The sequence below is a fragment of the Nilaparvata lugens genome, chromosome 1 (genome assembly GCF_014356525.2).
Source record: "Nilaparvata lugens isolate BPH chromosome 1, ASM1435652v1, whole genome shotgun sequence".
NCBI classification, from domain to species: Eukaryota; Metazoa; Arthropoda; class Insecta; order Hemiptera; family Delphacidae; genus Nilaparvata; species Nilaparvata lugens.
This window is the reverse complement of record NC_052504.1, coordinates 61,956,831-62,070,935: the sequence shown is the minus strand read 5'-3', so window position 1 is coordinate 62,070,935 and position 114,105 is coordinate 61,956,831. Positions and strand designations below refer to the sequence as shown.

The window sequence follows — 114,105 nt, the reverse complement described above, 5'->3', positions numbered from 1 at the left end:
TGCAAATAAAATAATTTCAATAACTTACGTATTGGTGACAATGTTTCCTAACAACATAACCTAAAATCTAAAACTTTAAAACCGGCCATCTGATTGGCACTGCCGATTGCGCTATCTATCGGCTAAAGTTGTAACAATCAGCTGGGTGTTTACCAAAAATGGCTGACTCCAGATCACGCGGTTCAGATTTGAATTGCAGATCAAAAATATTTGTTGGCTGGTATTTTGAATAGAATAAGATATTTTTAAAATTGTATAAATTTTTATCGTCTACTTATATTAAGAATATAATATCATACAAACATATTTCATGAGTTGATCAAATTTCTGGTTGTGGTATTGAATTCAGTTGACTCAATGACAGACACCTCTTTATGCTTTCTCATCTGAGCTTAGACCTTCTAACCTATTATAATGTAAGTTTTTAAAATAGAGATGCTTCCCATGTTATTTAAATGGAGTCACTTTTACTCCCTAGGGAGTTTTTCTGTTTTTTACTACCGAGGGCGAAAAAGTGACACTTTAGTATTATGTTTCAGGGAGTAAAGTAAGTACTTTAGCCAGTAGGTGGAGGAAAACATTTTCTCTATTGTTCCTGACTAAACATTACAGTGAAAAGGCAGGCTACATACAATTTTTTTAGATTTCCTGAAAATCCCAAGGTTTAGCCAGTGAACTCTAAACTAACTGGAACGGGCTGTCCAATGCTTAGCTACAACCAAAAGTGTGTAAGGCGGAGTGAGTGAGACAGGCATACCGTGTGGGATTCCCTTCACTCTCGTACTCATACATTCAAGCAGGCTGTTGCAGCTCTTGAGTACGATTTTTCATTTTTAAAGTTTAAAAACGGATTTGAATGAGTATTAGGGCTATTAGTATTAGATCACAACCTTTTCTCTTAAATATTGTGATGTATTTGTTATGAAATGCGTAGAATTGAATAAAAATACGACCGAAAAATGGTGATGTATTGTGTTGCATTTGGATGCAAGAATGGGCATGTTAAAGGAAATGAAATACCATTTCACAGGTAAGTCAAACATTTCTATTCTGTTAATTAATTTGAATAAATCTTTTTGTTTTACATACATTTCCAATACTTCTTTCTATATTGATCAGTTTATTTGACCAAAAATAAAACAACAAATTTGGTTATATTCCTAGTAAGGTATACCGTACTGTGATAGTTTCTATGTTTATTGAAAATTTCGGCCTACTTTATAGCATCTAAAATAAAAAACATAGTTGAAGAACAAATTCATCCTTATTCAAAAAAGAATAAATAATAATCTGATGCAGAAATTGTGAATGTTTCCCTACAAAGACTATCATTCATTCTATCACACATTCTATGTATGATGTAATTTATGGATATAAATTTGGTGTTAAGCATAAGCATATAATAAATATAGTATATTTATCATAATTTGTATACGGTATATTATGTAGGTAGGCATATCATACATTTTATGTATAATGTATAATATAAATCTAGTGTAAGTAGCAGCATATAATACTAATAGAATCTAATAGTATAATACCTACTATAATCTAATAGAATCTATAAGTATGAAAAATAAACATTTTGTTAATGAATTTTGTGTAAACACAGCTTTACAATAATGATTAATAATTCTGTGTTATCATCATGAGATGACATAATTTATTTTAGGTACCTACTTTTATTTTGAAAAATATGATATTGCTATCAGCTGAATTGTAATTAATTTTTGAAATCTTCCCATTTCAAATAAATTTAATAATCGTTCAATTTACAATCATAAAATAATTTAATGTGTATAATCATATGTGTATTATTGTTTATATAATTTATAATTATAAAATAATTATTATTTAGCATATTTTACTGTTTGCTTATCATATGGTCATAATTATAATACAATTGATATAATGTTTCTTCATAGATTTCTTTGCATCATTTCTGAAACTCCCACACTGATTTGAAATGTTATCAGAATACCTAGTATATTGCTATCATTACATAATTAAATAATCCTGTGTTATTGAATCATCATAATTTATTTTATTTACCTACTTTTATTGTGAAAAATATGAGATTGGACTATGAGCCTATTTTTTCATTCCCAATCATTTCATGATAGTTTATATTTGTCCTTGTTAAATAAGTAAAAATAAATAAATAATACGCTTCTCTTAAATCTGGCCCAAAGTTATTCCCATGCTTGTGAAATGTTGACAATACTAAAACTACTGCAGTCACAAATAAAAAAATTCTTTTCTTTATTAATATTCAACCTATATCATTATTTTTGCTCTCAAAAAGTTAACAATGAACTGCTTAATAAAGGAAAAATAACGCTTACGTGGAATAAGACATACAATATAGAAATAAAATAGAAATTGAGACTGTGCAATGCATTCTCCCATAAGAGCCAATGCGTAACAAAATGAACGAATCCCACAGCAATGCGGGTTGCCTATCTTTACCAGCTGCCTCACTTTTTTTGTGTTGCTAGTCCATTCCAGTTAGTTTAGAGTTCACTGGGTTTAGCTCGCCTCTTATAAGTTCTGTACTACATTTTTAGGTTATGTTATTGTTAATAAAAATCAAATTTATCTAGAATAACTAAATTAGTGAAATTATTAATACAATAATTCAAATACAATTATGTTTACAGTGAATCTAGCACATAAAATACATAATTATTTGCTTTACTTTACATGTTCACTTACCCCTTTTAAATTCTTGAAAACATCATCACCGTTTAGTTAGAATGTAGGAAGTATACAACATGATTAGTTGTCACAGCATCTACATCTTTTTACTTTGTTGAGTTTATTAATATCTTACTATTTCACGTCAATTGAAAACAATTATATACTTCAGAAAACCTCAACGCTAAACTTATAAGTAAGTACCTAGGCTAAACCAAAACACCTAACCTATATATTTAAGCTTTAGTCTACTCTAACAGTTACACTAAACAATAGGAAAACAGAATATATTCATATGAATTTTTAAATTACAACTTCATAACAATCTAATGAAATTCTAGGTAATAATTCAAATTGCACTTCAACTTTCTCTACAGGTAGGTTTTCCATAGCAGACTACAGACATGGTAGGCCTACTATAAGCTCTACTTCGTAAGACTTTCTGCTTTGGCTGTCCCAAAAAAATTTATTTGATCTGAATAAATACTGAGAGTTGATGATTTGAGTGTGTAGAACTTGAAAAAAAAATATTCTCAACTCTTAGAAATCTATTATTTCTTTGATATACTTGTACATTTAAGGTGATGTTTTAGTCCCATTTGAATAACATGCTCTCTCTCCTTAGCAACGGTTTGTTTAGAAACCAAAATGGCGGCGTAGCAACGGCTTACGTCATCACTGATTGTGTTCATGGGAGGTTTCGGTACATGTACGATTTCGACCAAGGACACGAAAATGCGAAAATGCGTTCGGTGGGAGCATTGATATAGAGAATAAGATTAAGAAGAGCGAAGTCCGCTATGATGCCACTGCGCTAGTGTAGCTACCAGAAATTTCGGGCAAGAAGTCGGGTATTTGTATTCGCTGTGTAGAAAAAGAGTCTTTTTCAAATGATAATATTTTTTTATTGAAGCAACAAAAAATATTCAAAGTATGGTAGTTTCATGCAGTGCTTATGGATGTACGAATCTGCATGTGCCAGATGAAAATATTTCTTTTTAGGCTATACATAAGTATTTTTATATTTTCATCGGTCATGTTTCATGCAGGCTAAGCCTAGTGCCAAATGATAGTTTCAAGGAATATTGAGCTTAGGTTGATTCATTATCATTATTTGCCAAGTAATAAAATATAAGTCTCGGTAATATTATAATAAATATTTTATTTCCATAGATCCAATATAGGTAACCATATTCCATTCCATTAATTTGTCTTATATTGTAATATTTTGTGAACTATGAAAATATTGTATGCTAAATTTGTATTATAAAAAATATTATTTGCTAAAATTGTCTATAAATCCTTCATCATTGCTATTGTTTTATTTTTCCCGTTCTTATAATATGTAGTTATTTATTATCTTATATTAAATATAGGAGTATAGAGTATAGTTAGGTACCTATACTTAAGTTGCAAAACGAATGAGAAACAGTTTCACGAAATATTGTGATAACGGTTAATTTATTATTATTTCCCATCTAATAAAATATACAGTAATATTAGCAATCTATAATTTTTGTTTTATTTTCCTGTTCTTTTAATATGTAGTTATTTATTATCTTATATTAAATATAGGAGTATAGAGTATAGTTAGGTACCACCTATACTTAAGTTGCAAAACGAATGAGAAACAGTTTCACGAAATATTGTGATAATGGTTAATTTATTATTATTTGCCATCTAATAAAATATATGGTAATATTAGCAATCTATAATAAATGTTTTATTTTCCATATCCTAAATACATGGTAATAGGAAAATATTGTAAAAATGAGATTCATTTGCTAATAGAATGGATCAAAATCTGTAGTGAGGTAGGTTCACTAAATTAGATGTTTGGTCGAGTTAAAAATAAAGTTGAATGAACAAATCATTGTATCATATGGTAATGGAAATGATGAAAAGTTGAAAAAAAATTATATTGAAATTCATCAAGTATGTCGAAAGATATAACGCAATGAAAGTCGATGTTTTCCCATATAAGTCTGTCTGGGCACCTGACTTCTTGCCCGATATTCAATGGCGACGAGAAATGAAGGAGGCATCATGCTTCCAAACGCTTGAAGGTATAGCTTAGTCATCTAACTATATATATATCAATGGGTGGGAGCTTTTGACAGTTCAGGTACCGGTCGCCGTCTCGGAACAGAGTGGAGTGGTGCATGCTCACTTGCACCACGTACATGCTCACTTGCACCGCTCGAAAGGTATGTTCCACAAAACCGGTACCGGGATCAACGCTTCTTATTGGTCGAGAGTTAAAGCGTTGGTTGTCTGCTGTTTTGTTAGGTTATGTATCACATCCAGAATCTATAGACTAAATAAGGATGAGTCGTACAAAGTATTTTATTCCATTGATGGAATTAATTATTACAGGATAGTCGGAAAGCAAGAAATTCATTTATTATTAATTGGCTGGAAAGTTTATTATTTTTTAGCTTTATCGACCATTCTACTAAACTAAGATGTGTTTATGTTATATATTAGTCAGAATATTATATTTTGTTGATTTATTCCTAGGCTAGGATCTATCCTGATAAATTTCTGGATAGTAGACATAAATCAAGAAACTTTAATTATTAACATTTTGCTAATATTCCATAAAAAGTTTTATTCATTAACACTAATTGCATAGAAAAAGTAGTCAAATTTTCATTAATGACAGCACGAGCCATCATTAATTATTTAAAAAAACTTTTTAATGAAAAACATGATTAGCCTAGTGCTTCTATAAGAACTAATCAATACTCCAGCTTTGTTGTGATAAGATAACATAGGTCTGTTGCAACCTACATAAAAGATAATATTGGCTTGGACAAGCTTGTAGGTATAATACATTTAAAAATATATTTTTTTTCAAATTATAAATTAATAATTATTATTGATTCAATAATAATAAATAATAGCTGAAATGTTCATATTGATAACACCTTTATTATTTTGTCCACTAATCTGTAAACGATTAATTTCAAAAGTACGCGCCAAAAACGGTGAACCAGAATTCGATTTTCGTTCGGTGGGAGCAAGTAGTGGTGCACCAGTCACGTGGTTTCTGGTTACTGCTCACTTCGCCGAAGCCGTACATGCATCGCAACCTCCCATGAAAACAGTCACTTACATCGCCTATTGAAAGTACCGTATGTGGAATTGGAAATATATCGAACTCACAGTATCGATCGTTATTAGCGAGACTGTGTAAATGTGTGATGAAACAAATTTATCGCAAAACAAATATGAAGGGTTCTATAGTGAGGTTCACGTTATAATGACTATTAGATCAACTTTGGTTTTGCTATCCTTGTCTATCATTCGACAAAGCTGGTGGTATTATCCTTTTCTAGGTCCAAAACGATGCCAATCATGTTTATGACAGTGTAGAAATATAATTAATTAATGCAGAAAATCGGCATCGCTATTCTTCTATCTTTATCCACTGCCATTATAACGTGGACCTCACTATATATAGTTAACCTAGAATAAATTCATCAACAGTCGTCAGTCTTGTTTGAAACAGGTAACAGAGTTTTGAAAATTTGCATAATATGTACATGACTATTATTTTATAGACCACTATAATTTTAATTCGTGTTTTTACTGTTGGTTATGGTATTAGTTATAAAATGAAGTAGCAATAATGTAGCATACCTAATAAAAAAATCTTTATTATAACAAGAATGAAACTGACTTATATGTTGGTAAGTATTTCATTATTTAGGATTTGAATTTTCCTATTGAAATATTATGTTGCTATTCATCCATGATAACAATAATTAATGTTTATTTTTCAAGGTTGTTGGTCATTAACTTAGTTACATAGGTACAGTATTTCCTAACCTAATACATTTAGAGTTAAACAATAAGCAAGTTTCACTGTGAATCAATGAGATTGTTTGATCAACATTGTTTCATTGTTTATCACTTTATTTTATAATCATGGGTATCACATAAAGTCATACAATAAGAAAGACAACTTTATATTTTCAATGTTTTTAATTAAAAACATCAAACTTAAAACTAGAGTAGCATACCATATTTTATTGATTTAACTTATTTTGGCTATTTAGTTTTATTCTGATGATAATTCACTTAGCCTATATTTATTTAATTTATGCTAGGCCTAATTGGAAACTATTTTTCAGATAACAATAGCAATTTGAATTAACAATAGCAAAATGGGAATTTGAGGAGAGTCAAGATGGCAGTGGATGAAGTGGTGAACTCATCTTGTGGTCTCTGTAAAAAAGCTATTAAATCAAATACAGACGCTATTTTTTGTGATTTGTTTTGTGACAAGTGGTATCACTCGAAATGTGTTTAAGTCTCAAAAGACAATTATAAGAAAATTCAATCACTTGGTGATGTGGACCAAAAAATAATCCCATAAGCTGTAATGTTAACTTATGTACCTTTTTCTAGAGATCTATCCACCCGATCGATGTGAGATTTTGAACACAGACTAACATGACCTTTTTACATACTTTAGCACAAGATTTTTCGTTTTTGACATTTTATTTACCAAATATGATTTTTTTCCTGAATTACTGCTCGAAAACACCGTATTAGATCACAAAAAGTTGTATAAAATGGGATTTTTTAATTAATTCTCAATTATCTCTCGCTAAAGTGTATATAATAGTCCTAAAAAGTACTGTACAAAATTTCAGACGTGTACCTTGAAGGGTTCCTGAGAAAAAGGTACATAAAGTGAAAAAATACTGTTTTTAGAAAATTGACGAAACGCAAACCGATGTAAACAACTTTCGATAATCAAACTAAGATGATCATGGTATTCCAAAGCCTTCTATATCAGCATTACAGGTGTAGTAACATAACAGACTGTAATGTACAAGAATTTTATAAAAATTTCATCAGAAATTGAGTAAGAGTAAAACTGGGAAATGTACAAAAAATGACTGTGAAAAATGAGCAACTGGAACAGAAAAATCTGTTACAGCATGACAGTAAATAATTTTTTTCTCATCAGTGGATGATCGGATCCTTTCATATGATACATCGATTTGAAGCAGAAGAATGGAGCTATCGATATATGACAAAATCGAGAAATTGAAAAAAAAATCGATTTTTTTGGTCTGCTCCCCTTAGTGGCATTGCTGTGACTGTAATGATAGGTTATCAACAGTGAAAACCCATAGTATTGACGACATTTTATCCTTATCTAGGAAGGTAGGTGAAATGGATATTAAATTAGAGGCTATGAACACCTTTTATAATGATTTTTTCATGAAACTTGATAATTTACTTGACATAAAGTTCAGGAATTCATTGACGTAAACAATGACAAACAAGAACATGTTAGTCAACCAGACTGTTTGAACTTGAATTTACGCGCAGGCCAACACCTGTCTAGAGTGTCTACCAACTCAAACAAACAAAATAGATCGACTGTTCGAAGAAAGTCGATTGTAAAGATTGACTTATTAAACATCGGACATTCAACAATCGACACATCGACAGTGGTTGACAAGTCGAAAAGTCAACTGGACACATCATCGACTGCAGCTGTCAAGCAGAATAAAAGTGATAATAAAAACAACTATCATTCAAACGTACTTTCAGTTATTGAAGACAAATCTGCTTCCGACGCACATAAACATTGCTCTCGAACATTGAATAATGATCTTGACACAGGGGACTTTCCATCTCATCCTTCATCCTTCCCTGCTTTACCTAACTCTATTGCAAATGAGGAAAATCTGCATGAAACTGACCTCAATACGTGTGTGATGATTTTAAGGATGTTAACAATAAACGTAAGTGACAAAATTATGCAAAAGCGGTTGGTTCGTCAACTAAACCAACTAAATTATTGCAAGATGGCAAAGAAACGAAATCTAAGCGCATAAATATCGACAAGGGACTTCGTAAGATTGTGATTGGTGCTGGAAGTGACAGTACTATCTTGACTGGAACTAAGAGGGCCTGGTTTCATCTGGGTAAAATACAGAGTGGAACAACTGTTGATGCAGTCAAGGAATTTGTGCAAAACACTTTTGCTGATACAAACTGTGTTGTTGAAAAATTGGAGACGAAAGGTTCAAGTGACAGCTTCAAAATTGGTATTGACTTTGAAAAGAGGAAATCTTTTCTGGATGGTGAACTTTGGCCTCGAAATGTAACAATTAAACGTTTTTTATTCAGGAGAACCTTAGGGCAGCTAATCACATAGCTTCTGACCTAATTATGAACACAAGTACCAGTAAAGGCCCTGTGGCATCTGAGATTAATTTCAAAACTCTCTTTAGCAATGTGCAGTGTCTCAATTTAACAAAGAAACTTGATATTGAATTGGTAATATGTGGGGTTAATTACAAGATATTATGCCTTGTAGAGCACTGGCTATGTGATGATCAACTGAAAATGGTAAATTTTGATGACTATCTACTGGTTAGTTCTTTCAGTCGAATCACCCATATACATGGAGGAGTAGCTATCTTTGTATCCAAGGATGTACTTGGCAAAAACAAAGCAAGGAAATTGGATTTGAATATCTATCACCATTGTAAGGAGCTTGATTTTGAGTTTGCTTGTATTACATTGTTGGAGCCCAAGATAATAATTGTAAATGTGTACCGTTCACCCAATGGTGACCCAAATTATTTCATGGAACATCTGGAACAAGTGTTATTCTCCACCTTGGGAAGAAAATGCCAAATCATCATATTGTTATAGGTGGTGATTTTAATTTCAATTTTCTTGATGATGCATCCACACATACTGCAACTTTTGTTAATCTGATGAGGTCCCTGAATTTGTACTGCACTGTGAGACAACCCACAAGAAAGGAAGCCTGTCTAGACAATGTGGTAACGAACATGCCACAGTGTTTGTACAGAGTGGCAGTGTTGGGTTATGCTTTGAGTGACCATGAGTCTATCTGTTTCTCTGTGGATGAAAGGAGCTCTGATCTTTTTGAGAATGATCCTCCTGAGGAAATTATGGTGCGCCCAATAGCTAAGAGTCAGTTGAACTACTTCTCACACCTCCTGTCACTGGTGAACTGGAATGAAATAGTAACACCTGGCCCTGCAGAGGAAAATTTCAACAAATTCTTCAGTCGATTTAAGTATCTCTTCGACAACGTTTTCCCTGTCAAAATACAAAAACCCAACCATAGAAATAAGCCCTGTTGGATGAACCAAGAATTGGTTGTACTCAAGAACTGGGTCATTGTGGCCTATGATCGGCACAGAAATCTCAAGACAAATGATGCCAAGCAAATGTACTTAATGCTCAAGAAAGATTACAAAGAAAAACTTCTAAGAGCTAAACAAAGTGCAAATGCACAGCATTTAAACTCTTCACAAAATAACTGCTCAGCTGCATGGAGAGTCATAAGAAGAGAAATAGGGACTCCAGGAAGAACCAGGAAGAATCTGGCTTGATTAATTAAATAGAATGGTTGACTAGATGTACTTCAAATAGTTGCATTTTTCAAATATGGGTAAATACATGATATTCGTCTGTAATAACTAAATTAATCATAGAACTAATATCAAACTACAAACACTATAAATATTAAAAAATAAATTTTAAAATTTTAATTTAATAACTTTTACCAGAAATAATTAGTCATATGAATTTAAACATTATGTTCGTTTTATATCAATTTGTAAACAGTTATTGAATTTTATTTTATTTTAGAACCTGAAGATGGTGTAAACCAAAACTAGTTGTTCAACTATTTTAAAGTTTTTTAAAGAATAAAGGGTGGTATAAGATTTATTTTGTTTTATCACTATGAATATTTTATGCCATAAAATATTATAAAATTGAAACGAATTAGAGGTTTTATGTTGATGAGTATTTGTCAGTTTTTAATTCTCATTTTAAATATTTGTGTGATTTTTGTGTAATGAAAAAATTGCTTACTATTATCATTCTACTTCTATTATTATTATTATTATTATTATTATTATTATTATTATTATTATTGTTAATCTGTATTTACAGAGCATTCTCAAAAAGATGAGAAAGAAAAGGCTGACAGGTGCAGCTCGCCACAATGCTGAGGCTAGAAGAGTATTGCACATGTGCATGTCCTTACCTTTGCTGCCAGCTGACAACATAGAGCCTGGCTTGGCTGAGGTAAGAAACCATGTGCTGAACGTGGATCTGGAAGAGGGATTTAGCGAGAAAATTGTCTGCATCCTTGACTACATCAAAGAACACTGGGTAGAAAGTGAGTACACATTAAATTGATTATATAATAACAATATATAGTGTAAGGGGACAGTTCAGAAAAGGACGCCTCACTAAGCTAATAACTAGTAGTTCGAATAAGGTGAAAAATTTAGTTTCACTCTCAAACAAAATTAAACAAAAGGCAAACATGAATTTAAACAAAAGTTTTCCAAGAATGAATTATCCCTTCAATGTTCTTTAGCGAGTTTTCCCAAGGATAAAACATAGTGAAATCGAATTTTCATATCATAAACTAAACTACACTATAACTAAACGTTATTTCAATGAACAGACCAAAACCTCCACTTTGAAAAATCTGTGAAAAACACAAGTAGATTGAATTATAATTTTATAGCTCCATGGTTGAAAATATAAGAATTATTTAATCAAATGTTCTTGACAACTGTAAAACTATTATGAAATATATAAATAACTGCAACATGAATAAAAAAATGTACTGTAATTTGCAGAAGTTGGTGTGGAACATTTGAGTGTGTTTATGGCTGTAAGACGCACTAACAACAATTCAGAATCATTTAACATGAAGTTGAAGAGAGAAATTGGAGTACATCCAAATGCTTGGAACTTTATTGGTAAGTTCATTCAGTGACAACAAAGGACTTACTTATTTTTAAATTTTATTTATTTTATGTATTTTATTTCTCTTATTTATTTCATTTATTTTATTCATTTTATTCATCCATAATGTAACAACGGAAACAACAGGTAATAACCCAAATATGCTTCCTTAACACAACAATAAGACTCACTTTTTTCTATGTATTTTAACACGACATGCAGTCAATTATTGAGTAAATATTAAAAACTTTTACTTACTGACTGGAGTACTTTCGATTGCCTGGCAATCATTTTCAACAGTGTCTGATCATCTCATCTGATCAAATCATTGACACTGTTGAAAATGATTGCCAGGCAATCGAAAGTACTCCAGTCAGTAAGTAAAAGTTTTTAATATTTACTCAATAATTGACTGCATGTCGTGTTAAAATACATAGAAAAAAGTGTGTTTATACAAAGCAGCTCGGAATGGATCAAGAAATCATCAACAATAAGACTCTTATACAATTTATTAAAACCAAAAAAAAAAAATAATAAAAAAACTACTGTGAAAAAAACTTTGAAAAACACGAGTACAATGAATTATATAATTATATATAAATGTATATGATTTTATAGTATTTGTATTTGGAATTTGAAAACAGTAGGCTAATTAATTTATTTTATATGCTATTAACCAACTACACTGGTACGGTAGCTTTTTGCCGCTGCTAGATCAGCTGTTCGTTTAAACACACAATAATAAATTCCGGGACACCGAGCTTCAATCCAGAGTACAAAAAGCATAGAAGCATAAAAACATAGTTTATATTTATTTATTGATAAACAGAACACAATTATTTAAAATGATTAGGGAAGGACTAATATGCACAGCCCAAAAACTGTTTCTTTCCCGAATTTTGATTTATTCACTATAAATATGCCAAGAATTAGGTTATGATAGCTCTGTAGGTTAGGTATGATAAACGAATCTTGTTTTTATATCTTGCTCACACTTTCTCCAAAATCAAACCCAGCCCTCACCATCAAACAGCATAACAGTATCGAAATACTGTGATAAAGAAAATGATTTATTTTCTTTACAATAACATTTTGAATGTTTTATGAGAACTAACATTTTTTATTTGATAGATTGTCTTCAAAAAATCGACAAGTGACGATTATGGCTGGGCCATGGTGAACCGACCCTTGTCTCGGGAGCGGAAGGCCCGATATATTTCGTGGGACCGGAACCTGATGTGATTGAGCCACCAAATGGAAGCTGGAAATATCAACATCAAAGACTTCCTATTGGCAGCAGCCGGAACAATCGGGGAGAATTTGCGACATTATGATGATAATTCATCATCAAACAATGAAGAAGAGGAGGAGGATTTGGGCCCACCAGTGGCGCGCATTCCACCAGTTGGTTAGTGCATTTTATATAATATTTCCGAAAATCCTTTCAAATCAGTATGGACCTATGTAATACTTCTAATAATAATGCATTCTTCAGCATAGAATGATAAAAATTCAGAATTCAGAATAGTTGAGATAATTGAAACAGTTTGAGATATTGATGTGCGGATTTTGCCATTAATTTTCTTTTGAAATCCTGTATCGAAATCATGGATCGCATGACCAAGTTTCCATTCCAAAAAACTAAGTTGGATTCAAAGCTAGATTCAAAATGAAATTAGCAGCATCTACTAGTAGCAGCATCACCGTATCTTTGCTATGTACAATATTATAACCACAAAAGACAAAGAAGCAGCTGAAACTACTATAAATTATATTCTTAATTCACAGATGATAATATAGCGGTGGGGCAAGACATCGAAGTAGGAGATCCAGGAGTGGAGGATGTTATAAACTTACTAGAAGAAGGTAAAAAGAAAATAATATATTATAATGTAAAAAGTTTTATTTTTTAAATTTACGGTATTATTCTACTCTTTATCCTTTATCTGAAAACTTCATGGACAGTAGCACAAAATATTAGTACCGTACTTTCCACTAATAATAGTATGCATGAATAAAAAGAATCAAATGTCAGAAGCTTTTCAGAACCAACATCTTTGCCGCATCTTCTCTTTATTACATCAGCAAAAAAAAAAAAAAATCACTGCCAAATCTGATGTCCTATCCTCCCCACACACATTCCAACTGTTCAATTCCAATCCTGTTCAATCGATCCTGTTCACAATCTGCTTTGTAATTTGAAAGGTATGTTCAGTATGATATTCAGTTATTAAAATTATGGTTTTCATTCAATAAATTATCTCCCAGCGATAAGACGAAGTTTATTAATTTTACATTGAGGGTTAAAATTTCCTGTTATCCAATCATTGTTTTATTGTAATATTTGTTTACAGTCCAATATTGCAATTTTACATAACCTGGGTCAACATGAAATAATGGCACCTTATATAATATCATTTTGAACAGTTATGTATATATTCTCATTATTGTAAATTGTATAGTGTGTGTGAATAAATGGAATAGAATGAAGTGAATTAATTTTTTTCATTTTTTAAAAAATTCTGTAAGAATTGAGCAATTCCCACCCACGACCAACAAACATTACTCCCGATAACCTGAGAACCAATTAAGCGGTTAGCATGTTAGTTTACAATGCACCCAGCGAAATGAAATTGAATATGGATAGACTAGTTTTTTGTTACCCACTTGATGTAGAATAATATTCTATTTATTTTTGTTAATACAGGAGAAGGTGACTACACAGGACCAAATCTTTTGAATTATCGGTCTCAACCAATCGCTCTTGATATCCAGGGGATTGCTGATTGTCCATCTCCCGAGTTTGTAGCGAATCAAATACGGGAGCTGGAGGTTGACTTTCTCAATAATATTGAAGAAAGCTTACAACACAATTCCCCTCTGCCACTCTGCCTGCTCTGCCTTAAAAACACAGCAAGCAGACTTGTGGTGCCCTGTGGGCATTTGTCAGGTTGTGCAGAATGCACATTAAGGATGATTAGGGTGCCAACATACCTGCACGTGCAGGGTGAAAACGAAGATATCATACCATTACGGCTCCCTATTAGATGCGCACTGTGCAAATGCCTTGTGGGGAAATTAATTAGGGCGTTCCTGTATTAAATTTTGTAAATTTAAAAAAAATTGAAAATCACTGTTACTACGACTAACGATCAGTTTATTTCTATCCTAAATTAATACTTCAAGACATTCTACAAGGGAGTCTTGTAATAGCTTCTCATTGTTTTAAATTAGCTCATTCTTAATAACTGCACTAAATAGATATGTTAATTTTTTGCACTTTCACTAAGCACTCCTGGAGGTTTACACCAGATCTGTTGGCTTCTTCCTTTTCAATCTCCTTGTTAATATTGAGTTGTCCAAAAGCTGGATTGCCTCGACATTTTGGTGGAATTGCCTCAACATTTTGGTAAACTTTGTAGTGACCAGCAATTTCTTATAAAGTGTTTTCTACATGTTTAGAGTTTTCTTTGTGGAAATTGACCTACTCCATGCAGCCTCTCGTAATTTTTAACCGACATTTAAAAAAAAATTTCGCCATCAACAAATATGTTTTTCTGTGTCTTGGACAGGCATCGGCTCCTTTTAAAATTATAATAGAATGAAACGATAAAGCTACAATAATTTACAATAAAATTAACGAACCTTCCATCATCCCGAAGCTCTGCGTTTATTCCTCTTCAATACATCACAACTCAAACAACTTTGAATACATTTTTTTTAATTGTAATTTGATGGTTCAATATTCAGATCTCACTTCGTTTTCATCAAAGTCCAAATTAAAAACGTTTTTCTTATCTTTTCAAGCAAAAAAATTTTTTCATTCATGAACCGTTTTTTTTTTTAAGTTAACACTTTTACCGAAACCCCGGTCTCACAGACCGCTATGGAATTTTGGAACTCACAGATGGCAGCACTAGTTGGTCTTATACCTTCCCCACCCCTCCTACCTTCTCACTAGGAAACCCTCCTTCTATTGACATGCGTTTTGTCTAGCTCTAGGTTGACGGTGATTAGTTATTGTGCTAAAGTTGAAAACGTGGCGGTCTCTCTGACCGATGGTTTCTAGCAGTGTAGTGTGACACGCGGTCTGTCTGACCGAGGGTTTCTGTTTGAGTTTGTATAGAATTAGAGACTTGCTTCATAATGATGTTCGTGATGGTGACACAGTGAGTAGTGAAAGTGAAATAGATGATTCGGATGAAGATCCTGACTTCATATTACCACAGCATGGAGGTCAGGAGATGAATGAAGAAGAAGAAGAGAGTACAGAAGAAGAAGATGATCAAGAAGTCTTGTTGCAACAGAGTGCAGTTGAAGCAGAAGAGCATGCAGTTGATGACATCAACCAACAAGAAGACACCTATTTTATTGAACGAATAAAGAAAACAGAACTTGTAGTGCCAAATGCATGGACCAATAAGCAACCACCCCGAAATGTGAGGACACCAGCCAGAAATATTATAAGGTGATTGCCTGGGCTACATGGACGAGCTAGATTACTGGGAAACAAACCAACCAAGAAAGATGTGTGGCAGCTCCTGTTTGATGCTACTATCATGAACACAATCCTAGTGAATACAAATAAGAAACTGGAAGAAACAAGAAGAGGTTTGTCTGTAAATACGAAAAATAACAACTATAGAGACATGGATATTGAAGAGCTCAATGCCCTGTCTGCTTGATTGACTGTAGTAAAAAAGTTTGCTTGAAATGTGCAAAAGAAGCTGTTTCCTGAACTTAGTGTTGAAAGATCATTGAAAAACATTTTCTGAGGTAGTTATAAAGTTTTTATGCTGCAATTAAACTATAATATTTACTTAATTGTGTTAATTATTTCTAGAAAAATCATTGTCCATAGAGAACAGAGTATGTAGTTACTAAAGTCGGAGTAAATATTAGCTATATGATATAGCGGTCTGTCAGACCGGGGGTTTCTGTTAGTGCTATCTGACTGAGGGTTTCGGTAAGAGTGTTAAATCAGAACAGTTGATGTAGAAAATGAATGGTCAATCTTAATTTTTAAATTAGTCCAGCTTATTGCATCATATAAATAATAGTGTTTTATCTTCAATATGTGCTTACCCGGTATATTTGTAATACTACATCCATTATGGCGTACCATGTTTTAGAATAGGTTATGTTTGTTTGTTTTTGTTGTGTGCGGATTAGTAATTAGTAAGTGTTTAATGAGTCATTAGGTGTTTAGTTAAAAATATGAGGGCTAAATTTTCATTTAAAAAAAAAAATTGAGTAGATATCTCCAAAATTAGCTGAGATACAGAGTTCGCTCGCGCGGTAAAACTTAGCTATGTTAGAAAAAATCCCAATTAAAAATGGAATCAAAATACGTGTTGTGGTTGTGAGTTGTTCTTTTCTTCCTTAAGCTACCAGAAGTGCAATGTTTCTAACCCGAGGATTATTTCAAGGGCGAAACAAGCAAGAAACAATACTAAATACGCGAAACACCCTCAAATCAGAAGAATTTTATTAATTAATTTTATTTCTACATTGTTAGAAAAAATAATCTGGTGACAGAGCAAAGCAAGAAATAGACAGCGCTATCCGCTATGTTGAATGATTGACAAGGATAGCATTACAACATGCCAATCGACTCTACCATTATCACGTGGACATCACTATAGTTCATAATATGCTCACTCGGAGCGCATAAAGTTCAGCGCACGCGCATTAAATGTTTTATTCCTCGATGAAACGCTTGTACACAGAGAATAATCCTCTTTATCATAGCACAGTAGCACAATAGCACAGTGATCATAGCTTTTGTTTTTCTTCTTCACTTTTTGTTTTTGTTTTGTATATTTTTAAGGTTATACAATCACAGTGATAAAATTATCCATTCATATTCTTCATGGCTGGTTTAGAACATGGGATACTGTAACAGTATCCATAAATCATATTTCAATATTCATTTGCATAATATTTAATAATAATTATTAATATTCATTTAGGTAATAGCTCTGATTGTTTTGGTGTGAATTAACCTAGTGATAACAATGTGGCAGTGACATAAATCGTAATAATTCAAGCTCATCAAGTTACTGACTAGGATTTAAAACAAATGATGAAATATTTTATATAAATTTGTTATCAATCAAGAATATCTGGTATGTACTACCTATTTATATTTAGTAATAATTATTTGTATTTTCAACTTCTCGTTGCACCTAGGGGGACAGATCTATATCTGGTGTCCCTATTATCGATATTGAAAATATCGTATAAGCTTACAACATCATTAATATTCATTATAGGCCTAAAATAACAAATTTATCATCGTATCATGTATTTTAAATAATAACAATATATTGCCATTTAAATCTAGCATCGATTCCAGACCGTCAGAGTATTGAGATAAACAAGAAAGTTGACAACATGTAATAGGACCTTGGAAGAAAGAAAACTTAGAGATTACTTCATGTATTACCTGACTCTCAATGTCCAGAGTGGTGAATTAAGACACCCCTTCACTGAGAACCCCCCTGCTGGACCATTACCTGCTATGGCTCAATTATTGCCTGGTGGAGCCGAAGCAACAGCTGATGCCCTGGAAATGGAAGCAAAGCGAGGCTTCTGGGGAGAAGATGATGATGGAGCCAGCGGGATAGGCCAATGCTTGTCAGAGTGTCCCCAGATGGCGGCGCTTTCCTTGCCGCTCAACCCATTCCAAAATGTGGCGCTTTCTGATATGTAGCTGTTTTATCTAAGAATAAGGAAGAATAGATTTCTCTATTCTAGAAATCAATATATAAATAATAGAATTTTGAAGAAGCTATAAATTATAGCTTATCTATGAATGTGTCTTTTATAAAGATTTCAAATGTGAATATAGTACTTGATTAAACAATTTCTCTCTCTCTCAAATGCTAAAACCTAACCTTCTTGACCGACTCATTGGTACAGTTCCGTATTTTGTTTAGGTACCTATTATTGATACCGGTAAGTAAGTTGACCTACATAAAAATATCAAATAACATAACTTATGTTTTTTAGAACTTAAATGTTCTGTTCAATAATTTTTCAAAAGTAAAAAGGTACGTTAGGTCTTTGTTTTTAAATTGCAATATTTTGATATTATTTGAAATACATTGTAGCCTTCAGTGTTATCATCATATAAGTGTAGAAACACTTACATTGTTTTTACAGTGAACCTCTTTTTGGGAGTCGAGCACCTCCAAAGCGTGAATGACCATGTTAGGTTATTTTATTGAGATTTCCGACACTGCCTATCTGTGTCTGGAAACCCCAGTCATTGGCAACGATCTCAAGTATCAAGTAAGTAGGCCTAGTATAAGTATGAGTACCTAGTATAAGTATAAGTAGGCCTAACACACAGAATAGCGTAGAGTAGCGTATTCGAAAACACACAGAAAGCGTAGCGTAAAGGCGGCAAAATTCAAATTCAGGTTCAATCCAATTCACAATATTTACAAATTATAATAAAGAAGATTACACAGCTCAACAAGATGAAAATAATAAGTTAACAATTATTGAGTAGGCTAATAATTAATGATTGAACAATAATTTTTGACAAAACTTGGAATATATATTACATCTATTATCAAATTCACAATATTTACAAATTATAAGCAAGAAGATTACGCAGCTCAACTAGATGAAAATAATAAGTTAACAATTATTGAGTAGGCTAATAATTAATGATTGAACAATAATTTTTGACAAAAACTTGGAATATATATTACATCTATTATCAGGACTAATCCATGAATTAGGATTAGTGAATAATAACTTACCGAGAGTTCAATACTCTGGGTCTGCAAGCAATAATGAATACCTATAAAGCTATAAATTCATTAATCCATGGAAAGATTAAAAATAGAAGGAAGATCAATTATACAAAAATAAAATAAATGAGTAGGTAGACCTACAGTAACTATATTACCCACAGTATGGCCATTGGAATTTTTTTCCCCGCCGCCGCCATGAAGATTCCAAATATTTGAATTTTACAATTCAGTATACTCAGTCCATGACCGGCAGTCCCAGACAGACTTCGTCAAAATATAAAACAATCAAAACACAAATAACGAGAGATGGCCGCAGATAGGTTGTTTCGTGTGGCTCTGTAGATGGACTGCCTTAGTAACTCATTAAACAATCTCAAACTGGTCTACAAGTCCACTGGTCTCATCATCTCTCAATGAGTAGAGAGGGTAGTTGATGAGTTTATCTCGAACCAGCCTACAAAACTTCCCATACTCCAGCTCACGAACACAAATTGGCAGTCTGTTAAAAATTTTTAGCATCCGTAAGGGGTAGCATTCGTGTGCTTTCGATAGTCTGGAGTAGGGCAGGTCAATGTTTCCCCGTCTCCTGGTATTGTGGTGGTGCAGCTGGCCCCTCTCCTGGTAGGTATGAACCTGACTCCTTAGGAGCCGTAGGGAGCTATACATGTACTGACTGTACACTGTCAGTATTTTCAGGCGTTTGAAGATTGGCCGGCAGTGCTCCAGGTAATGCGATGACGTGATGACACGAAGAACTTTCTTCTGTAGAAGGAGAATCCTTTCACAGATACCTGCATGGCCCATGGCCCCTGCATGGCCATAAGCTACTATTCCGTAGCTTATATGACTATGGAACAGCCCATGGTAGGCTGAAATTAAGTAGTTGGCAGGCACATGTTGCTTCAGCTTCCGTATCAAAAACGTCACCCTGGCAAGTCGATTGCACAGCATGCCAATATGTCGATCCCATGATAGAGTGGGGTCCATCACAAAACCCAAGAGTTTGACCTCCGCCTCACCATGAGCCTGACCATGCCTTAAGGTGCACAACAGGTTCTGTGTTTTCCCCTCATTTAGACACAGTTTGTTTGATTTAAACCACTGGCAAGCCTCTTCTACAAGAAGATTAGACTGGGCAACAGCAGTTTGGGGGTCCTCATCCTGGGCCAGCAGGGTGGTATCATCGGCAAACAATAAGGCTCTTCCATGCATGGAGCTTATATGGGATTATAAGTAAATCACTTGCTTTTCTAATCGCTTGCTTTTACTTATTAAAGTATATTTTTGTGATTATTAACTTCGATATAATTTCTTTGTTTTTTCTATATTCCCAATATAGTTTTGGAACTTGAAATAGTAATTTGTAGATAATAGCGAGTAAAAATGGAAGGTAGGTAACCTGAAAGCTGAATTTCCAAAAAAATACCATAAAACTTTTGAAATGTGTCATGATATTGTAATACATTTTGTTCCATTGACAAATGATGAAGTTCCCATATCTATTTCTAGAAGCATGATGGAATTCTCATCACAATAGATTCCATATCATATAAATAGTTTGTTTTATTCAGCCAATAAGTCTGACGAAAATATTGTAAACACAACATTGAATATAAACTCTGGAAGAGTCAATTATTCTAGCCATAGTACTACTTGATGAATTTAATAAACATGTTAGAAATTGAAAAATAACACACATAACCATTATTGTTTATATTTAGTGATAGTATTTCTAATCTTAACCACTGCTCGTGGTAATGCAACTCGAAAATCATATCAATAGCTATTGTACCAACATGTTATGGGTAGGGTACTCAGTACTGAAGAGAATCAATCAGAGAAGTCAAGACGACTTTAATCAGCACTTAATCATGGTTAAATATTTCATAAAATGTTATATTCAATTGAGCCACAAAAAATATTTTGAAATTGGATTATTTGAAGTTCGATCCAATAAATGGGATGAGGAAATACACAAAATTGAAATTTATCTTTCTACATATTTATATACATCACTGGTCCCCAATAAGTTGTCCGCGAAAGCTCTAGAAGTGGTCCGCGAGGAGTCCGAGGGAAGGAAAATTGATGTTTTAAGCTTTATTAGTGTTTTTTAAAGTAATTTTTTGTCTTTATTGAAGTATAATAAATTTCTCTTCAAAAATGATATATCAAACTCATCTTAAGTTCATAATATGTTTCCAATCGGTAAAATAAGTGATAAGTTCCAAATGTCTAATGATATAAGATAGGACTTGAAAGTTTGTTTGGAATCTTAATGGCGGATTTGTACAATGTGACCGAGCTAACCAATCAGAAGCGTGACAGTCAATGGCCATACTGTGGGTAATATAGTTACTGTAGGTAGACCTAGGCTACATTAGAAATTTCACAGATCAGACTTCTCTTTTAACAGTTTAATGTAGATGTTACCATAAGTTTAGTGTTTGTTAATACTTTAAATGGTAGAATTTGATATTTTATTCAGATTTTCAATGTTCTCATTTATTTCAAATTACCCTTGTAAAATAAATAATGTTAAGCTCTTTCCATGATTTCCAATAAATCTGTATGTCTACATATTTTCAACTGTAGTGTGTTTAAAAATTCTATGCTGGAAAAGTTATACCTTATTCTAAAAGGAAGATTATATCTCATAATATTAGTGTTACTTCAAGTTATGAGTGATTATTCATAATAATAATAACTACAGTAATATTATAACTCAATAACTTATAAGTGGAAATTATACCTTATTATAATAGAAGTTCTTTAATCAGTATTATTCATTGTTATTATTGATCAGAATTTTAAAAAAAATGAATGAGCATATTATATTATTTCCAACTTATTTCTTATTTCATAAAAAATTATACTAATTTTCAATATACTCGATTACCACACAGTGTTTAAATGCTCCCGCCAGTCAGACTTATTGTGATCATTGTAATATTTGAGGTTATACGCTCGAATACGCTTCGAGAAAAACAAACTAGTTTGTTTATACTCCGGTATACGCTACGCTCCAATACGCTACCCAGTGTGTACAACCACCAATCAATGCATGACTTTGTTTCAAAACATACGCTGTCTCTGTGTTTCTACATTAAATGGTGCTGCATTCCATATTTCCAATATCAATAATACACCAGATACGGAACTGTTCCTGACACTTTCGAGTTGAATTAAAATTTTTTTTATTTGCCAAAAACAAAATACAAATAAAGCTTTACAAAAAATATAAGCTACTGCACTAATTCGTTGTTGGTTATTCATCTTGTTTTCACTGGAATTATTACTAGTGTATTCTTATAAAACTTTAAAGTGAAAAAACCATTTTGTGCAACACCAGCACGAAACGCGTCGCCACACCAAAGAATGTGAGTGTAGAAAAATATTGAAAGTTAAAATATTAAAAATTAAAAGTTCAATTTAAAGTTTTATAGAATATACTAGTGATACTGCACTAAACTCATGTACCCACATACATAAAAATTCAGAAACTTCTAATTTATTGAATTATAAATAATCACAAAATGATATCAGCTCTATTACAGATAATAATTATTAAATTAAGATTTAATTATTCCATCAACAGTAGCTTTCATCTTTATTTCCTATGAGTCCAGTAGGTGAGACAAAACATACTTTTTACATTTGAAAATTATTGTGAAAAATATTTAAGTTTCTGTACAAATACTCCGATGTATCAATAAATAATAGAGGCACCAGATAGGGAACTGTACTTATTACCTTATTACCGCTACGTTGCCGTTGACCAGTTGTCGCTGGATAGGCTGTGTCAATGTTGCTTAGCCCTTATTTTTGATCAGTGGAAGGCCTCAGTCCCCTCGTCATGGATGAACTCTTCCACAGAGTATAGTGGCTTGGTTGCCAGCCTCCATCTCATCCTTCTCTTGAAGTCAGAAGACCCCAGCCCTCTTATCTCCTCAGGCAGAAGATTGAAGAGCTTCAGCGCCACATTGGAAATGATCCCTGAGTCCTTGAAAGTCTACATCTTGATGTCAAGGTTCCTAGCTGATCTGGTGTGGTGATGGTGAGTCGCACATCTTTGTTCGTACCTTCCAATGTTATCCTTCACATGCACAGGGGAGTCAAATACATACTGACTGTAAACGGTCAATATGTTAAGAGCCGAGAACAGTGGTCTGCAGTGCTCAAATCTTCCCACATATGACAAAATCCTAACTGCCTTCTTTTGCAGCAGCAATATTCTTCTTGTCCTTGCCGCATGACCCAACAGTAGAATTCCGTAGCTTACATGACTATTGAATAGGGAATGATAGGTGGTAACCAAATAGTCTGATGGGACAGATGTAAGTGACTCTGGAAAGCTTGTGACACAACTGTGATAATTATATGCTCGTTTCATGTCAGCTTGGGATCTATCCAGAATCCATGTAATTTAACTGAGCATGTTCTTACAAAACTAGTACTTTTCAATGTACATATTAGGCTTTGTGTCTTGTCCTCGTTCAATTGAAGCCTTTTTTCTCTGAACCAGCCTTTAGCTACAGCAAGGAGTCTCTCACTCTCTACCTGAACCTGTTTTATACTTCTTTCCCACCTAGAAGGTCCACACTTCTTTCTTACTTGCACCTAGCCACCTACCTAGACATTATTGGAAAACAATAAAATATTTTAATGTCGAACTTGCATTAAGATGGTATGTTGACTGTGACTTCGAAAAAATCCTAGCCCATAGAAAATAGTTTCTCCAAGCCAACTTCACCATGAATACCTGCGTGCTTAAGGCAGTTACTATCTGTCTAGTTATCTACTGCAGAGTCACAGTAAGAAATGAGTCTTTTGTCTTACTCAGTCGGCAATAAAGCCTGTCAATCATGCAATCACTTTTTGTGTTATGACTATGTAATGATCTTCTCACGTTGTACTTGTCAAAATTTAACTAGACGTGCAGAGCACATGAATATAAGTTATATAATAACTATAAAATGTATAGTTATTATATAACTTATATTTAATAGTCAATTATCCAGTGGACTTGGAGAGCGGTCTGCAGTGATCAAGGTGATGATACAGACTACTTTCTTCTGCATTATAGAAACGTTTCGACAATCAGATACTTGAATCCAAAGCTGCAGCCTATAGCTCAGGGTTCTGTGGTAGAGGACTTGACAATCAGTTAGTGCCTGCTCACCATCTGTGTCAGATTCCTTAGCATGTTGGTCACTCTTGCCAGCCTCTTACATGGTCCTTTGATGTTACTATTCCAAGAGAGTAAAAATGAGCAAAAAGTCTAATCATGAGTTCAAGGCTGAGGAATTTCTGCATTTCAGTGGCGGACAGTTGAACATTCCACGCGCTGTATGGTAATAACCAGGATGATGAAATACAAGTCCATGTCTATTTTTTAACAAACATTCCAGTAACAACAACACCTCTAATGACTAGTCTTATCTTAGGGAATAGGTAACTACTACTGTAGTTCAGTCTTCGTCTTCTTGTTATTTTACTTTCCAATTTGACTCTTGATATCAATTTTTTACCTTGGGTTTCTTGATTTTTTTTATTTTTGTGTTAACTGTTTTCAATATTGTATTATGCTTTTATTCTCACTTATAGTTCCCATTTGATTATATTAGTTACTAAGATTTTTTTATCTTTTGTTGTTCAATGTTTCACAGGATCATATTTGCAATACTTGGGTTTGTTTAATCTCGAAAAATGACAAAGCTCATCTTTTATTGATCGACAGCTAACGATCAATCGTAGAGCTTCACCCTCATCTTATTTTCTGCTGCTTAATGTTTAAGCTTTCAGTTAACTAGAGATTGGAAATGGTGTAACCAGAACTAGTATCTCAGATTTTTCAATAAACTAATGTTGATATGATAAACATTGGAAAAGATAGCCTAAGCTATTAAGCATTATGCAATCTGCACTCTATGATAATATTGAGTCGTTTTTATTCGAAGTTGTAATATTGATCAGTTGAGTGAATCAACTTCATAATTAGACTGCTATAAAGTTTATAACTATATAATTATAAAGTTCCTATTTTCAAACATCCAAAAAAAGAACGCAAGATTTTGATTCCACGCCAATGTTGGCATTTTAGGGTATAGCACTGTTACTTCCTGTTTTGTCACCATTTCTATCTGAGGTTAGTCGTCATGTACATGGAGTGTTACACAAAGGAGCAAGGCTTTGTGATTCTCAAAACGTCTCTTAAGTACAGGGAATGTTATGCCAAATCCAAAAGTTCATGAAATTCTCGGATGACAAATTTCACTTAATCAGCAGTTAAGAGTAAGATACTCATTGATAAGTTCAAGGAAACAGGTTCACTTCTGGATATCAAACCTCTAGGACGCCCTTGGATGCTTGGATAGTCTATAGAAAACATTGCTGCTGTCAAACAATATGTCATTGATACACAAATTCTGTTGAAAGAGTGAAAGTTTGACACTAAAGTCGTGGGAGATATTTTTGTCTGATAAATCAACCACAGGAAATGCACTTTCTATTGTAATAGAAAATATTGTAAAATTTCTAGTAAATAATGATTCGATTAACGATTCAAATGTTACGTTCTTTATGGGACACCCTATATAAGTATGTAGGCCTTCATTGTTATTTTGTCAATTAAAAATTCCTGTGATGGCAATTATTGTTTCAGATCGATCAAACCGATATTGATGCTAGGAGAACAGATGCTTGGAATGTAAATATCTAAAAAGATATTGTCATCATGTCCATGTACTGCAAGTCTCTTGCTTTCGTCTCAAGGAAAACATTCAGACAAAAGCTTCCATTGATGAAAATAGGTTTGCCATTCTCACAAGCCGTCACGAACGATACAATATTTGCCTTGTCATCTGGATTCGGAAAGTGTGGTGTAGCTGTGGTAAGAGTCACGGGGCCCAGAGTTCCCACTATTTCTCTGAATATTGCAGGATTCAAACATGTTCCAGAGCCCAGAAAAGTATTCCTTCGCACGTTCAAGGATCCAGAATCCAGGGGAGATTTGGATCGAGGCATTTTTGTTTACTTCAAGCAGCCTCATAGCTTCACAGGGGAAGATTGCTGTGAATTGCAGGTGCATGGTGGATCAGCCGTTGTGGCCGCGGTACTCAACGCATTATCCAGAGTGCCTGGTTGCAGACCTGCAGAACCTGGTGAGTTCACGAGGAGAGCTTTTTATGCTGGAAAGCTTGATCTGACAGAAGTTGAAGGCCTAGCTGATCTCATCAATGCGGAGACTGAAGCTCAAAGGAAGCAAGCCCTACTGCAGATGGGAGGATCGTTGAATGATCAATATACATCCTGGCGCGCTTCTTTACTTCTGAATTTAGCTCATTTAGAAGCGTTCATCGATTTCAGTGAAGAAGAGAACATCGAGGATAATGTTCTAAACGATGTGATAACATCTCTGAAAAATCTGAAATGTTCAGTGGAAAGGCATTTGAGTGATGGTGGCAAAGGTGAACGAGTGAGGAGTGGAGTGAGGACGGTTATTATTGGCGCACCGAATGTTGGCAAGAGTAGCTTGCTCAATGTGCTAACTAATGATCAGACAGCCATTGTCAGTTCCTCACCGGGCACAACAAGGGATGTTGTCAAAACAGTATTGGACATCAAAGGGTATCCTGTGACCTTATGTGATACTGCAGGTTTGAGGGTAGGTAGCAGTGACACAATTGAAATTGAAGGTATGTCTCGAGCTAGAACACTCGCACATTCAGCAGATCTCATACTTGTGGTTGTTAATTCAGTTGATTTTGCAAATTGGTTTGAATCTTCAAATGATATCAATCAGAATAATTTTGTAACGATCTACCTTGATGCCTACTTGAATTCATTAGGTTTATCTGATATTATAGATTACAAAGAACTTCTCTTTAATAGCCGTGTAACGAATGTGTCAAAGCGGTGCTTGATTGTTTTCAACAAGGCTGACTTATTAAATAGTAATAATGCAATTAGAGACGTATGTGAGAGACATAGGAATTTTATTAGCATTTCCTGTAAGACTGAGTATGGATTTAGTAATCTAATTGACTGTCTCGAAGAAAACTTGAAACATCTCTGTGGCAGCTCCTCCAGAGAAAATCCATTATTGAGTAGAGAAAGACATCGTTACCATCTCATGGCATGCTGTAATTCAATTTCCCGCTTTCTGGAAATATCAAAGGAAGAACTAGACTCACAAATAGATATTGGTGCTGAGCATATTAGAAATTCTGCGACAGAACTAGGAAAAATTACTGGTAATATTTCAGCTGAGGATGTATTAGATGTAGTTTTCAAGCAATTCTGTATTGGAAAATAAAACTTATACGTTTTTAAAGTATACAAATTATATACAGCCACTGATTTTTCTCAGCTCTTGAAGTAGTTGAACTAGATTTCTGAAATCCTTGATAATTTCCATCATAGTTTCGGCAAATCGTTGAAAGTTTCCATCAAACCTCTATAATGTTGGATTATTCTCAAGAAAATGCTTGCATGCTATGTATGTTCGCATATGTGTTTTACAAATAAATGTTAGTAATAGTTTGCTTAAAACTATTCGTGTTTTATTTACTTTAATAATTTGCCAATTAATAATTTATTTCGAAAGGAATTGAAACAAATTGATAAAGTCTCAATTTACAGAAAACGTTTATTTTACAAAATTTAGGTCAAAATTTTATCATAAATAAAGGTAGGAAACTTATAAAAAAAATTAATGTCTAAAGTTAAATACAGCAGGCTACAATATTTACAAAAAAAGTTGCCAAACGTCTCTAGCTCTAGTAAAAAATAAATAATAACTTGCTTGTAGATGAAAAAATCTATACATCTTTAAATTATTGTCATCTGTATCAATGTTGTTCTTCAGGTTAGTATCAAAACAATAGTAAATCAATATTTCAACCAAATCTCTTGCTGAGCTAGATAATATTTTTATTATGCCCATTTCTTGTTATATTCATAGGTGATTTTTTAAAATCATATGCAGGATTGGGAGATAACTGGACATATTGTCCCCAATCTCCATTAATATTTTACCAACATAATCAGTATTTGATTGGCTGACAAAGTTGAAGTATTTAGTCCCTAGTACTAAATTCATTATTTAATACTTGGATCTCTGATAATAGATACAAATACAGTATTTCTATTCACTTTACGAGGCACAATTACTAAATATGGAACTTTTTTCTATTGATAAAATCTATGAGGTAACAGTGGAATCTCACTTTCTTTTAAATTCTATTGCTAGGAATAATAATAGTTAATCTTATTTCCATAATTTTATGCTTGCTTGCTTCACAATGACGTTTTCTCACATTGATAAATCATGCTTGTAACTAATGAGGTAGTACTAACATTTATTCCAGAGTCTTTTTGTTATACTGTTGTAATATTTATAGTGAGCTATTCGACAAACGACATAGTTTTCCTCAATTGAACTAGACTATCCAGCATCCACAATATAGTGTAGCCAACTTATGCAATTGAGAGATGAAATAATAGTGAGGAACGATTCACAAGAAGATGATGTTCTAAACTTCCAATAAGTTACTAACATCATTGTGAACACATTAGTAGGCCTTTAAATACAAATAACAGGAAGGCAAATATTGGCTATTATATTATACTATAACAACTTAATCTGAAGCATATACCTAGCAAGTAGCAATTTCATCATAACACTCTAATGCCCTTTTCAACTAATGATTTCATAGCTCATTGTCTATATTGAAATAACCTATATGCTAAGTCTATAACACCTAGTATATACATTCAATAAGATATTCCCAGATTACTTTTATATTGGTTTTAAAAATTTCCATCTAGAAGCTACTCCGGTTTTTATGTACACTTTTCGAATTACAAAAGTCATCAACACAATAAATGCAACATCATACAAGTGTTTAAGGACTGCATAAGTAAATACCGTCGGCTAAATACCTAATACAAGTAATGTACCCGTAAATGAGTCACAATTTTTGTTTTACATTAAAATGATGTCATAGAGTTTTGAGCATAGTAACCACTTTCTACTAGGTAAAAAAGATCCCTATAAAAATTATAGAAAATATATTTACAACATCTAAGAACAAATTCCATCTTATAGGTAGAGTGTATATGCTGCAACTATCTTCGAATTTTATTCTGACAAGCAATGATACATTGTTTCGTTCAGTACAAAATATAAGAATTCATTTCAAGAATCCAAGATATCATGAAATTATCTTACTTTTGAAGATGTTTATGTATCCAATAATATGATTAAATTCGATTATTGCGATACCAGTTTTTTTAAGAACACTTGGACAAACCTACCTTGATTGGTTAAAAAAATGTTTAATTATCATGACTGAAGACTGCAGAATAATCATCAACTACTAATACATAGTTGGTAATTTGGTAATTAGATGTATTAGTTGAAGGATCGACAATGTGGGTTTGAAACTTAATCCTGCTGTTGTTTAAAAAGTTCTGAAGTTCTATCTTCGATTGCAATAGTACCTAAGTGGCAGTGTAAAATAATTGAAATTTTCATTTATCATAAAAATTCACATCTGATACTGTTGAAGTTAGCCATAATCTTTGTAATGATAGTATAATCATCTATTCCAGTTTATTATATCATGGCATTATGAATTACAAAATATTGATTATTATACATTAATTTGTTAATATGGGTCCAAGGAGATGGACTCCTATCTTTGTTACATCATCTGTCACAATTTAATTCCTCAAATAATACTTATTTTTCATCTGATCTTACACCAATCAATGTAAAAACAAAGAATATTCCTCCTTAGAAACTGAACCACAAATAATATCCGTCGATTGTTGGTTTTCCCTTGAAAAGAATTTTTAAATTCCATTGACAATAAAAATTTAGTAAGAAATCAAGTCGTCTACCGAATAACGAATTATTCTCAATTATCTCAAATACTGTTCTCCGGATGACAAGATCATTCATTAGTTGAGCGCAATAAATTCTTGCATTATTTGAGGAGCAAGTATACAAAGACTTGCATCACTTGTTCAATATACACCCGACTCCAGCTATTGAAATGTTTATATTCATACTCTCAAGCATCGTACATTGTTTATGCTTATTGACTTTGGTAGAATGAGTGGCAAGGGTTGCTGTCAGTAGGGCAGATTGGGCGAATTGCGCTGTGTGTGGTGGATGTAGGGTGGAGGCGGGGAAGGGATTCCAACATTTTGCTGCTGCTGTTGTTGTTGGCTCTGTTGCTGTTGTTGTTGTTGTGGCTGATGTTGCTGCTGCTGCTGCTGCTGGTGTTGAGGAGGTGGAGGAGGTTGTTGAGGCGAATGATGTTGCTGGCGGTTGCCTTGCAGGTGTCCATAGTTCGAGCCACTGGGGAAGGATTTGCCTCCAACATGTCCATAGTTGCTGCGAGTCTGTTGCTGCTGCTGCTGTTGTTGTTGCATATTCATCTGGTTTCCATTAGTGGAATGATGGGAGCTGCCGTAGGCTGAGTCCTCTGAGTTCTGTCGCCTAGTTCCGTAAATGGACTCGGTTCGTCCAGGGATTTTGCCATAGATGCCGCCACCTCCGTTATTGACAGGCCGCACTCCGTAGACACTCTCGCCTCCGAGCCGCTGCTGGTTCTGGGTGTTCTGATTGGCCGCATTGGTGTTGGCACTGCTAGACGAGTTCACCGAGTTGAGACGCATGGGGTAGAGGGATTGAGCGGGCACAAGTGGGCCTGGGTGCGGGAGAGGACCGTCTCTGTTGGCCATTGGTGGACAACCCGAGGACTTGGTGTAGACTGACTGAGAGCGATTCAGGTTGGCTCTTGTCAGTGGTGGCGACTTGGCGTAGAGCGACTTGGTGCCGCCGTACAGAGACTCCACTCGGTCCAACTTGCACGGTGGAGCAGCTGAATACAGACTGGCTGAGGCTAGACTCGGGCAGTACGGGTTACCTCCACCTGTAAAATAAATCGTTTTACAATTTTTCTATGTTGAAATAGCAAAGAGATATAGCCTATAAAGGGAAGACTTATTGTCTATCCAATTTAATAAATTTATAATTTATTGTCATGAGTCATGGATATGAAAAATAATGAACAAAAGTACTGTAGCATAATTCGACTTGTTGGGAAATAAAAACTTTAACCTCCCCAGTAATACAAAACGTTAGATAGTTATTACTTTGTTTCAATTCATAAGCATTTTCATTTGAAAAACATATAAATTGATTCTCCTATTGTAAATAGAGAATATCTCAGTTCATCGTAATGTTCATAGATCATGGTTATCAGTATAACACTAGTTTGTGTATTTATGAATAGTGACCTCCAACTTTGATTTTATAATCCACTGTAGATGAATCTCTTGTATATAATTTCAACTTATCCTAACTAGAATAATATGCAAAGTTGAAATGAATTTATTAATGAAATTTGAGAAGTTTAAATTACCACCAGAAATATATTCAACTTTTGCTAATGATTAAAACATCTAATTACCTTATAATGTGGGTACCTATGGCTTATTCGTTGTTAATGAGGTGATGATGAAAATAATGAAAGATAGAACGAGTTTCAAAAATTATGTTAATTCAATGTATTTCAAGTCACTGATAATAGCAGTTCCTGATGTAGACCAAAATTTATGAGTTTCATCAGACACGAGTTGCGAGCTCGTCACCTCTAAGATATGCACCGGTTATGAATCTATCTTCTACATTATTTTACTATAGCAATCTGTAAAGATTTAATTCCTATTATATTGTAGAAATATTGGACCAATATTTCTCCCATTAAAGCCTGGCGCACATCACTGAAAATTTCATGACGGCAAGAATTTCAACCGTCGCCGTCATGTGATTCGAAGTGGTGTATGCGAGGTTAAATACCTTCTGAAACATTGTATGAAATTGGATGAGACTCCTAGTTGAAATTACATCAATGATAATGATGTGATACAGTTAGTTTTTATTGAGAAGAGTAGCCTTTGAGTCAACAACTATGGCTAGGGTACTTGATAGTTGAGTGTTTAATGAAAAAGTCAATTAGCTTTTGGTGATAAACTAACCAGATGGTGATGCGGGTGTCAATCCTCCAGCTGCTCTGTACAGATCACTTCCTGGAGGAACTGCTCTCAGAGTATTGTATGTCGATCTTGGCTTCTCCAACTCATCGTAAGTGTCCTCATCAGAGTGGATGCTTGATGAATCTAAAACAGAAAAATTTAAATATTTCATTTGAGTTACTCAATACAAAGAAACGTTGAGTTGAAAATAATAGGAGTATTTATAAGTTAATATGGATACAAAATAATTATGTTTATACTTCACTTTTGAACTCAATTCCAGTAACTTAAAGGAGTAAACTAGATTATAGGAATATAAGAATACCATACTAATATTTTTATACATTTGATCTTTTTAAAGAAGTTCAAATAATTTATAGCTTCCAATACATAAGCAATATTATATCTTAACATCAAAACTTTTAACAAAAAGGAAAAGATTCTAATGAAATCAGACTTGTTTCAGATTGATGCAAGAATAGTAATTGTTTTTATTGTTTTGGTTCAATCTTTCAATACTCTTGACAACACTGAGATCTGTACTATTAATGTTTTTCAATGTGTGATAGTGATTTCAAGTATTTTGATGAAATGAATTGTAAATTTCAAATAAAATATATAAATTTTTTGATCCATGAAGATGTGGTCGATAATATTTCACAAATTCCAACCAATAACTCAGTAATATAATATAAATAATAAAAATAGAAATACCTCCTCCCACGATATAGGCACTGTAATATGTTTTCAGACATTAGAATAATCGAATATTAAAAGCTATTGTGATAATTTTCAAGAGTCTGTATGTTTCCTATGTTCAGGGATTACCTTTTCAAATATATAGAAATAGATCCTTTTTATATAATGTTACCTACAGCTTAGTGCCGTATCAAAAATAATAAATTTATAAATGTTTCACCTCCATCAATCGACTCCTTGGACCTCCTGGTATGTCTGCGTGGATTGAAAATGAATTCATAGATGAATCCAGCCAATACTCCTCCCAGTATAGGTGCAAACCAAAATACCTGAAATGAGAATGGCATGAAATTTTAGAAATTCATAATGACTGACAAAAATAAAAACAAGCAGGCCTACTTGAATGTTTCTTTTTATGGGATAGCAGATCTTGTCATTATTCAGGAAATGGCATATACATAGGCTTTGTTAGTCATCAGTGTGTCAATTTTGAAATAGGTGAACTCTATTATATTTTTCAACATCAAAAACATTAAACATGAACTTCAATTTAATAGATAGAATGCTTAGTTGAAACTATCAGTAATATCGGAATCTAAACTTTCCAGGCAAGGTAACTTACTTGGAATATCATAATATTATCCTGATATCCGAACTACTCTAACTCTACCCATACATTTAGATCATTTTTCATTAAAGCTTCCAAGTTTAATTTTAAGGCCTGTAATACGTTCTCTATTAGTAAGTGATAGAGTGTCAATTAATACTTGAATTGTTCAGTTGATATTCTAGTTACCACCCAATAAACAACTGAGATTACTGGGGTGTTCGATTTTCATACTTTCTAACAACTTATGAATTCTTCATAAACATCAAGTAGGATACTAGCCTACAACTTGAAAAATTATTGTCCACAAGAAATAGAAGGGAAGCTCGAAAACCTAAAATTTACTTTCTCTTTTAATTTGAATTTAAAAAAATATAGCCTATCTAAGTATTATTGCTCATATAGAAACTATGATGATCTCAGATATATATAAGTTGGAGAATAAATAATGAGAATACTGATTCACTTATTGAAACACAGAACAAAAGAATTCAATCCAGTCAGATAATAAAAGGAGAACTTTTCAAACAATATGAACCTTGATTCAGGTAAAATTGGAGTTTATCGTACCTACCTACATTATTCACAACTATTTCAATATATTTTTTCAGTTATCATTTCTGAAAGCATGGTAAAAAGATACTTACCCAATGATTATCCCATTTATTCATGACAAATGCTGGACCCAAAGCTCTAGCTGGATTCAGGAAAGGCATCTGTAAGGATAAGATGGATTTGATAAGAAGCATTTCAGATAAATACTGGTTCCATTAATTGGATTGAGCATTTATAGGCTAACGTTTCGACATGCTATATTGATTTATCTATTACTCTTATCATTTCAAATTGTAAAAGTCTGCTCAATATTAAAATATTGGCAGTCGAGTGAAACCATCACTTAAACTAAATCAGGCTACGTAGCCTACTTCAGGTGAAACATTCTCTTGCTCATTTTGCTGCTGCAACTCATTGAGGTCATAATATGAACCTAGACTAAATAGACGGATATTAGAAACCCGAGTATGTGATACGTGATGATGATCATTCTACTATCTATTAAGTATCAATAATAGCAGGATAATTGAAAAATATAATTTTATCAATAAATACAAAATGTAGGCCTTTACAAGTGAATATTTCTTCTTGGTGATACAAGGATATTTAAATATAAATAAAATTGAAACAGTAGTGCCCTTTTTAGGAAGCACCTATTTCTTTATAATAAACAATACATTTCCTAACAATACCGTTCATTAAAAATTATTAGTTTTCAATGGTTTTATAATTTAAAACGTTTGTTTTTCAAAAATGTGTTTGCAAAAAATGTACTATTTCCATTTCATTTTCATCACTAGAAGTAGTCCTTATTATCCATAATTATTCAAAAGGACATTCTAGGTATCAGTATTAGGTTTTAATACTGATTTTAAAGATTTCTAAAAACAAGAAAAACAACTTGTCATTTGTCATTATTTATAGGTTTTAATGTACCTATAATTTCAAAATTCATTCGATTCAAATCGAATCAGTTCCAAAACAAGAAATACATTGCTTGTGTCTGCATCTAGGCTCCAATATTTACATTTCAAAATTCATTCGATCGAATAACTTATGCTAGTTGGTGATCTAGTGACTTCGATAACATCATTCGGGCTAGCAGTGAATTTATAATTTAAGTATTATATAGAATCAAAATCTTACTATAGATAGACCTACATTATCTCAATGTACTTAAACGAATACCACTATACTTCAATACTTCAACCACCTAGCACCAAAACTGCACAATTTAACTTCCTGTACACATCAAGATAATAGAAAACTCAAGAAAATTTAAATGCGCCGTTAAAAACTGGATCAGAACGACTGAAAGACATAATATAGAAAACATAATTTCGAACAATATGTGAGCTCACTTACCCAATGTATTTGCACCCCCACTCTAAATTTAATTGTATTACTACTACACCTGCTCTAGAACATGGGGTTTCCAATTTAGTCGAGTAGGTTGATTTCCGAAAAAATGCAATTTATTTATATTTGTAGTAAATTTAATATATTCTATTTTTGAATAGCATGTACATTTTATTGATAAGATTGTTTATTTGTTTTATGGAAATAAAATTTATTTCTATTGTACTTAATTTATAAAATCACAACTGGTTCGAATGGTGTTAGAGTATAGTGAAATTGTTTGAAATGATGATTACCGAGACAAGAGAAGCAGCGAGGTAAGCGGCGCCCACAGTGAGGCCTGCCGTGCCCGTCCAGCGGCGCTGCGAGTCCATGGCGACGAAGTAGGTGAAGACGACCACGAAGGTGAGGATCAGCTCCAGTCCAAAGCGCTCCCACGGCGTCAGGTGGGGCGGCAGTTGCAGCACTGTCACCGACAGACTGCCTTGGCGTCCAGGCACTGTCACTCTGCAACAAACCATATCACATTCATCAACTACCTACTTCATAATAATGAATGTAATCTCTTACAACATACTAGTAGAGATAGTGAATTACACCATTTAGGCTGTAGGTACATCCAGGAGACGGTATTAAGTTCGATAATGTCACTGCTTGCTTTGCATTACTCACGAAAGTAGGTACCTAAGTCTACAAGTTTAAATAGATCATGATGGAGAAACAGTATGGATCAGTAAGTGAATATTTTTTGAACTTTTAGTGGATTCAAGTAGTAGTAGTAGGTAATAGCTCTGTTGTTGATGAGATGTAGATATTTATCCATAATGAAACACTGGAATGTTGTCTAGAAATATCACAAATTTATTGAAAAAAATACATAGTCTAATGATGGAGAAACAGTCTGGATCAGTAAGTAAATATTTTTTGAACTTTTAGTGGATTCAAGTACAGTAGTAGTAGTAGATAATAGCCCTGTTGTTGATGAGATGTAGATATTTATCCATAATGAAACACTGGAATGTTGTCTAGGAATATCACAAATTTATTGAAAAAAATACATAGTCTACATTATGTTTCAACACCTACCGCATGGTGTCAAGACTGAAGATGACAACATAGGTATTGAAACATGCATGTAATTTTTCAATAAATTCATGACATTTCTAGAAAACATTCCAGTGTTTCATTAGTTTTGCTGGTATTTATTCGCAGGGGTGACCCCAAATTCGTACCCAGACGTCGTCAGACGTCATGTTAAACAATTTCAACTTTTCCTTGGAGGTTTCAAACACCCCTAACATGGGCAACTCTGATATTCTGATAAGGAGTTCTTAAATATTTGGTTTAATAATAAAGTATCAGGTAGGTATACGCTAAATAAATTTATAAATTTGAAATATGCTGTCCTAATGTGTGTTACCATGTAGGCTACACAGACCACTAATAATAATTTGATAAATTATTATTATTATTCAACTTGTCAATATTTGCAGTATCAGAAGTATTCGGGATGATTTACAGCATTTAATTATTAGATCATGAAATTTTCAGTTCCCTATAAGAACAACTTCTTTTCTTAGAAGAACAACTTGACCTTCGATTCCCGATTATAAATTGGATTATATTCTGGTCAGAAACCATCCCCAATATTCACACAACATATTCCCAAAGTTTCATACAGTTCTGTCAAGTAGTTTTCAAGTCTATAGGGAACAAACACACATATAGACATTCATTTTTATATAATAAAAATAATATAATGTTTAATATGAACATTGACATGTTTAATATAATTAAACATCAAACATTTAATGTGAGCTGCAGAATAATATCGAAAATTGCGAAGATCCAATAATTATTTATGAAACTGAAGCTCCTCAAATATACTTGCATTATCTAATCCAACATTGTACCTACTTTCAGACCATCAATTTCCTGAATTGTCTACAACGTACCTACTACAATTTCCAATGATGCGAACAGACTTTAATTGGGAAGCTATAATAAATTCTCCCATATTCCGAAAGACTTGACAGTGATGCTGGCTGGCGATGTCAAGGAGTTTGACAAAACAATAAAAACAAAACCTTCGATCGCTGGTCATGAGGAAACAAGCTAGATTTGCTGAACAGTAAACAGCGCTTCGTTTTTCTCCGTTTCTAGCCTATATTTATTTAATCACCTGCAGAGAACAAGGTGAGCCAACCCAACTGGTTAACATTTGGACTGCCAGTGCGCCCGCATGCACCTTGCGTTCAATTTTTTCTCAAAGTGCACCGATGAGATTACAAAGTCATCCGAGATTACAAAGGAAGCAAAATATTGTTGACTAGATTCTCGTCAGTACCCGCACATTTAAGCGCCCATAGCTGCTGCATCACATTTCAACAAAACGAATACTAGTGACTGCATTATAGCCAAGGTTCGCTTATCTTTATCTTTTAATAAAACATATTTATCTTATTCTAGCTACTCTCCTAAAACATAGGTACTCAATTCAATCATTAGAGGGTAAGAATGGGATATTTCAATTTTCTTTGGTCATAGCAAAATTCTACTCATTCGTAGTTGAATACAGACCGTGCAAAGATACCGTGTTTAATAGTAATAGCCGACGTACGGTACCTAGAATACATTATAAGTATTCTAGGTACATTTGTACTACCATTATATTTTGTAGGTACTAGCAGGTACATTTATCTCTGATACACATAGGCCTATCTCCAGTTCACAATCTAAGTCAGAAAAATAAATTTGGTACTCAGGTACCGTATTGAGAACGTGTAGAATGAAGACTATTACCGTACCTTATCAATTAGGCTAATTAGAGAATCGGTTAGTTATTTAGCTATTATTTTAGTTAGTTTTCATTCTAGGCTCAAGAACCACAAAAATTGTATTAGTTTAATTTTTTTCAATTTGCATATTAATACGAAACTGGACTTCTACTAAAATCTAGAAAGCTGATCCGGGGTGATTTATTTATTGATAAATTTTTTCAAGTACTGTAGAAACATTAAGTGGATGGGGAATTATAATTAGCGATATTATGCAGCGTGCAAGCTTTGTTTCCAATATGGGGCATTTCCAAAGCTTTCAATAAATTACGGTATTTCTCTTCAAATATAGTTCTTGATTATGTATGAAAATTTACTACAGATCAAGAGATGATAAGCCATTCCATTATGACTAACGTTGAGAAAATGATCTGTTATACTAGAAAAAAAGAAAAAAAATTTTTTTTTGATTGGTCAGAAAAACAGTTAAAAACTTTGAACATTGTGAAATACGATTGAGTAAGGAATAATGACAGACAACGCCTATGCGGCGATTTTGGAGGTGCGGATGGAAGAGATGTCTTGAGGAAGACAGCGATAGGGCACATTTTTTAAACGCAAGGGTCGCTTTCTAACCCGAATTAAGAGGTAATTGTCTGAACAAAAAGAGGGACCGAGAGGATCATTGCTTTAAAATAAGGGTGAAACGAGCGGGTGAAGTCAGTTGAAGCGCCGGACCCTTCGGTCGATTCAGAGCTGACAATTTCGACGCTTTGTGCTTGCCTGAGCGCGCGTGCAAATCTGTTCCTAGCATTCAGCCATTCATTGTCTTTCATAACTCGCTGATAAACAGCTCTTGGCCTTGCAGGAAATTGGAAACTCCAACATAGAGACTCTATTCTCGGCTCGGTTCAAAGTGTGAAGGAAAAGAGATAAGGAACATGTCAGAACTATTCACTAGGCTTTAGATATCACGCTGCTATCTACTGCTGACAATCCTATTCTCTCTCTATTATTGCATTTTTCTGTTCAGTTGAAAGCTTCGAATGAGTGAGGATTTTTCGGATTTCAAATAATAAATTCCTATCGGAAAAGGAAATCGATAAGAGACAGATCGATAGACAGATGAAATAGATACAATATGAAAACCGTAGTCTATACTGCCGTAATCTTTATCAGATCTTGTCTAGAGAGTTATAACTTGAGATGATTTTGTTAATCTCCAAGATAAAATTCGAAAATCTACAAGAATCGATGAAGTTTTATGATTTTCTGAAAAAGAAAAAATATTCCACCACAAGGAAATTGGTTATATTGAATTCATTTGCGGCAATAAATAGTTGTTAATAGTGATAATTCTACATGAATGGAATCATTTAATTAGAGAATAATTGTCATTTGGATCAAATTTTTCGTGAACTTTCAAGTGACACAGGAAAATTTATTGCAGGATACAATAGTAGTTTTGAGAGAAGGAACGTGTTGTGGAAAACTAAATTCCACGCTCAACTCTACCACTGCAACTCTAAAACTACAACATGCCCTTACTAACTATTGTAGAGGGCAGAATCAAATTTTCCCCGTTTTTGACAAAACCTACGAACAAAATTCTAAATTCATCATGATGGATGAATAAATTTCTGCTGTACCTACTTTTTTGATTGTACTCTTCATGTGCACATGGGCTACACGGAGAGCGGCTTAAAAGTAACAGCCGGCGTGGTGTGTGTGGTTCACAAGTGCTCCGTATGCGATAAAAAATGATAATAGTCTTCCTATTGTTGCATAACAGTATACAAAATTAAGGTTAGTCGGGTGTGAGCCGAGCGCTGCTGTTCATAAAAAACGTTGCGCGAGATTAATGTGATGTGGACTTTTGGCGAGGCACGAGGCATCCTCCCCCGTATCGTTAGCGGATCATGAATACCCCTCGAAAAGGCTTCGTACTTGATCAGGATTTACCCCTGTCATGCACACCCACTGCCCTAGTTGCAGCGAATTACCCGGAACAGGGGTGTGAGTGCGCCGCAAAGTGTACCAAGATGGTTTAGAGTACTGAGTGAATTAATGACGACGGCTGGGGACTCCAAGGGTTGTTGTTGTTAGGGTTGTTCCGGGGTTGAATTATACAAAAGCTATGACACAGACCGCAACAAGTGCACCCTTGATGACATGTGAACTTCGCAACTTGCTCGCTATGTTTCACATTCATCCTTTCCTAGCTAATGCATTTCCCCATCTACAAAAGCCTCATCATCAGATTGATCTTCGCTCGTGATACGTTGCAGATTAGTTCCATCGAACGTTCAACAATTGAAGGGCTCCGAAATTAAACTATTTAAGAAATATGTTGAGAGTCATACATAGCTTTGATTGATAAATTTTGATCTGGAACAACCTTTTTGAAATTTTTCTTCAGGGGTTCAATATTAATGATGACTTTTGAATTAGAGGTCATTCAATAAGTTCACATCTGAATAGGTTTTAAAAATTAGCTCAAATTGGAAAGCTTAAAAAATTATTCGCTCGAAATGTTTTATTAGCCAAGCTTGTTTTTCAAGTTGCTCTTGATATTTCCCCAAAACCTATTCATTCATCACTTGTAATTTGTCTGAGTCCTATTGGATTTGATAAATAATGGTGTTATCTATAATATTGCGGCTGAATTTCATAATCATCATTATCCTCCTTTTCATGAATGCGGTCATGCAGTAGCATAATACGCATGCAAGGATGTTGAATGGAAAATAAAGCTCTCAAGTGGGTTAGGTGTTGGATTTGATTTTCATATTGTAATAATTTATTTTATACTATGCATATTGCACATTGGACCTTTGAGGATTCACGCTTCAGCTACTCAAATGTTTTAACTGTAGTCTCCTGTAGCGCGTCTATAGAATACTCGTATGTGACGAGCTGGCGTCCAATATCATTAGAGACTTTATAGAAGATACAGCAGAAATACAGGACTGGTTTCCGGCTTACAATAGCATACCGGTCTATCTAATTGAGCTGAAATGATGTCTCTATTTTTTTCTGATCAAGTCGGAAGCATAGATTCTTGTCGGATGGCACTGTACATCGAAAGACATGTACAGTGGAACGAAAGACAATAATTTGATCAATATTTAATCGATCAATAGGAGTTAGACTGTTTCCGAATCTGTGATGATGAAGCAGGAAGAAAACAAGAGATTAAACGAGTTCAACTATAATATGTTTTAAATCTCATAAACTCAGTTTATCATGAATTAAGGAATTGAATAATTCTATTAATCAATTACTGCAATGAATCTATTGCTGTAATGGAGTAAAATGAGTAATTCGGATAACAGAAATCCAGTAAACTGACTTCTGTAGAGAAGCTACTCAAGTTGAAAAAATAGTGTGTCAACTGCAAACTAGAAAATGCGTTTTTGAAAACACAACAATGTTGATCACATCTCAAAAGTCAATTATTTTTTCCTCTGGTCCTCACAATATTACAACTCGAAGCAAGTTACCAGTTGGATACCTCATTGATCAGGACGATTTCCCATACCAAGTATGATAATATGATGAATCAACATTAGATTGATTTTTAGAGTATTGCAATGACCTTCTCAAACATTACTATTTTGTATGTAATGAGAACCGATAGGCCAAGTTTTATTGTAGGTATAGTAAAAATATATTTAAGAATCACTAATATATATATAATTATATATAATATACATAGTAAAAATATAGATATATAATATACATATAATTATATACAATAATAATACATATTTAAGAAATGAACTTAATCAGGGTAACTCAATCGATATTGAGATGATTATGATTCCCACGTACCGAGGAGAATCATCACCCAGCAAAACACTTGACAGCGAACAAATAAAGCCACGCGTTATCACCAACTGTTACATTGTGCGTCTACCAGTACCGGTACGCAACAACACACCCTTTACTAAACAATACACCCTTCAAATAATTTTTTATGGAATTGTTATTGCACTATTGCGCAACAGACCTTGATTCTTTGTACAACAAATAAAAGTTTATGATGTGAATAAAGATAAAGATAGAGAAACCTGAAGAGAAAGATAGATTTTATTGTAACTTCATCTGTCTGATATGGTTGAATGAAAAAATGTTATCCCAATACTAATAATGGTGATAAGACTTCAAGAAACCTTGTCAAACTCAAACTTTGAAAAGATAATGAACTCAATTGGGTTTAGCATTCATGATTATAATGAGCTCTTATAAAACTGATACAACTCATTGTCTTATGATTTACATTCTTTGAAAGTTGTTATAGATTGATGAATGTGAAAATTTGATGTTGTTAGTACAGTACAAGGATAACCGAGGAACAGAAAGCTTAAATTCAATTTTCGAGTCATTCTTTATCAACCTTATCCTTTGTTGTTCACGATACTTATTTCATAGACTGAGTCATTTGAATTTCAATTACATTAGACCTACACAGTAGTAAACTTCATACCTAATTCAGCATCACAAAAGTGAATAGTTAACATCATAAGGTCGCTTGCACTGTGCGAGTTCAAACTACAGTATAACTATAAATAACCATATAGTTATATATGGTAGTTACTGTATTTCAAACCAGTTCAAAAAAGCTGATTACTTGAATTAAGTTATGGTTCCCTGTTTCATTAAGTAATAATAGTTATTCGTATATCTAGAGTGAAAAGTACGACTTTTTCTCCCTGTGGGAAAAAGTTTGAAGCCAGAGGCGAAGCCGAGGGCAACAATTTTCCTGAGGGAGAAAACGTATTTTTCGCTCGTGATGTACACAACATTTTTCCTCCATCTACATTTTTTTATAGAAACTGCAAATAATATCATTTTAATAACTTACGTATTGGTGACAATGTTTCCTAACAACATAACCTAAAATCTGAAACCCAAAAACCGGTCGTCTGATTGGCACTGCCGATTGCGCTATCTATCGGCAAAAGTTGTAACAATTATATCAGCTGGGCAGCTACCAAAAATGGCTGACTCCAGATCACGCGGTTCAGATTTGAATTTCAGATCAAAAATATTTGTTGGCTGGTATTTTGAATAGAAAAAATATTTTTAAAATTGTATAAATTTCTATCGTCTACTAATATTAAGAATATAATATCATACAAACATAATTATATTTCATGAGTTGATCAAATTTCTGGTTGTGATATTGAATTCAGTTGACTCAATGACATACACCTCTATTATGCTTTCTCATCTGAGCTTAGACCTTCTAACCTATTACAATGTAAGTTTTAAAATAGAGATGCTTCCTATGTTATTTAAATGGAGTCACTTTTCCTCCCTAGGGAGTTTTTCTGTTTTTTACTACCGAGAGCGAAAAAGTGACACTTTAGTATTATGTTTCAGGGGAGTAAAGTAAGTACTTTAGACAGTAGGTGGAGGAAAATTTATTTCCTCCAAATGTAGGAATTTCTCATTTATTTACAAATGACTATTTTAACTCCCAGCTAGAATGATTTAGTTCAAACCCGCAATGCAAACAATCACTCATACAATCGTTAACTGAGTACATACTATTATTTTTCCATAACATCACGTATTTTACTGTTTCAGAGGAACATGAGCAAGCAATCAGTGTAAATTGTGTGTGGTGCACATTTGTTGCAGTGTGGTGTTTGTGCACTTTCAAGCACGTGATAAGGTGGAAGGTGGCAGACAAGGCAAGAATGAATGGGGATGAAGACAGCCGTTGCTCTCTTCCATTGCCAGCTGGGGAACGAGCAGCTGGTGGTTGGCTGTTTGCCTGTGTGTAACCCAAGAAAACAGAGTCACAGACGCACTCGCATACACCGACAAACACCATAATTTGAAAAGAAATCGAATCTCTCGGCAAGGGTCTGGAGAAGAAAAAGGAGTGTAAGAATAAACAGAAGAACTATCTGTGATATGCGTTGCACGTGACCTCAGGACGACAGCTGCAAGCTGCCAAAGAAGAGATTGAGATTGAAGGTGGTCGCCCGACTGTAGCCTGTAGCTGGAGGCGCATGGCTCAGCTGTCTCTCTAAAACAAAACCCAACTGCAACTGGCTTCAAGTTTGTGTTGACGGGCGCCTTGACGCCTTGACCTTCGCAATGAGCGTCTCACCTGCAGGAAGCTCGCTACACATCCTAAATGTCCACGAGCATCTAATAATGTGGAACAGATAATGAAACACAAATCTGGAAATTTGAGAATTCCATTGAAATCTCCGACTAGGCCTGCTGATTCAAAACGGCTAATAAGTGTGTCTTTCGACTAATCGGTTGTGGGCGATATATGTGTACAATTTTTCAAAATTCGCTACTTTTGATTGTTTCCAGTCTTCACGGATTCAACTTGAATCATCGAGACACGATTTTACAAGAATGAAACCATCATTGTATGAGATGATTGTTCATTAACAATAATATACAACAGTACTTTGTTTAGATACCTATTTATTGTAAAAAGTCATTCGATTCAGAATAGAACAAGTCTTCTTCGATTGTAACATAGCTTATTACATGAATGAGGAAAATAAATATCATGAAAAGCTTTGAAGTAAGATCTCAGATCAAAATCTGATAGGATTATTATTATCTGTCAGTATTCTTCCCTCTTTGAGAGTCAAATCATGAAACAGCGTGGAGCAGAGCATCACGCAGTATTACGACTCTTCAACATTTTAGTTGTTCTACAGATTGAACCACATAATAATATTCAGATCAAATACACTTCGAAAATATTTTGCTATAAGTTTTAGTTCAGATACAGACACGAGCATTTCCAAATCTCTACCTTTCTCATATCTATACGAAGATATTTGGCCTACTGAGGTCCAAGTTTCGTTTCCTGAACCAAATAATAATACATCTCCTCATCAATTGCGGCTTACTGGGGTGAAGCTTCAGAGTAGCTCTCCCTTAGGAAACTGTTCCTGCTCACTTTCTTACTACCTCAGAACTGGAAGATAGCTGAGTGAGCATTCAATGATGTTTGCCGTTGAGGTGCGTTACCTTGGTTACCAACACTGACAAAGTGATAGAGAATATGAAGTTATTAGCTCTCTAAGTTCTTATGCATTTATATTGTGATATATTTCAGTAGCCTACATTATATTTTACAATCATTCAAAGCTATTCAAGAATTCATATTGATTGAGGAGGAGATTTTATCATCCCAACATTATGAAGATTTTAATTCCAAAAGTATTCACACATCTTGAAAGTATGGTCATCATAATTCATAATCTATTTATTGATTCAATGATTCATTAAAATAATTCATAAATAACTTTTCATATCGTCATCTCACAATTTTTCCCACTTTTCTTACAATACGGTCGAAAGTTTGACTTATCCACTAATAAACTTAATTATTACTAATTGAATTGGAAAACTCTGTCTCAAGCACTGAACAATAACCATACATATTATTTAATATACCGAATTTTAACTTGAAATTTATATTTCTATTTGTCCATTATTCACTGATGACGAAATGTAAAAAAATAAACTGTATTCATGAATAAATCATTATTCATGACCAAGATGTCACAAGAGACCTTGGATTGCTTGAGAAGACGGGAGACAGAATAGTGATCCTGATATTAAAAACCAAATCTCTTATAATTTCCAGTGAAAATGTAAATGGGTAGATTTAATAAAGCATGACTGGGAAGCATGCTGTTATATTGGATGATTCAAGAAATTGACAGAACCTTGTAAACGATCTTTCAGCCTCTAATTTTTCTTTCATGAGAAATAGTTGAAATTTATCTTTGAAAAAAGGTTGAGTAATCAGAGAGACGCGATCACTCACGTTTTCGGCATAGCTCAGTCAGTACTAGTGATTTTCTCACGCTCATTTTTTCCCATGTTAAGACGCATCCTAACAACAGATCATAGTTGCGTTGGCATCCCATTAGCATGATTCATTAATGAATCTGAATGATTCATTGGTCAAGATGTGAAGGTGTAGCAGAATATAATGCTTTAGAAAATACTCAAGTACTCTGAGATTATGTCGAATACTTGCTGATATATAGTATCAATCACCAAATTAGATTGGGATCAAAATTAATAATATCATGAATACCTGGATCTGTACGGCTTTTGAATGATTTCATGATTTGAATTCAAAGCAAGGGAGTAGGCTCCATGAGAAACATAATAATGGTTTTTGATTTGAGGAATTCTCACTCTGGAATTTCACATGGAATGAGAAACGTTACTGGTTTACATTTTTTTTTCTAAACATACAATTCTGAATTGGCCATCTGAATACAAAAAAACATATCTTCATTATAGTAGACTACTATTAATATTGTTCGCTAGAGTATTTCGATGCGATACACAGCGTTCAAGTTCACATTATTGGAAATGAGAAGATTAGATTAGTAGAGATAAACGCAAGTCAATCGCATCTCGATGAGGCTCGGAGATAGTTTGAATAGTGACTCATCATACTAGTAATGCCTCTTTTTATAAATAAATTTTCGGTACTGTATTTTCAAAAATAGAAACAGCTCGTGAGATATTCTTGAAGAATCCTTGGGCAACGATAACACAAATGCAGGATTTGTAATTCTAATACAGTATTGGAAATAAATTGAATTCATCTTCAGAAAACACAAATATCAATTAACAAATGCTTTAGTGTTTTAAACAGTTTATATATAATTCAAAACAAACTGTTATTAAAAGCAAGGCTGAACAGAACTATGTTGAAAACAGGGGTTTGTTAATGAAGCAAACTTACCGATCCGAATGCTATCAAGTTGATGCATAAGAGCCAATTATCACTTGATAAGATTGATTTATAAATTTTGTTCTAAACTTGGCATATGTTGAAGTTAAATTTTTTGATAGAAATATTGAAGTCTACAATGATCGTACTATTCGAAGTAATAATTACCGATTATATTCCAGTAATAGGACTATTGCAATGTTATTGGCATACAACACTCGAAAATGAAAAATACCAATGCATTTGAATTTTTAGTTTTTACGCATGTCGTAAAACAGTCTCAGGACCTCGAAAACTAATCGAAATGTTCTTCTCAATCATTGGTAAAGAACACTAATTTGATCATATAGACTAATCAATTAAAATGCAAAACATCACTTTGGAATCAATTTCAGCTACTTACTCACTTTGAATTCATGAAGAGGTTAATTCTGAAATAGTTTTCTATTCCCAGACTAATGGCAAATGTCCAGGAATGCCAAAAATTTACTTCCTCACATCTAGTATTTTCAAACGGAAATTTGCATTTTCTCTACAATCAGGAATAAAGAGCGACTGAAATAATTCTTTCAACAATAAATTCCATTCAATTCAACAATTTCATTATTATTGTAAATCAATGTAGATAAACTCATGTCACATGATAGGTAACATAAAAAAATATTGATAAAGATTTCTGTAGATGAAGGTCTACATCATGTAATCTAGATTATATTATCAATCATATCTGATTCCAAGCTGTCCAATTTTATGAGAATGTACTGTATTTCGTCTGTTAGACAAAGATCAACTCATTTTTACCGGAAAATACCTGCAGTCTCGAAGGGAACTTTCGTCCATCCATCACTGAAAACTGACATTCTGCAACTAATTGCTGCCATACAATACATCAACGATGAGAGGGGATTTTTCATCTTTGGATTTTGTCCTAGTTTGTGCGCTCACTGCTATAAACTATGAATTGAATAAACATTATTTAGAAAAAGTCATTTTTCTTCACAAATTTCTCTATCTTCAACGTACTTTTATAGAAAACGTGATGTGTTTTTTATCAAATCTATAATTGTATGTCTTGTATTCAATAAATTCTATCTCATGTACTACAGTATCAAGCTTTGAATTTTTTATCATCAAGTTTATTTGAAGAATACTGTCTTATTTGAAGAATACTGTCTTATCCAAAACTTCAACAAAAGCTTAAAGTAAGCGATCATTGAAAATACAGTACTTAATTTAAATTATTTTTCGACAATCCCTTATTTTGAAGCTCTTTTGTGTTGGAAGTTTTTATTGTGTTGTTTTTCTCTCTCCTGTTGAAGTATGTGTGTGAAACTTTCATACGTTCCTTTCAAAAAGTGGAAAAATTGGAATAGAATGACTACCGTGCTGTATTTTATTTTTCTATTTGATTGGCGAAGAGTGGGCAGTAATGTCAACTCTTTTCCACTTGACTACAAAATTGACGGAATTCTCCACCTTTTCACGTTTGAAGCGAATGCATTATGAATTGGAGAAAAGACGAACTTGAGACAACTAAGCTTGTAGAAGATTGATGTGTATGCAATTTAAATAAGAATTTATTGTTGTATCAATCAGTATAGACCTAAAGAAGCGTTTTATAAACAGTAAAATTATAAAAAAGAATCATCACAGTTTCTCTCTCATTGAGAAAGATTGGTATGACTCTGAATGGCAAGGTCATTCATGGAGACGTTCATTGGTGCTGATCAAAGAAGAGAGTTTTCTACCCAACAGTTTCAAATTCCTATTCTGAAACTACATTATTCCCAATAATAAAGCAACTATAACCATGTATTGAAAAATTTGTGATTATTTTCAAAGAGGCATTCAAATCATCTTATTCATTTTTTGGAAAAACCAAAATGAGGACAGGTTGTGGAAAAATGTATCCTATCAGATTCCCTTTAAATTATTACATAGATAAAATCCAAATTCAAAAGTTTTACCCAATTGAAACATTCATCTTTTTATTTTCCATAATACTCAACATAACCAACCGCTTCTGAATAAAGACTGATACAAGATAAAATGATGTCTTTGAATTTAAACTTTGCACAATTTAATCTTATAGAAGCTTGGTTGTTGTATCTGATACATCTTCAACGTTTTTCCAATTAAAAATTCAGCAGTTTTTCGACAGATTAGATTGATCATATTAGTCAAATATCTGGTACGTCAAATTTATTCGTTCAACACTCATTGAACATAGAGCAATGACTATTCAAATAATTCAGATTTTCAAAAATCAACCTTATATATTTATAATGAGCTTGAATGCAGTTTGTCTCAAGTTGAGATAAATGAATTCAAGCAATTAGTGTTATTTCTCATATCAATGTATCAGAAAAGCATTGATAAGAACGCTTGGGAGGGGTGAGGATAACTACACTTTTTCCAATTGTATTTGAGATAGTATCAAGTTAATTCAAGAAAGTATTAATTGTATTTGAGAATAGTCACTTATAATTGAGAGAATGCTATATATGTAGATAAGAATAGTCAATTGTATTTGTGAAGTCATCACATGTAATTGAGAATAGTGAATTATATTTGAGAAATCGTCGACTGTAAATGAGAATATATCTATTGAAAATGAGAAAATTCTCCAATTGGCATGTCGTGACTTTTCTGTAGGCTACAGTACATGTTTGATTTGAGCAGGAAAGGATACACAGTATTCCAATTACTACCATAGGCTTTGCATGGGGGGCAAATGAATATTTTCAATGGTGAAAGTATTTCCCCTGTACTGTTTACGAATGATTTATGAGTATCATTTCTATGTATGTATTGGCAATGCGACTTTTGTCTCCAAACTTTTTATAAAATATTGCACTTGATTAAGATCAAATTATCTATGTTCACGGCGTAATTGAACTTTATCATCAATCAATTGAATCTCTTGATCAAACAATTCGGCAATTCTTCAATGGATTTTGGGGCTTGAAAATATCATTTTTTTCAAAAACTAAATGTTTTATTGGAATACTCAATATATTATCATACTATTTTATATGAGTTGCCTACAGTTGTGAAAAATATTACTTGATTACTGTGTGGTAAAAAGGGTGTAAATTTGAAAGATTGAAATTGGCTTCATTTGATATTTTTCACAAGAGATATTTTTTTGACAAGAGAAGTTTCTTCTTCTGTCAAATTCACTAGAGTTTGCGATGTTGTTGATAATTGCATTCCAATTTCAGAGACATTAATATCATCATGAAACGCCTTCGAAATTAAAATAATTATTAGATTAAAATGTACATTACAATTTAACTTATCATTGTGCTTTTAAGAAAATTAGGTTGCTACAGCAAGGAAACTCAAACACAGGACCATTAAAAATTAAAATTAAGCAAAGGAAATCAGAATAATAGAGGATGATGGAGTTATAATTTATTTTTGTCAAAGATATACCTTCAAACTCATAGGCTTAAAATTACTAAAATTCCTGCATACAACATATTATCAATTGTATTTTTTATGCTTTATATTGAGTTAAAATCTGCAAAATATAACATTGTAAAGGTAGGAAAAAGTATTAAAATTAACTACATTCGGATATCTCTATTTAATTCCTTGATTTTATAGCCATGATTCAAAATGTTGACATAAAATATAAAAAAAAATCATGCCCCCCCAAAAATGTTGATGGCGCAAATTGCGTCATGCCCCCCCCTTGTGGGCACCCCTGAGTTGAACCTACTTTTGACCAACTTTGAAAATCTAATCAACACATTGCTGAAAAATGAAAAATTTGAACTTTTACATCGGAAGCATCTCAAATTTGATAATTATTCTCAATAATTGAATGCTGCATAGCAATCTTCATGAATCTCGTGTACATCAGAATAACTACGAGTTGGCCCTACAATATAGTACAGTTTTCATTCTTGGCTTGATTTCTGCAGCCATGAACGAATATAACACATTGTATGAAGAAACAATCACTTTTGTTTGCCCGTACCCTTTTGAAAAACTATGTTTCGGAAATGTTGAAAATTTGACAACAATTTAATTTTGAAGATAAGAGGAGCAATGAGACTTGAATGTGATCTGGAGGCTGTACAGTTTTTGTCAGATGAATGTCTATCAATAATCAATTGAATTATGAAATATTGTGATACGAATGTGATCGCATTTGATTACTAACAGGATATGATCTTACACTGGAAATAGAATATTGAATCCTCCTTCTGTCGTTGATTGAACTCAATTGGTAGATCGTCGAATTCAGTTCAAGCCAACACCGAAGTCTAGATGGGACTGGAGTCAATGGCAGCATTCTAATGCGTTAATCATGATTTATCAATAGAAATTAACAATCCGTTCAACTTGAGCCTGGAAACCAAATTATTGGCTGAGCGAGTATTAGCTGAAAATACAGTGAAAGAGGTATGTAGAAGGATGGGCAGTCTGTAAACGCATTAATTACTAAGAGATTGGGAGCAGCTGCTTCCTAAATTACAGAGGAGGTGCCTCTGCCTCTGCCTTGGGTCGCCTGGCTCATGAGCACGTTTGTTCTCAGTTCTTTAATTTCGCTCGTTATCCAGGCTAATGCTGGACAGTGACTGAACCCAAGTGACCTTAGGCTACCGCTACGACTCTGAATTCCATTCAGGGTTTAATAGTTTTCATGGGCGGAATACTACCGGACAACAGAAATTAACAACCCGAAATCCTACCGCACGGAAGTCTACTTCTCTTACTCTCAGTTACGTCTTACAAATTTTTGTTGGTGGATTCATATAATGATGAACATATAGCTCAAATAATGGAATCTAGTTTTATTCACAATCCAACTGAAAAACCTCAAGTTTTCTATAAGTTTTCAAGTATTAAGTGGGAAATATGAAAGAAGAATCATCACTGGACTATCTACATGGAATACTTGTTGCACAACTATTTGTTTTCAGATACTGTTGATGATTATTTCAACTATTTGTTGATGGTGAATTCCATGAGAAATCTTTACAGTTTCATGGTATAGTGATACTTCAGAAAAGTCATAATCAACTTTACTCGAAGTACTCTCAGTAAGTTATTTAAAAAAAAATGGAATATTATTTATATAGATCAGTCAAATAAGATAGAGGGGAATCCTGAAATCAAGACCCTGAAGAAAACAGCATGATATTAGACCCTGGAAAGATCATAACTATGAACCACAAATCTTCCTGTACCCTAGTTCACCAACTGAAAAATAGAAGAGTCAAAAAGCATGATGATCTTAGACTGGAATCTGTGCATGGGGTGGCCAATATGACAACTGAGTCTTTTCATACTTCACCTCGTTAATGCATCCAGATTTCTCCTCTTTGGTTGCAGCTTGTTTAAGCCACCAAATAGTAGAGGCACAGAAGTGGGAACAGCTGTCTTTGCTGTAGAAGAGATTGGTGTGCAGCTGACAGAGTATCTCTGGAGAAGGAGAAGAAAGTCTGTTGAATCTGTTGAGGAAGCAGATGACGAACGCCTCATGCCACAGGTGAAAAAGAACGACGGAGAGAAGGAAAAGGTGAAGGATGAGGAGGACAGAACCTGCAGCTGCCTCTATTTCTCCAATCGCAGCTCTCCGAGATTCTAGCCTACTGTTCACCATCGTTCTCCCTGTTAGTTCCATTCAGTAAGCTGTTGCTCTGAGCCTCTACATCCCCAATTGTTTTCATTCAACAGTTGGATAGACACGATAGCAAGAAGAGAAAAAATTGGTGGATTCTATTGCAGATTATGTTTTTAGCCAAATATCACAGCTGACCGATTCTTGAAAACAGTATGTTCGTAATACAATGGAAACAGGAGAACCACTGTCCTGAGCTCTGCTTTTACAAGAAACAGAAGTTGATTAGTGTCTCCAAATTAATCTTGTATTGTAAAGCAATAAATTTTGATGATAAATAAAATTAGTCATTTGGTAAATTTACTTACGCCCATATAACTTTGAAGTTATGATTGTGATAAACTATATGCTAAATTCTCCAATTGAATAAAATCTCTAGAGCTTTTGGGTGATTGTTACTCAATACTGTTGACTGGAAAATCACGTTTGGGTTATTTCAATCACGTGATCATGAAATTTCAGGTCAAATGATGAATTAAATTGAATTTGATCTTTGTTGCCTACAATATACTGAGCCATAAATATAATGAGGAAAATGGAAAACTTGTTTGATTTGGTTTGGAAAATTCGGCCCAACCAGGGACAAATGAACTAGGTATATTTACTCTTGGGCCTAACTCACTCACGAAGATGGAAATCAATTATTCGAATCATGGTTATCAATCAATTAGTCACAGTATCAATCAGTTAGTCGTAAATAGTTTTATGACGTTTTCCAAGTTCATCTCCCATTGAGTCAACTTTTCAAGGATCTCTCTTTTATAATTCTGAGTTCCATCACAAGACGAGCTGCACTCCAAATAAAAACTTGAACCGTTTATTGATGCAGTCCATGGGAAGAGAGACCGCTGCTGCATTCAGGAGCCAGGACATCAATCTTGACTTGAAGCTAGTGATCGGATCGGTGACAGTGATGCATTCAACAAAGCACACCGACATCACAATGAGCGATCACATACTTGCAACACTGCATTCATTCAACTCCACTCCGTCTACAGCACAACTAACTATGCTGTCTATTCCTTCTTTATGCTTTTTAATCCAAAGGATAGCATGCAGAGAGTGTTTTTCACGTATCTTATGAGATTCTATGCAACCTATTATCACATTTTGTATTATTTATCATTTATCTATATTATTATTATTATATCACATTTTTTTATCTTTACAACCTATTATCTCAAAAGTTGTTTGGAAGGAGATAGGTTGTTAGATTTGGCAAGTCTACGATTGTGTGAAAAGACACTGAGGAGCAAATGATCATAAAGATTGAATAGATTTATCCCTAGCTGGATAAATGTTTCGGTGAAATTTGGCCGGATTGCTTCCCATTATCCCTACTCTAAAATAACTTTTGTCAATTTCAAATCATAATTTTGTATCAATGTCCCATTCTACTTCTCAATCTTACGTCCATAGACGTCTAAAGAGCAGATATAGCCTACAAATATAATTTGGAGGAAAATTACGTAATAATTCAAATTCAATAATTAAATAATGAATGGAAAAAAGCTATGAGAAGACTCACACATAGGATTGCGAGCAGATTTTTAATTGATACACAGGTTGATAATGATTATAAAATTGATTTTGATCATTAATACCTACATATTAAAATATGAACCAGCCCAACTTTTCACGTATCTTACGTATCTACGTATTACGGCAACTGTGAGGTTTCAATCCCGTTGAATCAGTTTAGGTCGGATGAGAATGAACGTGTAGCTATACGTGTAGGGTGATATACCCATAGATGAAATGAATGATAGTGGACGTAATGCGAACGGTTTCTTTACAGGAATGTTCTAGTCATAGCTTGCAAGGAAGACCTTTGAAACATCTTCGAAAATCAAATAGAAGGCCCGGTAGGTTTCATCATCATAGCTTCGCGTTTATTAAGTAAATTTCAGATGAGATAAAGCGGAATGGAACTCGACTTTATAATGAGGAGAGGGACAGAGGCCGATACTGAGATGGAAATAGAAAAATTGAGCGGGAAAAGAAGTGAAACAGACTGATGAAAGTGCAAGCGATGGAGTGAGAGAGATGAGAGAGAGAGTAGGCGGGACTGAAGAAGGTGCGTGAGCGCCACACTCATGCTGATGATGCTCTCCGAATCTTGTATGTTGAAATTCACTACATTCAGTCAGTATTGGTTGAATGTGGATTGTTAATGTTATAATTATATGGGGAATGCTGGCCTGTTGAAAGTGATGCCACTATAGTGCTGTATTAGTTAGTGATAGTGTAAGTAGTGGTGAGAGTGGTGGCTGGCTGAGTGGTGGCTGAGAAGATTCTTTGCCTGCTGAGTCCAACCGACCTACCACCGACCACTTCACCAGCCGTCATCAAGAAAGCCAACTTATTCCCACGGCTAATGTCAACCACTTATCTTAACAAACGTATCGCCTTCCAACTATGTAATTACATTAAATACTTTCAAACATCACCTATCATGATTTTCCACCTTTGCTACTACCGAAGACTATTGTTTATCTCATTTATTAGTGTTTTACTCAGATTAAAATCATCTTAACACATAAAGTAGCTTGTAGAAGAGTAATGTAATGTGAAACGATCTGGGTACAATCACAGGTACAAATGAAAAGTATCAGTGAAGTCTGTGTACAGTAAACTCGCTCAATGTAAGCTATAGGAATTATTGGCGAATTCGAATTTGATTCAAAAATAAATGAATGATAATCAACCGATTGATAGAGAAACAAGTATGATACTCAGTAGTTCATGCCAAGTTTTTTCTGCTGCGGAACACCAAACTGTCTCCAGCAACAGTTGGGAACTAAGAGCCTGTATGGAAACTCTAACTGTAATCATTCTTTATATATATATATATATATATATTCACAGTTCTCTCATATACGAAGCAAAATCTGTCAGAGCACCGCCTCAGAAGATACTCTCATCACACAAAAGGAAATAAGAATATTAACATTCAATTTAGCAGATTATTAAAGAATAGTTATGTCGTTTTTGGCTTCTTGTTATTCGATAGAATGCCACAAGTTTGGGCGGGAACCGCATTCCACTCGTTTACAACAAAAAGTATATTCTAGGTTGGCCAAAAATCCTTTATATTCTATTGACGAGTTTCTTTAACATGAACTTAATGACCTTTAGCTTTATAGTTAATAACGTAACAATAAAAATTCTGATCATGAGTAGCTTTCAAGCTTGAGTACGGTACGGGTATGATTACAATATTTCGATTTTTTGAGAAACTTCCAAATAATATCATTCAAGAACCATCGAAAATCCTCATTAAAACCCTGTCATGAAGTTCATTCGTGAATGAATGCAGTAAGTGTTGAACCTCAGACTGGCTGAGCTGGTATTAATTTCTGATTGATTAAACGTAAAGTCAATCATGGAATTTCTCGTTTCTCATTCAACCGACTTGATAGATCTAGGAAGAAACTACTCATGTCCATTCTGACAAGAAGGTAGGCCTACTAAGAATTGGAATATAAAAAGTACACATCTGAACTCAATCATTCTCGTAGAGTATAAAAATTAATGTAGCGTATCAGTACTTCAGAATCCGAGTGAATTGTTGAGCTACATCTCAGACAAATAACAATAACAACGTGGACGTTGATGTGCAGCAAAAAAGATGAATAGTTGAATTCTTCAACTTCTTCTATAACATGAACAGCTTGATAAATCTCATATATGTCATGCACGCTTCATTCAATCACAAAGATACAGTTCAGCAGTTCAGCTGTGTCCAGAAGATCGGTTCATACATCGCATACATCAGAAATCCATTGCCATTCTTGAACGAAGAATATAAATACATCTCATACAGAGAGGCAATAAACATTGAAACAACAAAGGTTAGTGCTCATGTTTTCTAACTTGAAGAAACGAAGTGAGTATATCTTGCGAATTTCAACATGAAGAAGGGTCATTACTTATTGTGGAACAGGATAGTACTCTTACATGTTCTTCTAGTTCAACAACGTGACAAAGTTTTCAAACTAGAATAAGCAACTGCAGTTAGTTATAAGTTGGTGATGGGTTAGCTGAGCATCATCCCACGATAGGAGTTTTATAAACTTTATTCCAAGATATAAGTTCTATTCATGATTATATCTTAGTTCATAACGGAATAGATAACAACTCATTTCTTGTAAATTAAATACAAACAATTGATGATAATTCTGCAGCGAAAGAAATTTCATAAATGATAATATGTTGAAAATAATAATAGAACAACAGCTTAGTTTCTACAGTAATCAATTCAAGTCATCATGAACAATGAAACAAAAAAAAAAAACAAAATTTGAAAGAAGAAACGCAGATTGTGAAATACAAAATATCAACCTATGATTTTGAAATTTTAATGTATAGAGATGATGAGTGCTACATTATTTTATTTCCATTCATTTTTCTTTTTTTGTTAAGCTTTTGAATAGAAATTAACCTTTCTTATGGAATAGGTGAGAACTACTTACATTTGGAATTCCAGAAACGACAGAATAGTATGAATAAAGAAATGTCGACAGCTGTGTCCTGCTCTAACAAACCATTGGATTCCGTCCGAAATGGGCATGCAAGTAGCCTACAATATCAATGTTTGGAATGTGAGAGAGCCTATCGGTCCCAGATGAAAGAGCATAATTGTGATCAAATGAAAGATTCACCCTAGAATCTCGAATAAACAAATTTTTAAATGGAACAAAAAACAAGATTAGAATACAGATGGTACAAGTTGCCGGCGACCTATGCGTTCACTTTTACTTACGAAATGATGCTGCACAGCCCACGAATATTTTCAAACTGGTTTCATTGGATTTCAATATGAAACTATTCAAATATATGTCAAAGTACAGGGCCAGCATCAAAAAAGAAAAAGTCATCCTCCACAAATTTTCCGCCTTGATGGGAACACATATATGGGAAAAATGTCGCTCCAGCGAGTGACATTTCTGAACAAGCACTTAGAAATATATTTAATGCCGTGGAAAACATCCTGATCCTTCAAATATTCCTTGGCGGCATTTGGCTCCATGAGAATTTCCAAAGATCAACAAATTAATAGCCACCAAACATCTAATTTAGCCGAGATTTCAAATCTCAAGCCTGGTAAATATCAAGAATTGCGAGCAAAAACTGGAATCCAATTATTTCAAAAAGAGATGAGACTCTGTTGTCAGGTTTTATCTTACTAATTTAGTCACAATTATTCTCCTATCACCTACTACACAGTTTAAAGTGATCATTGATTACACAGGGAGGATAGTACAGAATTTGCTAGGAATTTTCCAAACCTAGCAGGCAAAATCCCTTAATAATTGCGTCGCTTCGATTCTGTAACTTCACCTCTTTATGGAACTGTTATGGTGAAAAAGTTCTGCTTCTGTTGAGGAATGAGCCCTTTCATCATATTTAACTGAAGATAATAACGTATAATAAGGTCGGTAATGGAAAGTGCGCTTCATATTAAATTTGTTCCAGTGACGACAAAACTAAAGAAATACTTTATACTCGGGTGTCAAGGCGTAGCTCCCCTCATCCTGGAGATAGCGAGCAAACTTGTGCCGTAAATTCAAAACTGTTATAAATGTCGCTTCGTTTTAGGGCTCAAACGAGAGATGAGGAAGTCACCGAAAGTAAAAATACTGCTAGAGGGTGAGATGATCAGGAGTGAGAGTAAGGGTTCCGCAGACACACCCACCCAACACTGCACACATCTATACTGAATTAAATTTACTGTATCAGAGTTTACGAGCCACTGGGAACGCGGAGCAGAGAAATCTTCACTTTGGATGATTGGATTGCTAGATTTTTAAGATCATTAAAAGCCTTTTTTCAAGAATCGCACATGATCCTTTGCAATAAAAATATTTCTCGGATGACCATTATTGATGAATTTGAATGGAGAAAACTTTTTAATGAAGATTGATATTGGAGTGTTGTAGAATGAAGAAGTATCGTCAATAATATTGTGTCCTAATACGATATTGCAGAAATCAATACTCAGCTCAAACTTTTGACTACTTGTTCTGAGGTCATCAAGCACAGATGTTTAATTGATCATAGTTGAATATACTTGGACTGTTACCGTTTCAAATATTACCGATTGTATTATAATTCAATTAGTTTTACTAAATTCGATTTTAGTATAAAAGAGTATAATTTATTACTATTTAAATAAGTTTTGTTGGTAAAACAAATGAGTACAAATTTACATCTATAATATTATATTGGTCTACAAATACAAACACGAACTGAACTACTCCCACTAAACCGCTCTCAGCTTTGTCCCAGTAGGCGTCTACTCTTGTTCAGCAAAGTGAGTTCAGAGTTTGAATAGGCCTAGTCGTCAGCCATGCAAAGAGTTATGAGCTGTTGGAAAATCCCCAGCGATGAGTTTTTGCTGCACCACTTGAAGCCAACTGCTCACGGGTGTTGAAGCAAAAGGCTTTCCACAAAAAGCGGGTTTAGCCTGAAATATTATGATCATGAGGCATTTTGGAATTCATTAAAATTCCAACCATGTAGACCTCACCCTTTTCGACCATCCATTAATGACCTCGGAAGGGTTTCCAGAACATAGAAGTTTGGGAGGGTTTAGGATGCACTATAATCGGATAGAGAATGAATGATTGCTTGTAGCATGCTGCATGGCATGCTCATTACAATTTTTAAATAATTTAACCTATCTATTCCAAGGATTTCACAACAGAATTATGTATTCATTCTACGTAGTAGCCTACTGTTTAATACATACATATGTCAAATAAGTTTTAGGTGGTGAATTGCTGTCAAGGCATATTCTAAAATGTTATTTCAAAATTGTGCTGAGACAGGCATTTGAAAGATTTGATCGTCTATGATATCAATATTTTTTTCTTAATTTCAAAAAACTTCATGGAATCAAACGGATATATTATAATGTACGTTACGGACTGTCAGATTACCTCATCTGAAGTTGAGCTAAATTTTCTATAGGTTTTGCATTCAATATTCGAGTGGATGCTGTTTTTCTTACATCCTATCACTATAAAATTACTACTTCTGTTCAAATTCAAATCACAGAACCAATTATTCGTTCTTCAGCTATAAGCTAAGATCGCTACATCCCCATAATTAATAATAGTTTATTGAAAAATACTATTTTAATAACATATCATATTACTTGGGGCCACTGCCTGCGCACTGAGTTGTAGAGGTGTCTTCTTCACAAGCAGGGATTCACGCTATAACACGATAAGGGCTCGTCCAAGAATATTATTTCCTGTGTTGAACGGAAGCAGAGCCCCTCGAAGATGCAGGTGTGCCGGGCAGGGGAGCTAGGCCTACCAGCCCGGAAGAAACTAATCATAGAAGCAAGTTGGGCTGGCTGACGTCACATCCATGCACCCTCTAATTGGTCGGCTATGAGAAGAAATTCTTGAACAGGAGAAGTTGAAAATCAAATGGAAAAAAGCATTACTCGTCTTCAGAGTATGAATGAAGTGATGATCAAGTTAATTTCAAGTCTGAGAAGTTAGAGGTAAATTGGATAGTATAGAGCCACTGGTTTTCAATGCTATAATTGGTTTCAAATATTGATTCCATAGAGGTAACTGTATCTTGAATAACAGGAATACCAGAAATGAACTTCAATCAGATCTTGCTCTTATTTCACAATGTTACTTTGATTATTTTAAGATTATATTCTTATTAGTGGGAGATAAAGATCTATACTTTCTGAAGTAATAGAATAGATTTAGTTTTTCCGGTATGTAATTTCTTAAATTCAAGTCGAGTTGCACATCGTTGTTTCGTTAAAGACAACAGGGACGAGATGTTAGTTTTAGATATTAGATTATAAAGAAGATTTTCTTCACTTGAGAACATTTTATATACATTATAGTCCACAAGATATGATGATTAAATCATAGATACATGAGCATAAGGAAAGCCATTGATGACCTATACTATACGCCCATAGTATTCTCCAAGTATCATAATGATCTTATGCTATTATATAATTCATCGTATTATTTCAATATCAAATCAACTATGATTAAGGGAAAAATTAATTCAATATTTGGACAGTTGTTTTAGAAAATGATTAATCTTCTCAAAATATCAGTTGCATTTTAGAAGTGTCCTATTACAGTGTTATTAATCAATATAGGTTTTGAGAGAGACATGAAAAAGAGAGATAAGACGTAGAAAGCAGAATAAGGTTTCAAATAAATTTTGGACACAGCGTCAAAACGCATCTGCAGAAATTGCGTCAGCAGTTTGATGAGCTCTCTGAGTGACGGGCGTTCAATTTGGAGCGCGTAAATCGTTTGACATTTCCGGCCTAATATGCGACTACGGAACGCGTGAGAAAAGGATTCATTTGAAATGATTCGCTTATCGTGCAATGCGTTAGCGAATCATTTCCCCCACGAAATATAGGGTGACACTCGGTCAGTCTCGAATCATCCCTCGACGAGCCCAGAGGAAACAGCAGAGATAGATGGATCGTCAGTAATCGTATTAATGTTCATATTCCTCCAGCTGAGTCCGCCAATAGATTAGAGAGCTGAGGGATGAGAATTGAGCGCTAGTCCCAGAAAAAGATTAGCGCTTGCCAGTTTGTTACATGTTTACTGTCAACCGAACTGCATATATGGTGAGTTGGTGCGGTAACTGTAGTGAGACTGACGTTGAACTGTCTGCATTCCTTATAAATAGCATCAATACTTCCCAATTCGACTAATGCTGACTATTTCAATTGAATATCACTATTATTTCATTGGAATGGAAAAACGTCACCAAAATGAAATGAATGAATAAAAAAGCCACTGTCAGGATTTTCTCATTTTTCTACTACAGTGTGGCAAATTTGAACCCTTCATCATAATTTTCACACATAAATTAATCTCATACAATTCACTACTTTAATGATTGAAGTCCACTGCACAACTCCCCTTTTACATCCCAAAATTGGAGTAATAATGATTATTATTGAAAAAAAATTAATATAATGTTGATTACAATTTATTATATTACGCTGATATTGTTAAATACAATTACCCTATAAGCTTTACAATACATTACAATAGCTGGTAGCTATATATTTTACGACAGTTTATAATAATAATTACAATAATGACCGTGTTGATTCAATCATTCTGGAGATTCTCTTCACAGTGGAACTGATAAGAAATTAGAAAAAGATACGTTCTGGTAGGAGTCGTTCCCAAGAGAAAAATCCCTACGTGACTACTGATCGTTCAAATGCTCACAGTGCTTCGATTCCTTATCACTCAGGTGTGTTTCTCTCACATTACTTACGCACTCCAAGCACGAAAGGTGTGAATGGTGAGGGAAGATGAACATTTCATGTTATATAATTTAATCAGATTGCAGAAGTAAAAAAGTGGGGGATGATAAAGTTATCAATTATGCCATTATGACTGTTATTTCTGCAAGAAGTTGAACCTCCATATAATATAGTCATTATTGATTAATTTGGTTACTTACTGGAATAATAGATAAATTATTGTAGAAAATTTTACAATTTTCCCAAGTCATAAACCTTACCTAAAGTTTGATAATCATTACAGGACGTCCGTATATCGAGGAATCAATAGAAATAAATATTTGATGGAGAGACTCACGTTTACAAATACAGTACAACAATAATGTGTATTAAAATGTATTACAATTAAATGTAATAAAGTGTGCGAGGATAATTTTAAAGTCTTAATATTATCAAGTGATGATACACATACATCAACCGACAAAATCACGTTGACCGTTATTCTAGAAAATATGAATAAGTGGTCCATCATTTGATTAATATGATCAGAATCATTTTTGCAAGAGACCAGAGTTCTGAAAAAAACTGTCTTGGTCATTAGAAATTGATTATTGCTTGCCCTGTCAATGACAAAAAATTTTCAAATGAAAACCTTACAAGTGACGACGTGCAAAACTAGCCGACCGGAAATTTGAAAGATTAATGCAGCATTTTCGAGTACTTGTTGCTGTCTTATGGAGCTGGCAGATCTTTCACACGGCTCCTCAAACCCTATTAACGTCGATTGTTGGGAGGCTAGTTAGCTCAGGTGAGATAACAATCAAGTAGCATGACTTGACACGACAAAGACGTGGCCGTTGCGGATGATTTCTGAGAGAGAAGAGGATGGAAAGACTGATGCTCTTCGCCGGTTTGTTGTTTGTTGGTGCGTCCATCTTTCACGTTTCATTTTCGTTCAATTTGCCATTGTGAAGACGACTGAAGAAGACTGATGGCTGTGCCTTATGACAAGACAGAGATGTTTGCCATCAGAAAGCTTGATGGCATCGATGATTAGGTGAATAGTACTGTGATTTGAGTCATGGATGATGGCGTATTAACAAAGTGGAGACTGAGAATCATTGGTTCTATTAGGGAGGACTACGTGACAGCTTCAACTTACAACGGAATACGGCAATTTTCAAGAGGAAATTTCAAATGGAAAGAGTTCACCAGTACTTCTCAAAAAATAATAGTTTCACTAAGAAATTGTCCAATCCACTACATAACTGATATTTGAACATACAGTAGAAGACTGTTGTAACAGGATTCATGAGAATTAATTTCATCCATGAGGATTAGTCAATCATTCAATCATCTTCCAGGGTCAGTTAGCATATATTCATATAAAAAATTTCAATAGTTGGATGAGGATAAGTGCTCAACAATACAATTCTCCGAGTTTTTTCCAACAAAGAATTATCACATGAAAACTTCCAAAAGATATCAATGAAAATATCACAGGCTATTCTATTTAGAAATTCCACTATTAATCAGCCTGTTTTGAGATAGATGAACTGGGCAATATTATTGAGTTGCCAGTTATTACAAAAATAAAAGATGAGCTACAAAAAAAAGTTTGTATATACGATTATGCTATATCAATTTTATGAATTTTATTCACTGATCTTTGAGCGTGGAATTCGGTATCCAAAAGGAACCCTCATGTCCTCATTCAATCACGACCACACAAAACAAAGTCCAGTTCACAATGAACAGACTCTTCAATCAAATGTATAGGGCTGTTTACACTGTTGCGAAGCGAACGATCAATAGTGCTCTCTGTGTTGTGTCTTTGATTTGATGAACGTCTACAGTGTTTGCCATTGTTGTGGTCGGATGACCGCAGAGCCAGACCGTACGCAATTTTTACAGGAGACGTATCAGGTCGTTTCCAGACAAACACCTGCCGATGCTGCCTCGGCATTCCATGCATTATGTAACCGAGCTTCTCCCTTCCCAACCCTGCAAAGGCCCCACGAGGTCCAGTGGCTTCTCTCCTTTTTCTTCTTCTTGCATCCTCACAAACACACCAACGGTCGGTCACTCCGTTATTTTCACACTTTGTCACGAATCCCTTCTAAGCTGGCTCTTATATCCAAAGAATGTTCTAAATCTTGATTAGAAGAGCTGTCCTTAGCCAGCTATCAATTAATTATAAACTGGTTATTGAAATAACTCATGTATCTGAAATAACTATTCCTGGACCGAAAATTGAGTGGCGAAGCAGCGATGTGTGATTTCATAATTTTGAATTGGACAACATTAGACATCATTAATTTTTTTATCAAAATTTGGGAGAGAAATGGTACAGTCAGCCTAGTCTATCCTCCATGGTCATAATTTTATTTTAATTAAAGTGCTTTGTACAATACATTAATAATAGTAAGTAATCAATTAATATAGTTAGTAATTAATAACAGTTAGTCATATTTATGTTGAATACGTATGTTTTGTATCCATTTATTGAACCAACTCTCCTTATACATTATGAGACTTGCAAAACTAATAAAGGCATATGAGATCATCATAATATTCGTTTGAAATGAAGTTTAGCATACCAATGTGTGCGGGTTTTTTTTGTATTTAACAAAAATGTTAATAGGTCATAAACATAGAATAAGTTGAAGTAATAATAACGGTTATTTCTTGAAGTCCTGACAAGTGCTTGGATTCGAGTGTATACAGTTTTAATGGATTCAAGATAACCATGCAAGAGAAACTGAAGCGTGGGCAAATTTTAGCACTTTTTGCTGGAGTTTGGAATGGTCGAATCATTTAAATTTTTTAATGCTAATAATATATTCAATAACGATTTTTTCAAATTATGCCTCGATATGGAATTCGCATTTAGGATTTTTGGATCTGATATAGCTCTATCTTAAATCCTCAAGTTGAACCCTTTAAGTGTAATATTGGAATGATTCTGTTCATTCACCTCGATTTTTACTAAAAAAAAGTAAAACGATATTATGTTCTATTACCAATACCAAAACCATTGGTGGAAAGAATGATCTATTCATTTTCCTGATACTCACAATTTACATTGAAATAATACCAATTACAGTAATGTAAATTCAACTGTACCATTTTGGAAAAAGTGATACCGAACACTTTTTTCTCAATGTAAAAAGTATCAGGAACAAGACTGTTATTCGAGCACTTCTTCTCTGATCTAACATAATGTTGACAACTGGTACATTGATTGCATCTGCTTTGCATCCTGAATAGAAGTGATTATATGATCATTGACAGTCACCAAAATCAAGCGGAACACTTGTGGTAACAGGTCGCTATGGTGTGGACGAGTATTGAAACGCCCATTCACTGTGGTTTGTTTTTTAACTATGTGAGGAGGGAGAAATCTGTTGTTGGGACGAGGCGATAGATAATATAGATGTTTTGCTGAAATTGAAAAGACGGCTCTCCACATTCACATTCACCCCATTCGACACCCCACTCCGTGCAAGCGCATGCGCATGAGGGTGTTATGTGGTATGCTCAATGACAGAATCATGTGTTCAACCCTCAAACACACATGTGGTCATGTGCATTGCCTTATTGCCCTAGTTGACATGTGCATTGCAGTGATATACACCTACGCGTTGCGGGCGAACAATGCCCTTGTAATGAAACTTTATTTATGTTGTGACACAGTTGTGCGTTGCATTATCATCCTTTCATTCGATTTTTAGATGTTTTATGATAGAGGCTAGTCTTCATCGTCTGTTCTTCTGTTTCTGTGCTGTTCGATCCACTTGGCATTGGTTAGAGTAGTATTAATCGGATCGGACCCCAATTGTTAGCAATGAATAAATAATATGAATCTATGACATTTTTCGCTACACACTTGTTATGTAGTGAATATCGATCAAGAGATCAAACTAATAAGTGATCTTTTATTTTACTATTTCAATTACTGTAATCATTATCAATTATTATTCTTATCTTAATTATAAATCAGCATTATAAATCACATTAGCAAGCAACAGGTGTTGAAGCTGTTAAAAATCTCGGAAACCTTTCAATGTTTACAGGATATGAATTGATAAGCCAATCTGTGATACTTGGAACACTTCCTTAATACTGGACTATAGTGAGAATCACGTTATAATGGCAGTATTCGATTAACATTGGTGTTGCTATCCTTGTCTATCATTTAAAAAAGCAGATAGCGCTATCCTTTTCTAGCTCCGCAACGGTGCCAGTTCGTTTTTTAAAAATGTAAAAGTATAATGAATGAATAAATAAAATATTTTGATGTCAATAATAAACATTCATCTTTAAAATAAGAGAGAGTAGGGTTGTGTTCGTTCGTGTGTTCGTTTGTTCGTTTGTTCGCATCAAAACATGTCAACTTGTGGAAATACCGGAAAAACGGGAATGATTTAGATCTCCAAATTTTGCACATAGATTCTAGAAATATCAATCTCGTGCACCTGGAAGCCCAAATTTTAATTTTTCTTCTAGATTTTTCAGAATTAATGTTTAAAATTCATTACCGTAATGGTACATTCGATTTCATTAAAAAATCACCAAATCATATGGTCGAAATTAAAAAAGGAACATCTGTTTCTATATTGCTTTCTACCTGAAAAACATAGTTTTGAAACTTCGTTTTCCTGATGCAATGTTTAGGCCTACACGTGGCATGGGTTATTAATTTTTCAGCTAGAACAATATTTTGAGACAAAGTGCTAAATAAACGTCTACAGTTTCATCAATGCAGTATCGGCAATATGAAAACGCATGCAGTTAATATGTCTTTGAATTAAGGTGTTGTTATTTACATAAAGAAATTATATTCTTCAATTTATTTTTATTTAATTAAAATTTCAAAATTATTCGAGCCCTGATAGAATGACTGACTCACTGTACAGTCAGTCGAAAATTTTAATATTGGAATGAGGGGTATTTTGGCAAGCTGAGCAAAAAAATAAGGTCATATGCACCTTTTCGTTATATCTTCAAATGAAAAATGAGTTTTGTGGGTTGTCAAAACTCCCTCTGAAAAGGAAACTATTCAACTTATTCTATCTTTTAGTAAAATAACAATTATCAACCATCCATGTATCATCTTCTATACTATAATAAAGGAAAGAACTGGATTATAAACGTAGCCTATACAGATGTAAAGTATAGGGAAATTATGTTTGACGCATTATCACGTCAGAACTACTGGACTGATTAACTTGAAATTTTGCATATAGATTCTTGCTTAACCGAGGGTGGTTATGGACCAATTTTAAATTCTTCAAGATTTGATTACATAAAGTTTTCAGTTTGTCAAGTTTTCAATTATTTGTCATGCTTCCAGTTTGTATGGAAGCAGCAGAAGATTTCTCTTAAAAGGGAAATTAGAAGATAGGTATGATTGGGGATTCTTTTCGAATGATAAAAACAGGTTTTCCGTCACACCCAAATTTTTTCCGCCATTTTGAATCCAACTTCTTTTTTTAATTGAAAGGTGGTCATAATGATTTACTTGAAATGCAGCATATAAATTCTTAATCAACCGAGGATTCTTATAGGCTTATTTTGAATTCATCTAGATTTCATTACAAGTTTTAAGAAAGACCCTTGCGAAGCACAGGTTAGCTGCTAGTTGTTTAATCATTGAAAAATACATTTTCTTGACGAATAGAATATAATTGATTATTTTAAACAAGAATGAATAATTAATATTACATTAGATATTCCGGTATCAGCTATCCTCTGCAGGAGGCAGAGAATCGGAAACGCTGTTCTCCTATCTTTCTCCACTGTCATTATAACGTGGACCTCTCTATACCATTAATACTTTCTAGACTCAAACTCAATACATGGACTGCATTACTATTTAAGAAGGTTCTTCGAACTTTAAAATATCAATCTAATGTAGAACCGCAAAAGATTTCCAGGTTCTATATTATTTATGAAGAACGAGAGCAAATCAATCTGACAGATAAAGCTACTACTGTATACAAGACATTTCAGACCGAATCTACAGCAAATTGGTTATTATATGCCGTAGTGGGAGAATTATACAAGGAACGATCAAGGCAAGTAGTTATTAGTGTCTGAATCCTAAAATTACAATAAATCTAATGAGGCCTACTGCTGGAAGCATTCTGCTACCCGTTTCAAATTGTAGGATAACAGTAGCATTAATAGCGATTATTGGTTGAAACAGGCTCACATTATGTTAACTGGATAATTAACTAGATTCACGATGTAATTGTTTTGTTGTATGCTTCAACTGGACCGGGCTATAAATCAAACATTTTGTAAGGATTGTGCCCTTCACCAGGGGACCAATGAAACAACTCAATGGATGATACATGGTATCACCACTGAATCTAGCAACTGGCTTCTTCAGCGTTTTTTCCAGCCCAATTTCTATTTTTTCTTTAGTATTGGTTTGTATCTATGTATTTAATCAGCCTGGTTAGTGGCTAACAGATGAATGGTTAGAACAAGAACTAATTCTTTGGCTAACAGATGTAAATCAGCACCTGAATCATTGAGGAGATTTGAGTTAGCGGGATCCAATAATGGCATGAAAATCGCCGCCAAATATCAGAGATAACTTAGAACAATGACAATAAATTCAGCTATTCTCAAAAATGAATACTAATAAATGTAATAATGTGTGACTATGTCTACTGGGATTCTGTACTCACTAGGGGAGAATCAATCGTATGTTGAGTGCAACAAATTAAACCTTATCTCATTAAGAGCATTCAGAACACTTGAATTTCCATTGCCAATGAATATATTCCACAATTACTAGATTTTCATGAAGGTTCCAGTTTGAAGTTTCTATTGAAATGATATTTGGTATCCATCATCATGAATTTTACTAATATTCCTAGCTTTCTAGACTATTTCTGAACTTCCTAGCGTTGATAATATTTCGGTCGTAGATCACAGCTTTATTCAGGAGCAAACTCAAAGTTGGTAAACAATAAGTCCAACAGGATAATAATTATTCTAACCATCATACTTCCTGTCCCCGATGTTCTACACAATATAAAGTTTCTCGAACAGTATGGAAGGATGACACGTTCCAAGTGGGTAGCCTAAACATGGTTTCACTATTATTCTAAGCGTTGTGTAGTGGGATTCGAGTTTGTAATTTCCGGGAAATGGTAGAAAGGTCGAGTTCGGTGAAGGATGAGCGTGAATGTTCTAATAGCGCCGACTTTATCGAGAGGTCTGGTTGTGGGGTGTTCGGGGTGCCTGGCGACTTATTAAGTATCAACTTACGAACATTTTTTGGGGAAAGATGGATGTCAAGTCACGCCTTCGTGCGGACACGACCCGACCCGACCCGACCCGGTCCGACAATCCTCAGCTCTATCGACTCCATCGATCTCGCTTAGTTTTCAATTCGTAGACAGCCGATTACTGCAATGCTCTCCTCCAACTCTTTCTCCGTCTATTCAGCATCGATAATCGCAAGAGATTTGGCTCACCATCTCTCTCACTCTGTCGAATGAATGACCGAGCCAAAGATGAGCACTGCTCGACGACGTCAGAGCAATCGTGCAACAGAGAGGCCAACAGTTCTCACGCGCTCACTCTCCAAACCAATAAATAACGCGCCCGCCGCCTCACGTTCACTTGTACATGTACACATCACAACCTCCAAACAAAATAAAAAGAGCTGACTGCGATTCAGGGGGAGATGTTTGATTGAACAGAAAATTGACACATTTCAATGTATCAGCTATCAAGTACTATCGTGCATCATAATCTGGTGTATGATGCATTTGAACTCCCACCTAGTAATGTCGGTTCAAATTTGAGACGTTTGAAAGGCTAGTTTTCTTCGTTGCGATGTAGTCACGATATTATCAAGCAACACAGGCCTATATCAAGGTGTATTAGTAGGTTGTCAGGATGATGTTCATCGACTTTAATAATATCTTATCCCACCGCGATATCACTTATTTCTTAATTCTTTAATCAGAAAATTCATCAAGCTCGTGCATGTGTCTTCTTCTTTTTCCTCCTCTTCTTATTCTTCTCCTTCTTCTTCTTCTTCTTCTTCTTCTTCTTCCTCTTCCATGTTTGTAAATAAATTTGAGTGAAGTATGTGGAAAACTTATTTTAATATTGCGTCATTTTTCAATTCATGATCTTCAATTTGAGGAAAATTGAATAATGGTACTCCCAAAGAGTGTTATCTTTGTTATCAAGAATACCATGAGTTTGTTACAAAAGGTGGAAATATGTTGAGGATTTTCGTTGCAGTAAGCTAGTAGTAGACTACAGATCCAACGAGTTTCTGTGAGTTTAAAATCACTCTATATTTATTAGGATTTAAAATTACAAAAACTTTTTGTAATAATTTGTTACATAGAGTGTATCTTTCGGGTGCACTTTTCAGGCTTCAGTGAATGAATCCAAAACTCCCAATCTACTGTATCGTTAGAATCACATTGCAACAACGAAGCTTAGCAAAACTGAATAAATTCCATAGAGGAAATCATCAATATCATGGAGTCCTTTCCAACATAATTGGTGGAACAACAAAAACAAGATTGAAAGGAATTGGCTGGATCAAAAGATAAGAAAATCAACGTTATTTGATACGGAATCACAAGAATACAATACTACGAAGAATACATTTGAAAAGCTTCTAAAAAACGTGAAAACTCAAGTTCATCAAAGAAGAAGAAGTGGGAGTACCGTGACCGCTCTTTACTGCATTGCGAATGTTGACGTTTTTGTTACATTATGAGCCAAGAGGGAAATCACGGAAGGTAGAATTTTTCCAAGACTCGACTTTTACTGGACTGTGCAGAGTTGTTTATTGGAATTAAGAAGGGCAGGCTACAATTCTACGCATTGAATTCGAACTCCTTATCAGGATATATTTTCATCTGATCTCTAATCTAGAAATTTCAAAAAGGATCTCAAGACTTAAAGGATGAAGACACTCATTGAAAGGATTTGCTGAGAATTGAAAAATTGAAAGTCTGATTCCAAAATGTCTCTGTCTATCTCAAAATCAATCATTGTGTTTTGTATCTTAATCTTAAGAAATTTAAGCCTAGCTTTATTTCTTAATAAATTATTATTTGAACATGAACAATACCATTTTAGATAAAATATCATAAAGTCTCATCTCAGTGATAATTGGAAGAATAGAAGATTAGGAAGAAAGCGAAAGCTCAGAATCAATTACATTACAGACACAAGATTGTAGCAGACCCATGGAGACCATTCTCTGTTTTAAATTTCAAATTTGACCAAATCGAGCATGCAATTGTTCCTTGAGAACAGAGCTAATAAACTTTAAAAGCTGACTAGCCGATTTTTGAATAGAAAGAATCAGATTAAAAACAGTGCACATGTACGCTGACCTAATTGGAAATTCACGAGAGAGCAATGTCGGATTCGGACAAGAGGCTTGCTATGTAATAAATCACCGAGAATGACCGACCTGTGGTGCTCGAGATACGCTTTGTTCGAACTCATTGTGTAGCGACGATTTCAGTTGAAATGAATTACCAATTTATAATGCAAGCACTGCACCCACAATGGGCACGGCACAGGCACGGCGATTTGAATGGGGCCGCGGGACGGGGCTATCAATTACACGTTGATAAATTCTTCACCAAATGTATATCAACGGCGTTTTGAATTTGGCAGTCATGATATGGACAATGACTTGAATAGTACGTGAAATATCCGTTGGAAAAATTATTCATTTCGAATTTTAATAGACTTCTTTTATGGGATTGAATTCCAAAAAGGATGCAATATATTATTCTCAATTACAATATGATTTTGTTGATAAGTGGAATCCTTTTAATAGGGGGGGGGGGATAAAAATGGGAAAATTAAGGGAACATCATCTATTTTATAATGACAAATACTTTTCTGAATACTGTTAAGAAAATCGTGTTTCTTCAAGCTCCATTGAATCATATTATTGGTCTTTATAAATCGTGATTTTTAGAGAGTAATTCAAAATATCATCTTGAACAATTTGAACCTATAGATGTTAGTTGAGATTTATATCATATCAAACTTGTTGAACTCTTTAAAAAAATGATTATACTATGTAAATCCTTTCATGAAAGAGTATACTCTCAGTAGAGTTCTGATTCTACTAATTTATTGACATATTGACGATGCATCTTGCAATATTAGAGATTATCACAAAATATTGTTATTATTATAGAAGTAAGCTTACATATTAATATTTCATAACTTGTAATATATTTACTAATCCCACCATTTAAAATGATTTTTTATGATTCTCCTTTTGCAAACAGAAGACAAAATCAAACCATTATGTTTAAATTATTTGAAAATCATCACATTTGCCACTCTGCTGTCTCAAACTAAAACGATTTTTAGCAGTTGAGATAATAATTAATAAACTCGTCTCATATGTTGCGACGTTGCCAGATGCCAGAATATGCTCATCAGGCCAGTTATAGAGGCACGACCTCTGCAGTTGTCATTCCCCTCCTTCCAATCTTCGAACAGACGGCACCCTCTTGAAAAACCAATTGATAGACAAGAAGACGACACTCTCGTTTTTATTGGGCTGCCTTTGCTCATACAGAACTGCTACTAGACAACGTCAGTTGGTTAGAGTTTTTTAGAGCACGGCTCCGAGTCATTAAAAAGTACTAAATGAAACTGAGAAGGCTGGATGTAAATTGGAGAGAATATTATGCTTCGTTGTTAACATTAAACGGATACTATTACTTTTCAATGTTATCAAATATTATTGTTCCTGAATATAATGAAGGAATATGGAAATTATTGAATTGCTAGGTGTCATACTTGGAATCGTGTCTAAGTGATTCTGGTCATACAAGGAGTGATATCATGAAATGGAGAAAAATCGTAGATAAAATATTATTAGTTGGGAAGAATCATCATCTGGACGGCAAACGTCTCTTTTTTCTATTTCCAGATAGAAAGACTAGTTCTAGATACTGTATCAAGTTGCTATTATAACTCATTAATAGAACTTAAAGGTTACTTTGTATATATGATTTCACAATGAAAAGATCATTATATGAGTAGAGTCTGTTTATTAATAGAACTTATAGGTTGCTTTATAAATAATTCCACAATGAAAAGATCATCATGTAACAAGATTCTGCTGTGAGTCCAAAACCGAGAAGTGTATTCGCAATAAGCAGAGAAGGAGAAATTAACCAAAAGTATGTTACCACAGATAATTATAACTAGATTCGTTCATTTATATATTATTTATTGGTATATCTATTGGCCTATTCGAAAAAGCAAGGAACATAATTATAATTTGGAACTATTATTACTTATGGAAAGATAAAAATTATGCATGATCGTACGATGGCTACAAATTTGGAAATACTAAAAATGTTATATTAGTCTAATAAATTGAAAATTATAATTGAAATATGATAAATTGAGATACTGATTACCCAACCAAGTCTTTCATCGTATCAAAAAATCACTTATTGACAATTCTGAGATAATATTATGATGACTAGTAAAAATTAGAATCTCAAGATTGTTCACTAAAAAACGAATTATTTTCAACATAATTAGTTTTAACCCACGACTACCATGATTGTTAAGTATGCTTCACATTATCAGAACTCTTCATTAGTTCTTTAAAGATAGGTAGCTTTTCAGTTTCGTTGCAAAAACTTTTCCCAATTTATCTTCCCAATGAACAATCTCGATAGAAAATAGTATAAAATGCTGTTGAGGGTTGAATTTTGATACTGTCATGAGGCATTCAGACATGGAATAACTCATCTAGAGAGACATCGGTGACGCACGATTTGAAACGACCATATCGAAATCAGTCAACAAAACGCATTTATCTGTCAGCTCTCCATACGATGCTTTACTTGTCAGTTGTTGTCAGGTGGTTGAGTTGAGTTGATACGTGACCATATCTGTCACGGGTTTTCGTCTTCTATTTGACAATATACATCTATGTCTAATCATCAATCTTTCCCATAGAATACAACATGCTATAGAACTCATTTATTTTGGAATTCGAAGGAAGAAAATGATCCAAAAATTAATAATTAGAAGTCTTATTGTCTTCAATATGCTTGCTTTCATATTAGGGAACTATCTTAAGATACTCCTTATCTACCATCTACTCATAGTTCAACTTCAAATTTGGTTCACTTGAGACTTGCCTCTGTACTCAGGAATTGAAATTCATTGAACATACCTGGAACAAAGAAAAAGGAAATTGAAATAACGATTCAATGAAATGGTTTTCAATAACTGAATGAGAACACTGAAACTCGACCAGCTCTTCATTATAGGTGATGAAGCGTAAATAAATAATAACTTGAAGAGAAAAAAATTAATTAGTGTTTTCATAAATAATTATAATGAATCCACTCGAAATCCGAGTTCACCAGAATAGAATAGATAAAAAGTGGCCGAAGTAGTGAGGGGGAGAAGCAGGTGATGTTTAAAACCCACCAGGTGTTGCAGCACCCCCTCAAAACATTCCAAGCTATGTCAGGTCACCAAGTTGAAGGTTGGTTGCAATGTTGCTACAAAACCAGGACAATCGTATGAATTATTGAGTGTTCGAAAAACCGAAACATTTATCAGATACTGTATGCATATAGTTTTTACCGATTACTACTCAATTTTTTTTTTACAATATTTGGAGTAATTCATGGATTGTGTAATCATTGAAAAGTTTAATATGGAAATAATATAATCATAATATTATAAAAATAAATTGTATAGAATATTATATTGGAATTGCTTTTTTTCTTTACTTTTAATGCAAAAAGAATTTCGAATCCAGTACCCTTTAAAATCATTTTGTCACAACATGTTTCGGAAATTAAAGCCATTTTCAAGTAGAATGGCATTTGGTTGTTGGCTTTTGGCATGTCCGAAACATGTTGTCAAAAAATAATTTAAAAGGGTACTGAGATTTGAATTTGTTTTATATATTGGAATTATATAGCATTATAGGATATCAATTTTGTTCTGAAAATCAATTACAGAAGAATTACATGCAAGATGGTAATTAAACATCTGAACCATTTTCAAATTGGAATGCTTCAATAAGAAATAATGAGAAGAGAGTCACAGTATCATAGATTATCCTCATGGTTATCATAGGAATCACGACGAAATAACATGTGTTGGACTTCTGCCAACAAGGAGTAGTATTCGAATATATTTTAACAATATAAAAACTATAACTTTATCAAGTCTTTTTAACTTTATCAAGTTAGTTGTTGTTGAAGTAATTCAACTGTGTACCGTAATTTTTTATGTATTATACAGTATCCTGCCACTAAGATTTCTAATTCGATTTATCGTTTATAAACTTACTAATCAATACATTATGTTGCACATGACAATTCCACTTCACTTCAAGTAACAGCATGTAAGAAACCTTACTTGCACTTCTTGGATAAAGCGTTGAAGAACTTGTACTTGTATGGACGGGGTTGAAGGTTGAACTTCCTGCAGATGGGCCTTCACAAGGTTGATAGGCAACTGAATTGCTGAGGCCTCTCACCCCAAAAAAGCGAGCAGCTGTTATCGCTCGTCTTCCTAAATAGACGAGTGGCTTTCATAAGAACGCATAACTGGCATGAATAGGCTGGAAGAAGCTCTATAACAAGCAAGTCTTAGGTATAAACTGAATGCTCTGATTCTGGAAAATCGATCCATGAATTCTTCAAATTGAATTTTTTAAATTGTTGAAACATGGAATATCATACGATAATTATAAGGTTCTAATGTTTCACACAATGACATGCAGTAAATTATTTCACTGTTGAAAATGGACGCTTGCCGTTTGAAAGTACTCCAGTCAGTAAGTAAAAAAAAATTGCTTATTTATTCTTGAATAATTGACTGCATGTCGTTGTACTGTGCTACAATACATCCGTATGTTAATACACCGTAGTTCAGAATGGATTGAGGAACAATCATATTTAATTAGGAGGTATTCATGGTATGATGGAAATTCATCTTGGTTGGTATTGAAGGTATTAATGGATCTTGGATAGGTTGTATTGATGGAGCTTCAAGCTTCAACTTATTTTGTATACGGATGCATCCAGCAGAAACTATCTTGTTGATATGCTTAAAATAATTTTACAAGTTTGATCGTCATGTCAAGCTATTTTCCAGCGGCAATCATACATTTCACATGCACACTTCTGCGGGGGAGTTATTGAATTAAATTTGCTGAGCTGAATGACTTGGATTCCTGTCGAGATAATTAACGGAAACACGCTACGAGATGACGCACATTCACGCACATTCACGCACATTCACGCACATTCACGCACATTCACGCACATTCACGCACATTCACGCACATTCACGCACATTCACGCACATTCACGCACATTCACGCACATTCAGTAGACTCACTTGAACAACGTGTTTGCGGTCTTCAGAGCACTCCATAACATTCACAACCAATTACTCTGCAATATTATCTTGATTGTTGAAATCAGTGCTTCATTTGAGGGATAGAATTCTAATTAAGTGTGGTATTACAAGTGGAAGAAAACTGCTCTTCGAGACAATGTTGAACATTCGAACTGCATTCCATGTTTAGAATTTATGAAAGGAAAGGGGGCACTCAGTGATATTCACTACATCGATTTTTATAAACAATAACTAACTCAGATCAAAGTGTGTTCTTCTATGTTTCTGAGCCTTAATGAAGTCACTTGAAATACTGTACAACAAAGCTGTATTCCAGGAATAAGGTAGAATAATCACATAAGATTCTATTTGATCTATATTGGACAATATAAATGGATAATGATTGAAGATCAAATAAGTAATGGCAATGGAAATTTGAACTATAAAGAGCTGAAATATCATGTCATGTTTCACCAGGAATTTCAAAGTAACAGAAAAAAGTACAAAGATATTTCGAAAATCACATCAGATGACTACATTTGAAGAGTATCCGAAGAATGCTATCCGAGTATGACCTTTAAAAGCAGACTGCTTTTAGTGGTTGGGACGATGAGCTGCTGAATAGTGCTGGATGCTGGATGCTGGATCAGTGGTGGCGTCGCACAGAATCACAAATAGAAGAAACGCTGGTGATATTAATGAAATTTCATTTTTTCAGTTCTCACCTAAATCAAAAGCGCCGGCAAAGGATTGTGTTCCCACGCCGGCCGATAATTATTTCCCATTTCGAGTCTCTTAAATTCATCGGCCGTCTGACTGCACTCATCTCTCTCCACCAACAACCAACTGGCATCCACTCATCTCACTCCCACCAACCCTCTCAGCGGCTTCTGCTTCCCACTCAGCTACAATAAACAACATTCATTCGTCTAGTAGTTCATCTCCACTCAAGTACTACAAACAAATCTCTTTCACCACCAAACTCTTCAAATTCCACCTTATCTGTGCATGTGAGTTCTCATAACATAAACTCTACCAACGGAATCTCCAGATTTTTCTTATTCAAGACTGAATTTATAGCGTTTATTTGATGCTGTGATTTCTTCATGAAAATGCTATCAGAACCAGACCACAGTATAATGATTGAGATGTGTGGAAAGTGGAACTGATGCAAAATGTCAAAGTCTAGTTTTTCTATATTACTGAAGAAATTTTCTAGTGAACAGTTCACAACATACAGTAAATGAGTTCTATGTTGGACGTATTGGACAATTCCTATGTTCCACTAGGTGCAACTCCTACTAATAACGTTCATTATTTATTGTACTGAAGATTAGATTAAATTCTGTATAAAACCAGATCGCTATCTACGTGTCAGGATTTTTCATATTCAGTACTTCAATCTAAGGCTACAAAAATGTAAATGATGAGTATGAATCTGTTAAGGTCTAATTCCTAGATGTTTATTATGTACATATTTGTGATAAAATTAAGACCCTAAAAACCTTTCTTGATTCCAGTGAAACATGGCGATAAAAAACTATCTAATACGTTTATTATTCTACTAAACTCTAAATACCAGAAATCTAAATATCGATCTTAGAAAAATAAAGCTCAGAACACTCAAAACCTCTCAACTCGAAACTCCATCAATGACCATTAGCCTCAATATTCAACACTTAATACCATAATTGTTCGATCTGGATGATTATAGAGATCTTTAAAAATATCACAAGAAGTGCCCTCAAATTTAATATATGAATATTTCCTATTTTAGTGATAATAATGTGAAATTTTTCTTCTATGTTTGGTTTTGAAGCATCTAAATTTGAAAATTTACTCTGAGAAAATAATTAAGAACTAAACATTTTGTGAAGTGAACAACTACAAGACTCAACCTATTTCGGAATATGTGTAGCCTTATCTAAATTTGGGAAAGGAATAGCTCAAGGTTACCTTATTTTTTCTCTCCCTATCATTTTTGATTATGTACTTATCGTATGAATCAATGAAGAATATATTATTATTTTGTAGATAGACTACAAAAGATAACACTTAACACTTCCATTTGGAGCATGATAAACTAAATATTCATCAATTACTTAACACTAACCTTTTTCATGCTGCTAAGACCCACAAGATTTCATCCCATACAAATTAATAGCATGGGAGCATGGGAGGGAATTTTGGTATTTGTTGAGCATCTTATCGAATATGATTATAAAAACAAAGATATTCCCACACAAATGAATGAGATCCAACGGGATACAAATTACCAATAAGAGGTGTTCAAAGGCCCCTTTGGTGAGTGTTGCTTGCCTTGCTCGCCTTGTAATTGTTGATTAATGATAATAGGTCACGGCTTACGCTGGCCCGAAACTATCTTTCCAGGAGAACCAAAACTGAGCCGTGAGATCTTCTCCGTCGGTGACCTTTACGTGTGACCCTTGCCTTCCTACTAGCATCGACTTAACTAACACCTAGGTCTACCTGTTACCTATTACATGACACGCATCTTCTTCTTCTCAAGCCTACTCCTTGTTATTCCCATGTAGCTCGAATTAATAAATCTCATCGATCGCTCTCGCTACTCCGGCAACATCATTACTCGTCTCAGCTCAGCACCGAGATCTTCACTAATTCACAACGCAATCTCCATCCCTCGTCTCAACAATTCACTTGATCGCTGGCTGCCTTCCCAATGTATATACTTTTGTATACAATGATGATAGTTTGGAAATTCAAAGACTTCAAAGAGGAATAAATGAATGATCTTCTTCATCTACAATATTGAATTATTGTTGATAAATAAAATCATGATGGCAAAGTTTCAATGAACATTCCTCTCCAATAAGTATTAAAAATCGCATTCATTGACTACAATTCATGTTATAAGGACGAAAATCTACAGAAAACGTGGGAGAGTATCTTGTTGATTTTAAATTGCATTTTTAAATCTGTTGAATCTTATCCGATAAGTGATGGATGCTATACAGCAACAGTTGTTTGAAGAAACTCCAGTACGTTTTGAAGATATGGACCTATTTAATAGATTGAAAGGTAGATAAAGGAAATAAATTGAGAGGAATGTGTTATCCTGTCGCTTCTATTGTATTATCAGATGAAAATGAGAGAAGAGATAGAAATGTAAGGAAGAATAGAAATTGAAGAGTTATTTGTAGTGAGAAATATTGAAGATGAGTCATTATATTGAAGAGACAAAACGTGTTAACGGTATCAATGAAAATAGATACTAATTTTTTATATTGTCAAGGACAAGTTGATGGTGAAGGTACATCTGGCTCTGGGTGCCTCTGAGTAGCGACTTGAACCGTGAATTATGATTTATGAATGAGGACGAATGAAATGATATAGGAGAAACTGAAACCTGCAAATCTACAGTTGATGAGAACAGGTGAACAAGAACAAGAAAAGCTGAACAAACTGTTTATGATTTTTTGAATTCTTCCTAATTAGAAATTCCGATGTTAATACTTGACTGGACAACTTTTCCAGGATAACAGGACACACTTTTCCCAAATATTCAAGGCTACTGAGCAGAGAAGTTTTGCTAATCCGTTACAGAATGCTTTGAAAATTACTTGGAAATTCAACTAAAGCCACTGATTTTCATTAGTTAACAAAACTTGAAAAGCGGTAACTTTTACAATCGTAAGTTGTTTTAACGGTTCTAACAATCTGTAAGCAGTTTTTAAGCAATCATAAGTGAGCCCCTGAATATCCAGCACCAGAAGAAATTGTTATAATTCTTGAGAACTTCTACTCCAAGTTCAACTACTCTTGAAACCGTAACATATTGCTGCAAGGTACAGGTGAAATGAGTAGCATACATCGCGTAGCACAGCAGAGTATTCTAGTTTAAATGTCAGAATAATTAAAGACGACATACTTTTTTAACGCTTTTGCATGAGTTGTTTGGTTATAATGCTACCGGCCCAAAGATAACCTGTCATTAGATTGTGGGTCACAAAGCTGCAAGTTTCTTCTTCAAGTTTAGTACTCAAACAATTTGAGAGCCCATAGAAGCGAGATATTCAACATTTAAAAAATCTATTCTGTTCAAGCTTTCATTGGCTTATTCTATGTTTTGATATGACCATATTAAAGCCTTATTTTATTGCAGCAGTTAGAAACAACACTTTTTGCAGCTTGCCTTTGTTTTGATCGTGAATATAAAGAAAACTCCATACATTATGAGGACATCGATCACGTGGATTGTCTTGAGGCCAGTTTCATGCAAAATATTGTAACGTTGCTTCACCTGATATATATCTCCTGAAGGGAACCTATCAATAAACGGTGGCAGCTTCTCATCCATTGTTAGGCTTCAATAGACGCGAGATGCAGGAAAATATCAGGAGACAAGGGCTACGAAATTCCGAACAAGCTCGTATCACGAGGATTACAAAAAGCGTCCACGGAAATTCTGTTCGTTTTTGTAAATCCCTTTTAGGGATTCTCTGGTGGCCCTGAGCTCTTGTGATTCAGCGCCATTATAATCCGCAGGTAGAATTCTTTACTGAGGGAATTCGAAGGATCAACATTGAGTGAAAAACAGGGCGAGATCGTTTGATCTGGCAACGCTCGGATGGGTATCATTTGATTGGTACCTTGGATTACTATACCCACTCGTCAATGTATGAGCGGTGTATAAAGTGTAAATCTATTACATTTCCGGGGAAAAATGTTCAGGTTAATTACCCCGAACTTTGTAATAGAAAAGAAATCAAATATCAATTATCACAAACAATTTGTGATGCTAAATTGGCTGTAGAGTAGTAGATAGGTTTATGGCAATTAGGCTAGTTGGGTTTTTAATCTGAAATGTTCGACAAAAAAGCCCACACACTGCACTCCCATAGAGTGAGCTCCTCTTAAAAAATGACAAGAATTTCACAGAATGAAACAAACAAAGAGAGTACTGAGTGGTATCACGTATTCTTGATAATTTCTATCATTAATGACTCCTTCATTGCAAATAGACTGCAGTGTTCGAGCTTCGAAGCTTTCAATACATTCTTCAAGCTGCAGAGTATGCAAAAACTACATGGACACAAAATGTATAGAATAATGAATATGGATAAATGAATTAAGATGTTCTCATGTATGGAGAAGAACTTCTCTTTCCAAATACAACCCTATAGAACCAACGCACGTTTTCTGAAAATATTTCACTCTTATTCAATACTGGAAGGATGGATCTGGATGATAAAACTTCTCACGATTCTTATACAATGACACAACAAATATATTTTTATGTGAATAGTGTTTTCCGATGAAAAACGTTTGTTCTCATATCCATTACGCCGCGACTTCACAGTCTTACCCAGAATACAAAGTGGAAATTTCATCGGCCGTAAATATTGAGTTTTTCGCTATTAGTTGTCGAGCTTGTGCCGCTTATTTCTCATTCCATTTTCCATTACAGTCAGTGGTGTGCATTATTTAGTCGCGTTAGCCGGTATCTTCAAATAATAGAAAAGGCTTGGACAGTATTTATGCCGGTCGCAGTGCGTTTGACGGGTGCCGGGTGACAGGGAGGGGGTAAAGTGAGAAGACGTCGATGAAAACAAAAAAGAGATGAAGTGGTCGGTCGGCCGGCCGCGAGAAGGTCGAGAAGAAGAGGATGCACGACACTTGCTCTCTCTTTTCTTCTACAGAAATTTCCCACGGAAATTAAGTTTGATTTCTCGGCATGTGGCAATAGGGTGGGAATAAGAGGTGGGAAAGCTGTGGAAGAGGACAGGAGATAGATAGAGTGGTCGGTCCAACTGAAACGAGATGAACTTTGAGGCCATCACGATCTTTGAATTATTATTATTTTTAATGTTGTTTTTACAACTGTTTGAGCGTTGGTTATGCGTTGCTGGTGTTGGTGGGACGTTGATGGCCGATGTCAGACGTCGTCCTCGCTGATCAATCACGATCGATGTCGATGCGACGTGCGACGACGTCTTCTTCCAAATTTCTCCCTTCTTAGAGCTGATACTCATCGCATCGTACCGTGTGACTGGCATCGTGGTCTCATGAGAATATTATTTACAACATCAAAAATAGACGATAATTGCAACTTACAGGCCAGACGATCATTGAGTGCTACAATTATTACATAGGAGGTAGGTGAGGTTCCCCCAATACAACACAATATTCTCATCGACAAATCGAACAGAGAAGTGTCCTGACAAAAATCTTAAGAAGGTAATGAGATGTAATCCTAATTCATAAAGAGTATAATAATAAGCGAATTGGCAATATTATAGTATTATGATTGTGATGCGTTTCACAATAGATAAAACCATAACAACACATTCGAGAAATCAGATAAAATTTCGTCAATTAAATTTGACCTGCTAACATTCAGTTTTTTTATGCTTCAATTCAAATACTTAAAAATAATTTCAACCGTTGAACAAATCTTGCAGACTTCCCGTCTACGAGAAAGAGAATATAATGCCTCACATCAGAATGATGAATTTCAAATTTATTCATTCACATATAAGGATCATTCAGTAAGATATTTCAGAGAAAGAGAAACAAAAGTATGAAAGATCAAAATTAAATAAGGAAAGGAGGAATATATAAGTTGTTGTAGCGACTCTCAATGACCTATTCAAATGGATTTCAAACTCAGTGAGATAGGTGAATAGAATAGTGATTCCTATTCCCTAACTTTGAATAGACTTCTCTCTCAGGCACACTGCTTGCAGGAACAGGAGTTGAAGTCTGAATTTATATTGAATTGAGAGGAGCGAAGCTTTCGTTATCAGACTAGAACTTTGAAAGCGGAAAAGGACAAACGACGTCCGTTTTGTTCCCCTTCAACTGTTCCGATTGGAGACCGCCAGAGATAGAGTAAGTGTGTAGTGCGGGAGGGAGCGAGAGACAATGATTAATTCAGCTTCTATTTTCCTCGTTATGATAGATTTTTTTATGGTATCGTCCTCCAATCGACGGACAAAAAGTGAAGTTCTCCGGAGAGTAGGATAATCACTGCATGCGGAGAGTTTCCGTTGGAGATCTGGTTGAACAACGTACAGGTCGAAATGAATTTGGGGTGGATAATAGACGACGAAGGGCTCTCTCGGTCTTTGTCCTTTCGGCAGGCGGATGTCCTTTGTGAAGAGAGAAGACCATGTTGCGAGGTGCGACGCAGAATGAGATGGGAACAGCAAAACTATGCATTTTCTTAGACAGACCCCATACTATCCTTATGAGCCACCGTTTCGGTTCTCTCTTCCCCCTCAACTTGCCGAATCTGTTCTGCTTTGAAACAGCAGTGCAACTCACAAAGACCACGCAACATTCTTTGCTCGACACTTCGACAACAACCTATTTTTAAGAAAACTCTTTTCGAGAGCATTGGCCAGGAAAATGGCTATGAAGAAAATTTATCCCAAGCTCGCAAGCATCCGTAGACCTCTTTCAATTGTGGTCTACAGAGTTAAGAGTAAGTTATAGAGACCTTCATTGACAAACAACAATAAAATTGATGATGGAGTGAGAAAGAACAAGAATGATGTTCAGTAAATTGAAGGTAACATAAAGAATTAAAATTATTTTTGTAATTGTGGGGGAAACCCCCGCCATAACACGTTTTTTATCTCGCGTATTACGTGATCAGTGTGACTATATCAGTTCAAATGACTCATCAATCATCAGTTCAAATAACTCATCAATAGATTATTATCCTCGATAATCATCACTCGATTATTCAAAAATATTTAGAGATGAACAGAGCGCAAAATTACCTGAATAAGTATAAACTATTTGTGCTTGTTCAGTGTTTAGTGTTATCACGGAGGAAGCAGTTTTTTGAACCAATTATTGTTCTGCTGAGTTTCAGTTCGATGCACCAAGCCAAAAATAATATAGCAAATCACTCCACTCACTAAACAAAACTTAATCACACAGTGAATCAAAATAGATAATTGATATTTTAAATGTATTTTCATTGGAAAATTTTCCATTAAATGGGCCTGATCATAAACTATGATTTTCTGCGAAATTAAAAACGAAAACCAATTCAGCTCGAAACTTTTCCCTTTTTTCAATGAAGGTAGATGTGATTATTTTCAATGCATCAACGATATACTTTCAAAGACAAAGTATAGGCCTTTGCTCACATTGCCAATTTTAAATTCTCAATGCTAATAATAAAGATTCAAAAATCACCTAAGCATAATCATAGAATCATTGAATCTAATAACTTTTGTATCAATAACCTTCATAACCTTACATCAATTACCTGATGTAATAACTTGAAAGTTTCTTTAATAAGTTTTGAAAATATTGTATTATAAGGTCCTAGATCTAATACATTCGACTTGATCAATGGAACCTTCTATTTTCTAGTCTCTTCCAACAAGTTTCAATCTCGAATAGCAACAAAGAAACGGAGCTGGGAAATCTAAGATTGCACTCTATGCACAAAATTCGTTCGAATCTGAAAGAGATCGGGTCGGCAGAAGCATGGGGGAGCAGTAATTCAAAAGGACACATGTCCAAGGTGGGTTTTTTATGACGGTTGGGTGGGCGATAGAGGACAATAAAATGGCGCTCACCCGTAGAGCAGAGCTGCACCTGCGATGCTGCCGCCGCACTGAGCCACAACGAACATCAGACCACGCAACAGCGAAATGTTACGCGTGATCGCCATTGCTGCACTCACTGCTGGGTTCACGTGACAGCCTGCAAACAACAAACACTAATAATATCTCAAAACATTCAATAAAAAGATAATAATGTAGTCTGCAAACAACAGACACTTGCATTATAAATAACTTTGACATTTATTAAAACGATTATCGCCTATAAACAACGTTCAATAATAACTAGACCATTTGAAAAAAGATACAACGTTATTGACTGATAGGAAATATGAAATTCAAGCAAATATGGTGATTGGGAATGACTACTTCTCGATTATCGCCCACAGCAAGTGAAGAAAATATCCATAACCTAGTGGCAATCAACAGAAGCGTTGCTCACAATCAATAACAAACAAATAATGTAGTGTCATTATGGTTGTGAAGATTTCTGTAATTTCAAATATTGATGATAGAGTACCTAATGTACCTCATAAGTTCATCATAATGTTCATGTAAGCTAATGCTATCATAATCGATAAACGCAGCTTCACGAAGATATTTTTTCAGTTAACGAATTAAAACTCAAGCTATAATCTATATAATAAGAGATAGTAAGGTTCTGTTTGTTCGTTTGCTCGTTTGTTCGTGTGTTCGTTTGTTCGCATCAAAACATGTCAACATGTGGATTGCATACCGGAAAAACGGGAATGATTTAGATCTCAAAATTTTGCACATAGATTCTAAAAATATCAATCTCGTGCACCTGGAAGCCCAAATTTCAATTTTCCTTCTAGATTTTTCAAAATTAATGTTCAAATTTCATTCATGGAACATGACATTTTGTACAGCATAGCTTACATGTTGTTGTAAAATTGTTTGTTATAAGTAAGGAAGTTATAACGTTAGTACAAGATTTTTTGAACGCAGCTGTGGTCTAGCAGTAGATTACTCGGCTTCGGTGCGAGTGTTCTCGGATCGAATCCCGACTCTTCCACTACTTTTTTGTTCTCAATTTTCCCCTCGAAACGTATAATTATGAATGATTTTTTGAAGGAAGTTGTTTTCATTACATTTGAACTTGAATTTCATCAAATAATATTCTACAGGTGGGTGAAAAGTCCGAGAATGGCTTAATATCTCATACACAAAGGTAATTTGATGGTGGGTGTGATTGGGGATCCAACTAAAATTAAAAATACTACTTCACTATGACTTCAAAAATTTGGTCCGCCATCTTGGATCCGCCATTTTGAATGCAACGTATATACGTGTAAAGGATAGGAAAATTATGTTTGACGCAGCATCACGTCTAAACTACTGGACTGATTTACTTGAAATGCTGCATATAAATTCTTAATCAACCGAGGATTCTTATAGGCCTATTTTCAATTTTTCTAGATTCCATTACGTCAAGTTTTCATTTTGTCAAGTTTTAAATTAGAGCCTTGCGAAGCACGGGTTACCTGCTAGTATTGTATAAATCAAGTAAACAATATAAATTCAACACTGTTGTCAGAGATGTTATAGCATCATCACCAACTCCATTGTCCTCACATTGAGATTTAGCACAATGATTAAGTTCATAAGATCATATTCATTCTATGAACATCACAATTATAACATTACATTCATGGAAATTTATTTGCATTATATGATATGGTTTCTATAATGATTCATATACTTGTATTATTCTTGAATTGTGAATTGATTGTGGACTCTGTTCGGTTCAGCCTGCTTATAGAGGGTAACAACTTTGTTTCCCGACCAAGTTGTGTACGTTAAAGCATAGATTAAATAAAGAATTTACTTACTTTATGGTCAAAGTGACGTTTATCAATGAATAATTCGGATTAGCAAGAAGTTATCTGATAGCACCATACAAATATTTTTGCTCATTTGATCACGTTACAGTGCATTGATAGGCTACTCGCTACACAGTACTTTATGACTGCATTTGAAAAGACGAATGAAAGATTCAATGATGAATGAACTTGGATCAAAAATTAATGTAAACGCAGCTTGATGGTGAGATGACGTGCTACCATTTAACATTTTCGAAGCGTGGGTCAAACATTGAACATTTTAAACATAATTTAATCTTTAGGTCTAAAATTCATCATTTCCGAGTTCAAAGATTTAGACATTGATATTATGGTTGTTGTATCTTTAGATTGATCAGTCTTATCAATCTTCTTCAGACTGTATTGTGTGATTTGCGACATAAGCTTCATACTGTATGGACATTCGAATGTAGCCCAATATTTTATTGTGTGCTTGTTTTGTTGTTTAACTTATCGTGAAACAGCTATGTATCATAATTATCATTCATTCATTCATTCATTCAAGAAGAACGGAATGGCTTTGCTGAGCGGAAATTACAGTCCTATGATAAGAGATGAAAGGAATTATGAATTAGTTTATGCTATTTTTGTTTTTCAAAGTCAATAACGCAATACTTTTTCTTGGAACTAGAAACAGTATTTTTCATGAAGCCGTTTACTATGAACAATTAATTATTATAATTATCGCTTCTATACTATACGTAACTATATATAAAACTGCTTAATTGTGATTTATTGATATTGATCAGGTTGAGATATCTGTTACCACAGGCTTTAATATGTGCTATAACATTTTCAAGAAACTGTTTATGTTTGAAATAAAAGAGATTCAATTGAAATATATTTTTTTACAGAAAATTTCCATTGAAATCTATTATTGATTTTTTTGAGAAGAAACACTTAGGAACTTTTTGCCATGATAATTATTGTACTAATTTTCATAGATTGTATTCCAAGAAATAAGAAACAGTAACTGCTACATGCTTGTTATATTCAATTTTTTCATAGAAGAATTTAGAGGGCATTTGATTAGCCACATAGCCAATTTTAATAAAGGAAGTTTTCCAAGATCCTAATAACCGAGAAACTGATCAACTTTTGAGGGGGAATGACTTTCAGTAACTTGCATAACAATGTTTGAATTTATTATGAAGTTTGAGTTTGAAGTTCTTGAAAGCTCGCAGGAGCGTTATTACTTAATACTTTGTCATCGACATAATTTGTTCGATTTTTTGATCCTTTGAAGCTTAACGAGTATTTAATTTTGACCCTTCACGAAACTTTGCAGCCGTGAAGAGCCGAAACCCGAAACTATAGTGCTTTGTTGCAATGGAGGAAGGCTCGCGTGATCAATTATTCAAAAGTTTGTCTCTTGGAAAATATTCTACTTTTAAAAACTTCTAAAAAAGGAATTATAGGTTCCACATCATTCGAGTCATATTTCACTAGGCAACCATACGATTCTTTTGTCAGGGGCCCAATGAGCCCAATCCCAGGGAGAATGAATATTTCTAGCTTATTCCAGCTCAACGCTAACAAAATCAATGACCAACCATTTTTATTCTATTGACATTTCGTCTTGAATTATGATACTCCATAAAATACCTCCAATATCACAGCCCATGTGGAAGATAGTTATTATTCACTTTCTTGGATTTGCTAGCGCTCATTGAAATTCCATTTTGTTGACGCAAAATAATGTTTCAATTTCCGTTCCACATAAAGTATTCTCACTAAATTCGCGAAGCGTACCATACAGGAATGGAAAAAAATTCACCCTATAATATTCTTGGAGGAGCTTCCATCCATAAAATTCTCGTTGAATTGAGAAGGGGCAGGGAAAAAGTTTGATTGATCAACGCATTTGCAGTTATGCCAGTGAGTGAGAGGGAATAATAATATCCATCATCCACCTCTTCTCCAAGATTGATTGATTACTTGGTTCTAATAAGAGTTATTTCAAGTTAATAATCCAATGACACTAACTTGTCATCCAATGTCATAATATATCATTCAATGGCACCACTATTACTAATACCACTATTACGATACCACTATTACTATACCGAATCATATAGGGTCTATCGTGGATAAGCTAATAATCTATAATCTATATTGAATGTTTTAATACGGTATATTAAATGTTTTAATACCAAATACGGTACAAAAATCATTCTATTACCTCAGTAAAAAACGTGAAGGCAAGATGGGTGAAATGTGTTTGATTCCTTGGGTTTGTAGTGTAAAATTTCAGTTTTTGAATGTGACTTTCATAGCCTATATTTTTGGACTGTGTGTTCTATAAATATTGCGGGATAGGAAGTTGAAGTTGGGATCAGTTTTGGGCTTGAGCATGCTGATCCATACTGCAAGTGATTCTACAAATAGTGATAGATAAATAAATAGATAAATATAGATTTCACCTTCGCTGATACCACATACCAAAATATTAAGGTTTGAGAGAAACGTATCTATAATACGTTTTCTGTCGTTTATCTATCGCTTCTTCTGATCTCTATTATCTACTGATTGAGATTCTCTCTTCCAGGTTTATTATCACTGTTTCTCTCTTGCTTAAATTTCTGATTTGATATTCACTCACTCATAATAGTTTATAGACGATCAAAATTCTACCAGCAATATATTTATTCGTAAAAGTGATAAGTTTTCATCATCTTTGATGATCTGCTAAAACTTATCGGACAAAAAATTCAATTGGAAGAAGTGCTATTGTTCACTATCAAAATAGGTTATCCAAAGGGAAGCTAGGGGAAGCTGCGATTAGAATTGATTCAACTCCATCATAATAATTACCATGAAGAATATTATGATATATATAATATAGAAACATAAACATCTTCACATTCAGCTACAGAATTGAAAAAATCCAACTGTGACTAATCAACCTTCTACCTATAATAACTGATATCGGCGAGAAGAGTGAATTTGACGGTGAAGCTCGTAAAATCAAAAATCTATTTTCTTCTGTTAGGAATTCTGCTCACGTCAGCTCCTCGAAAAATGCTTGGAGTCGACAAGTTTCAGTTCACAGGTCAGGGGAAAAGTCTCTTACATTTGAAGAAATATTTCTCTCTTGCATTCGACATCTCTTATAGTTATTGAACTTTCCAATTCATCATTATTTAGACATTCTCAAGAAAATAATTTTAAAACTTTTTGATACTACATTTTGGAAAAATTTTAATCAGTAAAATTGAGACGAATGCTATTGATTGAAATTAAATCCAAGTTTTTTCATATCATGGGCTACTATAATTATATTGCAATACAGATGAATGGATGGATTTGCAAATTTGCACAAGTGAACTAGCACGTTATTATAATAATTTATTGTAATATATTTAATTAAAACATCACTGACTAGAGAAAAGAGAATCCATCTTACGAAAGTTAATACTGTTTGAAAATGCTCAGCGATTATAAAATACTTCAAATGAATCACAATTGATTGTAAATATAGATTCAGATTTCTACAAGAGCTATAATATAATTATGAAAGGATTTGTGAACATTAATTCATATTCATATTACTATGAATTGCTATTATTATATATTTAGAGCATTACTGGTATGTTGAAAGAAAATTATTTCTCACAACGAAGGGTTTTAATCCGTATATATTATCAATAGGCTAGTTGATTAGAGAACTATTAAATAGAGTATCTGCAGGAGTTATACACAGTAAATTTATTATAATAAGACTGTGGGAATAGTAAAAATCAACAATTCTCTAATTTTGGTAATCTAAAAATTATCGAGGCCTATTTCTCTAATTACCAAGCCTATCTATCCTTTGATTATCATATCTTCTTATCCCAAGTCATTGAAAACAAAGTTAGGTTCATTGACCCTTTACTCTTGAGCTGAGTATTGAACAACATTCATAACTTTTATACTATTTATTTATTTATGAAAAACATGGAAGCATACAGGATTTCTCCCAAAAATTGTTTCCATAACAACACAATTACAATAGTTCACTATACATAGTAAGAGTACAGAAAAAAGAATATTGAAAATAAAATATTAAATTCCAGTAAAAATTAAATACTACTGTAGAGCAATACCACATTACAACAGATGCAATGAGTAGTGCATTTCAATGATTTCAATATGAATCATTAATAATTCTTTTACAATCATACAAATTCCATATTATATCAGATCTATCCTGCACTAAATTCTTTCTTATCTTAAGCCGCGTTTACACCGGAGTTGGCAACCAATGATTGCCGACATTTATCGGCAATTTTGAGTTGCACGCATTAAAACAACTGCAACTCGCATTGCATGCTGGCTCCATTCATTGATTTATGCCTATTCAAAGATCTTGATTTTTTTTGTGTACGTACAACATAAATTTTATAAACTTTACTAATATATCTTCTACATCATTATTCCTTCTGCTTCACACGAATTCACGCATGATTCAATCATAAAAAATAATGAAATAATATCTTTCATTGGGTAGTAACAATATTTAGGTAGGCCTAGACCAGAGCACAATATTATTGATTTATTTTAAAATCATTCTAAGAATCAGGGGTGCTCCCCCCAAGACCACGGACGACCCCCAACCACCAATAAAATATGCTGACCTGACCTTTTTTGGGACTCCTCCAAGCCTCTAAGATTGAGAACCCCTCTACACATAATAACAGGACAATAATGACATTACAGGGTTCAATATTGTTGATATGGAATTGGTATAATTCACACATTCTAAAGTAATATCACCAAACTGAATGTTGAAGCACATTATTTGAGTATTAAAGCTCAGCCATAGATAAACTGAGATAAGTTTTTAGTGCTAGAAGCAAACCTATGATGAATCAATAATTAATTGTCATGTCCAATTATTCATATGAATGAATATGATTTGTCAGACACCATCAAAATCGTATAATCTTTGTACTGCAGTTCATTAAACAGCGCCCCCCCCCACCCAGAAATATTGTTACTACTTCTTCCGATTCGTTTTCTTACCACCCAAAAAATTCAAACAAGGAGTTTGCTTCACATTTGTTAACACCACTGTCTCATAATCAGTTTGATATTTATTATCGTCATGATTATAGAAATATTCAGGAATAAAAACGGATATTCAGGATAATATTATCGGTAAGTAAGGGAAACAGCTCCCATCAAGCAAAGACTCTAGGCCTCTATAGTGAGGTCCACGTTATAATGGCAGTGTAGGAAGATAGGAGAAAAGGGTTGCCAGATCTCTTCCTTGCCACCCAAACAGCTGATACTGGTATATCTGATGAATTTAACTGTTCATTATTGTTGAAAATAGTTAATCATAATTATTTTATTTGTCAAGAAAATATATTTTTTAAAGATGTAATAATAAATTTTCATGATTGAGATAAAATATTTTGTCAATTAGCTGAATATCTACATTGTTAATAAACGATGTGGCAGCATCGCAATCCGTGAAAGATTCATCTGCTTTGTTGAACGATAGATAAGGATAGCAGCACCATTGCAAATAACACACTGCCATTATAACATGGACCTCACTATAGGCTATATTAATGTAACTGAACTGTAGGCCTAAAATAGCATTTAAAAATGTAACAACTTTAACATAGAAATGAGTTTTTACATGGCGGAATTACATGGGACAATGGAATACCTGAGATATGTCCAAAAGACTGGGTGAGAGCAGCGATGGTGAATCCTGAAGCGAGTGCAGCCGCCAGAATTGTCTGACCCGACGTCGCCCCAGACGTGACAGCCGCCGCGGCGCCGCAGACGGTGAACACATAGAAAAACGATGCCAGACATTCCGAAATTATAGACCTCCAGAACTCGAGGGTTCGCATTTCTGCGTTTGCCGGCATAAGTCGGGGAGGTGGAGCATCGCGACGAACTGTCTCCAGCTTTTCAAGGAGCGTTATCACTTGATAATCCAGACGCGACAGCTCTGTTGTCATCTTGAAATCGCACACGAAACAACTGTACCTAAATAAAACTAATACAAATATAATTTTATCTAGTGAAACCAGAAAATCACGCACGCATTACTAGCACAAACTTTTCACGAAGACATAGTAGGATAATATCGTTGGTAACTAATAAATTGAGCGGTTGTTAACGGTGGGTAGAAGCCACGCGCACCGGTGCTTGTCTACTGAGTACTGACTGCCACATGCAAGGATGCAAGTGAAGCGGCTGGCGGCTCAACCAAATGTGAAGCGAAAACAACGTGCTCGGGCTCGGACACGACAAGCCGAACTACGCGCTTCTCCCCCACTCCGCACCACAAATAGGTCAGATTCCAGCCGCTCTCACCATGCACCGCTAGCGAACGGACATGCCTCTCGTGACGAAATTCACGGCTGGCGATTAGGAGCCCGATGTAGATTTTATAAACCTGAGCGTGGCTTCAGCCTCATTTGAAAACAGATTTTCGTGGGAAATTGAAAAAAGAAATCTGCCATCTTGAAATATGAACTATCTCAATATTTATGCTATTTTTCCAGAATTTTTTTTTAATAACTTTTCATACGATATTGAAAAATCAACTAAGGAGTAAAGTATGAATGAATAAAAGTTTTCTAGTAGTACATGATCAATGAGTGAGATGTCAATATTGAGGTAGGCCTGTTTGATTGAAAGAGCCAGCATTGATGCTATTTTATAGGAATGCTGATAGTTCAAAGTGTATCTCACTTAAGAGAAAATGAACAAATATAGCATCAGCACTACCTCAATATATTTTGTACTATTTTTGACCCATTTTCAGAGTACTATTTACTAATTTGAAAACCCACTCTCTTAAACACTATACATTTTAAGACCAAATCCCATTTTTTATAACAAACCGTGTGTAAATTGGTCCTTTAGACTCTAGAATGATCACAGTGGCTGTCATCAGTTATTCAAAGTTTTGATGAGGTAGGTATACAAGTATGTCAGTTGCCTTTTTTAAATATAAATATATTTTATTCTTTGAATACCTATATATATCTTTTATGTATTGGTATGTCAGTATTACTTGATGTTCTCATTTATTAGAGTGGAAGTGGAAGGATTTGATTTTCAATTTATTTTCATTTTCAGAGCTCTTTAAAAGTGACCCGCCAAAACCGTACAGTTCGTGCTATGTAGGTGGCACGACACCTAGCGGAAGATTTGTTAACTACTTCCACATCTACCTGATCATACATTATCATTCACCAATCTATCATTATTTTATGAATATCCTCAAAATGATACTAACTATGCAAGATTTAATAATCAGAATTGTTGATTTTCACTGTCCAAAATATACTGGAAGTATTTTTAGATTTGTAAGTGAGATACCTTGCCTGAATGAGAGCATCAAAGTTGTGTGAATTTCGTAGCTCTCGCCAGAGTTTTGTGTGAAGTTTGATAGGGCCCCTGTCATTTGCTTAAACAAGTTATCGCTTCTCGGCCTGTTGGCTAAGATCAAAGTGTAGTATCTGTTCTTATCAGCTTAATATCTGATACGCTGCACATTGTGTGGCCAGTATATTAAACTGATTTTTGGAAATAGATGGAGTGTTAGGGGCTTGCTCCACCTCCATCACGGGTCGACCTGGCATTGCAGTACAGTCGGGACCGGCCCACCTAATCTCATTAAATAAGTACATTCACAGAATACAATTTTTCTGTGATTTAGAATACAAGTTTTTAATTATAGAAGTTTGCCCTGGAACATAAACTAGAAAACACATCTCTTTTCTTATCCACTTGATGTAGGAGTACTAGTTTGTGCTTGTAAAAGAAAAATTATATTTTTTTCATTGATTAGATAGATTAGATTTTATTTATAGATTAGATTAGTTATTCAGTTTTAGTTTTTACAGTTTTAATTTCCAGAGAATTGCATTATGAATAATTATATCTCAATGACAATAGTTCTTATTGAAGGAGAAATTCAATTCAGAGTAGTTAGATAATAATGTTATTTATGTGACAATTCTTATAGATAGAAAAACTATAATCAGAGGAGAATTCGATAATATCTTTCTATGACAATATTATAGCTTTTACTTGATTTTGAATTGAACTCTCATCATCCAAATTAACATAGTGCATTTTTCCAAATCAGTATAATTAAGTAAGATTATTAGAATAGTGAAATAATTTCATAGACAACATAAAAAGTAGTAGTTTTGCAAAACAAACAATTGACAAAGCAAACATGGCTCATGCTGTAATAAATGAGTTTATTCTAGAATTGGATAAGGAACAGAATAACAATAATTATTATGATGCACCAAACATTGTAGGGCCAGTTGCTAAATGGGAAATCCTTTGAGGGTTTTCAATGAATTATTCCAACAGGAACGTAATAATACGAGACCACACAACTTGGGTTATTTTGAAAAATGTTGTTGTGGAGGAAATGGGAAATCCTTTAAGGTTCTTCAATGAATTATTTTAACAAGAACGTAATAATATGATACGATACGAGAAAACTTGGGTTATTTTGAAAATATAATATCACTTTACAAAATTATGAGTGAGTTTAAAGCCATTTTAGAATGTCTCGGCAAACCATGCAGATAAAAGATTCCATACTATTATCATCAGAATCTTTCCACTGAAATTTTGTAAACATGGTTAATATATATAGCATTATTCTATTCAGGTCACCTACTGGTAACTTACCAAGTGGGTCGCGGTGTAGATTTTGGATTCTCGTTTAATAATTATGAATATTTTTATAAAGCCTATATTTTTTGTTCATCAAAGAGACCCCTGCACTAGTCTTCATTGAATGAAAATAATACCCTTTTTCCCTAAAAATATATTTTGGCTGCTTTTAAATTGAAGAGCTCGTTTCCAAACGGGCCTAAGTCCATTTTTGTGGAAATCGAGATATCAGCTGATTATTGAACCTTATACATAGACCTTCATTCCTAGCATACTAACTACTCCAAACTATCCTTAGTCACTACAAAATAAATATCACAATATCACGTTTTTTTCCAAAGTGTATCTAAGTCCATTGATGTTCCTTTTCATTCCAACCTTAGTCCTTTGCGCATGCACAGAGCATCTTTTTCTGTCGGTCTGTCTACAGATTGAAGCCTAACTACCATTTTTACTTCGAGATCAGCGCGTTTTCAAGGGAAGAGAACATTGAAAGTCAAGAATACATACACTGGGTATTACCAAGAACATCAGGTGATCAAGTAAATTTATTCAAAAAAATTGGCAAAATATATTCAACTCAGCAAATACAGCATTTGAAGGAACTTATCATATTAGTGACATGAAGAAGGTCCGAGTTCAAGTTTCTTTCCAAAATGTCACCAAGTCCATGGACTTACAATCCTTCTTTCTATTTTTCTTCTTCTTTTTCATACTTTTCAGTTGATTTTTCTTATTCAACAAACTTTGTAAAGTTATTTTTTAGCTTATACTTTCCTGTTTTTATTACATTACATATTGTCTTTTTCTTTATTTATTTCGAACTTCGAATGTCATAAAAATTCCTAGTAAATTTACCTAATTATGTTCTTAATAATGTTTTTGTGATTGGGCACCCGCCGAAAAACCTACAGGTTTGGCAGGACCCTAAATTGTTTTTTTTTTGAAATTGTGAATAAAATTTGATTTGATTTGAAAAAAAAAAAAAATTAACCTATTACAGAGAAATTACTTCAAAATTTGCAAAATTATTGAATGGAATTCAAAATACACACTTCATTCATTGGATTATGAACATTCTCCAACATTTAAGTGATGACTATCAAAAAATCGATTTCCTGAGAAAAACACTTTTGTGACTTGGGCCAGTTTGGAATAGAGCTCTTCAATTGTGTAAAAATAAAAGCAAAAACTGATTAACTTTCCCCCTCCCCCCAATACTATATTCGAAAATTCCTAAGGAATCCTGTTCATAATGAATTTTGTTCTTTCACGTGATGTGTGGTTTTTTATCTATACTAGAAAAATATCCATGTTGTATAGGGTAGAAGTGGTAGGTTTGCATAATTTTGAAAACCCCCTAAAAAATACCCCTTTTTTGAAAATTCGTAGCTCCGGAACCAAAAATTGTAGAATCCTGTTCGATGACTCAATTTATTGGACATTTTATTCTCCTCAATTTTGTCGAGAATGATTTTTCTTGAGAAACTCAAGGTTCACGAGATAAAATGGGAGAATTTAAAAAAGTCCGAAATTTTGGGGGTTTTGGGGGTGACGCCGCCCTCTGGCGTGTCAGCAAATTCCAGAATTGAATTCAGCGCCCCAAAATACATATAGAACTGTCGAGAGAAATTCGTTCGGGGCTGTTTCCTGAAAAACGACCATTTGACTGGACTAATAGTTTTTGAGTTTTATGCGAGAAACCAAGAAATGGAACTTGAACAACTTCGAAAAAGTGGTACTGATGCAGCCTGTTTGAGAATGATTAATATAATATTGAAAATGCATAACTATATCATATTTTGCAAGCACCACTGTATAGAGACTGCACTACTAGTAATGATAATAATAATGCTTAGTAGGCCCACCTTATGGAAGTCAATTATGTTCACTACTTGATGATGTTTTAATATCATTGTTCATTATGTCACTCTCTTTATGTTACAGAAGCGACCACAGGCTTCCTTTTATGTGTGGAAGACTGAAGCGACCAAACTACTTTTGGGAGAGTACCGCAAGAGGACACACAAATTCAGAAATTCTAAAATTAAAAATGTAATACTATGGAGGGAAATCATTGATGTATTTGAAGCCCATGGGTACTCTGGGATCACTGAAAAGATCCTAGATGATAAATTTAGAAGCTAAAAACGAACATTTAATCGTAAAAAAAAACAATGATACTAGAAAAAGCACTGATAAGGGGTCCATCAAGCCTTGGGAGTTTTATGATTCGCTGGCAGATATTTTGCAAGATGATTCTACGGTCAACTTGCATAAAGCATTTATTATGAGCAGCTCCTTTGCCCCTCCTTCCACATCAACATCCCCTGCCCATCCACTTCCCTCAACTTCCTTTGCCCGTCCACCCCCATCATCATCTCCAGCCAATCCACTTCCCTCAACTTCCTTTGCCCGTCCACCCCCATCATCATCTCCAGCCCATCCACTTCCCTCAACTTCCTTTGCCCATCCACCCCCATCATCATCTCCAGCCCATCCACTTCCCTCAACATCCTCCACCCCTCCACCACCATCATCTCCAGCCCATCCTTTTCCCTCAACATCCTCCACCCCTCAACCCCCATCATCATCTCCAGCCCATCCTTTTCCCTCAACAACCTTCACCCCTCCACCACCATCAGCATCCCCTGCCTATCCTTTCCCATCAACCTCGACAGCTTCATCTCTCCCAAATACGCCAACCAAGAGAAATCTTCCAGATGATGATGATCCATCTCCCCGTAGAAGGATGAGAGTGAAGCCTAGTAGGATATTGCAGAAGTTGGAGGAGCAAAGGAGGGAGAGCTTGGAGCTGGAGAGAAAGAGGGTGAAAGCCCTACAGGGGATTGAACAGGCCATTAAAGATTCAAATATTATTGAAAAACAAAAGCTTGAAATACTAAAATTGGATCTAAATATCAACATAGAAAAAATGAAATAATGGAAAAGGCTTTGGAAAAAATAGTTAAAGTAAGGGTAGGTTAGGTTTCCACAAAAATGAAAATAAAATAAATTAATGAAATACTGAATATAACTTGTTTTATTATCCTTAATTTCATGTTCAGTTTTAATTATTATTGTCCAAAGTAGTTGAATGACAAAACTTATTGAATCACAAATGGAATTGTTATGGAATGAACACATTTATTACACTAAATTTCTTACTCTTAGCACATTCAAAAGATTGAAAGTTTCCTAAAATCAATATAATATGGTTCTATTTTTCACAATTTTATGTACAGTGATTATTATTGCCAAATACTCGTACATGATAATGATACTTATACCAATTTCAATAAACCAATTATAAAAAATGCATAGACTAACAGAATAATAAAATAGGGTAATTAAATTATATATTACTTATACAATATAATAATGAAAATCAATAATGTTTTTGATTGGTAGTGAATTATAATGAGTGTTCTATGAGGGGCACAACCCGAAATTGAATGACAAAATATATTGCACTGCAAATGGAATTCTTATGAAATAAACACATTTATTACACTAAATTCTGACACTTAGCACAATCATTGAATCAATTATGGTTCTATTTTATCAATTATGGTTCTAATTGTATGTACAGTGATTATTATTGCACAATTCAAAATAATTATACAGTATATCAATTTTAATGAAAGATCTAAGAATAACTAAATAAAGTCTTATAATAAAATGCCTCAATTAGAAAATCACCTATACAGAATGGCGCAAAAGTCACTGGACACTGCTATAAACAAAGACTGAATTTATTTTTTATTACAAAAAATACTTAGAATTATGTTTTATGTTCAAAGTGTTTTCCATCTTCATTAATACATCTTTCCAGTCTTTCGGGAACACTGTGACATACTTTATGGCATAGCCTGGTATCACTGTCCAAACCTTCAAATGCATTGTTTATGTAGTCTTTCAGTTTGTTGATTGTCTGAGGCTTTCGAGAATAAACAAAGTCCTTGACGACACCCCATACAAAAAAGTCCATGGGCGTGATATCTGATGAACTTGGAGGCATGTCTATATCTGCCCTTCGTCCAATCACTTTTCTGTGGAAAGTTTTGTTTAAAAAATCGCGAACGTTAGTGGCATAATGTGGTGGAGCACCATCGTGTTGAAAGTAAATTTCTTGAAAGTTTTCAGCACACGTCATGAGTCCTGGTACCAAGTAATTCTGAAACATATCCAAGTATTTATCTCCTGTCACAGTTCCTTCAAAAAAGTATGGTCCAAGAACGCCAAATGATGATATTGCCCCCCAGACACTCACACCAGGTTGATTTAGTTGTTGTTCTAACAAAAGATTTTGATTGTCAGTATACCAGTAAGTACAGTTATGTCTGTTAACTTGTCTGCTTAACTTAAAATTAGCCTCATCAGACCACACTATTTTATTGAACAAGTTAGGATCGTGTTTCTGTTGGTTAAGCATCAATTCACAAAATTGAAGTCGTCGATCTGGATCATCTTCAAGTAACCCATGTAGCAAACATGGAATGTAAACTTTGAAATTCTGTTTATGTAATATTCTTTGCACAGACCTTCGTGATAAATCCAGCTCAGATGCTAATCATCTGGTTGATTTTCGTGGACTGTTGGTCACAGCCAAACATACCCGCAACACATTTTCCTCAGTTGAGACTGTTGTTGGGCGGCCAGATCTTGGTGCATCCATAACAGATCCATGTTGTTCAAATCTTTCTCTTATGTCATATACTGTTTGTCCAGATGGTGGTTTTGATGTACAGTGTCTACTCCATTCATTAACAACTGCATTAGCACCACTTTTATAAATTTTTTCTTAAAGCGAAGATTCTTTCTTCTTTTGTTAACATCGTGACAACTGTTTAACAAAAAAAAAACTAATTCGGAAACTACAGCTCCGAATATGTCTCACAGAACACGCTTTCAAAAACTGACTAGATCGATTGTTGTGTTTGTCATTGCATGGTATTGCCAACTTGACGAGGCGTAATTATCAACATTTTGTAATACCAACATCATGGGCTAAAACTATTGTACTACATCTTCCTGTTATTTTATTTTTTCTTTTAGCAGACTGTCCAGTGACTATTGCGCCACTCTGTATATTACTACTAGCTTCTTAGACTTTGCGCTGTGTCTGTGGTGGAACACCTGTTACAATCACGTTTACTTACCTATAAGAGCAATTGAAATTTAAATTTATTCTTCCAAAAAATACATTACAATATATAACTGAAAATAGTGGAAAAATATTGTTTTAAACAACCCCTGAGTTACTACAGTGTGGGTTGTTCATGTTCCATATGCATTTTTTATTCTCTTGATTAGTATGATTACAGTGTTAAACAAATAATATAAGAATTAAACAAAAATAAAACAGCAGAGCTCTGCATGAATATAAACGTAAATATAAACTATAAATATAATGCCTGCAATATGGATAGTAAATATGATCAGATCCAGTACTAGAAACTATCAAGAAGTTGCAATGTTGCCGCTATTTGATTTATTTTATTATTACCCCGTTCATTGACATGACGTTCAACCTCATACTGTTGCGGGAGATTGTCTTCATCATCAGAGTGTTCTTCCTCATCACTTAATACTTCATTCTCTATGTTATATAATAGAATAATTATAATGTTACAATTATTATATATCATATTGATTCTGATAGTTGTAATAGTAAGTTGGCTACACTGCAGGACAGGCTGAGATAGAAAAGACGCTAGGCAGTCTAGACTCTAGATAACTAATATGATACTCTTGAACTTTATAATGTATTCGAATAAACAGATTCATTATTACTGATGTTTTATCTATTCAGTGAACACACAACACTCTATGATCAAGTTATGGAGAACACAAGATGCCATTATTGTTTGTGAAACAAACTGCAGGTTGGTTAGCTCCAACAATTTCAACCTATGAAGCTTACCTTTCAATCTCCCAAAACTTCTTTCAATAACTGATCTGACCGAAGACAATTTTTTATTGTAGTTTGATTGCCTTTCGGTCAAGTGACCAGTATCGCGGTAAGGTGTGAGAAGATAAGAGGTGAGTCTGTAGGCTGCATCACCTATTAGGTGGTGTTCAGGAGCTATCATACACTGATTATTGTCCTGTAGCTCTTGTCCAATTAGACTAAGCCCGAACACCCTGGCATCATGCATTCTACCCGGGTAGCCGGTTGAAATATTTATGAATTTGCTATTTTCAATGCAAATTCCCTGCAGTATTACAGAATGTACCTGTTTCCTGTTATAGTAGTCGTCGTTGCCCGCAGGTTTTTTAATTTGTATGTGACATCCGTCAATTGCACCTATTATACCATTGAACCCTCCGGAACCAGCTTTAAATACCTGAAAAACATTTACATTGAATAATTGGATTATAAGCCAAGAGTTTGTATTTCATATTTTTCACTCCACCGGAATGTCAATGAATAATTATTATCTCAAGAGACGAAGCAAGGTCAGCATCACAGGAAGAAGTTCATTTCAAGCTGGATTCCACTTAGTATCAGAGTCTGTGTCCGATTTGGTGAAAATATTATTTTTCCCATGATGAGAAGACCTATTTATGATGAGTTTTGAAGAAACTATTCCCCGCACTCAGCCTGGCGAAGGGAGTATGAATGGGCAGATAGTCCCAAACTCATTGGGAGAATATTCTCTCTCTGATACTAATATCTGGAAATCCAGCTTAATAAAGTCATGAATAAATTCATGACTATTCACGGCTCATCATCATGTTCCATGTAGAACTTGTTATTTTAAAACATTAGGCCCAGTTGCACAAAAGCCTGCTTTCGTTCGTGCGTGTCAGGTGATAGGTGATTAAATGCCTAAATTAAAATAAAAATCCACTGTTTTAACAGCTTCGTCATTAGATTCAAAGAGGTCTTGTCGAGTGCATGCTGGTGCAAAAGCCTGCTAAATTCTAATCATGAATAATTCCACAAGAACCAATCAGAGAAAGTTTTTCTGAGAGGAAGGCTTCTCTGATTAGTTCTTGTGGCATTTATTTGGGATTGAAAGTTAACAGACATTTGTACAACCGGGTGATAATCTTGTATTAAAGGAAGTAGCAAGCACCAAATTATGAAATACTGTTATTAATTGCCTCAGATGACTTTTGTTGCTGCAAGGGTGTCGACCATTTGATATGTTCATCTACTGCAGCCAGGCACGGCCCTAGGGACTTTGCCGCCCTGGGCGAGATCGGCAACCCCCCCCCGCAAGTATCCCGTCTTTAATTGCTAATCCCGGGTCCTACCCCTTCCTTGAGCGATCGCCTAACGCCGGGTTACTCATAGGGCGGTTTCTGCCGGGGCGGTAATTTCGCCGTCGCCGCCGTTCAAGCAGTAGTCTATGGATATGAATGGAAGCTTACACACCGGGCGGCAGAAACGCCGCGCGGCTATATTGCCGTTGGCGGCAGCTTTGCAGCCGTCCACTGCCACTGCGGCTGGCGGTGTTTTCGCCGCTCTTGTCTACGCAGTGGCGTACGTGACCAAATGGGTGTTAACACATTTGGCGGTTGGCTACCGTCGCCGAAGATCAGTCGTCTTTCCCAGTTGCTCTAAGTCAGAGGTCTTTGAAAATCAGCCTTTTAATTTGTGTCTTGATGTAAAGTTTGTGAGTTGTTTATAACATTTATTCATTGTTTTAAGTGTTTGTGGTTGACGAGTGTGAGAAAATGAGTAAGTTAATAGACAATGAGTTGTTAATATCATTTGTACAACAGAGGCCAGTTTTGTGGGACAACACCCACGACATATTTAAGGATCGAGATGCAACAAGGAATGCGTGGAAGGAAGTGTGTCTGGAGATTAGGGGGGGATTTTGAAACTCTGGATCACTGTAATGTGTTGGATATTGCTGTCGATTTAATAAAAACGTTCATTTCATCCAAACAAGGCGATTTCTCTGCTGTCTTCTTCTCCTTCAATGGTACAACAAAAGTGGTAAAAGTTATTGCCTTTCCATTTTCAGTTAAACACTTAATAGTATACTTTCAAAAAATGTGCAGAATACAATTAACTAAACACTCATGAAACAGAGAAGTCACAACACATTTGCGATGAAGAACTACAAGAATTATTTTGGCTACTGATCATAATTTTTTGCCGCTGAATGTGTAAGCTCGACTTTTTTTCGAGGCAGCGACGGTAGTTTCGCCACCGCGGCAGAAACCGCCCAGTGTGTAACCAGCGTTACTATTGTGTCTCCGCTGTGATGCGATCGCGCCATTCACACCACGTCCACAGAGTCTCAGTAAACTCTAAAAAATTATGTTTAACAATATTTATTTACATTCAAACAAATACGGTATAAATATTGGGGAACAGTAAAGTCCAGCCAATATAGACATAAAAGAGGGGGTGTGCTTGCAATTTATATCGTAGTTCTGGTTTTTTAATATTTTATTTGGATACATGAGAGAGGTTCAGAACCAAATTCTTCATGCAAAATTCCCTTGTGCTACATACAGAGTGGCCCAATAACCTCGTATTTTAGGTTCATTTTCCAATTTCAGCTATTTCCGGCAAAATCAGTGATCGGACAAAAAAATTTGCTTATGCTTTTTTCAAGATTATAAAATTCTGATTGGAATGAGATCATTCGGAACTCTATCTCCAATGAGTACTGAGTTATGATTTTTCAAATATGATTGATATTTTAAGGAAAAAAATCAATTTTGATCATATTTAGTATTTGATCAACAATATATCCCGATTACAGTCTAGATGTAAATTCTTCTGGACGTAATTTTGTGCTCTACAATCTGAGACTAGGTAGAGCGCTCTATCTCATATAGAATTCCAGGTACACTTGACAACAATGCTCATTGTATTGTGAATAAGACCTCATTTTTGCTTCAACCATCATCACCATCTATATTGTCCTCACAGTGATATTTCGCACAATGATATAAGTTCATGAGATTATGTTCTATGAGAATCACCCGTTAGATGCACTTCATTTCAGTATTTCCTAGTGGAGAGGCGCGCTTAAGGACACGATCAAGGATCGCTTAAGGATCAAGCTATCAAAATGAAAAATTTTTCTTAGGAAAATTTTTTTCAATCATTACTTTTTGAGACATGTGCGCCTAAAGTTTAAATTTTTGGGACAGAACATTTCAAATTCGGTACGAGATAAATCCATAAAATTCAAAGGATAAATTCTTCATGGTATTTTTGATTTAATAAAACAAACATTTTCTGAAAATATCAATTTTTGAGAAAGTTATTCAATTTACTAAAAATGACCAAAAATAGCGTTTAGTTGAGTTTTTTTTCGTAAATTGAATAACTTTCTCAAAAAATGTTTCAAAATTTTCTTGTTTTATTCAATCAACAACACCATGAAGAGTTTATCTCGTACCGAATTTGAAATGTTCTGTCCAAAAAATTTAAACTTTAGGCGCTCATATCTCAAAAAGTAATGATCGGAAAAAATGTTTTCCTAAGAAAACTTTTCCATTTTGATATACAGGGTGTCCCAGATAAGGTGTAAACCCCGGCTACCATAGATTCTACATGCAATTTGCAACAAAAAATGTTCAGTAAAATTTTCTCTTATCGACCTTCGTTTTCGAGATATATCGATTATTCGATATTTTTCAAGTAGGAGTACTTCCAGTCATTAAATCGTCAATATCTCAAGAACCATTGGTCTTAAGTGAATTTTAAGGACATCGTTGAAAAGAGGACAAAATTTCACATTGATTTGAGGTATAAAACATGCCAAAGTTGATTATTGAGTAGTATTTTTTAGCGGTCAAAGTTGAAAAAGAGTGATTTTTGAAGTTTTTTTGAAAACTTCAGACACATTTTTCTCGATTTTTTTTCCAGGGTACGAAATAATTTTTATAGCGCAAAAACTCCCTTTCTTGATTATCTTTCGAATGAGACCAAATACAGGTGTCTAGCTCAAATCCTCGAATCAGAATTTCAGTTTAAATTCGATTTTTTAATTAAAAACGAAACTTATCTTATTTGAGTTTGAATAATTCTCTACAATTTGATAGCTTTGTGTCGAGTGATTGAGGGAGTAAAAATACTTTTTCTATAGGAAATTTGGCTGAGAAATTCAATGAAACTGGTTAGAAGTTAGTATCTGCTATTGTTATTGAGATACAAGTTGAAAAAAGTTCAAAGTCGAGTTAAAATCTAAACTTTTCAAACAGTTTTTTTTCACGGTAACAATATTCTTCCAATAATGAAAAAACTTTGCCATTTTATAAACTACTTGTTTGTACTTGTTGAAAATTTATACTCATTCGATAGTTTATAAAATGACAAAGTTTTTTCATTATTGGAAGAATATTGTTACCGTGAAAAAAAAACTGAAAATCAAGAAAAAACTGTTTGAAATTTTAGATTTTAACTCGTCTTTGAACTTTTTTCAACTTGTATCTCAATAACAATTGCAGATACGAACTTCTAACCAGTTTCATTGAATTTCTCAGCCAAATTTCCTATAGAAAAAGTATTTTTACACCCTCAATCACTCGACACAAAGCTATCAAATTGTAGAGAATTATTCAAACTCAAATAAGATAAGTTTCGTTTTTAATTAAAAAATCGAATTTAAACTGAAATTCTGATTCGAGGATTTGAGCTAGACACCTGTATTTGGTCTCATTCGAAAGATAATCAAGAAAGGGAGTTTTTGCGCTATAAAAATTATTTCGTACCCTGGAAAAAAAATCGAGAAAAATGTGTCTGAAGTTTTCAAAAAAACTTCAAAAATCACTCTTTTTCAACTTTGACCGCTAAAAAATACTACTCAATAATCAACTTTGGCATGTTTTATACCTCAAATCAATGTGAAATTTTGTCCTCTTTTCAACGATGTCCTTAAAATTCACTTAAGACCAATGGTTCTTGAGATATTGACGATTTAATGACTGGAAGTACTCCTACTTGAAAAATATCGAAAAATCGATATATCTCGAAAACGAAGGTCGATAGGGGAAAATTTTACTGAACATTTTTTGTTGCAAATTGCATGTAAAATCTATGGTAGCTGGGGTTTACACCTTATCTGGGACACCCTGTATACAAATCGAAAAACTTTGAAAAATATCAACAGTACAAGTAAGTTTATTTTTAGCCTTTGCACAGCCTTAAGACATAGACTGCAACATAGTATTAGGCCTACTTAACTTGCTAAGTAATTAGAACTACAAATTCTACAAGTTTGTTTATTAACACACCTATATAATTAAGTAGTACTCGTCTGACCTTTGCATGGGGAACTTCCTTCACCAATTCTTCAAGATCTGGGGACTGAGCTATTTTATGTTTGCTAGACCACTCAGACCTTCCTGGGACATTGTTGATCTTAGAAAAGTCTTCATTAGCTCGAGGTTGAAAAGCTTCTTATATACTTTCACCATTCACATTTGATATTATGAATTTATTATTTATTTGTATTTTAAAATTTTTCGTTTCTTTAAATTTGCCGCCCCCAAACCCTGCCGCCCTGGGCGGCCGCCCGGTCCGCCCACCCCTGGGGCCGGGCCTGACTGCAGCTGCAGTGACATCCACTATCTCATAGAATGTTCTATGAGCAGTACTTTGAGAAAAATTGTATCTGTCAACAGCAGCTAAGAATGTCTCTGGTTTGCTTGCTCAACATCCAAACTGTAAAAAGGACTTTTTTTCAAGAGGTATCTTTATATTTGCAGGCTGATTAATTCTCCTTCCTATAACTTCAAAGAGCACCTGAAAATGTTGAAGTTAATTATTGTAAAATTGAAAATTAATAAAAACAAACAATCTACTAATTTTTCATTTGAATACACAAAAAATGAGATACCGGTACTCAATTTCCAAAATAACAAGACAGTTACTTAAGATAAGTGAAATGGTGTAGCAACAGAGACTAGTCTCTCGAAATGTTTTCATAAATAAGTGTGGTTGAAGTTAATCTTTGTAAAATTGGAAATTAATAAAAAAAAACAATCTAGGTACGGTACCAATTTTTGATTTAAATACACATCGTGATTTGAATACACAAAAAATGAGATACTCAATTTTTAAAATAACAAACCAGCAGTTACTTGAGATGAGTAAAATGGTGTAACAACAGAAACTAGTCTCTCAAAACGTTTTCGAAATAAGTGTGGTTTAGAAATTGTAAAGTTGATGGTTTTATTTCTAAAAACATCGAACGAATGTTTCAATTCATTTTGGTTCTTTTACCCGTAGGTGGCCTGAAAAAAGTAGGCTACGGTAATGCTACATTAAACATGTTCACAAAATTTCAGTGGAAAGATTCTGATGATAATAGTATGGAATCTTTTACCTGCATGGTCTGCCGAGACATTCTAAAATGGCTTTGAACTCACTCATTTATTATAAAGTGGTATTATATTTTCAAAATAACCCAAGTTGAATGGTCTCGTATTATTACGTTCCTGTTAGAATAATTCATTGAAAACCCTCAAAGGATTTCCCATTTAGCAACTGGTCCTACAATGTTTGGTGCATCATATAATAATTATTGTTACTCTGTTCCTCATCTAATTCTCCTAGAATAAACTCATTTATTACAGGTTACAGCATGAGCCATGCTTGCTTTGTTAAGTGACAAACCACTCTCTGTCTAAGACAGCACCGTATCGCGCATGCGTTAGCAACAGGTTTTTCCCGTTCCATTCGGTCAGATCTTTGAATGTAACGTTCTTTGTGATGATGGTTACCAAGCACTGTAACTGGAGCCAATCGTCATTCTATTTGATGAAGATATTATTATCCAATGATGAATTATTATTAAATTCAATATAATAATCAATATATTATCATTTTATTTAATAAAAGGGAGAGTACTTTTGAAAAATATAATTAATAAAATATAACAGTTGTTATTTAACTGATGTTAAAAAACACTATAACTAAGTCAGCATATTGTCATTTCAAAACAAAAACTGAACCCTCAACCTCCCCTTTTATATTTAAAACATCAATAAACATAACTACTCGAAAAACCTCTAATCCCTTCCAGCATATTGCAATTTCAAAGCAAAATCCTAACCTATCTTTCCACCTTTGAAATATCAAAAAGCATAATTCTACCTGGACCCTAGCCCTTTCTAGCATATTGCAATTTTAAAGCAAAAACCTAACCTAACCTTATGGAACATTATTGAATATAATAAAAAAAAACCTAACCACTAACCCCCAACCCATTCACATTTGATAATTTAGATTTAAAAGCAAAATCCCAACCCCCTAACCTATCCTTTCACATTTGAAACATCAAAAAACATAACTCTAACTGCACCCTAGCCCCTTCTAGCATATTGCAATTTCAAAGCAAAAACCTAACCTATCCTAATAACACATTATTAAATATAACCTAAATAAAACCAAACCTCCAACCCTTTCACATTTAATACTTTAGATTTATTCATCATATTTAGAACAAAACATAAACATGTGGTTCATTTCATGAACATGTTCACAAACATATGGTTCATTTCATGAACATGTTCACAAACATGTGGTTCAAAGTAAATTCCACCATTGAAACATCAAAAACATAAATCTACCTAGACCCTAGCCCCTTCTAGCATATTGCAATCAAAGACCTTAAAGAGATATCATCTTTAAGGTCTTTGGTTGCAATTTTAAAGCAAAAACCTAACCTATCCTAATAAAACATTATTAAATATGACCTTAATAAAAATCAACCCCTAACTCTTTCACATTTGTTGAACGATAGACAAGGATAGCAACACCATTGCAAATCGTAAACTACCATTATAACGTGGACCTCACTATAGATACTCAAAGAATACTTTTGAATAACTATGTTATAACTGTGACTGTTGCTGGCCGTTACTCTGTTTCTGAGACAAAGAGAAGCTGCTGTTAAGTGTTTGTTTGGCAAAACATAACCTACGTCTCAGAATAGGTACGGTACCTACGTTTAAGCCTTGTACACACGTCCGTACAGATTCGCGCGAACAATCGTATACACACATGCCTCGGCTGATTTGCCTCGTCTGATTTGCAGACGACAGGAAGACATGGTAGGGTCACTGAACTCTATACTAACTGGAACGGACTAGCAGCACAAAGAAAGTGAGGCAGCTGGTAAAGAAAGGCAACCCGCATTGCTGTGGGATTCGTCATTTTGTAACACATTGACTCTCATGGAAAAATACATTGCACAGTTTCAATTTCTATTTTATTCCTATATTGTACTTTTTGAGAGCAAAAATAATGAAATAGGTTGAATATGAATAAAGAAAAGATTTTTCTCATTTGTGACTGCAGTAGTTTTAGTATTGTCAACTTTTCACAAGCAAGGGAATAACTTTGGGTCAGATTTCAGAGAAGCGTATCATCTATTTATTTTTATTTATTTAACAAGGACAAATATAAACTGTCATGAAATGATTGGGAATGAGAAAACAGGCTCATAGTCATTATTCCAATCCCGAATTTTGTTTGTACACAGTCCAAAGGAGGGCTGTGTTTAATTGAAACTATTGAACACAGTCTTATGTTTATTTTGATAGGATATACTATTGTTTTTTGGATTATATGATTTATTGTTATTGTTAAAGGAAAGATCTATGATTTATTATTGTTTAAGGAAATATCCCAATTTAATAATATAGGCCTACTTACAGCAGGCTATAAATGTAGAATTATGTAGGTGTGCATTGGTGTAATTTCAAATCATGTAAGAGTGGGAGTTTCAGAAATGAAGCAAATAATGAAGAAACATTTTATTATATTATATGACTATGATACATAATAAAAATATGCTACCTAATTACCAGAGTACAATGAACAATTTGAAATTGAAAGGTTTCAAAAATTAATTACAATTCAGCTGATAACAATCTCATATTTTTCACAATAAAAGTAGATAAATGAAATGAATTATGTTGACTTATGATGATTATTGAATTTATGACGATTATTAACACAGGATTATTAAATATATAATGATGGCAATGTACTGGGTATTCTGATAATATTTCAAATCATATAAGTGTGGGAGTTTCAGAAATGATGCAAAGAAATCTATGAAGGAACATTTATATTGATTGTATTATAATTATGACCATATGATAAGCAAACAGTAAAATATGCTAAATGATTATTATAATATTGTAAATTGAACGATTATTCATTTGAAACGGAAATGTTTCAAAAATTAATCACAATTCAGCTGATAGCAATATCATATTTTTCAAAATAAAAGTAGGCTACTAAAATAAAGTAGGTACCTGAAATAGATTATGTCATCTCAAGATGATAACACAGAAATTATTAATCATTTGTAAATTTATTCTTTTTTGATTAAGGATTCATTTATTTGTTCTTCAACTATGTTTTTTTATTTTAGATGCTAATAAAGTAGGCCTAAATTTTCAATTAGCATAGAAACTATCACAGTATACTAGGAATAAAACCAAATTTGTTGTTTTATTTTTGGTCAAATAAACTGATCAATATAGAAAAAAGTATTGGAAATGCATGTAAAACAAAAAGGTTTCTTCAAATTAATTGATAGACTAAAAATGTTCGACTTACCTGTGAAATGGTATTTCATTTCCTTTAACATGCCCATTCTTGCATCCAAATGAAACACAATACATCACCATTTTTCGGTTGTATTTCTATTAAATTCTACACATTTTACAACAAATACATCACAATATTTAAGAGAAAAGGTTGTTATCTAATACTGATAGCCCTTATACTCATTCAAATCCATTTTTCAAATTTAAAAATGAAAAATCGTACTCAAGAGCTGCAACAACCTGCTTAAATGTATGAGTACGAGAGAGAAGGGAACCCCACACGGTATGCCTGTCCCACTCACTCCGTCTTACACACTTTTAGCTGTAGCTTAGCATTGGACAGCCCGTTCCAGTTAGTATACAGTTCACTGGGTAGGGTAAATGTAAATTTTCACATCATGACAACAATGGCGTCATTACATCATTGAAGATAATATTATTACAGAATGCAGCTGTATCATTTACTTTAATGACTTGTATAATAAAATCAAAAATAAAACTTAACAAACAATGTTGGTGGGTTGAACGATTGTAGTTTGAAGTAAGGAAATAAATTGCTACATGATGACATAAAATATGGGATTGACAATTCAAACTTTATTGGGATGTCAAAACATTATTTTGTTAATATACTGAATCTAATTCAACTAGTTATTCAAACAAATGATACCATTATGAGAAAACCAATAACTTTACAATAACGATTGGCCCTAACTTTGAGATTCTTGGCATTAGGCGATTCATTTGTTGGTTTCCAATATCAATTCTGAATCTCAGAAAATAAATTTTCTACAATAATTCCAGAAGTTTTGATGACCTAATCAAAGCACTTAACACTGTCCCACAAAATTGACAGTCTTCTTTAACGAAATTAGTTATAAATTAAATCAAATACTAAATTGCTGTCCATTTTAAACTAACTCTGCTCATACACATGACTAGACAAGATTCTCCAAAAGATTAGCTTCAAGATTTACCATGGAATATTAGTTCAAAGATTGAATAAATCTCACTATAGATAGCCTAGCTCTCTAAAACGTATAATATCATATGGAAAGATTACAATTTTAATTACCAAGTCTGATTGATATAATAAAACAAACACAAGATGATTTGATAGCCACAGTAAAATATACGAGCTATACTTTTTTGTAGGAACCCTGTAGAGAAGCTATTTTAACTTAAATTATACAGTTCTAAAGTTGTCAATCATGATACAAATTATATACTCCATGCATGTTTCTATTTAAATATTTGACAAAATATACGAGGCTCGCGCCTCGGGCGAGCATTGAATGTACGTGTGGACGCGATTTTGCCATACGGGTGAGGCAAAACATAAACATTGAAAGGCGTAATAACCTAACTCCAATGAATTAGGTTAGTGAATGACAAATAATCAAATTGTGATCCAATAACTAATTGTAAATTGTAGGAATTTTGTAGGATATGTGGATTGTCAAATATTTAAATAGAAACATGCATGGAGTATATAATTTGTATCATGATTAACAAGTTTAGAACTGCATAATTTAAGTGAAAATAGCTTCTCTACACCTCTACAGGGTTCCTACAGAAAGTATATTATGGTAGCTCACATATTATTTTACTGTGACTAACAAATATCATCTTGTGTTTGTTTTATGCTATCAATCAGAGTTCAGAGTTGTTAATTAAAATTTTTATCTTCAATATGATATTACACGTTTTAGATAGCTAGGCTATATTCTATGGAGAGATTTATTCAAACTTTGAACAAGTATTCCTTAAAGGTAGCCTAAATCTTGAAGCTAATCTTTTAGAGAATCTTGTTTTGTCATGTGTATGAGCAGAGTTAGTTTAAAATGTGCAGCAATTTAGTATTTGATTCAATTTACGGCTAATTACGTTGAGGAAGACTGTCAATTTTGTGGGACAATGTTAAGTGCTTTGATTAGGTCATCAAAACTTCTGGAATTATTGTAGAAAATTTATTTTCTGAGATTCAGAATTGATATTGGAAACCAACAAATGAATCGCCTAATGCCAAGAATCTCAAAGTTAGGGCCAATCGTTATTGTAAAGTTATTGGTTTTCTCATAATGGTATCATTTGTTTGAATAACTAGTTGAATTAGATTCAGTATATATTCACAAGATAATGTTTTGACATCCTAATAAAGTTTGAATTGTCAATCTCATATCTTATGTCATGTAGCAATTTATTTCCTTACTTCAACCTACAATCGTTCAACCCACCAACATCGTTTGTTAAGTTTTATTTTCAATTTTATTATATAAGTCATTATAATAAAATGATACAGCTGCATTTTGTGATAATCATCTTCAATGATGGAATGACGCCATTGTTGTCTTGTTGTGGAAAATTTACATCTACCATGTCTTCGTGTCGTCTGCAAATCAGATAGCTTTTTGAATGCCGAGGCATACGTGGAACGCGTCCACAAGGACATACAGTGATTGCCGAGGCATGTGTACATATGATTGTTCGCGCGAATCTGTACAGACGTGTGTACAAGTGTCACACCAGGGTGTGTGTGTGTGTGTGTGTGTGTGTGTGTGTGTGTGTGTGTGTGTGTGGTGTGTGTGTGTGTGTGTGTGTTTGGGGGTGTTTGTGTGTGTGTGTGTTTTATGGAGGCGAGGCCAGTGAACTCTCTATACTAACTAGTATAGAGTATACTAAAATTTGAAAATTTTAGTATATAATAAATTTGAAAATATTAGTTAGAATAGAGTTCAGTGGGCGAGGCTCGCTGTGGATCTGCTCCTTTCTACTGCACAAGCATAGTATCTGTTTGAGTAACACATTCGTTGGGTCGCATGAATTGGGAATAATCTGGAACTCAAAATATCTTGCAGCTGGCCGGGATTGGAAAAATATGGATTATGGAACTCCAAATATGTTGACAGGCGGCGCTCCGAATATCGTGCAGACCGGCGGAACTCAAAATATCTTGTCAGCTGGTGGAATTGGAAGTATGTGGAATTGGAAATATATCGAATTCACAATATCGATCGTTATTAGCAAGACTGTGTAAATGTGGGATGAAACAAATTTATCGCAAAACAAATGAAGGGT

General features: G+C 34.2%; 2 protein-coding genes, 1 long non-coding RNA gene and 1 other non-coding gene across 9 annotated transcripts; 2 read left to right on the top strand and 2 right to left on the bottom strand.

The window, feature by feature from the left end:
- Positions 1–2,510: 2,510 nt before the first annotated feature.
- LOC111062860 (tRNA modification GTPase GTPBP3, mitochondrial) lies at positions 2,511–27,591 on the top strand. Of its 6 annotated transcripts, XM_039438896.1 has the most exons (7): positions 2,525–2,893; positions 10,669–10,897; positions 11,370–11,492; positions 12,610–12,886; positions 13,267–13,344; positions 18,646–18,774; positions 25,909–27,591. In XM_039438896.1, the coding sequence occupies exon 7, from the start codon at positions 25,981–25,983 to the stop codon at positions 27,559–27,561; it is 1,581 nt and encodes a 526-aa protein (XP_039294830.1). In that variant the 5' UTR covers positions 2,525–2,893; positions 10,669–10,897; positions 11,370–11,492; positions 12,610–12,886; positions 13,267–13,344; positions 18,646–18,774; positions 25,909–25,980; the 3' UTR covers positions 27,562–27,591. The 6 variants fall into 6 exon arrangements, with proteins under 6 accessions (XP_039294855.1, XP_039294830.1, XP_039294835.1 ...); XM_039438921.1 differs by lacking the exons at positions 18,646–18,774; positions 25,909–27,591 and adding an exon at positions 14,186–17,229 and having other exon boundaries at positions 2,511–2,893; XM_039438901.1 differs by lacking the exons at positions 2,525–2,893; positions 10,669–10,897; positions 11,370–11,492; positions 12,610–12,886; positions 13,267–13,344 and adding an exon at positions 17,242–17,450.
- Positions 27,592–28,062: 471 nt separating this feature from the next.
- On the bottom strand, positions 28,063–93,055 carry LOC111062398 (neurogenic protein big brain). Its single transcript, XM_039438882.1, has 7 exons — positions 92,486–93,055; positions 84,956–85,082; positions 35,814–36,024; positions 34,251–34,319; positions 33,217–33,325; positions 32,301–32,441; positions 28,063–31,192 (listed from the first exon to the last, which is right to left on the bottom strand). Exons 1-7 carry the CDS (start codon positions 92,784–92,786, stop codon positions 30,387–30,389), a joined length of 1,764 nt encoding a protein of 587 aa, XP_039294816.1. The 5' UTR covers positions 92,787–93,055; the 3' UTR covers positions 28,063–30,386.
- LOC120353827 lies at positions 73,020–77,406 on the bottom strand. Its single transcript, XR_005572634.1, has 2 exons — positions 75,318–77,406; positions 73,020–74,181 (listed from the first exon to the last, which is right to left on the bottom strand). It is a non-coding gene; the product is annotated as an uncharacterized LOC120353827 (long non-coding RNA).
- Positions 93,056–94,258: 1,203 nt separating the features above from the next.
- On the top strand, positions 94,259–94,451 carry LOC120349529. Its single transcript, XR_005570375.1, has one exon. It is a non-coding gene; the product is annotated as a U2 spliceosomal RNA (small nuclear RNA).
- The last annotated feature ends 19,654 nt before the right edge of the window (positions 94,452–114,105 follow it).

Excerpts from the sequence above, each read along its gene's own strand:
- LOC111062398 (XM_039438882.1), bottom strand. The coding sequence starts at position 92,786 with ATGACAACAGAGCTGTCGCGTCTGGATTATCAAGTGATAACGCTCCTT. Across the intron at positions 85,083-92,485 it reads GTCTTTTGGACATATCTCAG|GCTGTCACGTGAACCCAGCA; the intron begins GTATTCCATTGT and ends TGTTGTTTGCAG. Across the intron at positions 34,320-35,813 it reads TCGCTGCTTCTCTTGTCTCG|ATGCCTTTCCTGAATCCAGC; the intron begins GTAATCATCATT and ends TTATCCTTACAG.
- LOC111062860 (XM_039438896.1), top strand. The coding sequence starts at position 25,981 with ATGTCCATGTACTGCAAGTCTCTTGCTTTCGTCTCAAGGAAAACATTC.